Below are 144179 nucleotides of genomic sequence, written 5' to 3' on the forward strand. Positions count from 1 at the left end.
TAAAAGAACAGGGAAGTTAAAAGCTACTGAAAGGAATTAAAGCAAACCCTTTATGATGAAGATGTTAAGAGAATTTTAAAAAAACGAAAAAGCAAAAAATAAATCTTTTTAGGCAAATAAAATGTTTCCTGAAATAATATATGAACATTAATTTTTTTAATCTTCCATCGTCTTTGGAAGATCAGAGTAAGATCAATCGTCTAAGATTTAATTTGTGTATTATTATGTTATACCGTATTAAAAATCTATTTATGAGGAACTGAACAATTAGAATTGGCTTTATACCGTCAGCACTCACACGACTTATCTTTTAGTTTTTAGAATATATTAAATAAATAAACAAGATCAGTAGATAAGTTTGTAGTGATATGAGATGACATAATTTTTTTTTTGGTATTGTCAATATTTGGAAATACCCTATTTGATATTAGGGTGCTTATCTATTGCGATGGATTTACAAAATTTCATTCTGTGATTCATAATATTTCATATGTATGTATACAGATAATCTCAACCCCACAATAGCATCACGATACCATATCGACCCCACCGCGTTATAGGCCGCGTCCAGATCGAAAAACTATGTTCCAGCGTGCTGACCTCTCGCGTTCGGGTCCAAAGAACAGCGGCGATGAGGCCGGTCGGGAATTGTCTCATTTGTAAGTCGCATACACGGTAACGGGGTCAGATGATCTTGCGGCAAAGAGTCGTGATTTGTATTTCGGGGGCCATTGTGCCCCTCGTGAGATCACCGCGCGGCCTTTGTTCGAGGCTCTTTTTTCATTTACCACGTACCGAGAAAAAAAAAAGAAATAAAGAAAGACAATCCTCTCTCTGGAGAATTTCGTAAGCCGCATCGTATTTACATAATACATTTAATTGAAAATTTGAAAACGCTCTCTTCGGGATCCAATTAAAATAGTCTCGGCGTGTTGGAAAATGTACTATATGTACTACATCAGCACACGATTGTAATGTGGAAGAGTGGAAGAAAAATATGAGAGCACGAGCTCTGGGTATCTGACGATGAAGTGGCATTATCATGACAGTTATTTGCGACAGATTTATAAAACGAAAAAGGTGCATTCTCTCGCCATCCACATACCTATATTAATTAATTCATTTACTTATATTATTGAATCATATCGTCAAGTTACTAAAAAATAATGAAACACCTAGTCCTTTTGCGTAGGGTAAAACGCATTGCATATCACGCATCCTCTCCAAACAAAGAGAAGTGTTTATAATTTGGATGCTTACGTCGCAAACTATGACTTTATATTAATTTATTATTTTAATTTAGATAACATTTATCGAATTAAAATATCGCTTTTGAAACGCATTTTCTCCACAATACCTCACATTTTTCACACGCCAAGTCACGTTCTTTAACTTCTTATACAAACACTTTTTCACAAGCGAACTATGTATCTCAGCATCCGAATTCAATAAATAATCCTCGCCGTTTAGTAACGTATTAATTAATTACTGGTCGTGCCTCAGCTTTGATTGAAATCGACTAGCGCGCGATAAATACGGCATAAGCAAATAAATCGATGCCGAGCGATCGAATCGATCGTTAGTCATAATTAGGATTATGGCTGTAGTGTGTATCGTTACTCATATTAAATAGCCAGAGATCACAATGTGTGTATTGTAAAATGTAATATATAGTATGCACATTGGCAGCATCCGCTGCGAATGTTATTGCTAAACATAATCGATGTGAAATGCGATCTCGTTAACCGGCTCCGTGGGTTAACGCTCAAAAGTGCCGACTCTTATTTCTCTATCGTCACATTGAGAGCGAGTGACGGTGCGGATAAAATGTTAAAGAAATAAGCTATTGTGACACCAGCCATCCGTCTCTATTATATATAAAGTTTTTTTATTACTTTTTTATCTTATCATCATCAATGTGTATCAGCAGTTAGTTTGGATTGTATGGATGGATAATAACCACGTAGCTCATGAGTCATGAGATAATATTTGTATTTATTTTTTAATTCATATAAATCCATTTGGATCGGTACAGCAAAGCTTATTAAAAAATGTACTTAATCGAGCGCACGAAAATACCTCAATTTTAAAAGCCCCTTATTACTCATTACACCAAAGCCTCGTCTAACACGATTGATGAATTGTGGCATATTTTTGTACAACACGTTTTATATAACACGGTTTCAGTAAAAAACAACAATTAAAAATTAATTAACATGTTTGATTTATACGCATATGGATCTCGCTACAAGATGAGAATTTAACATTTACACAAGCTTGGAAAAAATTGGTCTCTGCATCCATTAAAGAAATAAATCAATCGACTTAAATTTCTTGCTGGATAAAGCTGTGGCCAGAAGTACTACCTGGAGAAAATGTTGTACCACAAATATAAGATGAATGCCAAAGAGTAATTAGCATTTGTCGTGGTATTAATGGAGAAGGATTTCATGATATGGATGTTCAAGATATCGGAGAAATATTGGAAGATCGTACGTTGAACAAAAAATAATTAGAAGAATAAATGTTAGATGAAACTACCATAGTTAATGACTCAGAAAGCAGTTGCAGCGAAGTAGCTAAATGTTTCACATTAAAAACAATAAATGACGGCTTGGGATTGGCTGATAAATTAGAAAATGATCCTATGACGAAAAGAAGTTTGAAGTTCAAGAGGGGATTACAGCAGATCTTGGCCCCTTATAACGAAATACGTAAAGATTTATATGCTAAAAGTAGACAATCGCTAATTACAGATTATTAAAAGGTTAAATTTAAAAATACTCCAGAGTCCTCTGATAATGAAAACTTACAACCGATCTCTAAAAAGAGTCGAACATATAGAATTTTAAGTGATAGCGATAATAAATGAATAATCTATATGTTACATTTAAAAAAAAATCGATAAATATGAAAATGTATATTTTTTTATTGTTTAATTAAGAAATAAAGGGTATTAACTTATTTATATTTTTTCTTGGAACGCAAACCCTATTTTTGTATGAACTTCAAACCTCGTATAACACGGCGTTTTTGTGGAACCATATGACCGTGTTATACGAGGCCTGGGTGTATATGTATACAAGTAAACATTTTAATTTTATAAAAAATAACAAAAAATTTTAACGATGTATGTATATATATATTAATATATCGTAAAGATACATTTATACTAATTAAAATATATATTAAGCAAAAAATATTTTTTTATATATTTCTTACTCAATAAATAATCATGCGTATAAAATGTTTATTAGATATATATGCTTAGAGACGTATTATATAACTATATTATAAGTAAACATTTTTTAATGATATGTTAAAAAAAATGACGTGTATCAAAATTTTAGATTGATAGTATTCTTTTCATATAGAACGGAAATTAACTGTTAAGCAATAATTAGTTTTTTTAACATCTCTTTTCATATTACATTAACGTGTTATTAGACACCTTTTACTATTTTTTATTATTTGTTTAATAAAGATCTAAACGGATTTGAGTAAAAAATCGATTGACTTATGATTTTTATAGTTTTTTTTTTTTATTTTTTGAACTAATGATTTTGTAACATAATAAAATTAATTATTATTAATATAACGTGTTTGTTTCTTGCACATATACATACAAAGTAAGAGCGATTTTTTTAAATGAGAATATTTATTATTTTTTTATTAAAAAATTAACCATAATGATTATTAAAATTAAAAAAAATTAACATAATGTCATGATCACCGTTATGCAAACAATAATTACTCTATAAAATATTTTTAAAATAACAATTATGGTTGACACCTAAAATAGATGATCACCATTTCACATATTTTTTCCAGCACCTCATGCTGAACGGAAGTTCTCAAGCGATTTAGCTGCGACGGGTAAGAATAAGGGACGCAATCGCGACTCTCTATGGCACTTAAAAGCTCGCAGCTAAAAGTCGCCGAAACTAATACTTGAAAGACCTGTGCTCAATTCCATAAGGACCCTAGTGTTATTCTATTTCTATCGTGTCTGGGAGATTAGATTTAGTCAATATTATATAATTATATTTACGATCGATCATCACAATTTTTTCTTTTGATTTTACTAATATCACAGATGTATAAATAAATAAAAATTAAAGTTTAATAGCAGTTAAATCCATATTTTTATAAAGGACAGGAATAACATAACCTTTACTATTTTATGATATATTTATAAATAAAGTATTGTTTACCCTTTATTACAAATTTATGAAAAAGAACAAGATGTTCATCTAGAATCATGTTAATTATGAGGCTCAACACATTTTTTCCATGAATTATATACTTGACTTGTTTTTTATTTAGTACTGATAATATATTCCAGCAATGAAAATAATACGTACAAAAATATAAGTTACCCTATTTTTGCTTTTGGATATTTACATAAAACTAATGAAAGGTCAAAGGTGCTGGCATATATTTATTATTAACGTTGAACTCATATCTTCATCAAAGCCAAATTATTGAAAATTTAATTTAAAACATATTGACAACAAACTAAAACATACTAATTTGTATACCAATGAGGGGATTAACAATATTTTTTTACATACCTTGTCAATATTCAAATGTCCAATGTCATTACTTAACACAATGGAAATAAATTATTAATTAAGTATGTTTTAATGTTGTCCTTAAACTAGTAATAATTACTGTTAATCGTTGATTTGATTGGTTTTAAATTGATTTTTTAACGGAAACGATACAAACATTATTATACAACATAAGCGACTTCATCACTGCTATGCTTTGCAAAAAAACACGTTTTTTCTATTTATATTTATTCAGCGTTAGAGCAGGTAGCGTTGATGAACAAGTTTTTAATCGGGCAATAGCGGTTTTAGAGTCGATTTTCCCACAGAATGATTACTTTTTTTAATTCGCTCTGTTAACACAGTTCACATGAGGCGGGGGAATCGAACCCAGGGCCGTCAGGCGACAGCCAATCGCTAAACTCAATTACCACTATGGACGGTATGATTTCATCGATCGTCGATTGAATGCTGATCAACGGTTTTGCATCTCCCTCGGAGAAAAAGGAATTATTGAATGAACGGTTAACATCAATGAAGATTTTCTTATTAAGGAAAAGTACTGCAATGCACTAACGAATTTAAATTAGCTACCATATTAATATGTGCATATATAATGACATTTATTGAGGATAGTTAGTAGAATTTTATTTTATATACACAAAGTTTTTTTATAAAAAAAAAACGGTTTTTAAATTTATCGTACAATTTCTACAATAAAAAATATACGGTGTACACAAATAAATCAATCAGTTATATGGGATACTTTTAGAAAGTCTTCAGTGACTAGATTTTACAAACGATTATTAGTGATCTTAACACCTATTTATTTTTTGTTACTAATATATTGAAAAAAGGGTTTAAAAAACAAGCTTTTTGCCCTAATATCATATGAACAAATCTAGTTTAGAAATTAAAGTAAAAATTAAGTTAATTTTATCCGAATTTCTAGGTCATTGCCTATTTATCTATAGACGAGAAAAAGGAGGATGTAAATTATATATAAATTAACATCAGGCATTTTTACTTTTACTGCTTTTATGAGTTACGCCATGCTATGCAATATATCACACACTATAAAGACTTTCCATTGACAATTAAATGAATAACACAACTCATTATGAAAATGCCGAATGTAAATTTTATGCCAAAGCTCATTATTTTACAGTTTTTGCAGCTTTATAAACCGAACAGTAAAGATGTTAATATACATGTGTTTTTGAGTTTAAGTTAAATTAAAATTCAAACGCTTGAAGTATAGATTAATTTATAATTTATATAAATTAATCTAAGCTATATTTTAGATTAATATATAGTTTATTAATGAAAAAATAATATATGTTTAATTAATTTATAGTATAGATTAATTTATGATTTAGTTTAATTAGCTTAGAAAAATCTTCAAAAAAATTTGTACATATACTAAAAATATATAAGGCAGGAGCTTATTTATTTTTATACATCAAAAATATCAAAAGCTTTATTAGGTCCTATCAAAATTTTAAATAAGTTTATGGATTTTTATTATTTTCAATATAAACGATTTCTGGCTTACATAATATTGTTGCATTTTTTTTCATTAAATAAACCATAAAAAAATTACATATTCAAATAAAATGGGATAGTATTAATCGCTATTAATTTTAAGAGTGTTATTATAATAATCTTTGTAAATATATAGGGATTGCAATTTATAAATACCAAAATTCAACAAAAGCTCATTACGCGGCGCGCACGTCCGCCCAAAGCTCGGCCGATCACAATTTTCGAAAGTTCAATCTACAATAAACTTTGATTGGTTCCAATTAAAATTCATACCGTCGTTAATACAGCTGCGAATCGGAAATTGAGCAACACTGATTGTTATTTCGCACACGAATCCTCAAATGGGTCTGGCGGTACTCGCGAGGAGGACAACGACGAGAAAGAACAAATGTCAATGAGAATCGCGATTTTTTCACGACTTTCACCCGCTTCGATATTTGCAACATTGTGTTTTATTTTGCACGTGTCTCTTTTAAATTTATTATTATCGTTAAACTCCTCTTTTGGATATGTACGTCGAAGGCATTCTCGGAGTTTGTTATGACGTATGAAAATTTGCGTAATTATCGAACACCTTTTTTGAATAGCCTCTAACGGGGACAGTTGCTTGCCTTGCGATCCTAGTTTTTTCCATCTCACAATTAAAATCGACCGTTATGCATATCGAATCGAGTGTGTAACGCATGATATGTGATAATGATACAAGATGCTGAAATATGAAAAACCATAATCATCCCTATTTATTACTCAATTATACATATATGTATATTTAGGAAGAAGAGTTTTTGCTATATATTTGCTTTAACATATATTTTAGCAGAATTTGTTCTGAATTGTGAAGTACAATTTTTTTTAATTTTACAGCATAATCAATTTTAACATTATTTTTTAAAAATTAACAGGATGGTATATGATAAACTATATTAGATAAGAAACCCTTTTCGGGAAACGTAAAATATGTAAGACGATTTATTTTCATCGTTTAAGTGAATTACATAAAACTTGCTGGCTTCCTTTAATTATCAATTTAAATCTAGTTGTAAAAATGCTGAAAGTTAAAAGTCAAAAATATTAGACTTCAAATCAAATACTTCAAAATCTTAAAATATTAAATAATATTTTCAAAGTAACTGGATTGCTTTAAAGTAAGAGCTTTTATGCAGTTTCGTAACTAAACTATAAATTTACTGGAGCATAGACAAGGTTTTTTTCATAAAACATTGTATAAAAAAAACCTATTAATATTATCTCTGTATTATGACTAATTTTATACGGGAATCTCTGAAGAAATAAAATTTCTTAATATGAGAAACATATAATTATTTCTTTTTGCTATTTATTTTACATCTTTCTTCCCAGAAAGTTCCTCGGTTTATGTTTGTCTTCAAATTAGCGTTCTCTTATTTCAAACTAAACGGGGCCTCATTAAACTGAAAACACGATTTGCTAGCCACAATAACTTCTCACAACCTTGTCGATTTGTCGATTTCGACTTGTCGCAGCCTCCACGCGAAACTGTTACGTATTCGCCTGGTGATCTGTGGCGCATACTAAACAGAAACTCAATACGCAACGAAAGCTCTTTAAATGATTCATTGGGCAAGTCCTGGTCAATTATTACCATTTTCTTGCACACTCACATGCGTGTGTTTACTCACGTAAACACGTATGTGTGTATTGAAGAATGTCTCGTACAAATCCCCGTTTCGAGATGACCATCTAACAAAAAGTTCACGGACCGCATTCGTTTCTGGAGCGTGCCTTGAATTTATATTTTCATCTGTGCAATGTGTATTGTTATGTTGGTTCAATACAATCAAACCTAAATTAAAATAATAAGATATAATTAAATAAATTTGCCCTACAAATTCCAAAATATGTTTTATCAATCAAAGCAATCATATTAAAAAACGATTAACTTAAAAAAACATCTGCAATATTTATAACCTTATTGGGAAATAAATATTCACATTAAAATTCAGTGCTAATATGTTCAAACATAAATAAAGTATCATCATTGCGGTAAAAAACATTTTACTCTTAATTTAATAATCACGAAATAATATAAAAAAAAACAGAATTAAAGTAAATAATTCCCCCGACCTTTCTAGGTAAAAATTGCCACATTGAATCCAGAAGCTGTATTTATTTAATATTATTTGACTTGATAGTATCTACACCATCACTTTTAATTCCAATCCCTAATCAAGATTCTAATTCCTAATTAACAATAGCCACGTCTTATATGAGCGGTCTCTAATGTTACACCGAGACACGTTAATTTGCTTATATAAAGATCTAATCTTGGTGCATATTTGTGTAACAAACAAACACCGACTTCCTAAGATGAATCTGAAAAACGGCAGGCGAGGCGATCTCGATCTCGACTCGGCTACTGTGTTTTCCTCGCTTATCGTTTTGGGAGCATTATTTCGAGTTTGATTTATTAGTTCGTTTCTTGGTGGACAGGTGAGTGCTCCGTGTGCCGTGGCAGGTATCGAAATATCTGCTCAGGCATCTTGTACTCGACAAGAAACGGTAAGACCGATATCCACTTGTCGTCGGCATTGTGCGAGCCAGCTTTTTATCGAGTGGTATTTCCGTATAAGATATTATTTCATCATGGCTCCTTCGCGAAAAAAATCAAACGCCGAATAATAGCGCTCTTTGGAATGTTTCGTAATTTGTTAAACGGTGTTTAAAACCCATTAGTTTTTTTTAAATATATGAATAATAATAACCTGAAATTGTATCAGTTGGTACACCCAAATGATAGTAAAAAATATAGGATAAAAACATTAAAGTATAAAAATATGAATATGAATTTTACGGAACGCAGATAATTGTAACTAGATAATATGAAATTTTTATAAACAAATTTCAGATTTATCTATGTACGTAATTTTAGTGATATTTAAAGCTTGAATCATTTTTAGTAATTTGTATAAGTAAACTACTATAAAATGTATTTTTTATTCAAAATGAATGTATATGCATTTTATTAGTTATATGTTAAGGCGGCCCTCGACTTTCGAACGTTTGACTTTCGCACAATTCGCTATTTCGCACATTTAAAAATAAAACAATTTTTTTTTAATTTTTTTTTTTTTAAAACGTACTGATAGCGGTGAATCTTTTGCTTCAATCGGACGTTCGTATGATACAAACAGGTCTACAATATGTTTAATTTTGCAAAATAAAAATATATTTAAAGAATACGTTCAAAATTGTGGAAAATAAAGATATATTACCACAATTTTAATGCTATGTTTCCAAAAAAACACAGCAAAAAAAACATGGATGAAATGGAAAATCTTTGTCATCGTAGATCGATGACCAACATCAAAAAGATGTCCCCTGAGTATTTCAATTATTCAAGCAAAAGCTCTTAGTTTGCACAAAGATTGGAAGGATAGATTAAAAAAATATTTTAACACGGTTTTTCAAGCAAGTAACGGTTGGTTTTACAATTTTAAAATGAGGTATTCAATTCATAATATTAAATTTACTGGAGAATCAGCTGATGCGGATAAAGATGCTGCAAAAGAATTTATTTCCTAATTATCCAAAATTATTGAAGATGGAGAATATTCCTCTAGCCAAATATTTAATGTAGATGAGACAGGTTTATTTTGGAAAACTCTTTACCAATGAAAAATATGAATGAAGCTTTCACGCACCTTGACAAATTTTTAAATATTACGGAAGATTATGATCCCAATGGAGAACGCATATCTCAAGTGCATGGGGCGATCAATAAAAACATAGCATGTTATAAAATACTATTTTAAGAACAAGAATAGTGGAAAACAGTTAGCTCTTGATAACTTTTCAAAGGAAACACCCGCAAACCCCACTTAAACGTGTCTCTTAAACGCCTCTTAAACATATTATATTTACTTGATAAATAAATATTTTAAAATACATACAATTTCAATTTTTTTTACTTCCCTCGACTTTCGTACATTCAACATTCGCACACATTTTCAGGAACCAATTATGTGCGAAAGTCGAGGGCCGCCTGTATAGTGATTTTAAATTACTATATTAGCTATAGAGATTCAGTAAACATACAGTGTATAGTATGTTTTTTTAACTAATGCATTAAACAACATATCGTATAGCCTGCATCTATATATTTTTTAAATATCTCTGATGTAAAAAATTCACGTATTTAAATCATTAGTAACGCAGCAAAAATCCCTAAAATGTTTTTTTTTGTAATCAATGTATCTTTCTCGATAGGAATTTATAAATAAACAAATATCACTTTCCAAAAAACATTATTTTGATGGAAATATTTGTAGCATTAGTTCTTTGTCTAATAAAATTGATTATATCCTATATTTTTTTAAATAATAAAGTAAATAGAATTTTATCTCTACGAACATTAACTTTTATTTTAATAAATTTAAAAATATAATGGAGAATTTATGTTATGTAAATCTCAAGATTTTTACATTAATTTTTGTTCTAAATATTTTCTGTGCTTTGATATTTCTCCGAAAATCTGAAATTCCAGAAGGAAATTAAAAAGCAAGACACTTTAGCAATAAGTTGTAGTGTTTTCGGTTTTCAAAATTTCATAAAATTTTAATAACGTAACTAATAACACGTCACACATACCGTGAAAATTTTAATACCAAAAATTGTATAACGAAAGAATATAATATCTGTTCAATAATTACATATGATAAAATTCATCATAGATGCTAAAATCCTAAAATATATAAAAATGAAAAGAAAATATTGGGTTTTTTTAAGAAATAGTCTGAAAAATGCAGAAAAAATATTTCTTAGTTTTTTTTGTAATTAAGTCTTAATTTTTTTTTTAAATTACGTTGTTTTTAACTCATTCAAGCTAAAATAGATTTAAATAGAGGTGAGATAAATGTGATATTATGCAAGAAAAGGAAATCAAAATTGTAGAATTGAAAAAATAAATGATAAAGATACGTGTCTCTATACATAGTTATTATTTTGATAAAAAAAATTAAAACAGTAATTCTATAGACTATAAATCGAATGATAATTATTTATTATAATAATAAGTTATTAAATGCTAATATAATTTATTGTTTCTGTTTTTATGTTATTAGCATAAAATGCTGAAAAAGAATAAATTGTTTTACTTAACATTATTTCACATTATAAATTATGACAGTTTAAAAATAGTATCACTCTTCATATTTAATTTTGGCAGTAATAATTTTAAAGATATATTTTTTAATTGTTTTAATTTTGCTATGTTATTCCTAATACACATAAAATTATTTTATAATATTAACAAGCTAAATCTCAGGAATTGAAATTAACAAATCATTAAAAACATTTTAGCCTTAAATATATTAAATTCTACTTTTATTTTGGTAGCAAACTAAATTACTCTTTTAATAGTATATTAATTTTTTTATTACAATAAAAAATGTCTAAAATATAGAATATATTAAAATTATGTTTAAGAAAATAAAAATATATATTATCAGCGCGATAGACAGCAAAATCTGAGAAATCTGGATTTGAATTCCATATGGACCCTATTTTTTTTAATTACTACAGTGATTATTATATATTTTGTAGCAGCACACAACACCAAGAGACACGCCAGACACGCGTCCGAAGTAACGCGAACTGTGTCTATTGAACCTAGGAGCAATGTACAAGAATGCAGCATTCTTCCTACCTGTGGATATACGGGTTACGCACACGACGTGATTGCCCTGATCGAATTCTGATCGATCTTTACAGATTAGTTTTTTTTTAATTTTTTTAATTTTGCGGATGAATATCGTGAGAAATAATTGAAATTAAATCGATGGTCTCTATATTATATATAAACTAGATGTTAGTTTATAATCTATAAAACACATTATAGTTGCTGATTTAATTTACCCCATTGTAACGCATTGGTCTCACGTCAGTTATGTCACAAAGATATATATGCAATAAATAAATAAATAGTATAATATAGGAAACCACTGTTAGTTTTTCTCTAAAAAGTAAATAAGCTTAAGAATTTTTATCAATACTCTTAGTGCCTTAAAAATATATCCTAATATGTGTAATGACATAAAACATATTGTTTTTATTAAAAAACAAACTTCACATAGACGACGTAATTATTCCAATTGATTTCTACCGACCTTCCAGGACGTGCGCTGAACGACAATTCAAGGAGTAACGTCCGCGCCTTTAACGAACGACTTTTTTATTATTTTGCACAACGCGAAAATCGCTAAAATAATATTGTAATTATATGCGTTAATATAATAAATCCTTTACCCGAAAGAATTATTATTGTATATGCACAAGGATACACAACAAGAAATTTAACAGACCAATATGGAATCTCAGTATTTAAAATAATACCGCTTAACCTTTTTCTGACGTGATACAATTCAATAAAAATCTTAAAATATTATCCCAATTTTAATAAAAAATATTTATTAATAACATACCGAGCTACCGGTCTTAATAAAATACACACAAAAGATTCGGCTGAACGATAAGCCAGCGAATGAATTTCTAAAGCACAAAAACGTTTCAGAATCGCTGGTTTTAGATTCGACGCTTTGATTAATCGGGTCTGAGAATGTCACATATATAAATAGGTCGTCTAATGATAGGCGATCTTCAATTAAACAAATATATTGATGGGCGATTGAAATGTTGAATATGTCGGAAAATGAATGGAACGCTTGCGATCGAGCACGATAAGCCTGCTTTTAGGAATACATTAACTAAGGACAGTAATAATGTATGTGTATTAATTTAATGACTATAATATTAAGGGATACGTTTTTTATGAGACATTTTTTTTATTGACATTATCGCGATCGGAATTCATAAAAAATACACGTCTCTACTGTCATGTTTTAATCCATGTTAATTTAAATCAATAGTTGTTACTAGGTACTTACAAATGTATTTATAATATAAATATTCGCAACATATACTTTTTAATTTAATTTATATTATAATCACGTCTTACTAAACACTCATAAAGTAATTAAAGTTTAACAGAATATTTAAACAGATACGCTAATATTTTAGCTTTATTTTTATATACAAATTTCACAGCCCTGGCACAATATAGAATCTAACTAATACAGAATAATTAATTTTTGACAATTGTAAAGACGCCCGAAATGTTTAATTACCATAACACATGTGTGCGTCTATACGTTATAATAGATTCTTTCGATCCAAGAACGCAGATAGAGATAGAGACGCGTGAAGATAGAATACGAAAGACGTTCCGTTAGCTAAGGAATGACGGAGGCAAAGACGCCGAAACGTCGAGAGAGATCTCGAAGCGACGATTGCGGTGATCAGATAAGAGTCGGTGTCGGTGCCATTAGTCGCCGAGGGTTTCCTGATTTCCCTCGACCGATCACAATCGAGGATTAATTTGAAAATCCCTACCTATTCACGCTTTAATTACACGGTGGCGCGTGTCAAATGCCTCAACCGGCTTGCCATGTAGTACATAGTCGGATACGAGTAGACAAGGAAAGCTTGACAACTGTAAAAGACGCAGCATCAACGTGTGTCCTTTCACAATTTAATGTAATTATAACGAAGTGTACTCGCGGATAGATTATTTGATACCATAATTGAAATAATAAAAGTCCAATGTGTGTATGTAACAGAGTCATCGATTTCAACAATCATATTTAATCCTATACATAAATAGAATAAATATTGAGCTTAAGTATTATATATTAGATCGATGATGAAAACACAGAGAGTCTTCAGTTAATTTTGATTATTTCATACACATTGAAAAATCTACGAAAAGTATAAAAAAAACAGAAGATTTATATTATTTTTAGAATTAAAACTAATCCCATATATATAAGTATAAATGAATTGCTGTAGATAATGTTGTATTTTATAAAAACAACTGTTTAAAATCTGCACTAAAAAATATGTAATAATTAATTTAAATAAACTTAAAAATAATTTATTAAATATATGCATGTTTCTTTCTTACTTATATTAATATCTAGAAAGCGTATAAACTTTAAAGCTTTAACTAAGTGACATCATGAACGTTTGTATATCAGATAACGACATATCGCATTTAAACTTTCCATTGAATCGGATTATGTTTTCATGCATTGTCTCGACATGTGTGTTCCATTTAACAATGGTGTTGAACTTTTCGCGACTGGCCGAGGTGAAATTTTGCCAATCGGTTAACACAAATCATCGTCAGGTATCATAAATTTAAAGCTTTCTTGTATTTAAATACAAACTTGTGTGTTTTAAAACGTTTTTTGAAATACAAATTTTAATTAATAAATCTTGTAATAAAAATATCAATATTTTTGAGAAAGATTGTATTGATATTGATTTATATATAACTGATATTAAAGATTAAAGATAAAGAAAATTATTTTTTAGTTAAATGAATTATACGGATCAAAAATAAGTTTCTCGACTCCAAAAGTAACTAATATGCTTGTATGTGTATAATTATATTATTTATATATTTTTTTAGATTTTAGCTTAAATAACAAGGAAAAAGAGAAATATATATGCTTGATTTTCTAGTCTCTAATTATAGGATAAACAACACTTAGTTGGTGAAAATACTGATGATTTTAAAATCAAACCACTTACATTACTAGTGGTCTTAAAGGATATTTTCAAAATATTGCTAATGAATAGTTTCATTACCATTTAATGAAAGAAATATTGCAAATATCTTGATCATTAATTAGGCTAATGTGTTAGGTTATAACACATACATTTAAAAAGTATTATATATAAGCAAAACTACAATTTGTTAATGCAATTTTAGAAAGAGTATGACATTTATGAAGCTGTTGAAAATTGCTAATGTTTAGCGTGAAATTTTAATTACTAAAATATGCATAGATTAATATGATTAATGCATAGATTAATATGTAATATGTATGTAAATCAAAAAAGTTTACGTCACTATTAGAAAACTATTAAAAATGTCCAAATAAGTAGATCTGATTCTGAAATAAGAAGTTTTAGTTTTCAATGAAAATATTCAACGAAGTTCTGATGAAATTTGAAAACCGGAGAAAAGAAAACTGTTTTTCTAAAAAACAGCAAAACTGTTTCTGAAAAATAAGCAGCCAAGGATTTTTTTAAACAAGAAGTTGGTTTAATGATGAAGAAGAAGCCAAGAACATGGCTTAATATTTAAATATGAAATATGATGATATGAAAAAATGGCGAAAGCAGTAACTAGTGCTATTGCATGCAATATATTAATTTATGAAAAAAGTAAATGGATACAAAGTTGACACTATATATTATATAATAAAGTATAAACTATATATTTTAATTGGTAGCTTGTACTAAAATGTATGTACTTACATTTTTATAAATAAAGGATATGTATTTTTATAAATAAAGGATATGTAAGTATGAACATTTTATTTTGACCTGTGATTTTAACGAAAGCGAAAGGTGTATTGTAACGATTATTTCTCAAATTTAAGTTTTTTCGACTTTACATACACAATTTATCATCAATAATTTTATTATATAATATAAAAACCCTTTACTTTATCTGTATCTATGTTACAAGAATTATTATTATTCTGCATATTGAATTAATAAATTTGAAACACTTTGAATAAAATGTGCTTAAAAATCTGAGTGAAATTTCACAAAAAAATACCGTTAATAAATATTTGTAAAAAAAGTTTAAGTACAGGAGAGTAATGTTATCAGTCACTTTCAGCTTTAAAGCACAATTAAACTTTGCTATGGATAATATTATATTTCGGTCAATCATAAAAATGAAATTAAAACTATATATTTATTTTATTTTATTTTATTAATTTATTTAGCTTAATAGCTAATCTTTACATCTAACAAATTTAGTAAACATATATAAAAATATATAAAAAATTCATAACAGAAAGAAAAAATAAAAATATACAATAATAAAGTCTTAATATTATAATTTATTTCTATATGTACGAAGGTGTTTTTTTATTCCATTTATGAAACCCGTTATATTTTTGCTGTTTCGGATTTCTCTTGGAAGACTATTATATAAATCAAAACCTTCGTACATAATTCCCCTAGCCGTACTCGTTTTCTTATACTTAATTATCTTTAAATTTTCTCTATTTCTAGTATTATATTTATGTACATCTTTATTTCTTATTAAATACTTATTAAAATATTCTGGTAACATATTATTTTCTAACTTATATATAAATACTAAAACATTCATACTCGATATTTCTTGAACATTCAACCATTCTAATCTATCAATCATACTTTTACAATTAGTTAATCTATTTTTATTTAATATTACTCTCATTGCCCTATTTTGTAATTTTTGCAACATTTGTTTGTCTAATTTATTTAACATATTTAATAGTGTTGCACAATAATTAAAATGGGGCAATATTATACTATTGTAAATTATTTTTTTTTGTATTTATACTTAATATATTTCTTAATCTAGATAATAAACCTATTTTTCTACTAATTTTTTTTAATATGTAACAATGTTTAATATGTAATATGTACAATGTTCTTTAAAATTTAATTTTGTATCAACAATTACTCCTAAATATTTTATATTATCCACTATTTCTATACTAGAGTTATTTATTACTATTTTGGTACAATTATCTAACACATTTTTATAATTAATAAACATACATTTAGTTTTATTCTCATTTAATTTAAGTACATTATTATTTAACCATATTTCTAATATACTTAATTCATTATTTAATTTATTTACAATTTCTTTAATGTTATCACCTATGCAATACATTAATGTGTCATCCGCAAATAGATGAATTTTACATTTTTTCACGTTATTAACTATATCATTAATATACAAAACAAATAACAATGGTCCCAATTTAGACCCTTGTGGTACTCCATAAGACACTAATTTCTCTTCAGAATATACATTATTTATTTTAACTTTTTGTTTTCTTTTATATAAGTAATTATTAAACCATCTTAAAACTATATCACTTATACCTATACTCTCCAATTTCTTTAACATTATTTTTCTGTCTATTGTTTCGAAGGCTCTCTTGAAATCCAAGAAAACTGCTCCAATGATTTTGTTTGTATCCTTAGCCAACAGCCAATCATTTATCACTACTTGTAATGCAGTTTCAGTGGAATGCTTTTCTCTGAATCCCGATTGTTGTTCACATATTATGTTTTGAGAAGTAATAAATTCCTTTAATTGTTTGATTACTACTTTTTCTATTATTTTTTCTATACACGGTAGCATGTTGATTGGTCTCATTTCTTCAACTTTTTTACTCTTTTTTATTTTAGGTATAGGTACAATAGTAGCAATCTTCAGGCATTTCTCTAGGAGAGTGCTTTATTTATTAAATAATTTAATTTAGTTCCTATTATTTCCCATGTTTCTTTAATTATATTTATATCTAGTTCATCAGTACTAGTTCCTTTTTTAAATTTACATATTATGTTATGAATTTCATTTAATGATACTGATTTAAATTTACTAAATTTTACAATTATTGCTTTATTATTATATTGTACTAAATTACTAATCCTTGGTATTGAATTCACAATTTCTTCTATGCTCTCAATGTAATATGTATTCATTTTTTCTGCTATTATATTAGGATCTTGATATATATTTCCATTAATTTCCATTTTTATTATGTCGTTTTTCTGAGTTGGATTAATTAATTGGTTTATTGATTTCCACATCTTATTTGGATCATTTTGTATTTCATCTATCAATTTTTCATACCATTTCTTTTTAGCCATTCTTAATACTTTGACTGCCATATTTCTACATTGTGTGTATGTTTTCCATTTTTCATTAAAGACTTTATATTCTATTAGTTCTGTTTTTAATATTTGAAAAATTTTGTATGACTCATCTCTTTTCTTTATAGCATTTTTAACATCATCATTAAACCACGGTTTTGGGTTGTAACGATATTCCTTTTTAAAATTATATTGACTTTTTATTTTACAATCTACTATATTCTTATAAATTTTGTTCCATATCATGTTAACATCCATATTATCTACATTCCAGTCACATTTTTGTAATTCTAATCTTAATTTATTAAAATTAATTTTTTTAATTATATCAATTTTTTTTGTTTTTTGAACCTTAAGTTTATTATGTTTTTCTATATAAATATATACAATAGAATGGTCAGTTATTCTTGGAGTTGATTTTACTTTACAATAAATTCTTTTGTTGTTGGTAAATACCAAATCTATTAATGTGCTCGATCTATTATTTGTCCTTGTATTTTCTTTTACACATTGTCTTAAACCAAATATATTTGATATTTTTTCTAATTTTGATGTGTAAAAATCTTCACATTTGTTCCAATTAAAATTCCAATCTCCAATTAAAACAGTATTAATTATTATTAATTATTTAGCTGTGTTATTGAGCAATAAATTTGATTTTAAGATGTGTAACATTTATTGTTGCTATATCTGTATAATAAACCATAAAATTAAATTCTAAGTTGTCTGTTACAGACTGTTTTAATACAAAATTTAATCGATCTTATAATTAACTATCTACCCACTTAAAATATGCATATATCTTACACATTTTATATATATTCATTGATAACAAACGTTTATCAGTGATATTTAAAGTGTATTTTAGATATGCATTCATAAGTAAAAATATATTTCAACATACATTATATCAACAATATGAAGCAGGTGTAAAAATTACTTTTAATATATTACACATTAAATTAACGACACAATTTCAGAACACGACCGACCCCGCGCAATAAAAGTTTACGATAAAACCTATATTAATTACCGAATGTTTATCTCGAGTCTTTAGCACAGTTTAAAGGCATTATCGTGAGTTTTGACCGTCGATTTTTTCGACCCATTGCAATTCTCTTTTTATCCCCATGCGAATATTGACTTCCATTTGTTTACGATCGTTTGGCAATAATTACAGGGCAGTTAATCGCACTGCGTACCTGTCGCGGTTGTAATTAAACCCGCAGCTTCGCAAAACTTCGCAGAGACGCAGCATCCTCAGCAGCAGGACAAGTCTCAAGGCGCCCATTATTGTAACATTAAATTTTATGTACACAATCTCGGCTTGTGTGTGATGGCATTCTGAGTAAACTTCAAAATAATACAGGTGCGAATGAGTATTTTCATTCACAATTTGATGAAATGAAAATCTAAATAGAATAAAACAAATATTAATTTGTTTCAGAGACAGTTAAATTATCGGCATAATTACATTAAAAAAATGTAGTGCAATCACTTATTTATAAAACAGTAGTTTATTAATATGCTTGAGACCCAATTACTTTGTCGTGTTTTACATCGGCGTTTGAACGAATCAATTAAATTACATATGTATTTATGTAATACGCGTGCCAAGAATGCAAAATTTAATACCGACGAGGGCCGAAAGCGTCAATCAGATAAAAAATTATCATCTCTGTTATCAGTGCTGACAGGAGTTTAAATGTGTAAATTGGAATATAAACGGTGCTCCCTTTAAAAAAATCGATTTCGTACAGCGGCAGCCCATCAAGATAAAAAATTTCAATTAACACCTTCGACACTTGCTAGACTAGCTGAAAACCCGAGGAAATATTCTCGTTTCGACGTTTAAGAAGCTGCGATCGTATCTGGTCGAGAGTCGACATTTTTTTTAATGCTTTGTGGGTAATTTTAATTACGGCCATTTTTCGAGACATGACGAGACGTCGACATAAATCAAGAAACTGAGAAACTTTCGCGCGATTCAACGAAAAAGTTAACGCACTTGTGCAACCAACTTACACCTTTATTATACCAAAAAATGAGAAATAATAATAATGAACAATGATATACCGACTTGATTTTTTGCAAGAAATTTTACATGACTACCGTGACCAGTTCAAAAGGGTTACAAGTCACTAAAAAAGTATTAATATTATACTTTTAAAACAATTTTAAATTTATATTACAAATATAAATGAAAGTTACTGAACTGAAACAGCAATAAAAATATTAATTTTAAGTTCATAAATTAATACTTCACAAAAAATTAAACCATTGAAAAATATATATAAATTCACGTCAACTCTTTCTGTCGAAATATTTTATGTCATTCATCAAGTATATTGTATTTGGCACTGCGACAGTTAAAAATGTGTTAATATATGTTATGGTCATTATGGTAATTTATTATAAAAATATTATAAAAAAATATTGTATATACCATATTAAATTACATAGCATATATATATATATATATATATATATATATATATATATATATATATATATATATATATATATATATATATATATATATATATATATACATATTTATATATAACTAATACATACGTCACATATATTTTTACCTAAGCTAAAAAATACCTTAATGTATAATACTTTGTTTAATAATTTGCAACTTCTAGATACAATTCCCACGAAACATAAAGATTTTCCGGATGCGATTATCTGATCTTAAAATAAACTCATTTTTTAACTAGTTTTTTTATTGAGAATAATACATATAAAACAAACAGTGTAGTTAGGTAAAGGGACTGAAATCAAAGATCTTCCTATTGATTATTATAACCAAATATAAGTATAAATGGATAGTGATGTCTTCAAAGATAGGTTTAAAAACTGATGGGTTCCTGATGGGGATTTGTTTTATACGTCTTTCATATTGCAACAAAAGATTTACAATTCATAAAATAAAAAATAATAAATTTATATAGAATAAGAGTTTATGATATATAAATATCACTTAAAAAATATATTAATCTAAGCTCCTAAAATATAGGAATATTATATTTATCTTATCTATATTTATTATAAATATTCCGATAAATTAAAAATAATTATTAAAGCAATACTATGAAGATATTAATATACAATAATTTTATCACGGTAAATAGCAGTCGTTAATTTTGGTAATACACATTTCCTCGATTAACGTTAAATAATTAACTTTTACTTAAATGCGCTTAATATATATTATTAAGCTTCGCATGACAAACTGCCGTTAATATCGCGAGTTCGTATGAGCTTCGTTTATAACCGGATAATTACACGATTTCATACAAAAATAAAAATAAATATAAATTTTAATTAGCTCGTATCGATCGTCGAAAAAGTTCATTATTGTAATTTTTATTTCGACTTCAATGTATACTTTTTGGTTGTTGACGCGGCAATCAATAATATAGCAATAATACATCAATTTTGTGCCCATAACATAAAGTGAAACTGGTCTCTTAAAAGAGTATTCGTATAAATATCTGGAGGCTTATCTGCCGAGTGGCAGTGAAACGGTCATGCTGCAAAAAGTCGTACCAGTCACTATATATAATTTAATACATTAAATTTGTATAAATAATTCATATTTTTTAGTGTAACGTAACGCTCGTGTATGAAGAGAAATTAAAAAAAATGCTTTAATCAATTATGACTAAAATAGTTAATACAGAAAAAATGATATGGTACAAATAAATAGAACATACAATAGATAGTACTAATTCAAGATTTTGGATTACAGAAAAACTTTGATTTTCTTGAAAAATTTACATTAGTTACCAAAATTGCTATTTCCTAATACAGTACCGTTATTATTGACCACGTTAAATTAATGTTAAACTGTTAAATTAATTCTAGCTAAGTATAAGACATACGTTGAATAGCTTAGCGCATATATATTAAACTGTCTATTAAAAAAAACGATTTTAATGAAAATGAAGAAATAAAAATTACAATGGTAGAGACTTTTTGGAATCCTATTGCAATTAATGTTACTATTTAAGCACTAATTTAATGTTTGCTAAAGTAATTTAATTTGTATTTAAAAAGTTTTATAGTATCAATAAGTAGTCTTCAAATAAAAATTTAGGAACGTTGAAATTAAATATTGAAAAATAATACTAGAGTGCAAAATTAAATAATTACATCTAGCGACAAACTAGTGATATAAATTTACCCATTAAATGGAAAAATAATACTATAAAAATATAGTTTTAAACAGAAAATAGTGATAACGGTTGAAGAAAATTTCTTAAATGCAATTTTCAGGCTACAGCAAGAAAAATGTAGTGTTAAGAAAATTACTCGGCATAAATTAATACAATTAAAGCAATAATAATTAATCATAAAAAGAGCCAGTTCGGCTTGTGATAAGAAATAATGTTTTTTTTTCATTTAAATGAGACACCACTGTGGGAAACATTTTAATAGCTTAAGCCGCAAAGTACACGCTGTAAGTTAGAATGGATTAAAATATACTTCATTTGCCTCGAAAAAACCATTTCTGACCTGCCGTAGCGGTAATTTATTAAAAAAAAAAAAAACTCTCTATCCATCTCTAATTGATTGTCCCACCAAAAAGGTAGTGAACAACAAAATCTATCTTGGAGCTAGATTTAGGAGGTATAAATACTGGAACGTAAGCCAACAATAATCACTCCCTTAGACACTCAGCCAAAGAACAAATTAGACTGCAACTAAGAGGAGGTTGACTCAACTTCAGAATAACAAAGATTGCTAAAACCGCCGATTCTCTCTTCGCATTCACTTGACGTCCAGCTTGACATCCAAAATCCAGAGCTCAACACTTTTTGCGCAACATATTTAATATTTTATAACGGACTTTGCTTTAATAAAAATAAATCGCCTGCACAGTATTCCTAAACTAAAGTCTTCATTTAGTATTTGTATGATTGATATACATATTAATAATATATTTTACTACCAGCGTCATGAACGATGCGACATTTTTATATTTTCAAAGACAACCAATGCGCTATTTCTTTTTCCTTATAAGCAAACAGCGATTATGTTAAGAATACGCTGCTATTCATTTTATTTGAAGCATAAACATGTAACGCAAAGAAGCCATTGTGCATTGGCTAAGCAACGTCAGTCGTTTATGACCAAATAGAGACCGTTTTCTTGGATGGAACAGCAGAAAACAACACATTGATATTATCCAAACGAGATATTTGATTGAGCGTTGACATTAACGAGAATCTGTTATTTTTTAAAAACATATATCGCAATTATGGACATATGATGCAAAAATCGTATCATTTTTGGACATGCTGTATAATGAAAATTATTTGCAATATAAGTTTTGAAACAATTTAATAAGTTCATGGCCTTTCACAAATAACATTTATGTAAATTTGTATCAGTTGTTTTACTGCGTCGCAAAATTAACGAAACGTATTGGCGAAATTTCAATGAAAATAAGAGGGAAGGGTTATAAATGCGCTCCGATCGGAGATCATGCACTTCATTTGTCTCCTGGGGTGATGATCTGATTGGTTCTCCGCCTCTGCGATCGGAAACGAACCCGTGAGCCCTTTCATAAAAATTACTCTTATCATTTATACCGACACCTACAAATCAATAAATAACGCAAGCATCGACCCCCGCAGGGTCCAAAAATGCGACTCGGAAAATAATAAGGATTCGATTTTAATCTGATCGAAGTTGCAGTGGATTTTCTTTCATTCGTCATATACATCAAACACATTATTTTTTTAGTTTAGTTTAGGAATCAACGAAGAGTTCATAAAAGAAGTTTGAATTAACCTAAATGTATGTATTTAAATATAGTGTGCAAACATATACAAAATGAAACCAGTTAATGGCTTACTCTTCAATGATACAATAACAATATTAAGATTTAGATGACATATAAATATTTATACATAATGGACTTATGTGCAAATTATCTAATTCCATAATTTTCAACTTTACAGACACATAACTGTGAAGTTTGTTATTTCATTGAAAAAAATATCAGCAAGTATTACTACTCTGTTTTCTGCTTTTATCAAAAGCATATTATGCATTAGTTCACTCATGTTTTTTATACATTTTACAATGATGCTTTTAGTGACAATGGAGTTTTTAATTATTTTTCATTACTGTTTTATTGTAATGAATAATGAATATAATCTGACGCACTTTTACCATCTGATCGATTTCCGCTTTATGACCCTTACCCTCTGGCGGGAATTGATGGCTTCTGCGCCATTGGAGAAAAACCAACACCATAAAGATGGCGACGACTGATATGTTAATTTTGCGACTCGCCGCTTCGACTTGCGTAATTGAAATTGAGACGTCCATTATGGGAATTGGCATTGATTAAAGTGCGAATAGCCCGACTCGAAAGACGCTTTGCAAATAATTGAATTGCCTAATTGTCGAACGACTCAGATTGATGCAGCGGATTGCGGCTAGTTTTAGATTAACTGCTTGAACTCATTTCCAGGTAACTCGTTATGAATTCAGTTTAATTAGCGGCATGCTGCACTTTTTGATGCTTATTAGAAGTGTTACATAACATTTTTTTTATATCTCTCGTCATGAATACGATAAATATATTTATAGTTTCAGCTATCAGCTTACTTATATACAAGTCTTTAAAAAAAAAAGGATACTTAAACGAAGAGTCAACGAAATTAAGATAATCACAGTTTTTAATGAAAGCATTTCAAACTTATATACAATAATTTTTGGAACAAATTCGATATACATAAAGATTGAATCCATATCGTCGTTTGTTTTATGCATATTTGCATATAATATAAATAAATTGCTTGCGATCGAGTTATTGAACTGATTCAAATAAAATTTCTGTGCTTAAAACAACACATACAAAAACGTAACATGAAATTCACAAAAAATTGTGACGCACACCTGTTTTTGAGATTAGCATAAAACGATAATAAACAGTGAGCCTTTCCAACGTTTTGTTTCGTTCAACGAACGAATTCTGGGAATTTCGGTCATAGTAGATACGGCCGATAATTTTCTTCGAAGGCGTAAAATCATTTTTTTTACTCGACCTGTGTTTCTAAATATACAAATTGTTTAAAAAAAAAATTTCATATATCATTTAAGATAGTATTAACAAATATTTAATTAATTATTAGAATATTCTAATAGTTAAAAATCGGACGAATAATCGAATATTCGATTAAGAGCCCTTGTTTTGACGCATTGGGAAAACCTGTCAGGTCAATAAAAAAATACACTAAAACTTTTAACGTTAAACACGTGAATTGCCAAGCAAAGTTGTAAAATAAAAGCTCTAAATTATTAACAAAATTAATTTCTTATTACACAATACATAAAAATAAAAATTAAATTAAATTCCACCATGGAAGTAACCAATTACGAATTACTTAATATTTTTATTAATAATTTATTTAAAGCAAGAAATAAACAGAATAAAAATATCTTTCCAATCTTTCAATCATACTTCTCCAACTAGTAAATCTACTTTTATTAAAAAAAATCCATGTGCTATTTTGTAATTTGTGTAACATCGTCTTATCTAATTCATTAGGCATATATAATATTGTTGCACAATAATTTAAGTGGGGTAATATAATACTAGTCTAGATATTTTTGTATATATACCTAACATATTTCTCATCCTAGATAATATAGCTATTTTTCTACTATTTTTTTAATTTGATTTTTTTGGAATATTTTCGTAAGTAAACTTTATTGTGAGCTGGTGCACACTAAAGCGCAATGTCGAAAATGTAATATTCGCTACATATTTGTTGCAGTCAATTATAATTCATTCATATTTACGTGTAATCTCTCATGTCCGACGACATTTTAAAACGTATAATTTTATTTATTACCGCACAAAAAGAGCATTGTGTATCACCAATTGGCGTCGTGGAAGCCTCTTTGATTAGTGACTGACGTATTTCATAAATTTCAATATCGAAACTTTACATCGCCGCGGTTATCAAAGTGAGCCGCCGTTGCGTGCTTGACATGAAGTTTATTCTCGAGATTAAAAAAGAAGCAGTTCTTAGTATATGATGAAGAAAGGTTGTCGAACCACAACAGCCTTTAATTTTATTCGCTTACATATCAGCTCAGTGGTCTCGTTACAATTTTTATAATACGCGTGCGGCGTCAAAATAAAAATATATGTATGTATATCTAAATTAAATTGAATTAGTATGAAGGTTAATAATCGATTAAGGGTTATTTATTATGTGGGCGTGATTTTAATTTAAAATATAGTGAGATTAATTAAAAAGTATGATCTGGACGATGTATATATAATACGTACGTTGTACGATTAATCGTACTAATATTTAATATAAAATGAATTAGTTAACTAGCCACATACCAAAATTATAAATCATTTAAAAATAAATTGAGACCATCACGACCTTACAGGTTACCCCAATGCGTCACGATGATTACAAAACTTTTTTTTTGTATATTATTATATTTTCCAAAAAAAATACATATTCAAATAAAATGTTTCGACTCTTTCGTAAGCGTTTTGAATTTTTTCACAAAATTGGCAAACATGTATCAACATTCAACAATTATTACAGCATAAACTCGGCAATAAATTACTTTTAATAAATTGAAATTATTTTCGTTTTTTTTTGCTACTAATTAATAATAAAAATAATAATAATTTTGATACTGATAATACCGGTATTAACTATCCTACGATTCTTAAAATCCCGGTATAATTGCAATCTCTACACAGTATGGCACTTTCCGACATTAAAAGTTGAAGGAAGCCTATCTACATAGAAAATCTAAATTACTCTATAGGAGAAAAGTTGAATTTGTAGCTGCTGTATTTAGTCATTATTAAATAACGTGAAGAGCTTGGACCATTGAGGAAAGACAATCGGCTGGCATTAATCACAAAAATTCTTTCTAAAATTAGCTGCTAACACAAATAAACAATCATAAAATAGATAATATTTATTAACTTTAATTTCTAATTAATCTTCTAATTAATTACTAATATATAAATGCATAGCCCCATTTTTTATACTAGCTCTCCTTCATGGCGATAATGGATGCAAGGATCTCTCAATCACTCTTGCGTGTTTATTTTTTCTTTCTACATGCTCATAGCCCCAAGGCTACATTAGTCAAAAATGTAAAGGCCCTCGATTCAATTAGAACCCCTGACAATGCGACCAACGGATCGGTGAACGCCTCCCTCGATCTAAATATTTTTGACGGCGATCGCGAGCCCGCGGGTGTGTCAGATCACGATCTACAAGAACAGATAACTCTCTATAGCCCAGCCTCCCAATTTAGACGGGATGATGTGCTAATCCAAACACGATACCGAAAAAATGTGTACGGTGTAACAGAAAAAAAATAGTTGCCAGTCAGGTGGTGAGACGCCAGTTGGTAATTTTTAAGTTGCGATCGTAATGAGCTTTTAGGCGTCAGATTGTAAACGTAATAAGGGGCAAAGATAGAATCTGATGTTGCGATTTGAGCATCATAAGCAACGGTGGAGATTGCGCGTAACGCGAAGCCATCGATGATATAAGGAGATAAGGAGTAGCTCTCGACTGAACAAACATATTGTAGATGCCATAATAGGGTTGGCTATGAGATATTGAAAATTAATTTAGTGCTACTAAATATAAATTAGCTTCCATATTAGATGTTATTCTTGTATTTATCTTGTATAAAACTTTCATAAAACACTTTTTATACGTAAGTATTTTAAAAATTGTGTTTGACACAATAAAAACCCCACTCTAAATTATTATTTAATAATTATTTAAATGCGATAAAAAAACGTGTAGTTAATTAAAAGGTAATTTTAAAACCTGCACACATTAACAAATTTGAATGCAATAAATGATGATACATTTTAATAAAATACTGTACATCGTCGTTAAAGTTAACCGCTATATAATTTACCTTCATTAAAATTGGCTCAAAAGCGAACTATTTATCTGCAAATTTAAGGATGCAGCTTATTAACAACTGTTTAATTATGTTCACCGATATATGCGCGTAAATTTGGTATTGTGAATTTTTCACTTATAAATTAAATATCTATTATTAGCTGTCTGCTAAAAATATGATATTTATTATAAATCACGCTTATTAATTTTATTGCGAATTTAAACTATAATAAAGTCAAAATTATATTTCTAACTGATACTATTAATATCAAACCCTGATTTATGAATGGTTAGAAGCGAATTGAACCATTTCCAGTTTCGTGTAATCGACTCGTTCATCTCCTATGCTCGGTAAGAATTGACAACCTTATTACTTCGTGGACGATTCTAGAGTGACATGTTTAACGCTGTTCTCCTTCAAAACGTTCCTGCCACGCAACAAAGAGCCAAGATTTACATCTTGTCCATTAACGGGCTCGCTTTCTAAGAACAGGCCCACTTTGTGTAATGGACATATTAACAGTTTAATTATCGACATCAAGAGATGCTTCTTTTCGCGCAAAAAATCAACTTAGTGGAACGACAGAGAGTGAAACAATTTAATCTGTATCGAAAGCAATAATATCAGGGAAGAAAAACAATTATCTGGGGAAATGCTAGGAATTAAACGCGGGCGGTCCAAAATTAAAGCCTATCCCTGAATTCCGTCGTATGATTAAACCGTTCGTCGATACGAAACTTTTTTGGTAATTTCACATTACGACCTCTTTCCCATTATAATGGAGAAAAAAGGGTAAATTGCATATTTTGCTTGCAATACCCACCTTATTATGCGCCACCTGACCCAATCATTCCAACTCAGTTAATATTATATTTACATAATAATTTTAACAAAAAATTAAACGATGTATTAAATTAAATAATGTTTCTGATTCATCTACTTTTTTATTTCTCTAGAAAATAGATTTACAATATATGATATTTATTAAGAAAGTCATTGCTACTCTTATTTATAATATATTATTAAAACAATAAATAATGATAATTGAAAAAATATACAAATATGTTATATACATACATTTTTTTGCTTTGAAATATTTATATGCGGTGACAACACAGATGCCCACGTTTGAAATGGTATTTTTTTCAAAGCTTGCGTTAATCAACAAGGAAACAACACAATAGCGTAATGGAGTATGTTCACACAACCCTCGTTACGACCAGAAAAACTCCCATACATAATACGAGCTTTGTTTGAGTGAGATTGACATAGCTCATATATTGACGGCGACAATTTTAATAAGTCGAAAAAAAAGTTTCGGAGAATTAGCTCATGACAAACTCTATCGAATGCCTTTTGAGAGTCAGTATAGAATACATATACCAGGATTTAAGAATCGAGGGATTTTATTACCACGTTCAAAAAGCACAAGAGGTTAGTGACCGTGGAACGACGCGGATGAAACCCGTGTTGTTGGTTTACTAGCGCTTTCCAACAATGATTATGGATATCTGTAAAGAATTATATCTAATTGCAGAAGGAATAAAGAGATTAATCTGACAGCCCTTATAAAGTCCGGTCCTGTAGAAATACGCGATTTGAGATTCTCAAAACCGTACTTCGTGTCTAAATGTCAATTTCGTTTATGGCTAAAACGGATGACCAGCTAGATCGTGAGTTCAGATTTTCTCCTTTAATCGGGAGCTGAATATGATTCGTCAGACGTAATAAAAATAATCCGCGAAAGAATCTTCCCATCGCGATGCATCACTATATATGATGATGATTATAATTAAATAAAATCACTAATTCTGATCTCCCGAAAGTTAACGTTCAGTTGGTCATTTAATTACTTTTGAGTTATAAAGCACCGTGAAATTCTACTCGTTTTGCGAGGATGCAAGTTTAATTTAGTTGTTATAAATAATTTTAGATGATCACACACTTTAGTTTGAGTCCAATATTTAACATCACCATTATCCCAAAATATTAAGTTTTCAATACTTTATAATACATATAGACAGGGCCGAGCGAACCCGGGCCCTGGGAAAACAATAATTTTGGACCTCATGACAAAAATGGCATTTTATACATTTTTTTAACAGCTTAATATAATTTCTTAAATAAATAATAATAGGTACGAATAAATTTTTTCTATGCTACAAATAAATATAAAAATTTAAATCAAAAAATTTGACCAATAGGAGACCGCAAAAAATAATTATCCCTTCTCAGAAGTCAAAAATCCTCGTCAAAAGCAATAATGTCGTGCCTTCGCCTGTCACTGCGACGGCACCGACACGATTTTATTGCTTTTGACGTGAAATTTTGCCTGAAAGAGATGGTAGTATACTATTTGTACGTACTATCGGATAAAAAATAAATTATATTTTACTTCAAATTTTTGTAAAAAGAATCGTTTTATTCCATTGCGACACAATGCAATGAGACGTCGCCTTTTTGGGGCACGTGAATATTTTTAATGAAATGTATGAACCATAAATATTTATTTCATATAAAAAAAAATATTTTATGTTTCACTTTTTGAACAGAAATAAATTTCAGGGGCAAACTGTCTAGATAGATAAACATAAAATCAATCAAATCATCCCGGTTGATAGTACTTCAATTAACAAAGTTTTTCAACCTAAAATCCGCGTTATTGTAAAATTAAAAAGTAAAATCGTTACGGTATATGTAGATAAATTAGATAACACAGTAATCAAAGAACTTTCAAGAAATAGCATCCATTAACTTACGAACATTTTTACCGGATGTTTGTTATTTTTAAATTTCCTCACCATATGGAAAACCGCAATGATTTACAGATTAAGAAACCAGTGGGAAAATGCTACAATTCGGAACTATTAGCATATAAGTTTATTGTAAAATAATTGAAAAAATATTATTGTTATTGCATTAAAAGAATCTCTGAGAAAATATATATTTTTCATTCCTAATATTTTGTATTAATTGAAAATGGTTGCAAAGGTGACAAACCAGTTATTTAAAACCTAATAATATGTATAAGTACTATTTTTTTGTTAAAAATGATTTATAAAAAATATCCGTTTATAATATAATATAATTTGCACTCACCAAATTTTTCGGCGTCCTTTTTCTGCTTACAACTGTCACGGACACATTTATTCACATCACTTCACTTATAAACCGCACTATATCACTTTTTATATTAATTTTTATTATTTACACTTTTTTTTCTATTTCAACATTTTTTTACACGTATAAAATCATTCATCAATATGAACAGGAATTTCACAACTTCTACAAATGTATGCTGTACCTTTCCTTGTTCCATGAGCAGAACAAACACGACATTTTCTCCTCACATATTTTTCCCCACTTTTTATTTTTATTGGCTGACGATTTTTAAGCTTATCCGTAAGCCTTTCTGGTGGATTGACAACACGGGCACGGCAAGATGTGGAAGAAACCGGTGAAATGTTACGATTCAGATTTTGATAGACACGATACGAAATAAACAATGCGCATGGAAATAAATAAAAAACTACCGTTTTATTCATTCCATTGTTTTTTAATAATTTGGTAACTAGGTATCAGTGCGATCAACAACTTTCAAATATTTATTATGGTCCATTATACAGTATACATAGGCGGATCGTTTTGTTTGTTTTTTGCGTGTCTATCATCTGGCTGTTGTGAAAGGTAGATATCATTTTGAAATTTTGTTTTCCAAATTTGGATAAGGATTTCACCTTTTCTGGCATGTTTCATTTGTAGGAGCCTTAATTTTATATTTTTGAGAGGTTCTGTCAGTGATTTTATTTTTCCGGATAGTTCCACGAACTTCTGTTTTACGTAAAAATAAATATTTTTTGAGTAAAACACTATTATAATAACTGTCAGCATAAATACGGTGGTGCCAATTGTCCAGATATCGATTTAATACATTCATCACCGTGTTTACGAATCTTCCTGCATTTCCGGTGTATAATTTGAAATTACAATTATAACAGCTTTTTGGAAAATTGTATTAAAATTAAAAATCTTTCTTATTTCAGTACTTCATTAGAATCAATATTATTATTATTTTTTAGTTGCTGTGACATTCATCGCAGCCAAAATTTCGATACTATTACGCTTTTATCGATGAAAAAAATCCTTACGCGAGGTGTCGCACAAGACTTGTTTAAAGCTCCATTAGTCAAATTAAGTTCGTACTTACCACAGTCCTACAGCCGAAGCGCCTCTTGGGGATAGGCGGTATTCGATTGGAATGTGAAAAAATGACTTTAATTTAAGTAACCGATCGCTAACAAGGGCGGATTTATAGGCGGCTAATTGGACGAGCGTTTAATTTTTTACCCGGAATTTTTCTCTTTCAAGAAGCGATAAAAGCGCATTACACCAAAAAGTACTGATTTTGCATTTTAACAACAACCCTCCACACCGTGAAATAAGCATTCGCCACGAATTCAAGACTTATTGATAACAGTAACGAATTGATATCGTTATAATAATTTTCAATCATTATTTATTTATAAATATCGATTCGGAGAGATTGGCCGAGCTAAAATAATCGCTTTAATATTTACCCAAAGAGTCTCTTTTGATCGAATGGAATAAAATATATTTAATTTTATTTATAATAATTCAAATCTTGCGTTTATTTTGGGACACCCGGTGACTATTCATCCTATTCTTTGATTTCACTGCACCAAATTTAAATAGTATACAGTGAAATATCAGTATAGCGAAGCTCACGGGACCGAAGAAAAAATGTAGTTATATTAAATGTAAGGAAGATGATATATGATATGTATTAAAAATTATGTTTCTAGTGAAAAATTAGATCTAGCTAAATAAATAATTTTATTACTTTAGAAAAATATTTCCTATACGATAGAAATTTATTTTGAAATATATATTAAGATCCGATATAGAAAATTCCACATAAATGTGTCATTTACGTGTTACAATTCTCCATACATGGCTTCAAAAAATCATATTCTATACTTATTTATTATACAAAAATGCGATATTAAATTTAAGTTAAGCTTCAATATAAATACCTTTAAAGCTTTTTATTTGCTACCTAGTAGTAAAATCACATTTTTCATAATACGCTATTGCTCTTATTTGATATTGAGCAGATAATCTAGCTTACACTTCTGACTATAACACTTTACAATATTTGCAAATGAATTTGACAAGGCGACGTTGAACTTATCAGACTCGTTTTAATTGCACCTCCATATAAAAACGTATTCAATTAAAAACATACTGTTATAATGTTTTACATATCTAGATGATCGAATAAACTGGACGTCCTACGGTTCTGTCAATTGCTTCCGATTGTCATCGTTAAACCGTAAATTGTCAGCCACGTTACCAACTAAACGACCCAGTCTTGTCTTACGTTTATGCGTCAATATATATCAATCACGCTTGATTTATTACAATTTTTTACGTATTCACTTATAGATATTGTAATTTATTTATTTATATATTGAAATTCTTATTCGTAAACCAATCAATCATAAACGTACGATTTCCCATTACAATTAATCTTCCATTTCCGCTTATACGTGTGCAGCAATTGCGGTATTCACTTAACATATGCCAAGATATTTATTATTAGATCTAAAAATTACTTTTTTGCTTCGTTATAATATAACAATATTTAACAAATAAACCGACGCTAAATTTTTAGCTCTTGGTGCTGTCAATTTTAACATAGATAATATCCGAGCCTCAAAATTATATTAAAAACTAAATTTACATAAGATGGAAAAAGTTCTTCTGCAAAAAAAGTGAAAGCTGAAAAAAATATTATATTCCAATCTTAAAATTTTTTGACAGTTGGTCACCTCCTTAGGCGCCGGATGATTAAAAAGTCATATCGTATGGCAATCAATTAACCCAGTATTAGAGGCAGATTGCATCAGATCAAGCGTTAATCCATCAATCAGGTTATTGAATAAGACGTCTATTATATACACGCCTTATGCTTAAAAGTCCGACCTCGCAATTACAATTTCATTTTAATTGAAAATCACACAAGATTAACACGCCGTCATCGAAAACGTGCTAAGATTCTGTAATGAATCTGATAATCATCAAAGATTACCGATATATGAAAGCTAATAAAGTATTTAACTACTGAATCTATAACCTAATGAGCTTTACTTGAAAATGTATAATAATTAAATGGAGATACATATAAATATATCTAGAATGAATATAATTCAATAATAACATAAAATCTAGAATAAATTGAAATTAATAAGATGACGTGAAGAGGGAAGCGACTATTTTTCCGTCGGTGGTAGGCGTATAGCCACTTGGCACTTGCGTGTTCTAAGCCTGTACTACCAACAGGGTGAAATCTCTGATAGTTATGTTATTGAGTACTTATTATCTTATCGTTGTGAGACATTTTTTCTAAATGCGTTGCTATTTCTTTTTCATACATTTGAAAATCTCGTTTAAGTGAATGAATGATAACGTTAACTACGCAGCTGGATGGACCTCCCACAATTCATTATATGAGTATAAAATAGTAAAAAAATATGCCATCAAATTTCAGGGAGTGGCTGGATAGGATTTTAATTATTTTATACTATTTCACAAAATGTTACGTCCACGATAAGACAAACTTTTAGTACAAATCCAATTATTGTCTTTAAATAATAATAATATTTTATTACAATTAACATTTTTTATTTTAAAATACATGTATTTACTTTTATTATGATTTTCAAGCTTTACTTTACTAGAGAGAATATATTTAGTAACAATTATTCTGCAGAAGCGTACTTCAAAATGATACATAATTTATAGGTACATACCCGGCTCCGCCGGAGATAAATTTAAACTCATTCCTTCTGTTATTACAAATTTATTTTGCTTCTTTACTCTTTGTCTTCGCGTATTGTAGTAGCACGTAATCGGTCGTCAGCACGTCGCTGTTTCATTGGCACGCATTGCAGTATAACACGTAATCGGTCGTCAGCATGTGCATATGTGACGACGCTACTGACCGTTTAGGAGGAACACTTGTAACACATCTATTTTGATTCTGGGTTCTAAAAATCTGGGCTCACGTTAGATAAGTACATAATATTAGATCATTATCGAATAATTTAAATTTAAAAACTTTGATAGCACTGCTTTTTGATTACTTTATTCACGTAATTTAATAAAGATGATGACAATCTGATTATATAATTCAGCGTTTTTTTATATTGGAGGGTTAAACTTTTATCTCTGATTGATTGATTCGGCCCGTGTCCAATTTATTCTTGATGCCTACTTATGTGATTATGATTTTTTCACGTACATATTCGAACTATTCAACTCAACCGCATATAATTGAATGAATAGTTTTATAATGATGTACTATTTAGTGCCATGGCGCCGAAGTCAATCGAGTAATACACAAATTACCATAAAGCAATCACCTAATATATATTTAACATTAAAATTAAAATGATCCTTGAGTCAAGAGTTACACAATATGCATCTTACCTTTTCATAAACATGTATAAGTAACAATATGATTTACACCATACTTTGTAACGATAAGTGAACCATTTTTTATGTCAATTTTCACCGCCTCATGATTCCATGAATTTTACTTGAATTTTAGGGTGGTCTTCAACTGGTGACCCTCTGCCCTGTGCGTCGTCGCAAGTGGACAAATTGCATTTGGTGTAATTGGCGATCCGGCTCGGTGAATGTTTAAGTGGACTACCATATTTGGTGCAAATAGAAACGTCGGTGAGTCTATCAACCTGTTCGCCTTCTCGTGTGTGTTTGATACCTCAGTTTCGTAATGTGATAAATAACGACTCTCTTTGCGCCAAACGACCGGCGTGCACGGTAGCGCCGAAGAAAATTCAATACCCTCACACCTCACCAGTTGCGACACGCAATTTGTTTCAAAAACATCGCAAAATACTCTAAAGTCAATTACGTTTACCTGCAAATCACAGCAGTTTAAAAAATAATTTTAAAAGGGACATATAAATCCATCGTGCAAAAACTGAAAATTCTGGCTTACAACTGTTTTCATGCATCCACTGTTGAAAGTACTAGTTTTTGATTAAGGGAAGAATGAAGAATATAACTATTTCGCTGTTCTAAGAAATGAGTACATCTATTGGCTGCATGGTTGTGATTGGTCAGAACTCCGATAAAGAGAAGTCAGTCACAGGCAGCCACTCGAAGATTCAAGCAGATATTTGAAGAGACAGTATGTTGCCTGCCGCCCGCGGACAACATATTGCCATGGGCGCTCACATCCTGAGAGGGACTCCTCCATACGAGCACCACCAAAGCAGAGAAGGATCAGCCTCCGCTATACTATAGCTACCACGCCATCTACAAGACTTTTGAGGACTTCCCACGGACATCATCCCTGCGCCAGCTTCTCCACCACCACTCAGAGAAAACATCTCACCATTATCGTCTGCGCAATCGTAATATAATCTAATAAAACTAGATTCACCTGCGTCTCACTGGTTACGAAGTCACACCCCTAGGGTTCTCAAACCTTAAATTATAAATAAACCATCCATAATCGTTGTGACGTTATTAGTCGAGAAGAGCCTAATTTATATGTGTTCCTCAGATATTTATAGTGAACATATATTAATATGTATTCAACAAAATATGAATAAACTTATAATTATGACATCATAGGAGAGGCTATTCAAATCTTAACTAGCATATGTTCTAATTGAAGCAGGCTATCCATTTCATTTAAAGGTGAAAACTATGTGTGCGGTGGAGGTGTAGGCTTAAAATCCAGGAGTGCTATCATCGCATTACATTACCTGATCCACGCGAGTCGATGTAACGCCAGTGGCGGCTCTTGGAACAGGAGTATCGATTTCAAATACACGTCCTGACCATATACAGGCCCGCCTTCGCCATGTACCGATCATCGACGGTAACGCGACCCAGCCATGTCCGATTTATGGAACTAGATTCGTTATCGAATGCATAAAAATCGACAACAAAACAGATCATCCTAGCCTGGCCTGGGAAAAGCGATTTGTGTGTTGAAGATCGTTTCACCTAGTCATGACCGGGCGCCGATAGCATCGGTTCTATTCAAAGCCCATTATGCGATTCGAATCGACGATGTACAATCAAAAGAACACAATTATTGTGCAAGGCTGCCGATAACCCTAGATAGTGGATCGGGTCACGGTAGGGTTAATTGACATGCAAAATGTATTGACACCATCGCGCCGTTGAATCTATGTGATGTTTATTTGTGCTGTGGGAAAATTTGGGGGCCTCGTGTCAATTCATGGAATAATGAGAAGATGAGTTTGTTGTATGCAAGCACGTGCCCATATTATAGAAACTAAAGGTTATTTAATATTTGATAACGTAAAATTATCGACTAGTTCAGACAAGAGAAACTTAATTGAGTTATATGTATAATTAACAAGATCAACATTTCAATATTTATCAGCATTGCAAACTCTGATTAGTGCTCAAAGTAGTGCTGCACTGGTTTACACACCGTTTCAGTCCGCTGGCGAATGACAAACATAAATCACCGTATATATAATAAATCATGTTGTTTTTACATACCCTATTTTCCATTCCTCTCGATTGTTTAAGACAATAACAATGAAAATTATTATATTTTACATAAGACTTTTACATCTTATTAGTAAAGTGAGTAATTTAAATCAACGATTAACACTATATTTATTATATTTTACCATAAAGCTATATTAATGCTTAAATTACAATATGTTTTTATTTTATTTTTAATATAAAATTGCCTAATGTATATTGAAAATAATTGAAAATAAGTGAAAATGAGCGTTTCACTATCTCTTAGAAAATTCCGGAAAATACCCATTTCCTATAAGAATAGGAAAATAAAAATATATGTTTACTACGCTGAAATTTAAATACAAGGTACTATATATATTAATTTTATTATAAAAAAAGTAAATAACAATTATATAAAAAGATAAAAGGAGAAACAGATTAATATTTTACAATAGTCAATAAGAGTAAAGAAAAATGTAAAAACACATTAATAATGATTTAGCTTAGTAAAAATAGCTTGGAAAGAATCTATACATTATTAATGGGCTGTAGAATATTTATTTTAGGTGTAAATAACATTTTTTTTATATATATGTAATATATTTATTCATTTTATAATATATATGTAGATCGATATTATATAATATAGTAATCCCAAAAGAGTTTACAGAAAACAATAAATTTGCTGTGGATTTCTTATGTGAAGAATAGCTAAATTTGTTATTCAATATTAGTTATTTTTTTTAATTTGGAAAGTCAAATGTGGCGCATTACCTAATTAGAAGTAGCGTATTAAATGTCATAATAATGACAATCTACCAAAAAAATACTGCTTTTCTATTATAATTAACACTTGACCGACAGGTCAAGTAGTTACCTTCGTTGGTGATACTCCAAGGAGCGGGTAGAGCCTGCCTTTTTTACGTTTATAGTTTAAATATGGTTCTGTAATACCCACCCACAAAAACTAACGTGCTTCCAGAATAAAATGAATATTTTTTTTATTATATAAAAAAATAATATTACTACATTTTTACCTTGAATTATTTTTGTACACACAAATAGAGATTGTTAAATGACATTAAAGTGCTAAAAATATATGTTTACTATTAATAAAAAGTAGTAATATTAAAAAAGATGAAAAAACTAAAATAAATGTTTTTGCTAAAATTAAAAAAACAAAAAATTCCACTTCTTGCCAATTTATTTTCATTTTATAATTTTAAATTATTTTTATTATGAAGTTTTAATAATTAAATTTATGTAAAAATATATTAATAGTAAGAATAAAAATTGCGTCGTGATGAAACATTTGTACATATCCTTTTTAAATTACATTATAACTTTTTCGGTATAATTACAAAGATTGTTTTCAAATGCTTCTTTTAAACATTTAATAGTTCAAAAAAGTATAAAAAATAGTTTTTTTTGTAAAATTGAAAATATGATTCATAGTGTTCAAACTATGTAAGTAACAAATGTTTGTGACGCCTAAAAGTAGTCGTAAAATAAAGAAAAAAAATTATTTTACATAGATAACTTTATATTACATATACATAAATACTATATTTATTTTACACATGTTACTTTTCATTGTCTTCTTAAGTAATTTTGAGTTTTCTTGAGAAAAATTGTATGTATTTGTTTCTCCTTGTCTTTCGCACAAAATCGGAAATAAAATAATAGTGATAGCATTTTTAACAATTTATATATGAGTGGTAAACAATTTTCATTGTTTAATAAGATTAACTCTATTTTACCAAATGTGTTACCAGCGACATCTATGTGTGTTTATTAAAAAATAAATAAAAAATTGTTAAGCAAATATTTTTTTATAAATTTGGTTTGATACTTATTTAAAAAATAAGTTATGACAATACTAAAATATCCAATATAAGTAACTTGTAAAAATTGTAATATTCTTTAATTTTTAATTGACATTCATATTCCATACTTCCCGGCTTAACTGTGATTATCCCGGTTTCATCGCATCGGTCCCTGTATCACAAAATTTCCGAGACGACCTTTTTTTAATCCCAATCCTGCATTCCAACCTAGCACATATCAACATCCCAAAATGTCTCTTTTTTAGCTGTCCTGGTTTAGTCTTATAAATATGGTAAACCTAACCATAAGTGTAAATTTGCTAACCCTACTTTTGGGTGAAAATGACCGTTCTTATAAAATTAATATGAAAATCTCACATTTCAGAAATAGCATGTACATAAAATAAAACTTCAATGTCACTAAAAGCAGCACTGCAATAGAAAAAAAAGAGATGAAAATGTTGCTTATGAAAAGAGCAAGAGTTAGACAATATAGAATTTAGTTCAGGATATGTTTGCTTTTTTAATATATCCTCGCATTTTATTTATGGTCGTAAATCTATATATGTATACTTACTTAATTAATACAGAGGTTTATGATTCAATAAATAAAACATGACTTGAATAACATATCTTTATTTCACTTAACACTGAATTCTAAACATATGTTAAAAACATTTTATTGCAATAACAACAGTAATTTACAACATGCTGTGCCCGATCGCTTAAAAGTGTTATAAAATATTAGTGGGTTAAATTTCATCAAATTAATCATACAATAAATATTTTTTTTCTCTGATTTATAAGTACATATTTTTACAATATCATTTAGAATAAGAAATGTGCAATTGTGACATTGAGCTTGAATAAAACCCTAAAACGACAAAATAAACAAATTATAAGCCGACACTATTTCCACATATAAATTGCATCATTGCAAAAAAATAATAATTTTCAATATGTATATAAAAAGAGCTATAAATTTCATAGAAAAAGCTGAAAACGCTTTCAAAACTCCACTTATACGTTATGCGCATCATTTATCAAATATAAATGTATATAAAAAGCTCACTAACAAGTTCATTGTTTATTTGCATAAAAAAGTGTAGAAAAAGCAGTACAATGTCTTTTTCTCCAGATGAAAATAAACGTATCAATAAATAGCGTCATCGTAAAAGTCAAACATGCAAATACAATGAAAACATCAAAAATATCTTGTCATTTGTAAAATTGTTAAGTTAATTTTAAAACATATATTTATTCTTTTAGTCTTCGTATTTAACTATATTAATTTTGCTTAATTGGGATGCTCTTCTCGGTGATTGCCAACGCTGGGAGTGGTGCAGTGACGGTCAATACTCCGTCCTTTGACAGAGACGATTTGATGGCCTCGGGGTTTGTTCCTTTCGGTAATAAGAATTCTCTGTTGTATTCCCTATAGACTGTTTTTGATTCAGAATTTTCTTCGTGCTTAGCATGAACCTGAAAAAATATGAATAATATTTAAGTAACATTTTAAATATATAGTTTTTAAAAAGTATATATAAGTATATATATACTAATGGTAATTATTGCATTTGTGTAAAATCTCAAATTGTTTAATTATTCTTAATCAAATTATAATTTCTATAAAAAATAAGTATATTTTATATGCTAATTCTTGGGTAAAAAGATAAAAATAAAAATATATTACCAATAATTTGTTGTCGACTGTTTTAACTACGATCTCTTCTGGGGCATATTTACTAACGTCGAATCTCAATTTGAGCTGCTTTCCGTCTCCTTCATCTTGAATTAGCGGCGAGTTAATGTTTTCTGTCCACTGATTAGGCTCGGCTAATTGTCGGCTGTCTCCTCCATGGTGTACATTGCTGGACGACGTCGAGCTGAAATTTAATTAAATTAACATTAATTAAAGCGTTTACAAGCAATTTTAAAACGAGTCGTTAATGTATACATTCAATTTCCTGTAGGGATAGATAATGAACACAATTATACAGTAAACGGCGACTGTTCCATGGGCGTGTAAAGTTCTATGCACTAATTGAGCAAACAAAAATATGAACACCGCTAAAAGTAAACTCATCGTGTATTATATATACTGATAGTACGTATTTACTTTTTATTGCAAACTATAAACATTCACATAAAAATTACAAACAATAAACAAGTAACTATTAACACAACAATAACATCCTTAAAAATTTATTAAATTTTACTTAATGAACTAACATTTTAATCTTTATGACTAGTTACTTGTTTAATGTGCATTTAAGTAATACAAAAGCTGATGGAGGCAAACTATGTCATCTATCATTATATGTAATATATGTATAGTTTACCATTGTCGTTGTACAATATTGAGCAATAAAATATAGTACATGTTTAGATAAAACAATGACAATTGTTAGTTTGAATAAAACCTTACATAGATAAATTGCTTTATTACTCATTTAGTGAATATATTAATTTGTTAAAAACTGCTTAGCACAAAAGGTTTAGTAAATCGAGATTTTAGTGCATAGATATATATAGAAATCTTCTTATTACTGTGTATATTTATAATATATTTCCTCATGTTTAACCACCTTTTTCCATCGACACTTTCAATTATGTTTTTGTAAACATCTTTTCAGTACATTTCCGAATTTTTACTTAAACTTTACATTTTCAGTAGAGGTTGATCTTATGATTTTTCAAGCTTTTATTTTCAATGTTATTGCTTTGTCCAAGTCGTCCTATCACTTGAATCAAAATTTATTTTTAGTTCATTCTACCTTAGCGGAGATAGTTTTTAATAATTTAAAAATCAAAGTTCTCGTTGTAAGGGCAAATAAATTATATTTTCAAGTAAAAAAATATCCATTTACTTCAAGTAAATTCATTAACATTCTAAAAACTTTAATTCCTCAGCGAAATAAATATGTTTTTTTTTAACATAATGCATAAATCTTCAAATTAAGTGAATTAAGACCTTATTTTATCACTAAATAGGTAAATATGCTTTATACCCCCCCCCCCCTTCGCAATAAACAAACACTTAAAATTAAGTTATTACACCTATAAACTATTTTAGTTATATTAAACATAATCATAATTCAATGACAACTGTGAACGGAGGCTCACACTCGTGTTCTACTGATTTTGAGTCTTAAAGATGGTCCTTTTATATCCATATTTTCCAACTCTGTATTTTCTGACACATAGATCTAATCTGACACCTAGAGTTAATTGTAATACAGTAACACATTCATTCTTATGGAATGTAAAATGTTTGATGTTTCTTATTCTTCGTTCCAGTATAGTGCATCGTTGGTTTTATTCCTCACAAATATTTATGGTTGCACCACTAGAGATATATTTAATATATGTTCTTAATTAATTGTAAAGAAAAAATATATATTTTTAAGACTATTTTGGTGTTTTTTTGTCTCGAAAAATTAAATTGTTAAATTGTTTTTGCCTTCTTTGACAAAAATAATTAAAAACTCGCAGATTCTGCAACAATGCCCTTTGGTCTCCAGGTGATAACAGGCGTCGTGGTCCGAGGTCATTTAGCGATGAGCAAATTGCGGACTTTTTTTATATAATGTGTGAAGTCATATATATTTTTAGCGTATTGCGCCAACAGCTGCCCGACGACCGCAGAGAAAATGCTTGCATATAGCATATCATCTCTAATATGCATCCGCTAATAACGACGACAGACGCTGCTCCTCCGCGAAGAGTGACAGTCTTTACTTTGGAACACACTCATAAGAAGCTAGTATGCCTTACCTCGATGTCGTCGTCGTCTTACTGGCTGATGTCGATCCTCCGGAGGACATTGATTCGTAATTGTAAGACATGCAAAGGTGAAGAAGCAGCAGTGTTAGTTTGTTAGTAGTAAACAGTATGAGTTGGTAGTAGCGATTCTTGAAAAAAATAAAATTGAGTCGTTAGAGGCGAGTTGTTATTCAAAATACATGAATTTACGGTTGTATTAATAATCACGGAACGTCTATCATTACGCCACGCGTACCGGGCTTCTCAAATTCGACCGAATCACGAAACAATGCTCAATTATATGACTAATATAATTTAATTATTGGGCGCGCTGAGCTAAATTGCTTTCTAAAGAAATTGCCTTTTGTACCAATGTCAAATTATTACGTCAACATAAAATTATAATTTTATTTATATAACATCATAAAAAAATGGTATGGTTAGGCCTTCGAGTCAATCAATACTCCACAGTACGTGGAAAACGATTATCCATGTATTTTTAATCTGTTGAAAATTTGTGTAACATTGTTTATTTGTATTTAAAGCATATTCTCAACGTTTACGTGCGATATAAACAAATTACTATTTGTTGTGATTGCCGATAAAAGCATTACATTAACATGTTAATCATAATAGCGTAACGCGTCTATAATATTGTGTGCAATAAATTCATTTTAAATCTATAAATGTAAACAATAAAATAGTTAATATGATTTTCCGATTGTTTGCATGTTTACAAAAAATAAATTTCATAAGCACTCAAACACGACATTGCGGTTAGAAGATAGCGTGTTTCATTTTTGGTAGATATACAAACATACATTTCCATAAAGTCGAAAAGCAAAAATGTTTTTGATGAGCTTATACTCGTCAACAAGTTAGTATGATAATCTTCGAATTAATCTTAATCAAATGTTTGAGCTACAATTTTCACAATAATGAATCAAACATCTACATGTATTATGCATATTATTATCATACTGTATCAAAATATAAATTATCATTAATCAAATAAAATATGTTTTTACATTTAGTGTTTTGTAATTTCAAACTATAAAAAATCATGTAATAATTAATGTTTAAGAAGAAGCTATTGTTGCAACTGATATTGACGTGAGTTATTTTAATAGCTCAAATTATTTTAGAATTTTATTTCGTTGCTAATCTCAGAATCTACCCATAATTATATATACATATATAGAATTTATCAAAATGGCATTGAATTTAAAAATAGGTTAGTTGTCAGAAAATACAATCTTATTTTTTTTGTAACACTTTCATAATCAAAATTTTAGTTTCTCGATTATATTTTCTCTTATCAAGATTGTTTTAAGATCATTTTATTTCTGTGTCTTTGTTGACAGAAGCGAAAACTGTTTTAGATTTTTGTGTCGACATCCCATGAACCACTAGAATGTTTACAACGCTGGAGATATGCTTTAACATGTTCGGAAATACAGTTTAAAATTTACGCTGAAGTGGAGCGCGACGCATTAGTATCGTCATCGGCAATTCAATACTATGTTAGCAAAAAAATTTAAAATGCTTTCATCCGCCTAGTCACTGTCATCCGAAGCGTTGAAATTCGATACCTTCATCAAACTCATCGGCCCTACTCTGCGTCAATTAAGGAGCTTTCTCAACGAATGAAAAAATAATCGATCCCAGCCTTACAGTTGCGTGCGCGTTAACTTTTCAGACATGTAAATCAAGCATCGATCATAATCTGGCGGGTGTAACACCGAAATAGCTGACCTTAATCCGTCGCAAAGTGACAAATTGGGCAAAATGAAAACTGAGTTGGCTGACGCTCGAGAAGAATCAACATCCGACGATCCGCTAATCGTCTCACACGAAACGTGTCGAAAGTGTTTAGAGCAGTAGTTTGAAGCAAACCATTCTTTGGCTACTCTTGTAAAAAGCGCAATTATCTCTCAGTTTTTTTCCGCCACAGATTCTAAATTCTTTCGTTGGCCGCCCTCAGCCGCACATTTGTCACAGTCGCTTATCGCAAGCAAATTACCCGGAGTACAATAATAGATTTTCGCGAAAACATTTCTGAACGTCTAGCTCGCTCTGGTATGTCATTTTATATGCTTGTATCCATCTAACGTTCTAAAAGGATTGTCACGAACGACTTGCATGCAAAATATTTTCACAGACGTCTAAAAAATGCAAATACTTTATGGCATGAGTAATATTTACCGGATCGCAATTCTACACCGATGAATCACACACGCGACAGATTAACGATAATCATATTATTTTTGTTATGATATCATGAAGTACATTCGTTGATTTACGCGTAGGCGAAGTCTATTGAGTCATAAATCTAGTATAAACCGTTACAGTGTAAGAATCTTGTATCGATCACTATGAACTATAAAGGAAATGTTGAATTACTGATTTGCATCGAAGGCGCACTTCAGCGATTGATCGTATTGTTGCGAACACTCATGTATACTACATTGTGATGTAAATGCAAATGGAACTGTGCAAGTAAGTCACTAATCATGAAAGCATTTTCATCGATTAATCAGAAGCGTCGTTAAATTTAGTTTCAGAACCCATTTATTATTCATACGAATTCCGAAAGTAGTGCGTGGGTAAGCGAAGCTGCCATTGGAAAATATAGGATATAGTCGAGAAATCAGTTTCTTACAAATACATATAATTTATAGATATTGAACTATTAACATGATAAAAATGTCAAATACAGTTTTTTGCGTGAGCGTATAACAAAAAATGGTAAAACATTTGCATAAGAAGGTAATCAATATTTAGAAAGCAACTTTCAGTTCGATGCTATACACAATACAAGAGTTGCCACAAAGCTAAGACAAATGTATCAAATCTATAATATAATTTCCTTAAGCTGTATCATTATTATTTTTTAATTGAGATTTTTTATATACATTTTTTTTTTTGTAATTTTAAGTGACTGGCGGACAAATCCGATCGTGTGTGGTAAGAAAAGGCACAGTTTTCTATGTCCGTCGTCTGTCTGCTGTCAGTCAATATCTTAGCTATTAATAGGAAATACATCAATAGTATACGTGCACCAGACACAATAAGTTCGACCCTGCGTCTATCACCATTGTTCCCATAACTCCCTTGTTACCGATCGCTAAAATAGCCACCTGGACTGTATTTTATCTTAAGGCGTGAGCACATTTTGGAGGTGTATTCAAGAAGCAATGCAATTGGTTCGAAAACATCTTCATCTTTGATCAAAATAAAAGATGTGACATTTGAGAGAAATCGAGGCAGAGACTCGGACAGACGCGGGCAGATACAAAGAGCGGCAGAGGCAGTACGACACAATGACGATACGATGCTATTTCGATACTGTAGTAAATTGTACCTATTTCATTAATTTATCATATTTTCTAGCGTCTATTTGCGAACAAAGTCACACCCTTTCAGTCCCAACACACGAAAACTCAATATAAAAGTTAAATTTTCGGTACACTACACTGCAAAAAATTGTATAAAATAGCTATAATTAGCATATGCATTTTTATTGTTTATGGCCGATGTTAAGATTTGTAATACAAATATTTTATAGTATTTTAAAAGACAATATTTGTTTTTAAGAACCATAGTGTGAATAGTCTAATAATATATTTAGCAAATAAAAACAAAGTCAAATCATCCCGATTGGGCAAGGGAACAAGGGAGAGTAGGGACTTTGATCTGCTCCCTTTCCCCGATCATAATGCCGTTACGGTTCCATATGACTCTCACCCAGAACTTTCACTTGAACTACCACTTAACTTTCGGAGAATCGACACATCGAAGACTAAAGATCGAGTTCAATTCTTAGATCATCCGCTCCCGCTTCGAGCATCTGTTTTAAGAGTTGAACTCGATTTTCGAAACGACTTGAAAACTCTTACGTATCACAGAATATATCATATGTATTGAGTCATTGTGGCAAAAAGTGCAAATTTAAGCAATCTTTTCTGGTATGACATGACCTTTAAGAAAACTTTTTGTCATTTGTCAAGATAAAGAACGTGGTACAGCCAACGCGAAGTATACTCAGTGAAGGACAGCTACACCCCCTAACTGAAAGGTAATCAATTATAAAATGGAATACAAATTGAACAGCTAGTTTAGAGCTTGGAGTGAGTTGAGTAAATTTACAATTTCAACAACACTTATCTCTAATCATATACATATATAAAACAACTCAAGATGAATCTATTTACTATGAACTAATAAGAGCATTTGATCCACTCATTGTAAATTGTTTCATTGTATTATATATTAGGAAGTCCTGGTTTACAATATTATATGAACCTAGTTTTTAAATTTAAGGATCGGAATTAGTGATTAATATATAGTTATAATTCCAATAGATCATCACAGATTATGTTTTCCTAGATTTTGGTTATCTCACGGATAATTAATTAAGTGTTTTGTATTTAAAAAATAAATAATGTATGCATTGTGATCATAATTCTCGGTATGCATCGACCTTGCCATTTATGTAATCAATCTAATTTATTGCAACCTCATTTATTATGTTCAATCATCATAACTCACAGTGACATTACAGTATAGTATCATCATCTTACATACATAAACCTAATTGGATCCTACTGCAAGATATATTATTACATCTTAAAGGTCAAGCATTGAAGGTTTTCCGCCTCCCTGGCCAAACAACGTATTATATAATACATACAAGACCCAAAATCGGATACGGAAATTGCGTCGTCAAACAGTAGGCGTCGATCAGGAAGTCGATTCGAGTGCCCTCTGCTTAACCACACGCGTTAAAGTGACACAACTCGTCACCATTGTCCGAATTGTTTGGTATCGATTTCGGAAAAACGGACGCCTCGGTTTTCCTTCGCCGCGGAAAACTCACCTACGCTGAATATCATCGATGCAAACAGCTTCTAGAAGAGAACAAATAGAACGTGGCTATTTCTATAGTGTGACATCATCATCGGGCGGTCAAGTAGATTTATATTTTAGCGTGTGCACATACACACTCGATAGCGTATTCTGTTATGAATGTGACTAGCTTTTACTATTAGACGTGATTTTCCTTCTGAATTAATTCGAAATCAAAACGCTTATGATTCAAACCCACGCTTCTGAACTGCCGTGACTGAGGTCTATATCCATAATCGTCTAATTTTAAATTAATTCTCAAAACTATACCATAGACATAGAGCACACTCGTACAGGTGTACAAAAATGAAATTATTCGCACCTGTTGTTTGCGACGCGAGGTCATATATGTCATAAATGTAGTAAAACTGATGATGATGATACACATTCAAAAGGATATGTTCCTATTGTGTATGCGAAACCTCCGTCGCTTGAGCGCTTTTCTATTGGAACAATTTGCGGTTATTGAGTTCATTGTTTTGCGATCGACCCCTTTTAGTGACCCTTCATAAAAGCGAGGGTTGGCGTGAGCAGCCTTGACACGGTTTTAAAGCATAGTTGTTTTTTTTTATATTTTGTTTGTATCGATTTATATGTTTCTGTAACCTACCCATGAATTCCAATTAACATTTTGTAATATGTACCCGCAAAAAGGGCTTGATATTTAGATGCATATAGTCTTGGACTTTAAGAAACTCTGCCTAAATATCAACTTCCCAAATAGGATTGGCATTCGTGTTTGTATTATCAAATTGGTGATTCACAAGCGACGGATGTTTTGAGGAAATGCGAGGCTTTGCGGGGGCGTCAAACGACATTTGAACGTTTTTCTCTCGGCAAGGCCTTTCGAATTCGTCCAAGGCAGTCATCTGGTGAACCCTCATCCGATCAAGTTTCCCTTTACGGTCAACGAATCTTAAATAACAGTGCCTTATCCCGGCGCAGTGACGAAATTGAACACGGCCTCCTTAAACGGAAACCTTGATTGCTGCTACTTGCGTCCTCGTTCATTTTTTTAAGTATAAAAATGCGATACCATTCGATACGAAAGCACAAACAATCAACGTACAGTGAATGGTTTTTTTCAATACGTTTATGCACAAGTTATTCGGCACCATTGTAATGTTTATTCAAGTACATACGTAGCCAACAAACGTTGAGTCACACTCGACACACAAACATCGGTAGTTGTATTTACTTCGTGTGTTATTTTTTTTTTTTTTTTCACACAATTTTCTTTGATTTTTATAACACTGCGATCCAGTTTCGTCTCGAGACTATCGATCGTTCCAGATTCCGTTTACTTTCAAAGTATCGTGTGGCAGTGTTTACCATAGCATGATCAGCGTGCCAATTCCGTCTAGTCTAAATATCACAAACGCTCCTATGTGAGCCAAGGCTAACTCAGGTGCCTATTTTTTCATCAGAAGCATCTGCCAAGCAACTTCATCGTACTCGGAATATGATTTTTTTCTTCCCTCGCGTTCGTGACCAATTTGGACAGCAGATTTTTGTTGAGCAATCAAGTATTAAAAAATTGATGATAATCTTTTCTACATACCTATATTTGACTATGAGATTTTTCAATATGAACTCTTTGTTTGTAGACTACTTTTTTTACTGACTTTTTGCGATATGAAGCATAGAACTGAGTTGCTGTTTCGCGCTTAGGCGCAAATTAAAATTGTAAACCATACATTCGAATTTACTGTATATATCAACAACATTAATTTAACAAAATATTTAGAATATAAATTGAATCATAACTACACACATACACACAAAGTGTAGCTTTTGAAACCCATGAATTGCATATATAATTAAATGTAGTATCAGTAAAGGAACTGTCAAGATGCATTTACATACATACAAGTAGTGTGAAAAATTTAATGTTGTCAATAAATTATTATATTAAACAATGCCGCGCTCAAATTTAACAGTTGTGAAACGTTCATTTGCTGTTCAAACCAAAACCCAATCTAAACGAATATACTAATAGTACAATAGTTAGGTAAGGTTTGGGTTTGAACTCCACGGGAAACGCAGTGGGAAGTAACAACTGTAGTTTTTTAAAAAAGTTTTACCAATAAACTGATTTTTATTTTAACGCATAGTCGCAATTAGTTTTAAAATATTTGTTATTTTTAACTATTCGAGTGTCGAATAGTAAATATAAAATATTCGAACATATTCGTCAAGTTACAAAGAATTTAAAAATTTAGTATGAATAATGAATTCAGGTTCATTCATACACATGAAATTTAATTTTAATTATATCTACTGCCAAAAATATGATCATAATAAATTACTTTAATTTATGAGATAAAAAATCTGATATACAATAAAAACATAATTTAAATCAAAATAAGATTTTTACTCTACAATTTATAATTGCAAAGTCCAAGCAAAGTCAAATATTTCCGCTAGTTATATGAGTAATATCCTATGTTCGTAATCGTTTTGATGCCACGTTTATTTCTGATTAGTTTTAACAGATTGCATGAAAATACTAACTCAAAACACTATAGTCTATTTATTTTCAAGAGTCAGTGCGCAAGAACATTGTTTAACGCGTAATCATAACATGCTTTTAAATTTCTGCCCTGTGATTGGTCGTTCGCCGTAAGATCAATCGTTTCATTGAGAACGACCAAGCACAAGGCAGAAATTTAAGAGCACATTTTGATTACGCGTTAAACAATGTTCTTGCGCACTGACTCTTGAAAATAAATAGACTATAGACACTTTAGTATGTTTTTCATTACAACAAAGTCAAAAATTTAATGTTATATTTAATAGTATAAAATACGTTCAATCAAAACCCTCACACCCTTCCCCTCAAGTCGCAGTAAACTATTCGACTCAATCCAAATCTTATCTACTGTTAAGAATCAAAATATTTCACAATAGTTAGAATATCACTAAGGTGTTAATAAACTTAATCACAGACTGTATATCTTTATATGAGAGCGAGCCAGATCACGAGCCAAGTAGGCGAATGAGTTGAACTGATGGATATAATAAAATATAGGCAAAGAGAAAAACGACTGATATCATAGTTAGCTTATCGCCATTGAACTGATTCATTATGGACCGAGTTTAGAAGCTTTAGCACGATTTTCTCAACGCCCAATTCGAACCGGCCCTCTCGGGTCAGTCGTCAACCTCTCTCTAAACCGGTGGGAAGTGCAACACTTCCTACCTTATTCGAGTCATGGTGACGTCATTCCATTCTTCGGCGAACAAAAGCCCCTCTCGTGTCTTCCGATGGCCATAAATGAGCAAACGTTATTTTCGGTATTCGGTATGCGGACCCCGCGAATGATCATCCGCGCACACGGCAGAACACGTGCTAGCAGCTAGAAGACGCTTTCAACATTCTAAAAACGAAACTATTCGCATCCGAGCTTTCTGGACGCTTTTGATCTCTCATCTAGACGCTCAAGTTCGACGAACCGATAGCTCGCACGCGTACAATATTTTCAATCGTCGTAAAATTATGTCATAAAACAAAGGGGGCAAACGCCGTAAACTTGGCTGCGGCTAATGGAGTTTCATGCGACTAAAGCCTTGAATATGCCATTTGATTCGGATTTTATGATTGAAAATGTGACGGTCGGTTTTGTATTTATCGGTTTATATTCTGTCGTGCGATACTGATTCGAAGCGGATTAGATTCGTATAAGAATGCCAAGCTTTGTATAATAAATAAACGAGATTGCCAATATTATAGAGGTAATATGTTAAATTACTAATTTTTAATATTAATAAAACTTACTTTTATATTTTAAAACTTAACTATTTAAATGTCGCAAGTACGCCGGCGCATACAGACGACATAGATGCCGCTAGGACGCGGGTGTCTATCAGAAAAATTATGAAATAATTTTTTCAAAACTATTTTATTTGGTTTCTATAATAAATATTAGTTCACACAAAAAAAATATATTTATAAAATTTCGCTTGGCACTAAAAAGCTTAAATAAGAGATTTGTTTTTGATAATCTTAATTTTAAGCATACATATTATATCGTACGATATGTTTCGAAACAGAAAATAATCAAATAAGAATACCAGGCTTAATGTAAATAGCAAATAAATTAAATGGCCAACATGAATATGACCCAAATTGTAAATCTTCCGTTGTAAAATGTCTAGCATTAACTCGATGCGTTACAACTGTGTAAACACAATCAATAACCATTAAAACAACAGACTGAAATCAGTCTGAAAATATGTGAGATATATTTTATTAATAACAGCTTTCAATCAATAGATGTCGCTTTGTTCAACCTAGCTCACTTTTATTTTAGTCATTCATTCATGAAATTAAAAAGCCATGAAAAGAGTCGATCGTAATTATAATTATATAATATACACCACTGATCTAATGTGTTTTAAATGCATTATTGTAAAATAATTCAGTATACACTATTATTTTTAATTTTAGCATTCTTCAAAATGAACTAGAAGATGTAGAACAAGCTATGAGAGCCAGATATAAAAAAATCGTAGTTAAAAATTTCTTGCCATAGAAAATAATTATTTCCAATTGTATAAATTCCTACCATTGAAAATAATGATTCAGTTTCAAAATATGTATATTAAACCTGTGATTTCTGAAATCCGATACATAGGCTTTGCTCATTTAGCGAAATTTTCCAGATCATCATTGAAAAAAAATAAGATATATTTTTAAATAGATGTAGGTTATTTTATTCAGAGGCAACATATAATTTTCCAAACATATATTTAGTTTATTATGTAATACATCGATATTTAGACAGTCCAAAAGTCTCGACAGCTAAATGGTATAAAACTATAAACATATTAAATGCCATACACATCTGTTTTTTTTATTATATCGATAATAAAGCTTCGTTTTTTTTATCATTAACTAAGCAAATACAGGTTAATTATAAATATTTATGTCAGTTAACATGTTCTCGTCTTGGGGGCTTTCATATATTAAAAAGTAGCTATATAATCTCACGTATACATTTCAGGTTTACATTTAGTTCAAAATGTATCACTGCGATGCTAATGCAAACAGGTCGGATTCAAATAAGAACACTCACACCTCGTTTTACGGATTTTTTCGCTATTTCGTCCTTTTTTAATTAGGTCTGGGTTTCGATTTAAAGCATAGAGTGCTTCGATATAACGATTGAATTTTATGTTGTTAAAACAGTCTCAATCAAGGTGGAAAAACCACTAAGGCATATTTTAAACAAAACTGAAGGTGATCCTTTGATTAAGCAACTTTGGAAAAGTACCATTAGCGAATCTTGTAAATATAGAACTCAGTTGCATTAACATAGCAATTGAACTTAGAGAATATCTTTCTAACGAAGAACTGATCAAATCAGAAACAGTCCAAGCACCAGACAAAGACCAAACAATTAATCTCTGGGATTTGTCAGAAGCACAACATTCGAAGGATCCAACTCTGAATAATTTCGTAGACAAGCAACATTGAAAATGGAAAGAAATGTTTATTTAAACGTCGTACATGTATCATCATAACAATAATCAGAAATAAATTAGTCATGAAAATTATTACAAACAAATAATATTGATCCTATGACTGCAAAAAATAACAAAAAATACAGAAATATTTAGTATGTTTTATCAAATATTTACATAACAAATTACCGGAGTGACTACTATGTAAATATCAACAACCAACTAATTATGTGTAAAAAAAAATAAACGTAGTTGAAATGCAATTTTAACTCTTACTATTGAATTAAATAATAATTTAAACTTAAAGGTTTCATTGAGTAATATTGAAATCTATAGCAAAAACAGTTATTAACTAAATACAAGATAAAAATTATAAAATTTTTCGCTGCACAACAATCTGCTATTATGCTATTAATGCTATTACGGTAGATCTATGCTGCAAGTCAATGACTAACACCTGAAATACCTGGATTCGCATCTCTCACAAACCCTACTGTATGGGAGATCGGAATTAGTTATAATTATAATTATGATTTCGATCTATCTAATTAGGTTTTCCTAGATGGTAAATTAAAAACCAGCTAGATTGTGCTTATATGGTATCAAAAATTCTCTAATCAAGAGCTAAATATAGCTCATAGAGGTTATCACATATTATGTATTGTATAAAAAACTTGACTCATCAATCATATAAATAAAAAAAATATGTCGCATTTTGAACAAACAGGTTTAGAATTTTCTACGCACTCCTTTCTCATAAGATTCTTATGGATAATTATAACTGACAACAAATAATGAATAAATTTGCGAGTAGTGCTTGATATAAAAATTTAGAAGCAAAGACGATATTTTGTCAAAGACGATGTTCTAGATTTATTGTTCCAAAACCGGAAAGATTTAGGGTCCGTATTTTCGAAAATATTTTTTTTTTTAATAAATTAATGTTTCGATTAAAATAATTTGTAAATAAAATACTGATTATTTCGAAACAATAGTTGCCGGGGTATTCGAATGCTTTGGTTTTGCTAATCAATAAACATGGGGACTCATGCGAGCAGTAATTGATTTTATTTTTTCAGTCAATTAATTAAAATAATAATCATAATCCAGTGCTAATATAAATAAGCATAATTAAAAATTACATGATTTTTTTTCTAATTTTGATAGTAAACTGAAAAAAAATATGAAATGTATTATTTTTTTCAACAATCTACTAGTGTGAGCAATGTTTTTCAACTGAAACAGACGTAAAGTTTAAAAAATACGTATTGATTAAATCTAAGTTTAAGTTGCCGTATCGAATATAACGCCAAATACCGAGGCAATTGTGTATTCTAATCGTACAATGACGCGCCGGTTAGCTGTTGGCAGTCGTCCTATTATGAACAATTTCCAAGAATTTTGGAAAGCTTGGAACGCTCTGATCTAAACCTCGCCATTTTATTTATGGAAATCAGCAAGTTTGAATTAGCGGATTTAATTATTATAATATATTAATGTAAATCTCCAAACTAGATAAAAAAATTTGGATCTTCTACTGGTATAAACGCAGCGGTAGTATGTAGTTGTATAAATTAAAATGAATGATTTGTTATACGTCATTTGGCTTTACGTACCAGAGACGTATATAGGCCATAAAGCGAGGTATTTGTGCATTTGAACATTAATAGAATTTCCACGGAAGAACATCGTTTTAAATTGAATTGAATGTTGCAAACTTAGGTTCGACATTACTCCGCCTACGTTAGAATCTGTCTAGACGCCGTCGACGAGCACTTAGAAAGTTTGTGAATTCGGGGGTGCCAAATTTACGATCGTAGCTAAATATAGAGTGGCTAAATCGGGCGTTCGTCCCCTATTTATATAAACGCAGGCTGTTTTATTCGATTTGAGAAGCTCGGCGGTAGATGCATGTTATATTTACAAACTAAACGTAAACAAACTTCGCATACCTCGTAGTGCTTTTGAAGAAGTTGTTGCTTTCTCTGTTCATGAGGTCCGAGCGGAACTTGTTCATCTCCTCTTCCATCTTCCTCATCTCGGTGTCGAATCTCTCGCGGATGCTGGAGAATTCGGTGTCGATGACTGAGAAGTCACCCATCTTGATGGGCACGTTCCTCTTGATGCCTCCGTCGGCCATGTCGATGCGATTTGGTTTACTTCAAAGGAGAAAAACAGAGCGAAGAGGACTGTACACAAGTACACGCTCACGCGACGGTCGATCGCGCACTGTCGGATCGTTACGGCGCCAGACGCTGTGCGCCCGCCGCTTTTATAAATACAAAGCGACGCCCATACACGCTGCGATTTAATTCGCAGCAAAGGATGACATTCGCATTCTTCCGGATGCGTTGCGCGCGACCGCTCCCACCATTACATACTTTTAACAGAGTTACCATACGTACTCTTTTTCAAATGTCCAATTTTTATGGAATAAAAAAATAATAACAAATGCATCAAAATGACTCCCATCCACAAAATATGATTCAAAATAACTACAGACATGGCTAGTGTAACCGAGCGTTCCCACTACAACGGCGACAGTACAATACATAATTGTATTGCTTTTAACGTAAGCTTTAGTTTAGTGAGAATTGAATGAAGTATGAAGCGCAAAAAATAATTGACATATATCGAATATACGAGCGAAACAATTGGTTGAATGATCTCTGTATGGTTGTGATTTGCTGGAGAGCTATTTAGCATACAGTATAAAAGGTCTGACAGGGAGAGTCTGTGCAAAAAAATCGCATTAGGAGGATTATACACATCAGCAAAGACACGACAGATCCTCGCTGCTACAGTCGACGACAATGCAACTCGACACTCCAGCGAAGACTCTCCGATTTTCAAAACCAACTATTTCCACTCCACCACCTGACGGGCGAACGACAACTACATTTCCATATACATATATAGTGGTAGTTAGTATATGCTTAATTAAATGAACTGTTACCAACTATTCCGACGTCTCTTTTTGCTGCAGTCACAGCCCTTCGGTCGCAAAACTCGAAAGGTCAAAATTTACTATGGATATATAATAGAATCAAGATATCGAAAATATTATCCAGAATATTTCATAACAGATTGAAATTCATTTTTTCGAATACAAGCTTTGAAAGAGTATAGGTGGCGAATGTTCTTTGAAGGGCCGGATATGTAATAGAGTCCGGATGAAAGTGAATTGCATTACCAAAATAGTATATTACGAAACAACGCACGTGCCACTTGCAGCTTTCAGAGTTTTGAATGTGTATGATTGGTCAGCCAAATTAGGCGCTTAGTAAATATTTCACAAATGTGTTATTATTTAAGGTACGTTTACCAAGGTTGCCGAAATAAATATAACTGATCAAATATCCCTAACCGATGACCGGAAGTAAACTATGTAGATGATGTTTCGCCTGATGTAATGATTTTCGGATATTTATTTTCTCGAAAATAGAACGAAATATAAAAATGTAGTTTTTGGGCAAGAATTTTTCTGTTAACCTTTTAACAGAAGTCTTTGACTAATCTTCGCGTAATAAGCAATGGTTTTCATTTTATTTTGTCGTTGTTTAGAGCACTCGACTTTCACGTTCCGAATTTTTAGACTGTGCTTCATTAAAAAAAACAACAGTTCGATGCAATTCCTTCACCTAGTGCATGTGCGTAACTTACCTTTAAGTTTGACGGTAGGTTATAATGAGGTGCATGGCACGCGACTTACATATGTATGTACAAATAAAAATCAGTTTCAATATAAAAATGCTTTATTTATACAAAAAGAGAAACATATGAACCAAATTAAAATTTACAACATTTTATTATTTATTTTACATTATAACGTTTTTCGTTTAACATCGTCTAGATGCGGAATAAACATATACAAATTTATAAATCTTTGGAAACATTCTTTCATCAAAAATACTGTTTTGAACATTTTTAACCACATAAAAATACTTAAATCTCCTTAAAAAGTATCGATAGTGTACAGAGAAAATATGTATTTCGCCCACGCTGGCTAAGAGATGTGTATCGAATCCGCGGCGGATCATATTTAATTAATGATTCATTCTAATGATCCAGAATAGTCCATCTATCGTCACCGACATGCAAGTTTAGTAATAAGTTATTACTAATAACTGCAAAATATGGCATCGCCTACTGTCTTGGCACCGTATCGGCTGCACTAAGATAAATAGGTTACAGATGCGAGGGATTATCTATTAGATCATTTGAAGTACATTAAAATGTATTAGAAGATTGCCACATTAAAAAAATAGAATAACAATAACTAATTTTCAAAAAAATGAAATTATATTTATTTAAATCTTTCAATCGATAATTTACATTACTATATTATTTATTTACAAATATTATTTTGTTTTTTAAATGTTCATTTGGTCAATCGTCGATGACGTTCAATGTCATAAAATGTATCGTGACGTCACCTAAGGCACGTTTCCATATTAGTCTCTCAAAGATCGATATCTTACGTCGACTTTCGATGACGACAAGAAAAAATATTCCAATTTCAAACGCAACGCCAATTAAGGTTGTCGGCGCGAATGGCGCCCACTTCAAACGCGGGTGCTAATGACAATTCCATCAGTTGAAAAAAATTCACAAATAAATAAATAATAAGAGTTTAAAAATGTTTTTATTTTAATAAGTCAAATAACAAATAATATAATTGAAAGATAAATATATTTAAACTTAATGGAATACAACTTTTGGCCATAACATATATTTTTATAAAAGAATGGATTCTTAAAGTAGTAAATTATTTAAAAGTGATAAATGCAAAATAAGTTTGAAAACATTTATAGGCGAAAAGAAGTTTTGCATAGCAAGCCGTAATACGCTTTAAAAAAATTAAGGTGCAGTTTTTTCAAGAACTATACATATAAGGTAAACAAGGAAATACTGTAGAAGCACGTCGCTTCAGTTTACAATTATACATTTACAAAACATATCTTTACATTTTTAACGTGGTTTTTCGTTGAACGTATCTATCGCATACATCGGGAGATACTTTTCATAATTGTCACATTGTCTAAAATTTCATGACAACCTCCCCACCCCGCATAAATGATATTTTTTAACGATAAGTTCTACTCAAAATATAAAGAATACATAGTGAATAATTTTAGAGGTATTTATTTAAATTTCGCTACAACAATGAAGCACTCGTTGAATTAAATTAATAAAAAACAAAAATTTAGTGGCATCTGTCGAACGATCGCGCAATTATTTTCGTACTGAATCACTCGACTGAGTCACGCGTCGTCGGCAACAACGTCGGAATTTCCCGTTAAGATATTATATTTAATCTTAAAAGTATTGTTCGATTGTCTCGTTGCAATCTTATCGGAATTAATTGGAGTTTGTATGCGATTAGCGATGCCATTGTGAACGATTTTATTTTAATTTTAAAACATTTCATCGTTACGGCCAAGAGGTGGGATATGAAAACGACAGGGTGTGAGAAGTCCCGTTTCCACCCCCGATTATGGGTTCGAAAACCATGCGGCAAGCGTACTCTTAACAAAAAATGTCTCGTTTAATATAAATAAATTTATTTATCAAGAATATATTATGTGCAAGTAACAAAGCTAACGGTTTTTATAAATAGTCTTAGACGATATAGTTAGGTATAAAAAGGCGAATACTTCAAGGTTTGGCCGTCGGTCCGGCTTCGACAGACGAGGGCACCGCCCACCAGATGATCAGCGAAATGAGCACGATGGCTAGCACGGCGATAATGATCATCATCTTTAGGTTCTTCCACCAGTACTTGCGCTTCAGCTTGACAGCTTGCTGCTCGAATTGGGAGGCGCCGTGCTGGAGGGCGTCGGCGCGATAGTCCAGTTCGGACAGTTTCTGGTCTCTCTCCAATACTTTCTGCACGTTGACGCGCATTATGCCGACCACCTCGTTCACCTGTTGCTGGGTCTGCTGCAGGGCGCCGTCGACGCCGGACCGCGCCGCGCTTCCGCCGGCCTCTTCCATCTTTCCGTTTTCTTCGAAAAGGTCTTCGGCTGATCTTAAATAGCGTGCGGCGTGCGGCGCGCGTTGCCTCCGGTTGCCGACTCCGAATCGACGATCAACAGGTCGATCAAGATGGCCGGCCCTGACGTCACCGATTTGTTTATGCCACCCCGATTGGGCCGTAACGCGACCGGTTCCGGCTATTAACTCGTAATAAATTTACGATTACAATAAAAAGAAACAATTTATTCTCAAATATAAATTAATAAAACTCATTTTATTACCTTTTTTATACCCATATTTTTCTCGATAATAAAATAAATTAATTGCTATTTTGCTTAACTTAATTACATTTTCATAATAATGTTTCTGTTTTTTCTGATAGCGGTTCACCTTGTATTTTTCAACATGGGCACTTTCTCTTACCCTCCCCTGTCGCCCCTCCCAAGCCTGTGACATAATTTATGAATGCCGCCTTAGGATTATTTTTAAATTTATACTGGCATGAATTTTTTATACACTATTATAAATATTTCATTAATTATTTCGTCCACGAGAAATCTTCTAAGTTTATTGTTAAATATCGCCCTTTTGTTATTCAACTCATAATTCTCTGTGTGTTATATGTATAATATAATACATACGTTGAACTTATTCTTTGAAAACAAGTCAATAAAAGTAATTTAATCGAACTTCGAAGGACCAGCGAAATACTCATATAATTTTTCGCATTTTATAGTATTTTCCACGAATAGTATTTCATGTTTAAGGAAAGGCGTCAGTGAAATTGCGACAGTATGTGAAAAAGTTATCTTGTACAATATACCATCTTATGACATAATAACATAAGAGAGATCAACATTTTACGAAATAAATTTATGGAAGCCGCCTAGCAATAAATAGGTTCATTCCTGCATCCGCACTTTGCGGCCGTCAGTGGCATATGAACGAGCGGGGAACTCGCGCTTAAGTTATTGCCGAGCATCTCGGTAATAATCTAAGTGCAGGTGTTATATGCACGACTGGATACTTTTGTTATTGCCGGGCATCTCAGAAATAACAAAAGTTTTGCTGAGCGTGTCACAAATAAAGCAAAACAATCTGCGTCTGTATAATCGCTTCCAGCATTCTATTTGTTTAGTCTATTATCCGTGTAGATGCCAGTGTTACAATTTTTATCAGCAGTGTGTCTATAAGACTTGTTAGACAACCTGGATATGCTAAATAGTCCGAAAAGTCCGTGAACTGTTGAAGTGAGCCAGAAGTGAAATATTGACTTGCCCATCGCTATCAGTGATGTAACTTCAAATTTTAGGCTCCGCTGCAAAATAATTAACAACCCTCCACCATAAAAAAACCGGATATTTTTTTTATTTAACCCTTTAGCCGCATTCAAAAACTTTTCATACAATTTTTAATAAATAAAGAAATGAGTTTTTATACATAAATTTATCTATAATTTAATTTAATACTTTTATGGCAAATTATATCTAAAATTTTAATCTAAAAATATAATGAACATGTCAATTTATAGCTAAAGTTTTATTTCGATTTATGAATATGTTGAACATTCGGTGTAAATTGTAAAAAATATTACCCCATACAAAATATAGGAATTTACTCGCGCACTCGATACAATCATATGATGAATCGATGGCAGCGCAGCGGTGGTGAGAATTGGAAATAGCAATAATTCTTTGTGAAATATTTAATTTTAATATATCTACTAATGTTTTTCGGCAAACCTCAAGAGATGTCGTTATATGAAGGTTTTAATAAACAATTCAATGATTTTTCAACCTTAAAATATATAAGATTCAAAAAGTTGATGACGGGTAGGTCCGTTATCCGCGCCTGGGACTTATTTGCCATTTTTGTTTTTTAATGTGCAATTAAATATCGAGAAAATTATTTTTATTTTTATTTATAAAGGGCCCTTTTATATATGGACCTCCGCCTACAGTCTGCGAAAGGTTAGTTACGCACCTGCCCATCATGTGTTCTGATGCCGTGCGAGGTTATTGAGTGTTGGAGATAATAAAGGTTGAAAGGTTTAACTTAATTTTTAAGAATTTAAGGTCCTTGATAATTTTTAATTTATTCTGGAATTTGATATTTTAATTTATTCTGGATTTTTTAATTTATTCTGGAATTTATTCTGGAATTTGCTAACTTTACCTCTAGCATTATAATATATTAAATTTAAACAATTGAAAGTATAAAAATGTAAGGAACGTGCTAAAAGAATATTTTTTAGAATTCAATAAAAATAAAGTAATAATTAAATGTGTATATATTGTGCGTATTAAAAATGGCAATATGATGGAAATGTTCAATAAATTTATTACTCTATACATTTTAAAATGTAAAACATAAAACGAAATAAAAAACAATATTTTCTTAAAACAATAGCATAATATTTCATCTTAAAAAAAGCTGGTGATATTTTATTTAAAAAAATGCACTGCAATTATAATATAGAGAAATTTAGGAATATTTAAAAGTTTTAAACATATTTTATGTAGTAATGGTTAATGGTCAAAATACGGATTGTTATTTTCATATAATTAAATACAGTACTGTCATATTCAATGCGTTTGACAGCTACCCTAGAACGCAAACTGACAAAAGTTTTGAGAATTAAAGTATTATCATAATACTATAATGCTTGCGGCAAAAGGAATTTTGCGACTGCACATAATGGTAGAGTTGTCTTACGTCATTCTATTAATAAAACTCTTACCTAACATTTTGTTATATATTTATGTTTTGCTAATTTTATTAAATATGTTACTTATGAAATTTTAGTTTTATAATACATTAATTCTAAATAAAAACTTTGTTGTTTTTCAGAAAAATCTATGCAATTATGCATTAACTCCAATAACACGGTTCAGTGACATAGTTCACCGCGATAACGAAGACCTGGAAACTATTGAAATTCCCAAATACAACGTCGACAGGATTGAAACACTTGAAACGCGAAAAGCAAGGTTCGGCTAAATTTTTTGAACTAGTCAACTATTCAGGTAAATTCTATGTAATTATATTAGATCATTTGTTACATTTATAGATTAGTGTATCAATCCAGAAAACGAGGCATGCTTGAGAATGATCTGCTATTGAGTACTTTTGCAGACAAATATTTAAAAAATATGACCGAAGAACAAACACTGTTATACGATCGACTCATAAATTTACCTTCTAACGATTGGGATATTTATTATTGGGCCACAAATCATAAACCAACTCCGGCAGAATTTGATAATGAAATTATGAGCTTATTCAAAGAGCATGTTGCCAACAAGGATAAAACGAGTAGAGTGAGACAACCTAATTTGAATTAGCTTGGTACTTATATTAATTTTAACTAGATATTTATTACATTGTATTTAATATTTAATGCATTTAATTAATAAATGTATAAAACAAATATGTGATTAATTTTTTCATTATTTTATATGAAAAATATTTTTCTTATATTTTATTGACATACATATATTGCAAAAAACTGACTTGAAAAATATTTAGACAAGTGTGTTTTTGCACATGTAGTACTAGATCAGTTTATAAAATATATGTGTTTGTGTAACCTTGTAATATTCCAGAATTCATTGAAATAAAATGATTATAGGTATAAATGCGTTTTATTTTCTATTTGAAAATTTTAGAACGCAATAGTGTTTCTTAAATTTATAAGTGTCATCGTTATTTGCTTCAAAGTGTATATGTTTTGGATCTTAACTTACATAATTTTATTTCAAGGACAAGACAATTTTACAAAAAATTATTGCGATTAAATTTTTCGTCAGTTCTTTGTTCAATATTTACTTGAACAAGTTTGCATTATAATACATCGGCCTTGAAAAACAAAACATGTACATATTATCATCTATTTGCTTTAAACTTTATCTTTTGCTTCTTGAAAAAATTCTTTCGAAGAAAAAATGATCTTACGATCCCATCAAAAATATTTGTTTTTATGATTATGACACGAACGATGAACTATTGATCATGCACTAGTATGAACCGGATTAAATATTATACAAATTCACGCCATATCGATAATTGTTACTAAATAAAAAACCTTTAGAAAATCTATATTGAGAATTACTTCAACTTTACAGTCGCGACAATATTTGTATTTTTGTTGATGCAATAATAACTATCATTTCGAATAATAATTGAAACAAACAAACACATTCCAAGCTATTTATGATGATAGCTGTTATATTATAACAACCATCTTCATTAATCATAATAACAGATTAATAGAAAAGTGGAAATGTAAGGATCCAATTCATCAAAATCTGATAATAGTCAACGTCAAAGTGACGGATGACCTATTTGTATAGGTCAAAATGTTTTAATATATTCGACAAATTGGCTCATTCAGTCACGAGAATTGCGTAGAAACTGTATCAAGATAATATTGTCTTTGCTTAAAAGCATAGACGGCAAACACATTCGTATATACATATCAGTATAATAATAGGTCACTCTTGGTGTCAGGCACAAACCAATATCAAATATTTGTGTATGTATTCGTATGTGCGATTGTGATTATATTTTTTAATATTTCATCTTTAGCTTGTTTATTAATTTTTGATTGTATAATGATTGACTTAAATTTTAATTAATTAACAAAAAACACCTGATCTACTTTTTAATTATATAATAAGAATATTTGTTCTTAATTATATATACAAATAAGGTTTTGTTGTTATTTTTTTACTTAAACAAAACATCGTGATAATCGTTACTACAAAAATTACCAATATAAATATTTTTTTGCACTACGTATGTATAACTGAACGAACAACATTCTTAACATAGTCTTGAATATACATTTTCATTAAATAAAGCAACGATTTTTTATTGTTTTTTTTAACACATGCAGACTATCTGCAAAGTAGTTTTTTTGTTGATTTCGAAAGCTTCATTTTTATGTCTTATAATTATATACATTACAAGTCATGCATATTTTATTATATGTAACATAAAATAGAATGTATTATATATCTAATATCTTTTAACTATTGCGATTACATGAATATAAAAAAATATTCTTATTGTAATACACAAATCTCACTTATATTTCATAATATGACTTTTTCTAGATAAAATAGCATAATTCAAAACATTTCTTGGGTTTATATTGAATTGTATTAAAATCTATTTTGAAATATTGGTATTCTATGCAATTCAACTCTTATAGTTAAGACTAATTTTAATGTTTGAGAATCTTTACATGATGTCACTAATACTTAATTTTAATGATAAAAACAACATTCTCTGTAAAGCAAAACTTGATATGCACTAATTATTATTTTTCGGTAAATGCCAATTTGTCACCGAGTGCGCATTTCCAAGAAAGTTGATATTTAAAATACAAAATAATATAGTTACTTTATTAATATGAACGATATAGTACATACAATTAATAACTATCTTAATAAAACTTATAAATTTGTATGTAATGGAAAGAATGATAATAGGAAAATCAATTAAATTAAAATCATGACGTGAGAGGAAATAACTAAGATTTTTATTCATAAGCTATCATTTTTATCGAGAAAATTGAACAGCTATTTTTTCCTCCTGTGCGATTTTTTCCAGCATGTATAATCTGGAAAACTTATTTTATTTTTTTATTTAGCTCTACATATGGGAGTATTATTCGATATAAGGTTTCTCTTTCTATATATAGGCTTGATGGCAAAGCTGTTGACTGTATTTCTGCATAGTAGCGGTCGTCGAACCTGTCTGCTGGAAATTAATAGTCTCCTAAGTTTTTTAGTCGTGTTTCTCTATAAAACAAACAAAATGAGAATAAACATCACAAACACATTTTTAAAAAAGTCGGTAATTTTTAAATTTATGGGCTACAAAAGGTAGATATTTTTTAAGAATATCAGTGCTTCCTAACCTTTATAGCACCGCAGCACAGTAATTAAAATATTTTCACGACATATTTATGAATATTTACTAACCCATTATCCTTTTATAGATATAGTATTTGAAGCAGTTCTATCAGTAAATTAAAAAAAGAAGCAGTAACTATTCAAACCTATGCACTGTTCATATGATTATCATAACATTAATAGTGCATAGGTCGGAAAACTTTTCAACCTTGCGGACTTTCAGTAACATGTGTAAATAAGTAATTTTCTGAAGGAAAACTATTTTACTTAAAGAAAACCTTATCATCATATGTCCGCGCAGTACAACTTTTTTGATATATTACTCATGCGATGTTATTTTATTTTAAAATACATATATATTTTGCTGATATTTGCCATTTTGATTAATAATGTGTCGCAAAGGGCAAAACTTCCTATTCTATTAATATATGATATTTTATTTAAAAAAATTGAGATCCATTTGGCCGCATAGCGCAAATTTGTAATTAGCCATGAATTATTTATTTCGCTTATTTGTTTGAATGCCTTAAATAATTTAAGTTTTTAATGTGGCCATTTTTTTTCTAAAATGCAATTTTATTTTATTTTTTAGATATTTCAATAATTATTTGTCATTTGTTCAGTGGCGTAGCTAGGGTATGTGCCGCCCAGGGCGATCCTGAAAATTGCCGCCCCCCCCCCCATACATTTTTTGCAGAGTCATAAAATCAGCATTTTTAAAAATAATAAATTGGTTATTATTAAGCTCTTGTTATTCGTGAATTTATATATGTTTTAGTGCATTTAAGGTTAAGAACCACACTAAACGATCCCATCGCGAATATGCCGCCCCCAAGCAAGTGCCGCCCGGGGCGGCCCGCCCCCTCCGCCCCCCCAGAGCTACGCCACTGCATTTGTTGAGTGCATATGCAACTAAATTCTTAGTTCAATTAAATTTGGTTTTATTATCATTTTAAAATATCAAGTGTTAGCTAAGTAATTATGTACAACTAGTAAAAATTGAATCGATTTTTAAACTTTTAATTTTTTGTAAACATTATCGTTTCCGCTTTGGTTTTGTTTAACGGGAAAGAGTTAACCAAGCCTCAATAACAGTGTGCTTGCAATATCTTATATATATAATTGTTCTAAGCCGCTTCATTCGAAACATTCTCCGTTCAATTCTCTACTCTGTAAATCGTATCGCTTTGTATGAACGGTGTATAATAATACCTACAAAGGAAATATATTATAATAATAAAAATAAAAATTGAATTTGCTCCGATTAATTTTCGAGCCGCCGGTATTGCATTCTGTTGTTTCGACTAATGAAAAATAAGCATTCAAACATAAAACAAGATGGCCGACAGTAACGTGACAACAGTTTTAAATAATTATTATTTATAAACAAAATTTTGCTACGCGACAATAATTTTCATTAATTCGTCATTTGTCTTAATATAAATAATCGGATTGCAAATTAACTAGGTGTGTTATAACTATGAAAATCTAATATATACATAATGTGTTGAGGATTAGAATAATACACTGATTAAACTAGATAAACAACTACAAAACAATCTTCATAATGAAATCTTCAAATTTTGAATTCCCGGCGACGGGCTCCGAGGCCGAAAAGTGAGTTTTTCCTTTTATAATACATAAACATTATCATTGCTTTCAATTTAATGAATATATTCGTTAGATTTGACTGAATATAATTACTTGAATTAAACGTGAACATGTAATATATTCTTAGTACGGATGAAGATTGACGTTAATGTCGATCAAACCGTATAAATGCTAATAAAACGTATTTTTTATCTACTGATATTTGGGGATACTAACGTGACAATGATTGTGATGCAGTCGGTTATTTAGCTTAAGAAGCTTGGTTACAGCAAAAAAAATTCACCTAGATCGTTTCGTTCCGAGTGACGACTCGCAATAAATTATATGTACATATGTGTAGTTTCTTGGATGTTATCTAATAGACGACATTTTACAATGATTATAAATATGTGATTGCATACCTGGAATAATCGATAACCAAAATATCTAAGAGTGGCTTATTTTTAATTCCGATGTGGCAAAATATGTATGTATACGTCATGGCTTTTAATCAATTTTTGTTTTGTGCCATCATTCCTCTTTAGGAATATCCAAACTCAAGATATTCAGTTACATCAAACTTATGTAGTATGTTCTTTATAAAAAGATAATACTTGCTGACAGTGACTTCAACATGAAAAGATTCACTCTTTGTTTATATACACCAATTCTACGATGTAGCTATATAGGTCATCAAATTGTTCTATCATTGTTTCTGAAAAATAATTAAAAACAATAAGACCTTTATCAAGAGTTAAACACTAAATACACTATTACTACTAATATAATCCATAAATTAAATATTAATGACAACCGAAATTTTGATATAAACATCGTTTTATTGTAAAATATTTAAATATAAAAAATCGTATCTTTGAGAAAAAATCTTGTGTGCTAATGGCACTGCTAAATTAAAATCCCGTCAAATGTGAGATTCCTTTAGTGATCCACTTCTGCTGTGCGAAAAAATAAGCTACTGCTAAACTCGTCTCAAACTTGTATCTGTTTGTGGCAATGACGTCATGAAAATTCAAAATGGTATTGTATACGTTCATGATAAAGAAATAATGGGAAGTTATCATTATGAACTCATTTTAATGGGCGTTTAACAATCGATTATTTTACGATAATGATCAAACTTTATTAAGCATTTTAATTTACCATAATTGTTGTTTACGAAATTGTTACTGAAAGATTATCAGAAACTGCACGTGTTGGGTGTCGAAAAAGAGAGTAGGTCAGATCGATTTCGGCTGAGAGCAACTTCTTTATTATATTGTTGTGGTTTCTGAATTCACCTATATTTAACAGTTTTATACGAACTAATCATAAATTCTACTAATACAGCAATGTGCTCTTTTTTGGTTATTAAAAAGTCGTGACTTTCGGTAATACATTGCGAAATTCTAAAAAATCTATGTTTACATCTTTAGTTTTAGAATAGTCATCTCTGAAGATTTCTCGAACGAATGTAAATGCTGACTTTGTGTGATTTCTGACTTTCTAAAACGTCTTCCTTTGATGTATAGTGACAATCTGAGAGCAATTTTGTATATTCACTGCTAAATGGGAATATATTAATATAAAACACGGAAACGCGAAATATTTTAAATAAGTGCTAATATCGTAAAATAGATGTTAAACTTATAAAAAAATTCGCTTTTATGTTAAAGGGTGATCCAACTTCAGTTTCCGTACTTTAAAAATAACACTCAAATTTAAGCATATCTCTTCTTAAGCAAACATTTGATATATTTCATTAATTATAAAATATAATATCAATTAAATGGCCGTCTCTGAATATTTTGCAGCAACCGATCATTTCGATGTAATTTTCGTACACTTCGGGCGGTATCTCTGTTATAACTTGCCGGATGTTGGTTATTAGGTGCTCAAACTTTCAGGTTTGTTGGCGTAGACATGACTCACAAAAACAAGCCGACGGCGTTAAATCGCATGATTTTGGCGACTGTTGACGTCATCAAGAGGTGAAATAATATAATTTGGGATTTTTCACGCAAAACATCCAATGTTGCACTCGATGTGTGGCAAGTTGCGCTATCTTGTTGGAACCACATATCTTCCACATCAATATCTTCGATTTCGTACCAAGATTAGTTGGTTTAACATGCCCCTATAGCGCTCACAGAGTATTACAGTCCAACGTAGATTTACAACGAATCAAAATATGCAATTTGAGTGTCTTGAACATCCGTAATACAGTCCCTTTCCCCGGTGTATTTCACATCTTTGGACCACTCATGGTGATGGAAGGATAAAGGTTCGGGTCAATTGAAGAGGTGCAGCAGATGGTGCCCGAATGGCTGCACACTTAACCAATTATTTTGTATTAGCGTGTTAACGTTAATAACGTGTATGCAGAACTTTTTCATAGCAAATATAATTTAATTGAATGTGATCGTAAGAAAGTATTAACAGGTGGCACGATGGAAATATGTTCAATGCCTAGTTTTAATAAATTGTAACGTTCAAATAAAAGTTTTCAAATGCTATACTGACTTAGTTGTTTTTTACATACTAATATATTTTAAATTTGTTACTAATTGATATATTATATTGATCATTTTAGTCAATTAGTTGAAATTATTAATAGTATACCATTTAAATTTTCACTACTTTTCGGTTAAATTGCTAATTCGATTTATTCTTTGCTGGCTGTTCCACAGAAATAATGTTAGTATAATATTGTTTGTGTTTTTTTTTAAATATGTATGATGTTAAATATTATTTTTAATAAAAGTGAACGAATACTGGTGATTTTTTATAGTAAATTTAAATGCGAAGTAGATGCTAAAAAAATTGTTTTGCTACAATCTGAAATTTGATAAAATAGATGCCAAAAATATCTCTTTGTGTAAACTTTTATCAATGCTTCTGCTGTAACCTTCTACGTGTATGCAAGTATTTGGTGCTAATTATTTGTATGTTATTATTGAATAATATCAGTATAAAACTTGTCTTGAGAAAAAAATTTAAAACTAATAATAATATTTTACGTATCCTCATAGGGTTTGCGTACCTGGCTTTGGAGAGCGTTGTCCTGAGAAATCAAACTTTCCTACTTTAAAAATGTTAAATTTTCTTTGGACACCCCTGCGTATTGATTCCCTTACCTTTAGTACGCATACATTTAGAGACCACAGACTATTTTTAAAGAAGGTCACAGTGTTGCATCATTTTGGTTTGTTTTCGTAGTATTAATTAAAACTCATTGGGCCATCGGTAATGAGCATTGCGAATTAGATTTTGGCCTTAAAGAATGCAAATCAGCAATGTGTGTCCTACGTAAGCGGCCAATAGGTCAATTCGAATTCCCCGAGTGTCGGGTTCGATCCAGCCGCGCCGGCCGCATTCAAAGTCTCGGTCATTGTTTTGCGTTATTGTACACTACGAAAATAAAATTTTCGCCATACATTATGCTAATCGAATTTTTTTCCATTTTCCATTCACGGACCTTTCGTTGACCCGTGAGCGGTGAAAAAGAATCTGCACAGTCAAAAGCGAAGAACGTATTACGACAAACGTGCGCGTGGTGAACGTTTACAATAAGTTCGTGGTGTAAAAACTGCAACGACCATATTTCGGTACCTCTCAATTACAACGACGCAAGTCTTAGTGTTTACTATCTTATTGATTGGTAATATTTAGCTTTGCTAAGGAAATAAACTGTTTTTTTATGATATAATTCCTACACTTTCCATGCATAAAACGATACCTTGAGAGAATCATTGATGTGTGCCATTCATTCCCTAGGCAATTTTATCGCATATGAACCATAGTGTTTTTCAATTTCTATTCGGTCTGGGATATCGGAATTAGTGATTATTATACAATGTGATTATAATTCCGAGCGATTATGACAAATTATGTTTTCATAGATATTCCTAATCTCACGGTTCTCGAACTAGGTTGTATATAATGACAATTATTGATTCTAAGCTGTAATATTAGTTTATAAAAAATAAAATAGATATCACTATTTACAGAATTTGATTACAGTCTAGTGTCTTTCTACTTACTTAATAGTTGTTGATTATATTTACTGTGTAAGTTTATAAATTTAATGAATTTTGAACTATACAACTAATCTTGAATATTCTCAAAGAAATACAATAGATAATTAAAAATATATAAATATGTATGATCATTATTATATTATATTTTCACCAAACTCATTTTTAATTAAAATATAGTATATATTATAATTAAATGTGTTTTAAGTTTAAAAATATAGGTTATAATGATTTGTTTGATTATAGTGCATTTATTTTTGTAGATTTAGTTTTTGTATATAATGCATACAAAAACCGAATCTATGCTTTTAAAAACAACCAATTAACGTTTAGTTGAAAATATTTATTTTATTTAAATATTAAATTATATGCAAAAAGTATAATAATTCCGCTCGTTTTGATTGAACATATGTTTAATCTTTTCGCCGTGACGCTTGTTTGGCGTGAGTTTTCTCAAACTTGCCATCTCTTTCTCAATTATGAATAATGATGAAATGGATAGCTTTCAAACTGATTGTGTTAACGCAAATAGGTATAGCGATATTGACGCTAGTGACCTAATTCAATTGCCTATCATTTGGCGGGCTTCGCGTTGAAAGGGTTAATCTTAGACAAGGCACCCCTCAGTTGTAAAGTTGCTGTATTTTTACCAGTATTTTCGAATACAAAAAGCTCTTATCTCTTAAAAGATAAATAAACTATACAGTATATTCGATGAAAGTATAAATATATTGACTTTTGACTCTTTTGCCAAAGAGTCAAAAGACAATATTTTTGTTACAACACATTTGTAGCAAGATATTATTAATATCTTTGAAATAATTAAGTATAGTATAGTTTTGATATTATAAGAATTCAATATATAACTAAAAAAAAAAATTATGTCATAAAACTTGTAATAAATTTTAAATAAAAATATGTGCTAGAGAATTTCCTTAGAAATAACTGTTGAGAATAAATTATTTAAAAAAATATTTAACTTTTATCTAAACTTTAGCTGTAAATACAGTAACATCATATACTATCTCAATCTATAATACATTAATATGTATGTAAGTATTACATTTTTATGTATGACATATTATATCTGTGTCTGAATTTCCAGCGCATCTCTTTAGTATGTTTTTTTCTTTTTTTTTGTATAAATATCGTCTTATACATTTTGAAGTGGTTGAAAATGTACTTTTTCTGTAAAAAACGCCTTCCGATCTACCGATGTAAATATAACAAGAGTAGCTTTTAAGACAACTCAAAGTTTTATTTTATTTTATATTAAACATCTGACCATCATGCCTTGACAAGACACGCCAATAAGCCATGATGGCCATTATTAAAAATAGCAATGGTGCACATCTAAAATAGGTGAACACCACCCCCCATATTTTTTTCCAGTTCCTCATAGCTATTGCCAAAATCATCTTTGTGTTTGGCGAAATTGTTGTGAAACGGAATAGCTCATGCAAGACGAGCATTCTTTACATGAGCTATTATAGACCGCGACAGTAAGAATAAGGGACGCGATCGCGACTCTAGTACAGGACGATAATTTTGTTGAAAGTAAAAGCCTTACTTTTCTATAATCCACAATGCATGTTACAGAATATACAATTATGTTGTAGTAAGATCGCATTAAAATAATCAAATTTTATAGTTTATAGAGAAATTTGAGAAAATATTTTTGGTATATTACAATATAAATAAAATATCTTCTAAAAAATGTCAATCATTAGAAGACACTGAAACGATATTCATTTAAAAAGTTTATCTATAAATGGGATAAAGCGGTTTTTGTAGACACAAAAACGCGTGTAGTTGCTTTTCTGAAAAAAGTAAGTCTTTTTTGAAAATATCGACTGCTCATAAAATCATAGCTTTGTTAATATCGCTTTAATAGAAATAACGTGAAGCTCAAAAATATTGTATACCATATTTAAAATTTGTAGTGTTTAATTGGAAATTTTTTGAGCACGTGTATTTCGATTAAAGGTACAAGATGACATTGTTAAGTAATTTTCTCACATAATTGGAGTTAGCGAATTTATACTTTAAGCCATCGATATGTATCTTTTCCTTTCACATACGGAAATGTATCTGATACTGGTAAAAAAACAGCCACTGTTAAATTGACGGCCATGGTGAACATTGCTGTGACGATATTGACATTTCTACATAAAAAATATTAAAACAGGTTTTAATAATTTAAAAATAGCAGCATTATGACCACAATAATTCATTAACATGATTCTTTTATTTACTAATTATAAAAAACTGGTTTTTGTAGATAATATTTTAGTATTTAGATTAAAAAGTAGAAAGATAACTTTTGCTTGTCGAAGTGCATTCCTAATTTATTAAATTCTCTAAAAATAGTCATTAAGGAATGTTATCTTTCGTTCTTACGTTCCACGAAAAATAGAAATATTATTTTCCATCTTATTCAAAGAGCTTATTTTATATAAGTATACTTATTTGTTGTGAAACTAAACTAAATTTTGTGAAAAGAATCAATTACATATGCTATTTTTTAGGAACGAAATCTGTAGTATTAAATTAGGGTTAAAAGTGCCAGTACCAATATTTAGGAAGATGATCTCGTGCGTGCATTGATCATCGAATGCGTATTGTTTATGATACATTTTTAATATTCATCTACGTCACTGTTATATATTTTTACAAGATTTTTGTTTGCGAGGATGTGACCATAATTTCGTGCTTGACGATTGTTGTTGTAATTATAAATCAAAGCTGTGAAGCATGATATTTTAATATTTTAGTATATAGTGCGATAAATAACAGTGACGCACGTCTTTCGTATGCTAAAAGAGGGGGCTATGTTGTGCATCTTGACCTTTTTTCTTCATGAAAACAACTGTTTCAAACAATGGGATCTAGTGAAAAGCAGTTCCAGTACATCAACAGATCTTTTTTATCAGCAAGATTAATTGATACTTTAAATTTAATAAACCTTTATCATATGTTGGTTCAATTATTCTTATATTTTTAATAATGTAATTTTGTAACATACATAATATAAACTTTTATGAAGGTTATTTTAATTATAAATATACATGCCTAATAAATCGTGGCCATATAATGTGACTGGAACATTATTTTCTATTAAATTATTTTGTTATGAATATACAATTTCCTCAATATATTTTTATGTCTCAGTATTTTAATTAATAAAATGACGATAATGAGCATATATTAGTTAAAATTAAAACAGCACGGAATAAAAAAAATATACATAAAAACCAATAAAATTGTGATGCAATCAGTTAATTTACATTTTGAGTAATTATAAAATAACACAGCATGTTTATGTTTATTTAGATTTTTACATCTATATGTGTAATCACAAGAGTAATCAAAGAAATATAAACACTGCACCATAAACACGGATTAGTTTTCATTTATTATTGTATAACGCTGAGATGTTTAGTAAATAGAATTTTTTTAATTTGTGTCATCGATTCGCATGTATGACAAAACACACAAATTATTCAATCGCTCAAATTTATGAATGTTTAAAAAATGATGTATGTGCTAATTAAATACATTTATCAAAATGCACTGTCTTAAATATTAGGTAATCCCAAAATTAAATTTTAACCGCCAGTCGTCATTGGCACATCTGGCTTCCATATTTTAATATTTAAAAAAATGGGCACCAGAATTTACTATAGCAGCAAAAATAGACGATGATGTCCTGGCTGCAGAAATGGAACATTGGGAAGGCTTGAAGACGTATGGATTCCACACGAATTGAGCGAAGAAAATAAGTCGGTGCGTATCTGCGTGTCATTAGAGCTTCTGGGTCGTGACGCTGGTGGCCTTTTCTAGATCATATTATATGATAACCGGAGATAAGAAATGGGTATTATTCGACAACAATTTTCTTAGAAGACAGTGTTTATCTAAATGTCAAGTTAAAAAAACCTACGTCAAAGCCTAAGCTCACTGTAAAAATGTTATTTTGTGTGTATGGTGGAATTGCAGAGGGATTGTGCGTTATGAAACTCTTAAAAGTGGCCAAACAATAACAGAAAGCATCTATTGTGGTCGTTTGCACAAGGAAGTTCGAAAATATAAGTTTGTACTTGGCAACAGAAGTCGAATAGTTCTACAACATGATAATGCGCGTCCACGTACGCCGAAATTACTCTAGAACTTTTCTGGAAAGTTTTATCTCATTCACCTTATTCATCAGACCTTTCTCCTTATGACTACCATTTATTTCGATCGATGCAATGACCATGAGGTGGGAGAAGAATATATATTTAAAAGGAAAATATACTTTGAATCGTTAAAATTAAAATAAACATAAAAAGAATTGATTTCTTTTAATTCCTTAAAAAAACGACAATTGTTTACCGTAAAACCTAAATTCGTTAGCATTTCCTTTACTGTAATGTCATCTTAATATTTGAATATCTCTAAAATATGTCGAATACGAAGTTCATTTTTGATTTTTCCGCAATACGCTTACATATCAAATTAGATAATTACAATATACATATAATTATCGGGGCATTTGCTTCTCTTTGAATTTGGCCAGAAAAATTAATGTCATTTAATTATATACTATGAATCTTAATTAAATCGAAATATTAAAAAAAAATTGGAAAAGCTGAAATGACATCCCTGATTCAAAACCAGAAATTCTAGTTATCCCTCAAAGAAAATCTAAAACAGTCAAAACTAACCCGAAAATATTTATATTTTAAAATATATCATTTTAGTGAAATCATATGGGAATACATTTTCGCTGGTGGATATATATTTTTTACCATTGAAAATATAATTTATCTGGCAGGTGGTTGTAAAATTATATGATTTCAACTTTTCCATATGTTGTAATATATACATTTACACTCTTTTCATTATTTATTTACATGTGATGTATAAATGTTACAAAGAATGTGTATTTTTCAGTAAAGGTACACTTTCATTAGTGAAATCCAAATACATTTTTACTAGTAGATATATATTTATACAAGCGAAAATATAATAAGCGCTAATGAAATTATATGCTGCTCTAAAATATCTATGAAACTCAATTTGGCGGTTGAAAAACGTCCATTTTCTGTTCAAACCCAAACCTAACTGAATAATAGTCTTAGAAATTTCATTAGTTCATCTCAACTCTCAGGGTTTATAGAGTTAACATAAATTGTTTTTTTTTATATAACAATTTCTGTTAATTTTTTCAGGTTTATGTTAATATTAGTGTATTTGTATCATTTAACACGATAAGATAAGAGCGTGCGTTACATGCGTTCCGCACGCCTACTTCTCACTTACTCTAGTCACTTAACACGCGAGCGAGCGAAAGGGAATGTTTCTCTCCATATGCGCTTGATACTTATTTATTTTGTACCGAAAGTCGATTTTTGCCCCAATACCGGTATTAACGGTATCGGTACTACCGGTATTGCAATCCCTAATCATATTTTGCTTTGTAAATTATATAAATAACTACAAAAATTAGATCGAGGACCAGAATGGAGTATAAAGTAACTTCATTCAATATTTAATATTAATGAAGTTAAATTAAATATATCACTATTTTTTTCTGCGTTCCGTTTTTTAGATATCTTTATAGACTACAATAAATATTACATATTATTATATAACAAATGGTTGATACAACATCAATTTTGGGGTGCAAATGTACCCCATTTAGGAATACGAAGGTTAATAATGTATAATCGATTGTTTTACCCTTAAAAGTTTATATAATTGATATTCAATTGGCGTCACTGTTAGCTTTACAAACAAATAAACACATTACATAAACATTCTTTATTATGAAGCAATTTATGTAATATTTAATTAGCGAAGGGGGGGTATTCTGATAATCGGCAACGCTTGGTCACCCCAGCGTATACGCTATTCGTTATTGTGTGCACACACACATGCACGCCTATATATATAAATGAACTTTTATCAGTTGAGTAGTGTTATTTTTTATACAGCATTTGTACAAGGCAATGTTTGTAGACTTGTGCTGAATTCGCTGTGGACTGTAATTAAATTTATAATCGCACAACTTGGTCGAATGCTTCATTTTCGGTTCGAATGCTCAAATGTGAGGAACTTATTGCAGGAAAATCGCCGTTTTTGCTTCTGATCTGTGTGATACTTAGTGATTGAGGTTTATTTTTATAAACTTACTGAGATAGACAGTGAAAAATAATTAAATCGTGCTAAATAGTGATAAAAAACTTGTGATTTTTGACAAATTTACACCAAAGGACACAAAAATGGTTATCAACAGAAAGGTGAGTGATTTACATGTTATTAAATTATGTATTTATAAATAAATTATTATTAAATAAAATATATGCCACGTGTTTGTCCATACGTTTCAATTTCGTTAGCAACATTCTTTATCGCCAATTTAATTTTGTTTACGCGAATTTTTTTAACAGTCTACTGTAAGGTTATATTTGAACAGGTTTTGTGGGTGTGTCAAATTTTATCACCGCAAGTACCAAATCGTGCAAGTTTTGTGCGAAATAAACGTACATACTTATTTATCGCTGTTTGTACAATATAAATAAAAAAGATAGCGTTTGCGAATTTAAAAAAAAATTGATAAGAACACTTTTAATACAATACTTTAACTGAAAAACACAATGATGTAACTATATTACATAAACAAAATCAGTGTTATAATAAATCTGATGCAATAAAAACAAACTAGATAAATAATTGTAGTAACAAGTTGTTTTGATGCAGTTTGATTGTAGTTTATTTTTTAAAGCAAAGGGCTAAATTTTAAAATGTAATTCAAGTTTAATGCATTACTTCCACGTAGTTGAATTATAAATATTATTTATACGTACGTATTGTGTTTATACAAATGTGCTAATTTTTTATGCTAATCGCATTTGTAATTTTTTACATTGTCAGCATCGATCAATTTTTAATGCGTCGCATGAATAAAGATATCATGAATTACTTAGATCTAATAAATGTAAATATGATTTTATGATTATCAGGCAAATGTTTAAGTAAACAATACTTACTATCGAACCCGTAAATATGTTATTTATATAGAACGAAAATGGCTGTTGATATTGAAACGTGGCGTGATTGATATCTAAAGTTGTCGATCTTGGATCGTGTGAGAGGTCATATATTTTTGTAATAATAAGTTATTTTATATTGCAATTACATCTATTTTCAGTTGCTGGTAAGATTCGTCTTCGAAAATCAGCATAAACTAGTCGGCAGCGTCAGATTTTGTAGCTCGTCGTTGAGGGTTCAAGAAATCGAAGAAGTAATCCCCAATAGCTCTCAATCCTTCGACATCAGAGGCGAAGATCTCGTCATACCAGAAGTGCCGTTCTTGGACTTTTGCAAGAGGACCAATCCGGCGAAAGTGCGCGAAAATTCATTCAAGGTCTGTTTCTTATTCTACTTTGTGCGTACGACAGAGGTAAACAAGTTGCGTCAGAATCTTTGATTCATTTTAAATAGTAGCAGGAAAATAATTATTTTAACTAGGGTTCGGTGACATACAAACTGGTTAGTGAGATTACATGAAACGATCTGCAATTCATATATAATGGTCAATGATTACATGTAATTTGTTTTCCTTTTATGTTTCACGTGTGTTTTGAAACACGTTATATTAATTGTTCAACAGCAAAAGTGATCATCTGCAATGTAGTAGTGAGTAGTCACTTATCTGTTAGTATGTGTGTTTATTTCGAGGCAGATATTAGTAAAATTCAAAAGCATACATTCTTTCATTTAAATCAAGATAGAAGCATCCTTATCTTAAGGTACTTTTGACTATTATTAATTGCTAATGCACAGTAAATTGGGAGTTAAAGAATCAATGGAATTCTCAGAAATAACACATTTTCACATTTAAATGCGCCAGTCGGGATGATTTAATCACATTAGCGTGCAATATATCCATTGCACAGACATAATAGCAATACAGCATAATAGAGCTACTTATCTCGAGATTGGTATATATATATATTACACAACCTAGATAAATGTGCTTATTTTTTGACGGCACGATTTTATTGCAGGGTTATCATTGGGAGGCAGGGGGGGTATTTGCCAGAAAAATGCATGTAATTTAATGAAATACTACTATGAATCTTGAAGAAATCGAAATATTGAAAAACTTTTGCCTCCCCCCCCTCCCCCAATTAAAAAAAACCTGAAATTATGTCACTGGCTATAACTGGAATGAATTCCTGAATCAGAGAGTACATTTATTGGCTCAAAAATTGCTTTTTCTCGAAATTTTTATTTTTTATTAAAAGTTCATATCGCTATTGTATTTTTTTTAGTGAGACGAAAAAAATATATCATTTAAGAAGAATTAATTAGACATTTAACTATAAGGTTATTCTTTATTATTTTAGTATAAAGACTTATCAGTCAAATTGGCCGCACCTCATCAGCTTCAAAACAAGCCAAATGTCAGCGACCTAGTGTTTGGAAAAACATTCACTGATCATATGCTGAAAATTGCCTTTTACAAACAACTAGGAGGCTGGCAGAAACCTGTAATTGTACCATTTGAGAATATTTCACTTCATCCAGCTGCCAAAGTACTTCACTACGCCATAGAGGTGAGTTATTGTTAATTTTGCATACCACTGTTCATTTTCATAGTCGTAGATGCACATTAAATGTCTTATTTTGAGTATTTGGCATATAACAGTCAAAGCGAAGCTTAAACTTATTATCAAATTTGAGAAGCACTCTATAATCTCGACTTTTAAAATCTATTGAACCATCTATATTAACTCAAATAAAGGTGATCCAACTTTAGTTTCCGATTTTTTTTTAAAAACACAAGTTTAAGGATATGTTTAGAGTTTGTACGTTGCACCCAGTGGGTGGCAAGTTGTGCTGTCTTGTAGAACCACATGTCTTTTACATCAATATCTTCGATTTAGTGGCATAAATAATCGGTTATCATGCGCCTATAGCGCTCACCATTGATTGTTACAGTCCAACCTTTATCGTTTTCAAAAAAGTAAGGCCCAATGACGCCGCCTGACCACAATGCGTATTGATCTCTAGTGAATCACATGATCATTTTCCTCGTTTATATGCGGAAATTTGGCTTATTAACTTATCCAGAGAGGTGGAATTGGGCCTCATAGAGAAGAAGATTTTTTGAAAAATCAGCATCAACTTCCTACTGCTTTAACACAGCCAAATAACTTATATTTTTTTATCTATGCTCAGTTAAAATAAACCATTTTTTTCATTTCTATTGTAAGTACATCAGCTTTTCAGAAAATATCATAAAATTTCACACTGCGCGGTCTAATTATTTACGACAGCCTAAAATGATATATTATATGTTATAATATACATAATTTCACTTTTTAAGCAAAAAATAATTGTTAGTTGCAATATATAGTTAGTAGATACTTTATACTTTAAATATCTAAGTAGTACACTAGATAATTTATAATATTAGTTTGACGATCACTGATCTAAATTGGTATTATATATTTGTCGGACTCGGACATAAGTATTTGATAAATTAAACTTATTTGGTACTAATGTCTCGAATTGAATCTTTGGATATTGGGTCACCTTAATTTATATTGTCTGCAAAGTTCTGAGTGAATAGTATTATTCAGACGCCGACAGACTCTGATGCAGTTTAATTTATATTTTCAAATTGGTTCATTCAAAGTCATCTATATCGTCGACTAAAGCATATTTATTTATAAGATTCACAATGTGTATGTTTTTCTTCATTATATAATATACAATAGTTGATATTATATCCTATAAATATTTACAGTGCAATTAATCAAATGAACACGTGTATTTGAATTTAGTTATTTGAAGGTATGAAAGCCTATCGGGGATGCGACGGTAACGTTAGGCTATTTCGTCCACACCTCAACATGCTAAGGATGAACATAACGGCGACAAGAGCAGGTCTACCACAGTTCGACAACGACGAGATGATAAAATGTCTGGGCAGATTGATTTCTATCGACGAAGAGTGGGTGCCTCATGCGGAGGCGGCTAGTCTTTATATTAGACCTACGCTGATTGGTATAGATGTAAGTTGCACTGTATCCATATAATTTAGATTACTCAACTTTATTTTATTTGATCACTTATACGAGAAACATGTTTAACCGCCCTACCTCTGGGTTATTATTCAAAAAGTAGTTAAAAAATACATTGGGTTTTTTTTTCATTAGATTTCACAATAACAATACTTGTTTACAATATAACAGAAAAAAATACGCAATAGACACATTTGTGATCTTTTTTTGTATCCTTTGCAAGTCAGAGGTTCTCGAAAAAAGATTTCGCAAAATATTTTTATATAATACCCATACGAACGTATCACGTACGTTCGTATACGTAGGGCGGTTAAAGAATGGGTATTTTGAAACATCACCAGAATCTTTGTCTAAAGTTGTTTGTTAAGTTATGACTTGAACCTTTTTCATTCTGTCGCTTCTTTAACCACCAAAGAAGTTAAAACACCTGGAAGCAGATCTGCGTTCAAAATATATATGGTTAGAGGGAAGGCAACCGAACGTCCTTATCAATTTATTATAGTTATACTGGTAACAGTTTTCATATCAAAAGAGTCAATAATATTTCCTACAGATGATTATGTGCAAAATTTCTTCAGTTTTGTTTAGTAGGTATAGTAATAATTCTTCGTAGGAAGTTATTACTATCTGCTTCAAAGATCTGCAGGCACTTTGTGGAACTGCAGAACATAATGGATAATGTGATTTTCTGATTCATAACTCATCTCCAGAAGTGAATCTATCTCGTTCAATTTTACTCTGTGATTTACTTAGTGTGACTGACATGGTTAAGTAGAGTCTGCTACAGAACTCAAGCAGTATTAGAACTTTCTAATCGACTCATACATGCATCACCATACTGAACTTTAATAATGAATTTCAATAGGTTTCATCTCTTCACTGCTCCAAAAGCGAATCACGGAGCTCTGCTCCACTATGGTGCATACTGTAATTACAGTGGCTATTTTAAACTACTGTTGTGCCTTAGGATTGGCCGCTCTTTAAACTATATTAAACACTGTTGGCAATTTACAAGGCAATAAAGCGGTGTTTTGAATTGTTATCGCATTTTTACTGTTTTCATTTAACTATAATTGTATCTAATATAATCTTACATAGTAACAATGTTAATCTTTTTTCAGCCAACGCTCGGAGTAGCATCGTCAGAATCAGCATTATTGTATGCGATCCTATGTCCGGTCGGAGCATACTTCAAAACTGGAAGCGGCGGTTCAATATCGTTGTATGCCGATCCTTCACATACAAGGGCTTGGCCCGGAGGAGTTGGAGACAGAAAAATGGGTTCAAATTATGCGCCAACAGTAGACATACACACCAGAGCTGCCGAGAAAGGTCTACACCAAGTTTTGTGGTTGTATGGAGACGACCATCAACTGACAGAAGCTGGAACCATGAACATATTCATGGTACATTTGGATGAAAATGGAGGTAAATATCTTATATATATTTACTAGTGTATAGATTTTATGTCTTGGAAAATAGTATGCACGATACATTAAATTTATATAATTAAAAAGTTAAGAGCTATAATAAAATTTAATGTTACATTTCAGATTAAAAATAATCCTCTTTCATTCCCCTTATGTGTTTTTTTCTCGATGTAATTATAGTGAGTTCTAAAATAACTATATTGTGATCAAAAATTTAAATAAATGAAATAAAAAAAATATACATATGGGGGATGATACCTTTGTTTTTACCAGGGTCCTAAAGAATAAATATACAAAAATTGCTTCCGATCAATCAAAGGTTGTAGGATTGCATAGAGAGTATAAACACATAGACAGACTTACACAAATGTAATAATTTATAGATTTAGACTTTTATAATGAATATTTTAATATTCATAGGTATATTTTTATAAAATTCAATTTGTGCAGGAAAATGTTAATATACTTTATAACATCTAGAATAAAAAATTATGCATTTACTTACTCTTGATTAAATGCAACGTATATTTTACATATTAGGTAATTAAATATATGTATTATTATGTCATATGTATTTCATTTAATGACAAATAATCAAACAATAGTCTGTTTAGTCTGACAGTAGTCTCATTCATTTTAATTTATATATCTGATAGTGAAAATAGAATTACTGAGTATATTGCATTGATAAAAACAAAATAGAAAACAATCAATATAACAACCAGCGGTATCATATTAACAACCAAACTCAGTATTTAGATACTTTTTATTTGTTTCTTAAATAATAAAATATTTTACATTGATCATGATAACTAAAGATTTTAAATCAGACACTTTTACACAGGAATCACATTTTCCAACTATATTACTCTATAACAGTAGTTCATTACAAAACTATGAACCCAATAAAGCAATAAATTATTAATCATATTAATTGTATAATACTGTATGTTTCAAATCTAACCTTTCAGATAAAGTTGTTTCAACGCCTCCGTTGAATGGATTAATTCTTCCCGGAGTCACACGCCATTCAATTTTACAACTAGTAAAGCACTGGGGAATCAAAGTCGACGAGAATCCCATTACAATGAAACGCGTTTTAGAACTTAACAGTCAAAACAAAGTAAGCTTTCATACCATACTATGTTACATTTTACTTACTATTAATACATTTATTAGAAATACTGAATCTAATATTTTGATTTGCAGCTATTGGAAATATTCGGCTCGGGCACAGCCTGCGTAGTCAGCCCCATCGGCTACATCGAATACATGGATCAAGGCATCACAATTCCCACGTTAGAACAACAAGAAGAGGCAATTTACAAAAGGGTCAGAGACACAATGGCGGCAATACAGTACGGCCAGATAGAACATCAGTGGGCGCATAGAATATGAAAGTATCATTAGCAAGACCACGATGAATCTCATACGTGCAGTTGACAGAGGTGATATTAGATTACAAGCATATTCTTTTTTATTTCTTTGTTCGTACCAACGAAAGGTTATCATATTATTATGATATGAGCAAATGTTTAATTGGTGAGAATAATAAATATGTTGACGCGTCATGATTCGTTAAATAAAATTATGTTTTATAATATTAAAAATTTGCTTCTGAGTATCCAAGCAAATGGGAGTGACTGGATATTTATCATTTATCAGTATTAACATAAATTAAAATACTCGAGTATAATTATGTTGTTCTAAAAGTATTGTTTCAGGTCCTAATGCTGATTTATAAATGCGCTATAAATGTAAAGTATTTATTAAAAGTAATCTAAAGTGATTCACGTCTCCCTTTGAATGGATTTCAGAGCAATAAAAGTATGTAAATAGCATAGAAATAAGTATATATTATAATGTAATAAACTTTAGTCCAAAGAATGTGGTTATATTTTAGCCATATTATAAACAACTCATATTTTTATAAATTCGTTATTAAAACAATGTACTCTAAAAGGTTGTAATTTGTAATTGTTTATATATATATATAACATAATATAGAAACAGGTGTGAGATTAATTTTGATTAAAATAATTTTCCACTGACTTTTAAACGATTACCGTGTATTGAATATTCTACTTTATTGAAATTCCATAATGTTTAAAATATAAATTTATAAAAGAAAATCACAATCTAGTCAGATTGAAAAAATAAATTTAGTGTACTCAAAAATATTGTATTCAATATGCGTAAATACATGTGTATATGCAAAACTATTCGGAAATCAATTAATTATGTTATAAAAATAAATCATCATATTTTTATTCATATATTAAAGAAAAATGGTAAGCTTAATTTAAAATAAAATATAAGGTTTGTAAATTGTATTTGCAATTTGTGATTATTTATTGTGTGAGTTGCACGTTTTTTTATGAAAGTAACTAAACTTTTATAAAACTAACTATTATTTATTTTTAGTTATTATTGTAAAGTTAAATAAATATATAGTATAAGTCAAATGATTATTGAATTATATTCCTAAAATTCCATTATCCTTTTACCATGTTGTTATTTTTATCATAAAAATGAAATACGCACCTATCAAATTGACCCATGCATTGACTTGATTATAAGGATTCAATTGATATTCATTAATTGACATAATATGAATAGGTCAATGATTGAAATTGAAAAACGCAATATTTCATAATAGAATGAAAAAAGCGAAACAATAACAAATGTTACCTAATTATCTAAACATGAATCATTTGTTGATCTCGACTTTTTGGTATACCGATTCAATAATACTTTCTTCAATAATATATTTTATTTATCTAATATATTATGTATGTTTTCTACTTACTGTAATTCTAATAAAAATGAGTGCTATATTTTATATTTAATACCAGTAATATTTCATACTACTGAATATGATAAGAAAATTTAATAATCAGAAAAAATACACTTCAGCAAATAACATTAGGACAGTGTAATCTTACTTCAACTTTTATAACGAGATGTAATCTACTAGTCCTCTCCTGTCTTATCATTTTATGATAATAAATGGTTAATATTGACTGAATTTTAATTATTTGTCTAAAAAGTTTACTGCGCAGTTTGAATATATGATTTAATTTTCATATATTTTTATATTATATATATTTTAATACATTCCTTATACGTTCTGCTTATTAGGACACTATATAGCTAAATGGCAGACTGCTGAACTATGGCACTACTCCGCTTCAGCCCACAGGCTAGTGACCGCCAACAATTACTTATACTAACTGAAGTGCTCGTTAATACTATAAGCCTATGCTTATGATGATATTATCCTAAATATTTTATTAAATACAATGTACCATCAATAAATTTACTTAACTTACTTAACTAAAACAAAAACATAATAATATTCACTTTAACTAGACCTTCTGCAATTTTGCGTCCTTGGCTTATACTTTCACAATTTAGCGTATCACTCGTATTAGTCACACGTGTTTTCAATTATAACTTTTAGTTGAGGTACTGTAGAGAAGGGACGCCTGTCCAGTCCCTATCTACTCATTGATATAGTCAGATGCCCTGCCGTTATCTAACAATACATATGGTCAAGCATCCGGGAATATCGTTCAAAATAAACATGGTAGCATAAACGAAAGGAGGTAGAGTGGTACTGTTAGAGATTTATCGTGATTTACCGTGCTACTATTTTACTTTAATGAAACCCGATGGGCAATTAATGCTTGTGCTATCGTCTTGGATGACAGGCAGTAATTACAGGAATCTTTCTAAATATCTAGCTCTGTTTTTGTAATGTATCATATGCATTGATTGCAGACATTGTGGGTGTATCAACAAAGACTCTCTAGAAAGCTACAACAAAAAGGTGTGACTAAACAAAACATGAGAGAAATCTGAATTTCGAAACACACAAAAATTTTGCACAATAACCATGCATTCGACTTTAATTATCTCAATCGCCACAGCATAAAAACTCTTTTTCATAATTTTCGAGACACATGCTTAAGAACAGTACGTTGTTATCCTTGTGTGTATCCTTTGTCATTATCGAACAGTCGCCTACAAATGGTCACCTTGGAAGTTACGCTTTCACTAAGCTGTGCACGGGAGGCGGAGTTGAACTATAATGTGATTAATCATAAAATAGCCTTCTCTCCCATTCATCCAAGCTCATTGCAGGGACGTAATTTGGGGGGGAGCAGGTGGGGCATTTACCCCTCCTTGAATTTGGCCAGAAAAATGCTTGTCATTTAATGAAATATTATGGACTTCCCCTTCCCCTGGAAAAAACTGAAATTCTCGCGTTATTCCTGAAAAAAAATTAAAAAAAAACAGTCATCTCCCGAAAATATTTTTTTAAATATGTTATTTCAGTGAAATCATATCAGAATACATTTTTACAAGTGAAAATATAATATTTCAGATACTAGTAAAATTATATGATTTCAAATTCATACGTAGTAATATATACATTTACATACTAATTATTATTTATTTACATGCGATTTATTAATGTTACAGTGAATGTGTATTTTTCGGTGAAGTTATATTTTCACTAGTGAAATACAAATGCATTTTCACCGTGTACTATATTTCTACTAGGGAAAATATAATTTAACTGACGCTATTGAAATTATATACTGCTCTAAAATGTATATGACATGTAAATTTGACAGTTGCGAAACGTACATTTGTTGTTCAAACCGAAACCTAACCTAATAATAGTCTTAGAATTTTCATTAGGTCAAGTCCAAAATACAAACTAAGCCATCTCAACTCTCAGGGAAAAATAAGCGAAAGAGGTACAGACAGACGACGCATCTCGCATATTTTCCATAGTTTGTCTGCTATTACACTATGTTTAAAAATATGATAGCTATCCTTACTGATACTGATTACTACAGACTTCTGATATGAGATTATTGGTTAAAGCGTTTTCAAATCGAATTTTGCTCAATAGGAGGGCGCAAAAACAATTATCACTTCTCAGAAGTTAAAAATTCACGTCAAAAGAAATAAAATTGTGTCGTCGCCGTCGCAGCGAGAACGCCCGGTAACGAGCGTGCTATTATTAGTTCCCACTGTGACGGCGGCGACGGCTTTTGACGTGGATTTTTTGCGCTTTCTTATTGTTCAAAATTCGGTTTATATATGCTTTATTCAATTATCACTTATCGTAAGTCGTAATATTGCTATAAAACGTCTTAATATGAACGCTAGATAACTGAACGTTTCCACTGTGGAACGGCACGATTTTATTGCTTTTGACGTGGATTCTTAACAGGAACCCCCTTGAATTAAGTCAGAAAAAAGCATGTCATTTAATTAAATATAAAGAATCTTCTTGAAATCCAAATATTAATAATCCGACCACTGACTGAAAAAATTTTGCCCCCCCCCCCTCCTGGAAAAATCTGAAATGATGTTCCTGCTTTATTTAAGGGTCAGTATAAATGATTTGACACTTGGTTAAAACACCAAGCACTCTCGTATTTACGATAAGAACACTCGAAAAAGATTCAGCGACTCATTTCAAAGGAACCAGAGACCAGAGAGACTCAATTTTTACAACTACAGGGCTCTAATACTCTTCCTCGTTCGACACTGCTACCAAATACTGACAACTGCATGCTTATTTTATATCAGTATATCATTACATATGTAAAATAAATTGTACAACTCTGCCACTCAATCTCGAAAACATAATTTAATTTGTATTTGCTGTCTTAGATGGACCGCCTGTTATTTATATATTATTATTTTTGGTATATAAAGGTCTGAAATTCCCTTACTGCAATATCTGTTAAAGTATTTTTGAACCTTGTATTACCATTTGTGCATATCAGTTTTTGGTTGTACACCATATTGACATTGAGATAGTTAACAGCAAAAGTTTATTTTTAAATGATATTGTTAAACACCTTCGATAGATTAGTCGATTATATCCTACCGTTTTTTGCCCATATTTTTGTGTTTTTTCGTCGTCTTTTTGATAGCAAACCTAGGTATATATTTATGTACTTGTAAAATAAAATATATTTGTAATGTTCTACAATATTAAAAAAATAAATAATTTATATTTATTCAGAAAGATGTCGTTGAGTCACTAATCTAAAATAATATTTTTCAATATACATATTATATATATAGTACCTAAATGTGTTTTGCTTCAAAAATATTTGTGTGAATTTCTTAAAGAATTTGTTTTTAAATGCTATTAACACTAACGAAAAACGCAACCTGAATCTTCACGGTCACTAGATCACAAAAAAGAACAACAACTCTTCATATTACTTTTTAACAAGTGTTAAACATAACATCATAAAAACGCTTTGTATAATATTTTAGGTAGATAACAGTTTTGCGCACATTTAGTTTTATCTGCGTAAAATACGCAGAGTTATCATAATTTTATCCCGTGACAAAAAGTATGTACATAATATAATTATGTATTCCGATGTACATATGCCACTTATTTTTAGGTAATATAAATTTAAAAATAATACATTTAGTTAAATAATTGCATCTCCCAAATATCAACATTCTATGCAATTGTTAGGGTTTCCAAAATGTAAATATTATTCTGTATAAAACGCAGACGTCTGAATCTAAATATAATACGCCTCTGGCCTAAAAGTGGATTGGCCTAATTTATAACATTATTAGATAAGATAGTTATATTTAAAATGTTATTTTATTATATTTTATATTTGTTTTTAGATTTGTATTAATCTAAAAGAGCTCATTAACGTTTCCGTGATGATTGCCACGTACGTATCAAGGGATATGCATTTGAAGTAGATTTGTGTTCCATTTTTAGAATATGTTTTGAAATATTGAAACTAGGTACCTCGTTGTCGAGAATACTTCATGCATGAGCAATCGACGGATAAAATCAATCTAAAAATAATCAACAAATTAACGTTTACTGTTCTGTTTTTTTTACTTGCTTGTGCATTTTAATGATCATTAATTCAGCTTTGATTTTAGTAATTAAAATGTGTAATACCTAGTAATAATATTTATTTATTTATTGGTAATATTTCGCTGCAACATTACAAAATCAACAACCACCAAGTAAGTAGTGAGACACTACTGAAATTGATTTCACTGACATTGAAGTCAGTGATATCTACTTAATTAATTATAAACTATTATTTTAGGTCACAATCAATAGATCGATTTTTATTTTTATTATTTATACGTGAGATTAGAAAAATCTAGGAAATACAAATCTGTAATTTCACCGAATAAAAATAAATTAAAGTAAAGAACTTAAAATTTCGGACTACGTGAAAACATTTTTTTTGCTTTAATTCAAGTTTTACTGTATTTCAAGCCATTTAGCTTTGAAGGTTATCAACTTATTTGTTATTATGATTTATAGAGAAGATACTTAAATAATAAAATTATATACATTTATACACGAGGGGCGGTATCGACAATCCGTCGCCAAAGTTTGCAAAACGGTGTTAAAGATGCTCGATTTCATTATGCGGAGCGTGTGTCACTTTTATAATTTATCTACAATGGGCGTTCTCTACGATACATAATATCATAGGATTCTCTAACGTGACTCTTTTGCCTGAAAGTTATATACAGTAAACTCGCTGGTGACTTTTGCAACGGATAAATAGCCAAACTCGAGTGCCATTCAAAAAGTCATCAGGCGCTAGGAGTAGCAGCGTCTTTGGAACGAACTCACTACGGGATTACATATTAAAATGTTTTTGCCTTTCATTACAAGAAGATTGAAATGAAGACGCCATTTCAGCTTTTTCCAGAGGGGAGGGACAAAATTTGGCAAGTCAGGAGATCTATTACATGATATCGCGGCTGAGCGACCCCTCCTCAGATGGTGGGCTGCGGCTCTCATCAGCGAACAATATTGCCGCGTAAGTAATGATAGAGACGAAGATGACCATCATTACCAGTGTAGGGATGGTGTCGATAATCTTAAGTTGTGAGCTTTAGAGTGTCCCAGTGAGTCACGATTGCGTCCTTTATTCTTGTACTTTACGGCAATGATCAACGCTCGAGAACGCTCCCCTCTCACAATCCATCCAGATGTTTAAAACGTTAGCTATAATGAGCGTACGTGTATGAAATATTTTAATAACTATGATCTATGACGCATTAGTAATACTTGTCAAGTCAAAAAAATAATAAACGAATAGAATGAATGCCTTTTATCAATAGATTTCTAGGGGAGCTGAAAACCTACAAAATATTTTAACTACAGGGTTGCCAGATATTAAAAATCAATCACTAGTCGATGGCAAACTAAAATTATTCCGCGCTAATTTTATTACTTATTATTTTAATGAAAAAAATAGATATCATATGACGTGAAGTGCGAAATTGGTCGTCGAGCGCGCGCGCAACCGGAAAAGCGAGCATAATCGAGTTAGCGCGTGCCGGAAAAACCTGCGCGAAAAGCTCAGTGTGGCGGTGGGAGTGGTAGCCAGTGGTGTAGTTTCGCGTGGAGAAATGTCGGCCGGCGTGTCAGTCGTGATGCAGGTGGCTCTGCGGTTGGACGAGCGGCGGCCACAGGCGGGCGCCGCTCAGCTGTTGCAAATCATCAGGCCGCATTGGCACCCGCACAGGGTCAGATACAAGGTACTGACTGCGAAACTATACTGTGCACGTTCGTCGTTTCAGCTTCGGAGCTAAAAATCGATAGCTCCGTCGCGCACTTTTGCTGTCAAAAGCTAACCCTGTCGCCACCTGCGGGGTGTCATACACCGCATCCATATTTAGAATTCGTGAATAAACTTTTTTCGTTTGTTTATTCGGCACACTTAAAATATTATATTTTTTTCAAAGTTTATTTTTTTCATACATTTAATAAGATAACGCCCATAGTTCGATTTTTCGACAGATGTGCGTGCCTATAAAGTTGGCCGTATAGCAAATCATTTATTTTAATTTAAGTCCATACACATTCCTTTTAAAGAAAAAATATGTATTTGTGTCAGCCAACATTCATTTAAGTTTTTTCAACGACCTTTTTTAGCTCCTAACTTATTAAAATACGTTTTTGGCGATAAACTAACTACACTATCAGTCGTTTATTTTTCTGTTAAGTTATACTTTATCATATTAATCAGTTCAACTCATCCGTCTATCTCGTTTCATTATCTGGCTCATTCTCTCTTTTTCTTGTATGGATTTGGTTCTGGAGAATATGCAGTTTGTGATAAAATATAACCAAAATCTGTAGAAATGTGCCAAAAATCTAAGATTTTTGGCAGTGGATAATATTCAGATTGAGTCAAATAATGTACTGCTACTTTAAGGGAGTGAATTATACACTTTTTATACAATTACATATTGTTTAAACATATTTGAAGTTTACTTTTAGATAGACGTAAAAATACAAATAAAAACTTAAAAATCAGCAAGACAATAATAGCTATTTAAAATTATCATTTTAATGCATTTATATAAAACTAATCAGAAATAAATGTGGTATCAAAATTATTACAAACAAAGGATATTGCTCATATAACTAGCGGAAATAAGTACTCAACGTTGCTCGAATCTTTGTAATAAATAAGGACGCAAAAAGATTATAATAATTAATACAAATATTATTTTTATTGTATATCAGTAAATTCCATAAATTACTATTGTAATGCTTTATTACAACAAAATTTTTTGTTTTGTTAACTGGGGTAAAAGAATATTATTTTTGATTCATTGTCATTAACAATTACATATTTATGGTCACTAAAAACATGTTTTATTGTAAAAATCTTTTAAAGTTAAAAGGCACGACGGTCGGTATTTTCGCGATTTAATTTTTTGTCTCAGTTATATTTGGCAACAAATTAAATAGTCAGAATTTAAATCAAATCTGGTTCAGATTAAAAATTAAATCTCAGTCAAAATTTTAATAACAGACTCATAATTGTATTATTCAGGGTCAGAATAAATATCAAATTGAATTTAGGTCGATCAGAATTAAAATAATGAATGGTCATAATTATATTATTTAGGATCAGAAATAGCATACAGTCAGAATAAAAATATAGGACGATCGTGTGAATTAAAAAATATTATAGCATTTATAAATAAATTATATATTTTTGAAATATCTTCGCGCTCTATATTTGGTACCAATATTTTGAATCATAACTTAATTGCGTAATCTAGGTGGAGGTTACGAAGTAGTATAATTAGAACTCAAACCTTTAAAACCAAATGTGGTCACATTCCAGATGGTCTTAAAGAATTTAGGAACTCGATGAGGAATTGTACTGTTTGTTTGTTATCTAACAATTGATTTCTGTTTACTACATATTAATATTAATATATTTTGTTTAGTAGTATTTGAATATTGAATAATTTATGAAAACAATGTGTTCTTAATTACTATTTAATATTAACATATGTAGGTAATTATAATTTTGATAATTACACTAATTAATTGTACTAACTAATTGATTAATAAATCTGGTTCATTTTTATGCTTATATAAAAAAATAAGTAAAATATGAAAAAATGGAATTTATTGTATTGTTTAATTTAATGTTATTCAATGGTTGTAATTAGTCGAATGCTTGCTGTTGTATTATTTAAAAGGTTTAATCACAGCCAAATTTAGACCTTCTATCTTCTTATCGCTTTCTCTCTCAAAAACCTAATAGTTGGAATTATACAGTAACTACTAAAAACTCCCTCAGACAAAATGTCATATTTCCAAATTTTTTTTTACATCTACCTTGTAAATAATTCGGTTTAGTTCGTTAGCCATCCAAAATGATGGCTATTCAAAATATCGTAAATATGGTTAAACAATTGTAGAAATATAAATAAAGTTCAAAAATATTTTATACTAAATTTATTAACTGCAAAAATAAAAATATCGCTACACATTTTTACGCAAATACAATTACCTTTTTCTTGCATTACTTGTTAGGAGGATTATGTTCTTTTCTACAGTTGTATTTTTTTGTGAAAAGTAGGAAAAATCCAAGGTGTGTCGTTTTGCCCTTTTTCGCACATGGAGGCTGTTATTATTTGTGAATGGTCGCGCGTGAGCGCAGCGCCGCAACCTAGCTTTTTATCTATAATCTATTTCAGTATTTTCTGAATGATTTTCTAAATAAAATTAATCACAAGAAAAATTCATTATGAACAATATTATTATTTAAAATGATCAAAAAATATGAATATTTGAGGTTATGTCATGCATGTCTTTCATAAAATTATCTTTAGCCTTTTTAATGGAACATATAGCATACTATTGAATAGAATAAAATTTATGATGATTAAACTGGTTTTTGATAAAAATTCATTTAATGACATATCCATCTGTTTTTAATATTTCAATCATGATCTTCACCGTTAATTTTACATATAAAAAAATCAAATGTCTAAATAACTTGAAATTGCGTCTATGTGAGTAAATATGTTTTTATTTTAAGATCTTTAATTAATAACATATATTTCACTGATTTTAACATACAGTCTGATATTGGTAGTTAAGTCAAAATAAATTATAAAGTTTCATTGAAATTAATCGAGTGATTTTTGCACTAAAACTGACAGATCACCATGAAACTATTAAAACACGATCAACACTAAATACCTGATGGTTTTGTATTTTTTTTTTCGATGAAATCAGTAACTGAGCGAATCTCTACCAAAAATTAGTAATTACTAACTTTTAATTTTAAAGTTATAAATTAATTACATAAAATGTTTGAACAACTAGGCGACATGTTTATGATAAGTGTTGTAGAAGTTGACTTGTCGTCTCTTATCTTCAAGTTTTATGTTTATAATCGCTTATTTCGCAAAACTAACTGCGCGCTCTTGTGTTGTTTGTTTTAATTTATTCATAGTGTGTGAGCGATGGCTGCGCAAAAACTTAAAACAGGTTTTGAACCTTTTTATATTAAATTTAATTGCTGTAAATATAACATTACTTTACATACAAATATTTATTTGTATTTGTTTTTATTTAGTTTAATTTAGGACAAGGTTTGATTGCATAGCCATTGATAACAGTGGAACTGTTTTTTTTTATATAAATAATGATAAATTATTTATTTAAATTATATAATGATTTATTTTATTCTTGGAACTTTTCAAATATGAAGAACTAGAATCTCGACAGCGATAATAGTTAAGATTTTATTTATATTCCATCAATATCATGTGATCTTGCTTTTGAGAGTGAAGGTTAGAAAAATTTGCACGTTTATAGAAACTATATGTATATTTCTTTGGAATTCGTAAACAATCGACTCATTGAATTGTTAAAATATTTTACTATAAATTCTTTCTTAAGAAATCAATACTTTTTTAATTAACAAAAAGTCATTGATATGATTGTTGATTCGAGTATAAGACCGATCGTAGTAGTCTCAGGACTTGCTCTACATTTTGTATTTACTGATATATTATGCACTTATTGTTAATTTATATTGATAATCACAATATTTGAAATTTTATCATAGTAATTTTCTATCATGAAAAATCTTGGTTCAAAAAACTATTAAATATTAAAAAAAACAACGTTATATAATCATATATGAACATATTGTTATGTAAAAAATTATCTACAGCTATACCATAAAATTATAAGTATGTACGTAATTTTATAATGCATTTAAAATGATTAGATGTAGTCAAGGTAATATAAGTGTAATGACAATAACATTGCTGAGGTTTATTATCAATTATGTAAAGTATAAAATAAAAAATACTTGAAATGTGATTTAATATCAATGTATAATAATATATTATGCGCTACTCCCTGATTTCGTTTCTTGCAGATGGCCACCAGTGTTATCTGTTGAGCTAACTTCCCTTAAACAGGAATAATCGCCAACGGGTAACAACGTTGCCAAATTTCCTGTTTCAGTCTGACGCATATTCAAATCCATTTCATTCGCTTTTTACATTTCAGACTTTTACCGATGGCATAACAAATAAACTGGTTGGTTGTTTTTACAAAGACCAAGACGGAGAGGAGACCAAAGATGTTGTTTTAGTACGCATATACGGAAACAAAACCGATTTGCTCATAGACCGAAAAGCTGAATTGAGGTATTATTATTAAATAAATATATAATTTCTTTCTTTAAACGCATTATTATTTTAGAAATATCAAACTTCTGCACAAAGTTGGTTTGGCGCCTTGTCTGTATGCTGTTTTTGAAAACGGTCTCGCTTATAAATACGTGTCGGGCTTAACTCTGTCTGTAAATAGCGTGCTTCAACCGAAAATATGGAGACTTGTCGCTCGACAAATGGCAAAGATGCATAAAGTAAAACAGGATGTGGAGGTATATATCATGATGTTTCCTCAGCATTTCTTTGGTAGTATCTAAAATATTTAATTTGGCTATTTACTAACCTATTAATGTATTTTATATTACTGACGTAATCATAAAACATTAGTTTTTCTCTTGTATCTCTTGAGTGTTTTTAAACTTATTCCCTTTTCCCGCAATGTCTACAATCAATTCCATAATTGTTTGTATTTTGTATGCGAATAATTATGTTACATTAGCATACGGATTTGCATTCAACCTTGTACTGTACAAAAACGTCAATAATATATAATGTATTATGTTTTATTGTTTTAGATCCCATTTCGACCAGTTATATGGTCAAAGAGTGAGCGGTTTTTGAATCTTGTACCTGATCCTTACACATTGGAATCCATGCAAAATAGGTATGACTTATTTATCGGAAGTCTATTAATTTCTAGTTGTTCCATTTTCTTTCAATGTGAGCTATATGACCTTAAAACATAATGAAGTTGCGTCTGATAAATTGCATTTTGCTTTTCAAGGTCATTCTGCTTCATAGATAATATTAATATATTTCCTGCTTGTTCATAAAATGATTTGAGAAACAAATAAACTAATAAAACCTAAATTTGATTATTATTTCAGATTTGAAAAAATGATAAGACCACTCACCGAACTTAGAAAAGAACTACAATATCTTAAAATGGAACTTAGCAGCTTGAACAGTCCTATTGTATTTTCACACAATGACCTTCTCTTAGGCAATGTTATATATAATGAAAATAAGAAACGAGTAACGTTCATTGACTATGAATACGCGGACTATAATTATCAAGCATTCGATATTGGAAATCATTTTGCCGAGTTTGTAGGTTAGTTTGATTATGATAATACATTGTTTACAGTGCAATAAACATATTTTTCATTTACAGGTATTTCAGAAATTGATTATTCTCGTTATCCTTCAAAAGAATTCCAAGTAGAGTGGCTTAGAGAATATCTCGATACATATCATAGTAGAGACGTCAATGAAGAAGATATAGAAACTCTGTATATACAAGTGAACAAGTTTGTTTTAGCCTCTCATTTCTTCTGGGGTCTCTGGGCTCTCATCCAAGCTGAATATTCAAATATCGATTTTGATTTTTTGGAGTAAGTTTCGGCCTGAATGTTAGTAGCAAAAAATAAATTTGTTTAATTTATCCATTTATTTCCATCAGATACGCAGCAATACGTTTCAACGAATATTTTGGGAAAAGAGATCAACTATTAGCAATGGACACATGGAGCTGATGCTATGGAATTTAATTTTGTAGAAAAATATTTTTTCTTCGAATCGTTTTTTAAGATTTTGTATCGATAAAATATTTTTTTACAGTAAAATTTTACAAGGCTCTTTAGAGTAATTTTATTGTAAAAAATTATTAAATTTCATTGTCATAAGTATTTTTTGAAATAATAGATAAATTTTATTTTTATTACTTCTCTTAGTTACTCTAATTTAATCACACCTTAGAGTTTTAATAAATCTTGACGTTTAATCGCCTTATGATTCCGTTTAATATTGGACCAATGCGTGATATTTGTCGTTTTATAGTATACAGTCAATCGATGCAAATATGGCCATAATTTAATTTAAGATTATATTATATACAATAACAGTTAATTGACTGTATATTCTAAGATTGTTATTTAAAGGAGCAAACGTACTTTGTATAAATTTAGTTAATTTGAAATAGTGTTTCCTACCCTATAAACATTCTACTGTAACATTCCTTTAATGGGTTTCAGTATTTCTTAGACTCGTAACAATCAAATTGTTTTCTTACTTGTCTTGATATAATAACTTTCATGATCCTATACATTACATCAATATTATAATGAATTCAAAATTCATATGTGATATATTGAATAATTGTAAATGTATAAAGCATAATATTAAATTTATTTATGTAATCCAGTTGCATGATTTTATTTACATATCTCCAATTTTGCCATTTTAAAATAAATTTATTTAACCAATCCGAAGATACATTATTTTTATTGCAAATACCTTTTTCCTCCATGATTAAATTAAAACAAATATACACATACATTTTTAATTTTTATTATATATCCATCTATTAACATATTTGTTTTGAAACATATTAAAAATGAAATAAAAAGTTAACAACTTACATCGCAAAGAACAATACAAAATAAATCAATTATTGTCTTACCACAAATGAAAGAAAAAATAAAACGAAAACACACTCCCTGCGTAAATACACATATGTTACGTTTATGTATACAAACGAGAGAATATGAAGGGTAAAAGAAAACGCCAAAATGTAACATAATGTTTCACCAACAAAACAAACAAAGCCGTGAACGTAAGATTCACACGTCTCAATTTTGAGTCAAATGATTTCTGTATATTAAAAAAACGCATTCAATAATAATCATAATGATAATAAAATAGATAATCACATAGTTACGAACCATTTAAAAACTGTATCTCAATGTCTGTTATTATATTGGTAGTATGAAATTATAATAAACATTGCAGTATAAAAAAGCATTTTTAATCACATTCTTAAATTGATATTCGATACATGCTAAAATATTGTCTACATTTTCAATTTAATTTTAAATACAAATACGGATAGACACGTGATTTCATATAATGTTGAAATTGAAGGTCTAGTTTCAATAAAAAAAAATATAACACGAATATATATGTACATAATATTCAATAAAATAAAAAAAACTACAGTTTAAGGTAAAACTAAAATTATTCATGAGATTAAATTCTCAAATTGTTGCAAGACTGATTTAACAATCATTGAGATCGCTGCATTTAGAAACACGCTAAATTTTCGTTAGCCAATTAATTTGATTTGTCAAGAATGCCGATTTGACTCTTGACAATTTTGTAACGAAAATTCGTTGTATATATATATTTATATGCTTCGTATAACCTTACGATTTATGCAATTATAAAAGTTATCTTATAAGATGATGGACATATATCGCACGTATAAATTTATCAAAAACCTATTTAATTTGAGGATCGGTGGTTTAAATATACGATTACAAAATAAATATCATCAGAAAAAATGAGAAACTCTCAAAATAGAAGTAATATAGTGTGAAAATATTTAATTTACTTTTATATATAGTGACACGGAGCTATTGCAAACGTATTTCACAATATACATTCTGAATAATATATTTATATTTCGCTAACTCTAATAAGCTGCTTTAAATATGTATATTAGCTGCATATGAAAAAATGCATGTAACGCAACTGCGTTTATGTCAAATAACAAGTTTAGATCAGATTACTGTTTTTGTAGCGACGTATGAAATAAATTTAGTCACTTATATATTCCGATAACCAATTATAGGAATTAGGCAGTATGATTTATATATCAAATTGTATTACTACATTAGTCCTGAATTTGATTGTATAAAATCTAAATAAAAGTTCCTAAGAGGATTTTTCGAGTTCAGCTCTCGTTTTTCCAATGATGAGAATCACAAATAACTGAAAGCATTATCAAAGTTATTCTTCTATGAATTTCAGATGATATTACAAAAAATAAAAAAGTATAGTTGGAAGATAATTTTCAACATTAGTTTTGATACCGTTCCAACTGGCTTTTTTCCTTTAATAATTGAAGAAGTAGAGGTATTTTGTCTTTTAAACACTAAACAGCGAGTGTCGAACTCGCGATTATAAACTTTTATACACTATGGTCGCTGGCACTTGGGACTAGATTTGTGTGCTGAAGCGAGGACGAGGAAGATCGCCAAACGGAAGATCACAAGCGGAGCGGGCCAATGCTCTTATACTTGCTGCTATGTCACGACCGTCTTCATCCTTAAAATCAAACAAACCGTTACATATTCCAAAAGTAAACATAATATTTTAACACATTGTTGTCGGGACACGGATTTTTCCGTTTTTGCGGAACTGCTGCTGGATTGCGGGACCCGTAAAAATCCGTTTTTTGTAGTCTGTTGCTAGAAGTCGGCTCACGTGTTTATCCGTGTAATTTGAACTGCATTTTTTTTTGTTGTCAGCAGCTAGATATCACTGCTTTGATATTCAATAAAGACATTATTTTATTCGTCATCGCATTTATTACAATTCCACCAAATGTATTGTACTAATTTTGATATTGATTTTTTATACCGTACAAAAAGTTAAATAACGAACTATAAAAAAATCCTATTATCCCAAATATCTTCCATTATGTCACAAATCTATTCAAGATGCTTCGAGGAATTACTTTCTACCTGATGTAAAAGAAGGGATGGTCGGGAGTGAGAAAACAAAACAAATTCCAATGAAACTTGACCTGGGGTAGATAACAAGCAACAGTCATTGCGACATCTGTGACTTGTTATAAAAAAATACATCAGTACAGTTACGCGTAAATGTTCGGTCATTCGGTTGTCTAAAAAATAGTTTTACACCCCGAAATGTTTTCACCCGATGAAAAGAAATCTGACGATGAATTTGTGTGGATAATTTATCTGATTATTGATGATTGGACCAAAAGTGTGGATATGTACCTTTTGACATACCTCTACACAGAGGTATGTGTTTTTAGAGATATCATACGTTCAAAAACTATTCATAAAAACAAATTGTGACATATTTTAGTTTTATTTAGTGTTTAATTCGATTTTTTATTACATACATTTTTATAGTACTTTTATGTGCAAAATAAACGCAAGTTTCCAGTGAATATAAAAGTGTCAACCTCCATGTTTCTTCTTTATTTGATAGTACTGTTTATGGTAAGTCTGGGTTTAAAATTTCATAATTTTATATTGCATAGTATAAAAGTTATGGCGAGTTTCCGAAAAAAAACGCGGAAATTCTTCGTTTCCGATTAATTCCGCGGCTGCTAAAAAATGGCCCGCGCCAGGCTTAAGACAATGCCCGAAATCACCCGACAACAATGTGTTAATTTATAATTATAATTACGTTTCTGTCAATCCTATCTTGAGAATGTTCATGAAGATGCATAAAATTTGGGATGTTGACAGGTACACTTCTAACCATATCTATCGTTGATTGATCGTTGGGTTTACGGGCAATAACAATGCCTTCATCCCTACTAGTGGAATCTACAGACAGAAAAAATAAATTGTGGATCAATACTTCATAACAAAATATATTATTTAGTCTCACCTTCCATATCAGAATCTGAAGTATCAGAATTTGCACCATTATATGGGGATGTGGAAGAATCCATACCCTCCAAGTCGAATATACCCTCTGAATCGAGCGAATCTTCTTGATAACTGCTGATATTGGGCAAATTCTGGACAAAAAATAATATTTGCTAAATTTGCACACTATCGTTGTTTACATTGAGATTACATTTATTATTATTATGCGTAATATGACAATTTTTATAGGCTCTCATTACGTCATCATATTTTTACCATAATAATATTAACATTTAAAATATTGCAATATATTTTGTAATATAATTATATAATGAAATTCGAAACGTACTTTAGCATTATTTTTTTGTTTGCTGTTTGAAGTCAGTGTCGTATTTAAAATCGATTTCTTATTATTTGGTGACATATCCCCGGCCGGTATCACATTTTCAGAGTTTCGTATCACAACATTAGCCTCCACTAAATGGCTTCTGGGTTCCTCTGGTAAATTATCACAATACGAGAGTGCACTACAAAATAAAACAAAACCATTATCACAAAACTTCATACCGTAAATAAAAATATGCAAAAAAAAACATACCTAGAAATTTTTTGGTAATCTTGAAAAGCACGCACTTTGAATGCCAAGAATTCGCAAGATTTGCTCTCTTGAAACTGTGTAATCTCGTCATTTATCGTGACCTTCTTGGACTCTATTTCGTTCGTCATGTAATCGAGCAAATTTGCTTTAGTCACTTGATTAATAGGCGTAAGAGATTCTTTAACGACTGGATCGTTATTAGCGCTATTTAATAACAACTTAAACGTCGGCGAAAAACTGCCACTCTTCTTCAGCGCGGCTATGGTTTCATTGTCAGTCTGTAAATAACATTTAATGATAAAATAGCAGAAAATATTACATATAGAAGCGAGAAAAAAGACACTCACAATAAGTTCCAGATTGATCAACATTTGTTGAGGAATCTGCAAATGAGTCGCGTGTGTAAAAGTACGACATAAAAGACAGTAAAACACTATCCACTGGCTGACTTCCTTGCTTTTCAGCAATATTGGTTTTTCACAACAAACATTGCAATTCTGCACCAAACCCAACTTCTGAAAAAGCAAAATATACGATTAAGAAAAACCGACGTCGTATTTATTATCTACGAACAAATATGTTATTTGGTATTAAGCAATGTGTGAAAATAATATTTATTAGGTGAACTAATAATGTTTTGATTATTTTGATTTAAAAATATTTATTTTTATTCATTGTTTACTGATTGTTTTCATAATTATTTCATGGAGGGACGATGTAACTGATCTTTATTATTTAATAATACCCCCGATTTTATCACAATTGACTCTTTTAAAATCAGTTAACTTAAAAATCGATTAAACTGTAGCAATCCATGATTAATAGTTTATTTAAAGGAAAATACCAATGAATAAGAATTTTGCCACTTAGATAAGATAGCTCGATTTATGCTGTAGCGCAGGTCTCGGCAACCTTTTTTGGCTGTGGGTCAAAATAATTAAAATGTGACTATTAAAAAGACTATTCGGGTCAGTGAATATTTTTGGTCCTAACAACCATATATGTGGTCTAGTCGTGACATCGTAACACGTTAAAAAAATGATATTTGTAGAACTGAAAAGGGTCACTTCAAATCATCAAACGGGTCACTTGGTGACCCGCGGGTCATAGGTTGCCGAGCCCTGCTGTAGCGTTTTGTTTTTTTATTATAAAATCATCATTTTGCAGAACTTTTATTTGGACAAAATTATTTTTATTATTATGAGATGAAAATAGCTTAATTTAGTAGGGGAGCAAAGAAGAGAAGGTAAATATCAGTTAAGAGTATTAATTATTTGTTGACCATGCATTTTTTTAGCATCAGTTTTAATGAACAAAATTTCAGAAACAGATAGTATCTGTTAAAATCATGTGATGTGTCACATATACAATATGTGTTTAGTGGTAACGAAACATTTATTAAAAAAATATTTCTCAGAGTTAAAGCTGCTAAATAATAATCAATTTAACTAGTTAAAATTTCCTCGTCAAGCTGAGCTTTTGTTTATAAAGATACATTTTTGTTTGTGAGTTGTTCTAATTTTATTCTAAAGTCTGTCCAATCAGTATTGGAGGTTAGTTCCTTGATTGTTTCACTCAGCGATAAAATGATCTGATGACATGTCTTAACAATCAATTTACTAAATCAACGATTAATGGCAATCGGTGGAAGGATTCTAAAGACAATCGGGAAATTTTAAGGCTTTTGTAAGGTCATTTCTGATTAATTTTAGAATTATTTGAAAGTTGATTTTATGAACATGCAAAACATCTAAAATTATTAATATACTTAAAATTTTGTATCTTTGGCAAGACATCAATTAGAATATGATCCGTCTGTCTGGTCTCTTATTTTTACATAATATGTATATATTATAAATAAAATCGAAAAATTTACAATTAAATATATCAACTAAAAATAGTATCATCGTCTTTATGTTTTTTTAATTACTAGAAAGGTGTATTTGTAATGATTTATTTTACTTGTGAGAATTATTTATAATCAAATAGATTTTGAGGTCTTTAAAATGTATTAATTTTGATGTACCTTAAAATTTTTCTAGGCATTCCAATAATTTGTTTCATTGTAAAATTACTTCAATATTTTATCTTTAGAATTCGACTTATCAATATTGTTAGTAATGAAATCTGAATTTTGTTGTTTTATTTTTATTCTAACTTGTCTGGTCTTGTAGTTGTTTTCCATATTATCTTTAATAACACTAGGATGTACTAGCTGATTATCATTTTTATTGTATATTTCCTGTTTAATTGTGTACAATTGTATTTCTGTATGTACGTTGTTATATAAATAAATAAAATATTGGGTAGGAATAATTTGCAGAGCTTAAAATATGTGGACCACAAGAGGTGTAATGGTATAATTATTACATTGATGCAAAAGTTCTAGCCGTTTTGTGAGACCTGCATGATAGATAAGTCGGTGATTAATACCTGAAAAGCCTGGGTTTAAATCCCATATGGACCCTGGTGTTTTTCAATTTCTATTGATCTGCGAGAGATTGGAATTACTGATTTTTATATTAATATAATTTCGATAGATCATCACAGATCAGGAAATCCTATATTTTGATAATCTTACGGAGAAGTATTGCTATAAATTGTATAAACTATAATAATAGTTTATAATTTATAACATATATATCACCGATTAATAGACTTTGATTTAAGCCTAGTGTCTAACTACTTATTTAGTATTGTTCATTGATTTTACCCCATTGTAACGCATTGGGCTGACGCCTGTTGTGTTGCAATGAAAGATTTACAATAAATATATAATTATAACTTTTTCTGTTTTCATTTTTAATCTTAAAAAGAACACCACATAACTCCTGATCAGTTTCGTTTCAATTTCCGGTTACATGACTTTAAAAAGGAAGTAGCGCAACTACCGTACTAAAAGCATAGTGAAGATGTGTTAAAAAATCGAATCTGTACTTTAACCCTTCGATACTCGCGTCTGCGAGACTAAAAGACGTAATAAAATAAATGTAAAAAAATCACGAGGAGGGTTAAGACATATTTATATAATATGCATTCTGCATAATTTGTCACAGAAAAATCAAATAGATATGATGAGTATATGCAGGGCCGACTCAACTGTGGAGCCAAGTAGGTCTCGGCTTAGGGTGCCTAATTTTTAATTAATATATTTTTTTAAACATTGACGCAAAACCACTGAAGGCACGAATGATGGAAAAATATACATTGTAGATTAAATTCTCACAAAGTATCTAAAGAACACTTAATAGTCTATATTGCGTGAAAAAACTTTTTAAAGAGAATTTAATGTTGTACAATTATTTGTGCGTTTCAAAAACGGACGAACGAAAATATAAAACAGTGGAGAAACGTAATTAAAAGGATTATACTGAACAAATGACAATAATAGTTTGTTTTGTGAATATATTACCTTTTCCAAATAAAACAGGAAAATATGTAGAAATACAAGAACGTATTTTAGATTTCATAAATATAGATGATACCACAGGTATGGGGATGACAGAAAAAATATTCAAAATGTTACAAAAATATCTGCAGTTATGTAATCTAAGGGGTCAAGGATATGATAACCGCTCCAATACACGAGGTAAACATAATGGTGTTCAGAGCCGCATATTGTCTTTGCATCCGAGAGCATTCTTCGTTCCGTGTTCATCTCATACATTAAATTTAATAGTTAATGATGCAGCTACTTGATGTGTAGAGGCAGTGACTTTTTTGATATAATGCAGGGTATTTATATTTTTTTCGCATTATCTACGCAGAAATGTAATATTTAAAGGTTTACCTTAAAACCTTTTTGTAATACTCGTTGGTCCAGCCGAAAACTCACCTAAACCGTTATGATACCAGTTGGAACAGATAATTGAAGGCTTAGAAAGTTTTTTAATTATATAACAACCAATCGAAATAAATCGGAAGCTGAAATCTTACTCAATAACATATTTAATTTGTTCTGTAATTATTTGGCACGATATATTAAACAAAATAAAGATTACTAGTACAGCTTTACAAGGAGAAAAATAAAATTTAGCTAAGATTAATTCTCTTATTTCCAGCTCAATGCAATTATTTTGTGGTTATAGAAGTTTAAGAATATTTTGCTAGAGGCAGAAGAAATTGAAAAAAAACTATTGAAAAACTTGGAAGTTTGACAATAAAACTAATATTTCCTTATGAAATTATAAAATAACGTTTTTTATTAAGATTTTAAACACCGCCATTGCGAAAAGATAGTTTTGATTTGTTAGCAAAAAACAATAGCAATAATTTTCACATGCTTTTAAATTTAAATAAATGTAAACTTATGAATGACAAAGAACTTTTGAAACAATGTGTGGACTTAAAAATCCTGTTAACGGCAGCAGAAGCAAAGAACATATTAGGAACGGATTCGCTTCACAATCAGATACCTCAACCATTTACATTTAAGTGAAGGAATGTCTGTTAATAAAATTTTTAATCGAAAATAAATTTGTTTATTTGCCTGTATCTGTGGCTAGCGCCGAAAGAAGTTTTTTTGCAAATTAAAGTTAACAACAACTGATTTAAGATCTTCTGTGTCAAGAAAGATTAGGCCGGCTCAGTATGTTATCAGTTGAAGATGTTTCAAGGAATTGGGCATAAAAGGACTAATTAAAGATTTTGCAACAATGAAAGCTAGAAAAGTACTAATTTAACAAAAAATACAGGTTTTATGATGATTTTCGTAAAGAAGATGTGTACAGTGAGTCTTCAATTAACACGATTTAAAAAATCATCCCCGTTTCGTTGTAAATGTGTTTACATAAAATAGTATGTAGTCCCTAGCACGATAGCATAACTTGGAAGACAGAGAAGAAAGTCTGAGAAAAAATGCCAGATCAGCAATACATATTCAACTGGTAAAATCTTTGTCAGCATCTAAATATAAATTAACACTTCTACTTGGTGGAAATACTGCCGTGAATTTCAAAATCAAACCAATTACATTTATCACAGCGAAAATCTGAGGCCTTAAAAATATTAGCAAAACATTGCTACATGTTACATGGAAATCTAATCGAAGAGCATGGATGACTTGTTGGAAACTAATAAAAACTGGTTTTGCATCATTTTATGCAAGAGGTAGAAAAATATAGCAAATATAATAACCTACCATTGTGTACTTTATTGTTAGATAATTCGCCATTTTATTATAGTAAAAAACATAAAAATAATGTTCCTTTCTCTAAATACAACCAATGGGTAAAAGTGTAATAATTACATTTAATAAATATTATCTAAAGACCATATTTAGGCAGGCAGTTAGAGCTATTGATGGACGTATCGTCTAATCGTTAACGCGATTCTGAAAATATTATGACATTTATAAAGCTGTTATATATATATATATATATATATCTGTAATGCCTGAAGTAAAATATCAGTATTTACTATATATTAACCTTTAGAAGTCTAAATATAATGCAGTGTCATGCCCAAAATGGTTTAACCATTGCTGTCCAAAGGCATCTATGTCATACGCAATATATATTTTGAAGCCATTTTAAATGATTTGATGATAAAATTTCCAGTATATTATTTCATTAGTTACTCAGAGATACGTTTATCAATATATTACAGTAAAAAGATATAGTAATTCCTAACCATTTTACCTGGAATTATCAAATTACTAAAATTCGTTATAAAATCTGTTAATCCATCGATGAATTTTGGAAATAATATTTTGATATGTAAGTTGTCATCCACTGTTCTTGATTTTAAAAAGTACTGCAATTACATTTACATACATATTTTCTTTAAATCAACTAAATGACTGTTTTTAATTGAGCTCAATATTTAAACAATACATTTGAGAGCATTAAATTCCGAATCGTGAAGTTGATGTTGACGAATCAATTGTCATATATTTATTATTTTATTAAGGCAGCGAAGATTATTATACTGATTATATTATATTTTAATCGAGAGTAGTTATTCAGTTGTACGATAGATTTTTGCGATACATTGTTCATGCTGAAAGAATTAAATCACTTCTCAGAAGTCAAAAATTCATGTAAAAGGCAATAAAGGGACGAAAAGACAGCACGATTTTATTGTTTTTGACGTGGATTTTCGACTTTTGAGAATATGTTTTAATAATTTATTTTACATACTTTTTATACAGACAATTCAGATGATATCAATATTTTGTTATTAAATTAATATAAAATATTTTTTGTTATGTTAATTTATTGGTATTATTTTCTATAGAAATCATTTACATTAAATCAAATTAAAAAAAATATTGAATAAATATATAACTATTTGGGGTACTTTAAAACAGGAAAAGATCGACGTTAAGGTAAAAAAAAACAGGTTTTAATTAAACATATTTTTTTTTGATAAATTGATTTTTAAAATGAAGTTAAATGTGAAACTTTTTGAAAAAATCCAGAAATTTATTCAAAAGTTTTGCATTAATACGTCATCTTTCGTCTTTCTTTGCGGTTCTTATCATAAAATTCTGTCGGGAATCTGTTATAATGTATATGAAGTACCTAGAAGTGTATAAAATAGCTTTACAAAGACCCATAACCAAAATAACACAAATATATCATTTCGACTCGGGTGATATCTGTCCAATTATGCCGAGTAGAATATTTATTTAATTGTTTACAATTTGGTTTAGCGGTTGCATTAAACTTGTTATTTGTTATTTTAAAAATATTAAACATTTTTATTAGATTATTTTTGCATCAACAAAAATGAGTTTTTTAGTTTGAAAGCAAAAGGTCAGCAAAAAAAATGACACCATCAAATTTTGAAAGTGCGATTGCGCAAAAAGTATCTAGAATGAAATTTGTAAAAAAACAGTAATTCGTCTGATATAAATCCGAACACATTGTAAAAAATAAGTAAGTTGATGGAACAGCTGATGTACGAAGGCTCGCGTTTGCGACGTGCCTATAGAGCTGGGCGAGGGGGCGCGGGGGGTAAAGGTTCGCGGGCTCACCTGCTCAAAGAAGACTCCGCCAGGCAGACCGTCGGGGGGCACCTGAGGACCCTCCGAGGCCGCGGCCACCACGTTGAGACAGCGACAAGCCACCAGCATGTCGTCGGCGACGCGCCTTCGCCCTCCGCCGCAGACGTCACCCGCTCTTCCGCTCTTCCTTCTATCCCTCTATCCCGCTCGGCCTCCGCCCCTCTTTTGCCCCGGCCGGCAGCGGGCGCCCTTCGGCTCTCGGCTCTGCTCGCGAACGCTTCCTCTTTGTTGTCCGATAGCGTACGCGAATCCGGCGGAACGGCTTCGGGCGTTCGCAGACACGTCCGTCACGGCGTTCGCACGCCTGACGCAATCCGTACGATTATAAACATTTGTAATTAATTCGTTTCATTAGATTTTTATTTTTTTAATTATCTATATTATCTACAAGATAATAAAATAAATTATTATTATTTAAAATAAGCATTAGGTTTTATAAAATATTATCAAAAAACTATTGCTTGACTTGTAAAACCAGTCAAAGTATTCGGATGTGCATCAGCGTCAGCGGTCACCAACATCAACGATCGAATATTGTCGGGTCTAAGCAGAGCCGGCTCTGGCGAGTATGAGACCGTACCAAAGAATTAAGCGCGAGACAAGGTTATGTAACAATAAAAAAATATTCAATTTTATATAAAATACATTAATATGGTATCGTAATTCCAAGTAAATTTTAAATAATTTTAATATCAGCAGTTTGAAATTTGAAACACCATTTATTTCCAAAACATGGACCAATCATGTGCGTTTTAATAGGTCATGGTTTTTTTTGTGTATTTTTTTTTATTTATTGCGATGAAGACAAACGTTAAGGAATGATTCATAAAAAACGACGCATTCAAGTTGCTCTGGCCCTTGTTTCTTTTACACAAAGAGCCCTGCAAAATTGCGATGGAATTTTGGAGGAGCGAGAGACCAGTTCTGTCTAGGTATGCGAATTTTACAAAGATACACAATGTCAGAGTCGCCAAAACCAACCAATACGCCGGTCCTACGCACGAGCGCGATTTAACAACAAAACGTATGAGTCTTATCAGGAACCTGAGGTCGGATGAGGAATCTTAACAAAACGTTCTATAAACGTCAAGAGTATAAAAATATAGTTGGATATCTATAAACTGCGGGTAAATTTTTAAATATCTCAAAATCAAACTAATTGAGTTGTATATAAAATTTGAAATTTTGCCTAAATGCCGAAATAATGAGTTTTGAAACGAGTACGTATGAATCACAGTACATTTTCGGGTCAGACCTCATATATACATACTTAAAAAAAATATTCGCTTGCTATGAAAATAATTGCGGTTTTTGACCATTAAATTCGAACACATTTCTCTTACGTAAAACCTAACACGGTAAGAGGTTTATGAAATGTTCTAACAAGTAATAATTTGTTAGCCGGATTTCATAAATTATGTCATAGGGTTTTCGCGATGTTTTTACCTCCCTCCCTCTCTATGTCACAAGATGTCATTGAGGCAGACTCTTATTTGTTACACACTGTCACAATTCCGCTGACCTCCTTCCCTCAACCTGTGACATCGTCAGGACCATCCAGAGAAAAAGCAAAGGTAAATATTTGTTCTTGAATTATCTCAATGGAGAGGACAAATTCTTGAGAGAGCTAAAAAAATGATCACGGAAATTTTTGTTTAAAATCCATTTCGTAATTTTTTCCGTGAAGGTTGACGGAGGACAGACTGCCGCGAAAGATAAAAAAGGTTGTCACGGAAAATTTTCTTTAAAAACCATCTACGAACATTTTTTTATAGGAATTACGAAGATGTCAATAGCGTGCTAAATATAATAAAATAGCACTCTCATTCGGAATAAATGGAACATCCATTCAAAGTAATAGGTGCCCCGGGTGACCATCCGTATAGTCCGCCCCTCGGGCTGGCCCTGGATATAGTTTATGAAATATCTGGTGAGTATGTTAAATAAGGCAATTCATTTTTAGACGGTCAGTTGTATCATGTATTAACTCGCATTGTCGTGTAATATAATTAAACCCTTTAGATTGACTTTTTTTTACTTTTCTAGCTATTTAAATGGTTGAGAAGTTTTGGTTTACTAATGTCTAACGTTTGTGCAAGCTCTTGAATTATTTTGTGCAATTCTGATTAAACGTATATCTAAGGTGCGTACGACTCTCGTCTCCAATACAATTTTTTTGGAACCACCGTAACAAACTCGTCAACTCTGTTAGAGGGTCGGTGTTCTAACTCATGAAATTATTACCTCAATAAAAATACAATTTTCACATTGGGATTTATTATTTATAGGGCATATATAATGAAAATAAAGAAGAATGCTGATTTTACAATTACTCTGAAATCAGGATACGAAAAATGGTACACTTTCAAAGGTTGCATTACGTCCTGAAATATTATGTTTAGTATTTATCGATTATGTTTTTAATGAATGTAGCTTGAAAGTTATACGTTTTATATTTTGTATAAAATAAAAATAAAATCAATATATGGTTGCTTTTTGAAGTGCTAGGGCCATTGCTGTCATCGCCACGCCGGCTGTCGCCGAAGCTGTGCATATTGTATGCGGTTTCGTTCGTGGTAAGTCGATTAGTGAGTAAATTTATATTTATCGACGTCATTGTTTAAATAATTTCGTTTAGTTTAATCTATTTAATTTTATTTTATTCGTGATAAGTCATTAGTTTTATATGTATACTTAAAAGCTGATGCAACATATTAGATATATCTTATCCATATGTCTGAGTAAGCCTATTATAGTACGAAATACATAATATATTTCATAAAATAACCAGCTTATCATTCATTGTATGCAAGGAGTTGTAGGTTAAATTAATGTATATAATAAAAGACTCATAATTAAGGTGACCAGATTTTTTTATTCGAGAAGGATATATTGCTGCAGGAGCTAAAAAAGGTCATCATGCAAATTTTTGTTCAAGGAGGACGTCTGGTCACTAATATAATTGTACAAATATTAGATATTGCTGTTACTAAATACATATTAAGCGATAACAATGTCAAAATACAAATTATCCTTTCATCCGAACAAAATTCAGTAATAATCTAAATTGTATAAAACCAGAGAATTCCAAGCCTTCTGAGATTCAGAAATGGTTAGCCACTAAAAGGATTGCATTAATGATTTCTAGCAGAAGAAAACAAACTTTTTCTGTACTTAAATTCTAAACTTTTTGTAAATTTTCATGTAAATAAATAAATAAAAATAATTAAAACTTTTTTGAGTGTCAAAAATAAATCTATAATAAATTTCGACCTCGTAAGCTCCCAATAAATTTTCAAATCTAGCAAAATATTTCATTAAAAATCACATTGTTTATCCATAACTCGATGTTTCTCCATAATTGAAAAATTTATATTCTTATCGAACACGAACAAAAACGACACGAGAGAACCAAATCTCACAAAAGTACGTTGATCAACCTTATACCAGAAATAAATAAAAATAATTTTATATAAATAATCTGTACTATCTAATTTAAAACAAATAAACTTGACATTTCAATTAGTTCATACTTAATTCTATTATTAGTAAAGGAAGTTTATTATTTTAATTAAATGTTATCATTTTAACAGGAAGAAGTATGTAAATATTTAAAATAATGTGTTTTATTTTGTAATTTCCTGCAATTATCTGTCTGTTTAAAGTCACGCCTATATCTTGTGTAATCTACAATGACTCATTTTAGCAGTTAAAATGGCTAAACGCGCTCAACCCGCTTGGAGCCCACCGGCAGAAAAAGATAAACCCATTCTCAAACTATACAACAGTTTGACTCGGAAAAAGGAAATATTTGTGCCCAAGAATGGAAACAACGTCAGTTGGTACAGCTGCGGTCCGACAGTTTATGATGCGTCTCATATGGGTCATGCAAGGTGAGTTTTTTTGCCATTATTTATGTTGTTAAATTTGCAGACTTATAAACGTTTATTTTTAAAGGTCATATATATCTTTTGATATATTAAGACGAGTCATGTCGGATTATTTCGGTTATAACATTTTGTATGTTATGAACATTACCGATATAGACGATAAGATTATAAAGCGAGCTCGACAGGATTATCTCTATGAAAAATATTTAAAGGAAGGCAAAAGCCTCGAGCAAATCTTAGATGATGCTTACGCTTTTTCGCAAGAGTTTGAGAACGATTTAAAAGGAGTGACAGATCCAGATAAGAAGACGATGCTTTTTAAGATTTTTAATGAGTAATATTTTGGATTTATTATGTATATTAGTTTTAAATGAAATAATTAATTTTTTATTTTATTATAGAATGAGTGACGCTCTTGAATCAGTCAAAATGGCAGTGAAATTGAGTGACGGATCCGAAACGGATAAAATGAACGCTTTTTTGAGAGCAGCCAAAGTTCCCATTTCTCAATGGTTAGATAGAAAATTAGGCTCTAGCGTCAAAGACAATAGCATTTTTATGGATTTGCCTAGATATTGGGAGAAAGAATTTCAAAAGGACATGAAAGCATTAAACGTGAGCTCTATTTATATTATTCGCTTTAGCGTTAGCTGTGTAACACTTGAAAAAAATATTTTTAATTCAAGGTCTTGCCACCAGACGTTTTGACTAGAGTGAGTGAATACATTCCTGAAATTATAACTTTCATCGAGAATATTATCAAGAATGGATTGGGTTACGTTGCAAATAATTCGGTGTATTTCAATGTCGGCGAATTTGATAAGAGGGAAAATCATTACTATGCTAAATTAGTGCCTGAAGCTTACGGAGATACAAACTCACTATTAGAAGGAGAAGGTTGTTTTATTATTTTTTATAATATTACTTATTATGTACATTATTTTATAATGAATACATTTTTAGGTGATTTGACGACGGAATTTGCTGAGAAGAGATCTCCGAATGATTTTGCTTTATGGAAGTGCTCAAAGAGTGGCGAACCTTCTTGGGATAGTCCATGGGGTTTGGGACGTCCTGGATGGCATATCGAATGCTCGGCAATGGCTTCAGCTATTTGCGGCGATTCATTAGATATCCACACTGGCGGCGTCGATCTCAAGTTTCCTCATCACGATAATGAGTTAGCTCAAAGCGAAGTAATATATATATAATTTTTTATATTTATATTTATGATTCGGTGTAACGTTTGATTTTATTATAGGCACACTTCGATAACTCTGGATGGGTATCGTATTTTTTGCATACCGGACACTTGACTATTTCCGGATGCAAAATGTCAAAATCTTTAAAGAACTTCATCACAATCCAAGAGGCATTAGAAAAAAATTCAGCAGTCCAATTGAGATTGGCGTTTTTGTTGCACTCTTGGAAAGACACGCTAGATTATTCGCCTAGCACACTTGAAATGGCTATTCAGTACGAGAAGATGTTGAATGTAATAATTACTATAATATTTAATCATATTAGTTTAAACAATCCATTTTATACAATATAATATTTTTATATTTTTAGGAATTCTTCTTGAGTGTTAAAGATGCGATTAGATGCGGAATGGGAATTGATCAAGGAGGATTTTGGCAAGAACCGGAATCAAAATTATACAATAAATTAACAAGCACTCAGGATCTAGTGCATAAATATCTTTGTGGTAAAATTTTATTTAGTTTCGCTTATATCAATCATATTTAACTTCCTATACCAATATATAATTTATTAGACAACATTGACACTCGTTCCGTATTGGATGTCATAAGAGAATTGGTCTCTGCCACGAATGTGTATTTGAAATGCAAAAATGGACCAGCAAATTCACTGCAAGCTCCAAGTGCAATTTTGTTGGAAAGAGTCGGTAAATATGTAACAAAGCTCTTCCAAATATTTGGAGCTATTGATGCGTCTACAGGAATTGGTTTTCCGATACGTCAAAACGTCGATAATGATGTTAGTTTTTATTAGTAATAATTTTATATATACAATTAGATCACAATTTATGTTTATTAAAAATTTCAGTATGAAAGTGTTGTCATGCCTTACTTGGATGCTATTGCATCATTCCGACAAAGTGTACGCAATGTTGCTAAGACGGCTAAAGTTTCAGAAATATTGACTTTGTGTGACATATTACGGGATGATACTTTACCGAGCTTAGGTGTCAGATTGGAAGATAAAGAAGGTTTGTTATCCAATGTAAATATATTTAATATATAATGCGATTCAGTATTTTTAATTTTTTTAAAAAATTTTATAGATCGTTATGTTGTAAAACTATGCTCTCCGGAGCAGTTGATAAAAGAGAAAGAAGAAAAATTGGGAATCGAAGCTGAAAAGAAGGCTGAAAAGGAGAGGAAGAAACAAGAACAATTAGCGTTGGAGAAACTCAAAGAAGAACAGAAAAAGATTTCTCCCACAGAAATGTTTAAAATGGAAACTGATAAATATTCTATTTTTGATGATAAGGTATTATATTTTTACAATAATAATTTAAAATTATTTTATAAATTATATTCGTTTTCAGGGTCTTCCGACGCATGATCATAGTGGTCAAGAGTTAAGCAAAGGATTAATAAAAAAGTTACAGAAGTTACAAATTGCACAAGATAAGAAATATAATGAATATATTAGTTCAGTGAAAAAATAAATTAATCTAACGCACATATGAGCATGAATTAAAAATATTTTATTTTAATACAATATATTACCTTTTTTAATAATATACATAAAGCTTATTCAACTGTTTTAAATTAATCTTGATTAGAATTGTATGTATAACAGTTTTTTGTACAAGTTTTGAAATTAAAACATTTTTGTATGAAAATAAATTATGTTTATATTTTATTGAAAAAAAGTGATGTATGGGAATTAATCATAATTAATTTATGTGTAATATATGAAATTAGTTGCGAATGAAATATTTTATTAATGGTATAAAAGCTTTTGATATCTGAGGTACTAAGCGCTAATACATATATTTATTGATTTTATTGAATAAAACTGGCATTGAACTCGTTGAAAAGTTAACAAAGAATATGTTTAATTATTTAACAGCTAGTTTAACCGAGAATTTTTAGTGTATTAATAATATAAGCAAAATCCATATTCTTATATAATACAACATATGAAGTGTTGTCATTGAAATAATACACATTGTATTAATGGTTTTAAATTTATTTATTATACATTTAAGTATTTTTTTCTGACAAAAGAGATTTTTATGAAACTAGAAAGATTCTGCGATCAAATATTATCACCAAAATTGCACTATAAAATCAAAAAATCACAACATTGAAACGATTTTTACATAATATGTAATATAATAAAAATATACTTTAAAAACTAAGGGTAATAACAATATTTCGTTAACCTTTTAGATGCAAGATGCGGATAAATCCGAATCACTGTGCAGGGCTCTCAAATTTGAGATGCGGATTTATCTCACTATAAAAATCATAATACATTGTTGCATTATTTTCCTTGTTTTATCTGGAATTTTTTTATAATTTCTATATTCTTTATTAATTATTTTTTATTCAATGACTGTCAAAAACATTTATACATTTTTTTACCTTTTCCCATCATTTTATCACTTTTTACTTTTTTAGATTAAATTCTGAAGATGAATAAAGATGCACCAGAGAATGACTATAAACATATAAAAAAATCACAATTATATCTTAAACTTTTTTTTAGTTGATAATCGACACATTTCCTGATTTTTTATGAAATTTAATTCTGCACATAAAGGGTTAATACAAAAATATATTAGTTTTAAAAGAAACATTCTCATGACATTTACAGAAACAATGCAACAACATATATTGCGATATGAAATAAAAATAGTAAAAATCAATATATAAAAATAAAAGTGTGCTTATGTGTTTACATGTTAGAAAATCTCCAGAAATATATTAAATTGTAGCACTTCAACTTCATTGTATCATCTTGCATATATAATGCGATGATTTGAATAAAAGCAGTAGAAACTGGTGATAGCCAAGTGATTATAATTCAATATTTATAGTAATGTTTAATCGTTGAAGCTGTGAATATTTTCATATAGGTCGTGGTGTGAGCTGTTTTATTGGGGTGTATAAAATTATCAGCCTTAACAACAATGTAAACAAATTTTGACAGAACATTATCTACAGTTTATTGGAGCATTTGCTTATTGCTTTTTGGGAGAGAAACCAAATTGGGTAATATTATAAATATTATATTATCATCTTTTTTCGACCAGAGCAAAGATTAATAAAAAAAAAACACATTATAGTACAAAACATATTTGGTATTGGTAACATTTTATTGTGAAACTTGGCTTTGAATATTTGTTTAAAGCTCATTATATCTTGGTGTCATCATATAGACTGCATTTTAGTGTGCTTCACACTTAGGATTATGTTATATTGTAGTTAAAAAGTAATCCTAAACTGAAAGTCAGTTGTATTGTAACATATATTCATCCCATCTTTTATAGTGTTTTAAAATCACCTATTTATAAATTCGAAAATAAGTGATTTTAAAAACACTTACATGCCATTTCTTTCTTCCAATTTTCTGGCAGTTGAAGGATCTATTTCCTGGAACTTATTCATGCAGTTTTGGCAGGAGTTAATATCTGGTAAATTTACACCCTTAAGAACATTTTTTTTGTATTATTAAGGCCTTAAGAATACATTGTTTTACAAGTTTTACAAAACTCTAAACAAATTTTAGTCTGAAGGAGCAAGGTTTAAACTATATAGTGAATGCATTAAAATATTCTAACAAAGTTGCAACAATTTATATTGAGTGTAACACAATGCCCTTTTTATAGACCAACTCTGACCTCACCTGTCGATTGATTTTATTCAGTTACAGCTAATTGCTTTTTTATCCTATTGATTTTTGCTAGGACCGCTGGGATACAATTTATTGCATTCTATTCAATGAGACACTTTTTGGAGTTGATAAGGGGCGGTGTCGACAATCCGTCAATGCTCTGCTACTTACAGCTGCGAGCCTTAGGATGCCTAAGAGAGTCGCGATCGCGTCCATTATGAATGCTCCTCTTGCACGAGTCATTCAGATTATTAGCGAGCTTGCCAAACACAAGGATGTTTTTGGCGATAGCTTTGAGGAGCTGGAAAAAATATGTAGAATCTCATATATTTTAGGTATGTACCATAAATGTTTTTATTATTTTAAATTATTGTTTGAAAATTGGCCATCATGACACATTAGGGAAACCTGTCAAGTCATAATAGTCAGATTTGTGTTAATAATGGTAGTACTTGGTGAAACACAATACCCTTTCATTTCCACCAGATACACAAAATAACACTTAAAAATACTCGTTTATGTTGCAAGTAACGAATCGCAATGTTTCTTTTAATTGATGCGGCACCCAACTATCGAGCTTTCTGATGTTTACCAGCTTTTGTAAATGTTTCGAGACAGTAATGGTTAAAGTTTAAACTTCTCCTTCGAGGAATTCATTATTTCATTTTAATGCCTATTTTACAAGTAGGGTTATGCCCGCGTCTGATCAGCGCGGTCGCCAACGGTGTAAGAACAAGCGCTAAACGCACGCTTGGCTCTATTTAAACTTTTTATCCATAACAACAGTCTCATTCGCCATGTTCTAAATATCATAAATCAGAATATTTAGTGTACGACTAATATCACTATTAATCATGATATTAATTTGAATTGTCCTTTTAAAATAAATAATAATGCTTTCGAGCGTGAAGTTGGTAACGCTACGAAAAAGCGATGAGCCCCCACCAAAGATGCAATATGTTTAGAAACATTTCAGACTTTTAATTTCTTAAAATCTATAATAATCTTTTTTTGCACCTGCCTTTTTATATCCATTGAAAAGTAATTGGAATAAAATTGCGTACTCCTATATCGATAAATAACACATTCAAGATTTCTTTTATCGATACGTGTTTGTGAGCTACGCGTCCAAAAAAAACTTTATGGAACATCATCTCACTTTGACACGGCATCAAAGAGCATTCATAATTGGCCTCTTTTTCCTTCCTGGGAGGTGGAGGCCTATTTCTAGGAATTATAAGTTGCCTCTCCCGATTTTTGATTAGCGGACACATCTCCCGAGGATCCTCGCGTGGGAGTAGGCCGCGGATAGGTGTGGCCGCGCATCAATTTTAAATTGGAATTAAAATTTGTCGGCGGAAAATCTTCAAACGGAAAAGTTTTCCACGCAATCTGACTCGGGGAACGTTCTCCTCATAACAAGTTTAAAATATATCTCACAAGGAGCGGAGTAATTACTTACAAAATTTATAAAAGCGGGTTTATATTTTGGTATCAGGGGCAGAAAAAATCCAATCTTGCTTTTCCATTAATTATTTAAATCTCATTAAACTCTGGCAAAGTTGCGGGCACAGCCAACGCCGTCAAAGCAACTTTTTATTTTAATGGGATGTGACACAGAGGCGCGCGTGGTGACCGTGTGACGATCGAAAAATAAAGGAAAACATAGTTTTAAGCGGTTGGTATTGTAATCTCAAAATTTTAAAAAATTAAGAAAGAAAAAAATATATCTGAATAATTTAATTTTTTTTGCTATTAGCTGATTAATACATAATTTAAATTTATATTTAATTATAATTTTAATGAGCACTACAATTTTCTAACTGCATAAAAGAGAGCTTTTAGTTTTACAGTAAATACTACATTAATCTGTTTTTAATATTTTTTTAGGACGCTTACAATAATATATTACAAAACATTTGTTGATTTCGTCTCTGTAAATGAAGAAAAATTAAATAGTTTTATAGAAATTTCCCGATGTATTTTTTTAAAGGAAATTGGTAATATTTTAATTTTGATTAACATATCTTTGTCTCTATCAAAATCTCATCAGAAAAATTGTTACATTACATGTGAGGTGTACTAGATATTAAGGGCGAACTCAACGGGGTGTCATTTTTATTTTATTTTAATATTTTTGATGTAACTTATTAAAATTTCGAATTTATAATATATCTACTTCTAAAGACTGAATAAGTACTAAGTAATCTTGCACTGTGGTTAAACTCTGCTGAATCATCGATTTTTCATACTCATGTCACAAATTACATCAATATCTCATACTCATGGCACAAATTACAGCTATTTAATTTCGCTGAAATAACGTATTTTAAAAAATATTTTCGGGTTGAATTTTTTTGGATTTTTTTTAGGGATAAATGGAGTATTTCTGGTTTAGAATCAGGGACGTTATTTCAATTTTTAAAGAGGGGGGCTGTGGCAAAAGTTGGCCAATCAGTGGTCGTTTTATTAATATTTAGATTTTATTAGGATTCATATTATTTCATTAAAGGACATGCATTTTTCTGGCAAAAAATCAAGGGGGGGCCTCATCTGCCCCCGTTGAAAGACATCCCTGCTCGAAACGTGCATTTGTTGAATTCGCCCAACATATTTTTAACGCCTCATATGTTATACAATATAAAGATAAGCTTTTCAATGGAGGATAGTTTTGGGGTCATCTGATTATTTCTGATGTTCATTACCAGTACGATAGACTAATGGTATAGTCGATAATTAATTTCTGATAGACCTGGGATCAAATCTTATACGAACCTTAGTGTTTTACAATTTTTATCGTTACTAATAGATCAGAATTAACGATTATTATATATTTATAATACCGATCAATCATCACAGATTAGGTTTTTTAGATTCTCCTAATCTCGCTGAGGAATATCGTGATAAATTAATAAAATAAAATCGAGCTAGGTAGTGCATAGTAACATATATTAATTTAAAGCTGTAATAATAGTTTATATTGAATAAAATATTTGTCACTGATTTCTGTCTGGTATCTTCCATGTTGCAAAGGAAGATTAATAAGCAATAAATAAATTTCTCACTACATGGTCAGACGATTGCTTATTTTTATTACATAACATACTACAATATCGATTATTAATTTTTATTAAATAATAATACGAGGCGCCTCTGCGTTCTGCCAAAAGCTCGGCTCACAGGAGCGCTTCGCTAATCACAAAGTTTTTAATCGTTTCAAACTTAGGAAAATTCCGTAAACAATATGAGCACACGATCCTTCAAAGTACGATGAAGTGAGGGTTTAGGGCCCGAGGGGGCTCAGCAGCGACAACCTATCCAGGCCAGTGGCGGAGCCATAAAAAAATAATTTGACCCTTTCGAGGCGAAATTTTGCGTAACACATGAAAAACTTTAAAGCGGAGAAAAATTGGAACGCTATAAAAAATTCAAAACATCAAAAAATACGTATAAGGCGTTTGTGCGATAAATGTTAATATAAAAACAAAAAAATGGCCAAATATTAAAGTGTGGAAGTATAGAAGTTGTGTTTAATGATAATTGCGTGAATAACAAGCTCTTTACCCGACATTCCTCTGGAACTTCCGAAAGATGATTGTGAATATTAAAATGAGCTTTGAAGTTGTTCGTTGACTATTCTGAAGCAATGGAGATAGTTAAAATGGACTGGTAGCAAAAAAGTAACAGACTTCTTAAGTTGCAGACTTTTAACGGACCGCGTATGTATTTTCCTTTAATGCTTATATAACGTGGTGAAGTAGATCTTAGTCATATTGGAAATCTTGAGGTTTTTTCAACCATAATTATGGCTTGAAGTGAAAACCATTTTGGTGAAAGACTTGAAAAACAAAACCGCATGTACATACCTATATACTATTTTACTGCGTATATACAGACAGCTGTTCAATCTTTATTTAAGCACATGTTTTAATGTTTAACGTGTGGTCTAATATTACGTGATAAGGAAATAAATTGACATATTATAGTATATGCCATATTCACATATACATAAATACATTATTGTTACGGAGAGAATTAGATGGAGAGAAAAAGCGTGGAATGGATATATATATATATATATATATATACATATTATATATTGCTTATGTTTAAATGTAACGTTGAATGAAAATAGAAAATGGGGGAAAATTGGTCTCCACGTGATTTTCTTTGCTCACTGAATCTAGAATGAAGACTGTAGTATCCTTTATATTATAAGATATGGGATATATATAGAAGGAAAAATACGTTCTGACTTATTTTCATTCATGCAACTTTACGCAAATTCGATCACGTTTTGAGCGCTGACGTCACGTGACAAATGTCAAAATCATATGACAGGCGTAAAACAGGCGTTTCTTTCAGTTGCTATTTTTGAAACACGTTTCGCGGATTTCATTGAGTCTTAAATTGACTGACCTTCGGAAATATATAGTAGTGTTACTTACCATTATTTTATATGGTTAGTCAATCTGTTTATTTTGGTTAAAATTGAATTAAAGAATGTGAATATTTGTATATTTTTTTAATATTAGTACAATGTTAATAAAATAATTAGCAAATTACAACAATTAGTTATATCCACTATTTACTTAAATTTTACAGTAATGAATAGCTTCAAAAGCTTTTTGTAAATAAATGTTTATAAAGATATTTTTAATCGCACCTTTATAAGGCATGAATTATTTTTGATAAATTTTGCTAAATATTGTTATTAATCTTTTCTTATTAATTGTTAAAAAAATAGTGAAAGTAAGACGACTTTACTTTTACATTATAGTTTTTATTACTCTTGACAAAGTTACAATTATTTAATACATTTCTTAGAGTAATTTGTCTTACTCTAATATCACTTCAATGCAAAGTATGTATTTCCTTTATATTATTATTATTATATCTACAGCGGTTTTAAGCGGATTTTCTTTCAAAATTCTTATTATATTTTGATTCAAACGCTAAGAAGTTTTTTTTGCATTTTTGTTATGATAGACATTTTTACAGGTTTTACATTTTTCAAAATATTTTAAGGCATTATAAACACGATTTTTAGAAATACTAAGGTTTTCTGATATAATTTTGGTTGTTATGTTTTAAAAGCTCACGATTAATTTCCGTTTTATCGGATCACAATGGGTAGTTTACCCCATATTTAATTTTATGATTTTATTCTCCGTAAATACACTATTTATTATTCTTTTTAACAGCTAACTTTAATTACAATAATAACATAAATATATAGGGCGATTTTAAAAGCAGAACTAAACCAAAATATTTTTGATAGACAAAATCTCAAAAATGGTGAACTCGCGTCTTGTGGTATTTATAGGATACGATTCGAGAAAAGCAATAAATTTTGCGTTTTAATAAATACCATTTGGAGTTAGCCTCAAAACTGTTAGACGAATATGTCTTCTAATAGTTTGAATGTTTTTTTAGAAATCTGAAATTTATTACGCATTAATTTACCCTTTATTAATAAAAATATCATATTACAGAATCAAACGAAATATTTTTATAACTGAAAGCAAAGTCAAAATTATTCTTTTTATGACTTTTTAGAAACAAATTAAATCAGTGGTGACTAGAGTCTCCAATTACTCGAACCATCAACTACTCGAGTATCGAATATTAAAATTTTAAAATACTCGAGTACTCGAGTACTTTCGAGTATTTACCGAATGTACCAAAATAGCTATTATTCAAATTCGTGCACATATAAATAAATAAATAAAATACTTAGTATGTTAATTTTTACAATTATTTTAACTTCACGAACATACTTTTTAAAAACAATAATGCAAAAAGTGTTTCGAATTTAATATTACTGCTAACCTTTGGTTTTAATATTCCCGTTATGGAAAAAACCCTTTCCGTTGCTGTTGATGTTGGTCTTATTGTCATTAACGCGTTGGATAAGGCTTCTAATTTATATCTGTTCGCTTTTTATAGATATAAAATTTTTTGAACTCTCTTCTTATGTTCTCTTCTTTCATTCCCTTCTCTGCTTTTCTCTTATTTCCTTCGACTATTGACAAAATAGCATTTTGTAATTCTTCTTGAATAGATTTTTTTTCTTAACAATATACAATATTCTACTCCTTCTGATTAATGCGAAGAATTTAAATCTATATCCTTCGAAGATGTATTTGGGTGAATCCCTTTCACTCTAGAGCTAAACGGTTCGCAAAGAACTGACTTTACTTTAAATGCCTTTAAAACACACAATTGTTTTGATTTATATTTTAAGCTGAGGGATCAGTATAAACAATTCACAACACTTTACGCTACAACTGCATAGTCATAAAACCTAAAAAAAATTTTTGTTGATATTTCATATTGTTTATTGCCATAAATTAGATAAGTCGGGACTGTCGAACAGAAAACACAAAAGAAATTTTTCCGTCGTACCCACTAACATAGCCGACGACCGGAACTATGCAACTATGGAACTATGAAAAAATTATACCTGATAGTAACCGCTCTAACTCGGGACTTCGGGCATAAACGCAAAATAAAAGCAAGACGTTAACCTTTACCGGACCTAGTTAAAGTTATTTTTGTTTCTGAAATATTTCAATATTTTTTAATTTCGAGTATTAATCGAGTAATTTTCAAAATACTCGATTATCAAGTAAAAATAGACAAAAATACTCGAGTATCGAGTACTCGATTACTCGAATTGAAGACTCTAGTGGTGACAAATGTTCAGATTTCGTTTGAATTTCTATCGTGTTTGGAAGATCGGAATTAATGTTTATTATATAATCATAATTAGGTTTTCCTAGATTTTGCTACTCTCACTGAATGTTGATAACAAAAATAAATATATTATATAAAAGTATGTATAATTATCCATTATTTATATTACATTATATTAGTGCTTGAAGCTTGATTTAAATTAATTGTATTTATAGAATACAGATAAATTCAGAGTTAAAATATATGTAAAAAGAGTGGGAGGGTTCTTAAACTTCAATCGGCAAATAAAAATATTGTTTTTTTATAAAACTACTATGGTTGATAGATTTATCAGTTTTAAAATATTTGTAGAATATCATATAACTTATGTTACACCACAGATTAAACTAATGTGATTTTATAAAGTTGTATCTAAGGAAAAAATAATTTTAGTCATACAATATAAATTTTAAAGTCCACAATCAATATTAAATCTTGTCATGAAACAAAAGTAAGAAACATAAATTTTCTTGTTTCGCCTTTTGTTCATTAACGTGCGTAATTTTAATATATGAATTTGCTTATCGTAAAAACACGTGAAACGGCTCACTCGTCCCAATATATTGTTGGCAGCAAAAATGTGTTTTTACTAAGTCAAAGGATTACCATAAACTTTATGAAGTGCAGATCATTGTCAACTCTCTCGGATAATTTTATAATTTTCTGTTTATGCATGACCTAATTGTACATGCAGAATTTTATCTTTTAATAAAATAATTTATTTTGTGTAATTGGTATAAAATTGGATTGTAATATTTAAAAATAAATATGTGCCAATCATCTACCGTGCAATACGATAATAAATCACTGACGGTAAATAATAATAATAATATATTTTTGTGTACGACCGTCCTCCGAGTATACTGTGTCTTTTTTGCAAATACTTGTATTTTAATTATTTTGTAAAACGGAAACGGTAAAGCCGAAACGAAATATGTCAAAACTTACACTGTGAAACAATACTTTCAGACTGTTAAATATGGATTTCCTGTCCTTTTTCGATACATCACTCTTAATCTCTAAATGAGAAATATCCGGAAAATGTTGCATCTTGAAAATTGTGTGAGATATTTATTTCATATGGATAAATCAAATATTATATTGAAATTGAAATAACAGTTCTTTTAAAAACGCGTGGGTAGCCGAGTACCCGGTTCCGATTCTACCCAGGTCTCTAACGCAGTGTATATCAGCACGAAAGATTAGTGGCATAAGTCGGTGACCTGAAAGACCTGGGCTCGAATCCCATAAGGACTGTCGTATCTGGAAAATCATAAGTATGGATTATAATTTAATTTACTATAATTTCAAACGATCATCACAAATTAGGTTTTCCTAGATTTTTTATAATCTCACGGTTAAAAATTAATTATAAAACATAATGTCATCTATTGATTATTAGCTTTAATAATAGTTAATGGTTAATAAAATAAATGTCACTGATTTACAGACTTTCACACATAAATTCAATGTACATGATATTTGACTACGAATGTTTTAAAATTAAGCATAGAAATAAAATCACCAATCTGGTGATCATTATCGTGCATTCTCCCACTGCTTATACAAAACGCGAATCGCTCATTCGGGGCGATGTCATAATTATATCGATGCGAACAATCGGCGAAAACTCATTACGAATTTCCCCGCCGTACAGAATAAACGTATAATTGCGAAACCGATCGCCTTACATTCCCGGTATTTGCCCGCTCGATTTTCCTCTGTTTCCCCTAAAGAACCACCCCCTCCTATCAACCACCCACCCACAATCTTGCGGGAGAGTGGGGTGGGGGTGTATTGTACAGGGGCGGAAGGAAAGCGAGGAGGGGTGGATGCCTAAGTAATTTCGCTTAAGAACTCTAAACGTAATTAGTCTGGGGTGGGCGATGGGAAGGGCTTGAAACTTTGAGAGGGTTGTATTCGCGCTAGGTATATTTACAGAGGCATTACCGCCGCGCTGGGGCCCCGCCAATTAAATGGATACACCCAAAGGTTCGATACGACACTATTTATGGACACGCGCCTCCTTCCAAAAATTTCACCTTATTAAAAAATTATAGTTTAATTTATTTCTGAATATAGCGTAGATAATTTACCAAATTAATTATGTGGGGGAAAGGATCAGTTATAATATGTTGGGAATTAACATTTGATTCCTAATTCCCACCCCTATCGTCGACTTATTTAGGAACTTCTATGATTAATAATACATAAGATTTGCGTCATCGTTCTATTATAATCTAGTAATGTTGTAACAATTATATAGGAAGTTTACTATGGAATGGATTACAGCGCAGTGGTTTCCCAAATGCTTATTACGCTAGATGAAAGAAACAATGGATTTTTGAAGAAATTATAATAGTTAAATTTAAAAGGAAATAAATATTTATTGCCTCAATAATATCTTATGGTTTATTGCCTCGATAAAAGCATAACATGACTAGACCTAGCTCGATTTCTTTTTGTTTTAAGATTTCAAGTGACTGGCTTATAACTATTTTATAGTTAACCTTCTTCTCTTCTCCCTTCGGTTATCCATTAAAATCTTCCAACATTTCAACTCATATTGATTAAAACATATGTTATTTTTTGCTATGTATGATAATGCTCTATTTACGTTTACTTGTTATTATCGCAAGCACTTAGTTAAACATACTATATATCCATTTCTAATTATGGCTTTCATCATCAGATAAGGGCGTAATTTTAGCTTTTTCCAGGGGAGAGGCACATTGAATGAAGCATATCTAAACCGAATTTTGACCTATAAGAGAGCTAAAAAAACAATTATCCCTTCTCAGAAGTCAAAAATCCACGTCAAAAGCAATAAAATCGTGTTGGGACCGTTGCAGTGGGAACGCTCGGTTATCTAGTGTTCATATCGAAACTTTATATAACAATATTACGACTCACAATAAGTGATAATCGAATGAAGCATATCTAAACCGAATTTTGACTAAAAAGAGAGCGCAAAAAACAATTATCCCTTATTAGAAATCAAAAATACACGTGCAGTGGGACTAATTATGGAGCAATATGCCAGATACGACGTCTGTCTGTACTTCTCCTTCAGCATATTTTCTCCCGAGAGATAAGTTAACTTAGTTTGACCTAAGTTTTAGAACATTCATTAGGTATTTGACCTAATGAATGTTCTAAAACTATAACTAATTTTAGATCTTTATGAGTTGTACTATCAGTTGAATTATTATATAGAAATATATATCTACTGGTGAAAATGTATCTGGACTTCATTAGTGAAAATATAACTTAACAGAAAAATATACCTTTACTGTAACATTGACACATCGCATGTATTATATAATAAATAAATAATGATAAATGGTATATATTACTACATATGTAAAAAATAAAATCATAAAATTTTACAAACACGTGGCAGATTATACTTTCACTGGTAAAAATGTATTCCAATATGATTTCACTGAAATAACATATTTAAAAAAATATTTTCAGAATAGATTCGAGACTATTTTTATTTATTTTCTTTTAGTGATAGCCCGAGAATTAGGGATGTCATTTCAGTTTTTTATATGGGGGGGGGGGGTAAAAGTGGGCTAGTCAGTGGTCGCTTCTTTTACTATTGCATTAAATGACAGTAGTATTTCATTAAACGACAAATATTTTATAGCAAACTTCAAGAGGGGGGGCAAATGCCCAAATAATGTCCCTGCACCAGGTTGAAAATGAGTGTGGAAAATGCATCCCCTGGTTTATAATAATTAATATAAATTATAATGCATATTTTTATTAAATTTAAAATCATTTTACCATAACCTAACATCTACTTTATTTTAAAATTACAACTTAAAAAAATAAACTTTTTTATCTTCATTAAATTATAACATAATATATTACCCCACTTTTATTTAGAATCTATACGGCAATCCTATTTAATGACATTAAAATTTATTGTATTACATTCAAGAGCTTAAAAGTATATTTAGTGTAAGTATTATTAATCATTTTACTTCATATAATGTAAACTGAAAATGTTAAATTGATTGATAAATGATATAACATGGCATCTCATTATCTGTGTTACAATAAAATATAGGTGTTCTGTTTATATTGGTATGTAGTAGAATTATCCTTTATTATAATTTTATATATAGTATATATTATATTTAAAAAAGTATTAAATCTGTATTATATATTAAAAAATACTATAATTTAATTAACATATATAATATATATTTTATTTCATATCCTTAAAGCAATTTATAAATTGTATTTTTTCAATTATAAATATAACGTGATGGATCTATTGTTTGGAATATCTTATTAATGCTGATTTAGAAATTAATCAAATAATTAACGCACATACCTCTCATCTTCTCGCTGGCCACAAGAATATATTATATTATGTACATAATTATTAAATACTATTATTTCGTAGTGTGTACAGTGTTATAGTGACTAATAATATAGATGCAATGGTTCAAAACTTTAATTTCAAGCTATTTATGTATATTATTATTTTTATTTAAGTTTTTTTGCTACAATATTTGCATTATCATGTTTAATTAATATATTAATAAATATTTGTAATAATTATTTTTTCTGATATTGCTTAAAAACTATTGTTTTTTTATTTTAAAAATACTGTGTATTTTTGGCGTATAATATAAAAATGGGCTATGATTGAAAGAGCAAAAAAGTCGCGATCGCGTTCTTTATTCTTCCCATTTGCGACCAGGACATCAGCGCTTGAAACTGCTCCTCTTGCATAAGTCATCCAGCTTCTTAATGAGCCTACCAAACACGATGTTTTCGACGATAGCTATGAGAAGTTGGAAAAAAATATGTGGGATGTGCTCATCTTTTTTAGGTGTGCACTATAGTTTTTTTCTTAGTGTTTAACTGTATATTTATTGTTTATATAATGCTTATTGTGACACATTGGTGAAACATGTTATGATGGTCAGATTTGTAATAAAAATAAAATAATGTCCTAGTCATCAGTTTGTCTAATGTTTCACAATACTTACTCGTAGGTTTTCTTTGCTACCCCTTTGTAATGCATTTACTAGCATCTGTCATGTTAAAAGTATTTCAATTATTTTGGCTGAAATCGATTACAACCATTGTTATTTTTTATTCAAAATAATATATAATGATTGTAAATTTATTTTAATTGTAAAGCTCTTAATTTAATATTTTTATTTAATTTTCTAAATAATCGCGTATGTGCGTATATATTATAGAATACTTAATGAATTTTTTATGAAAAATAAAATATAAGATCATTGTTTTCACGTAAAATACATGCAAATGTATAAATATCGTATAATTTAGACAGATGTATACTTAAAATCCAATATGAACGTTTAAAAGCAATTATACCATACGGATAATTAATTTTGTCTTTTTTCCCGTTTCGCCATTGTAAAACTCTCGCAAAGTTTTTAATTGTGAGATTTGATAAAATAATGTTTTTCAGAGGGCACATTGTCTAAGAAATGAAAAGAAATGCGAAAAAATGTATTTTTAACGAACTTCTAGCTCTCTCAAAGCATTTTTAACGTTTAATTAAGATTTGCGGCATAAAATTATATATATGTATTATATATGTATATACATACATTTGCTTATGTTTCTTTCATTCTTTCCAAGGTTTTATACACAAGAATATACATACTATATATAATTATATAATGATCGATAAATAGCGTTTTTGAAAGTTTCGCCAGTGAAAGAAATTGGTTGGGAACCGACGCCGTGTATGAGGTATGGCCAAGTTTACCTAATTATGATATATTAATGATGTAAAAGGGGTCCACGGAGACGACGCCCTGCGTCACGACGAAAGAAACGTCGGTTGGAAATTAGAGGGGGCCGAGTGGGGGAATCTGCCCTTCGGGGGGACCCACACCGATTCTGTACGCCTCGCGTATAAAGAAAAAGAAGCCTTCCACCATAAAACTCTTTTCATTTCTTAATAATGAATAGCGGTTCACCCATATGTATGTACATAGGTATATAATGGACACGTAACTATCTCGAGTATGAATGTAACAAAATAACGTTTTACTCGTTTTATGTTCGTACGAAGGTCCGACTTACGATTTATTATTAAATTTGCGTTCATAGTTTTCTATTCTAGTGGCTCTCAACGTTTTATGTAATGTATATATTATTAGGTTACTTCATAATTTACACCTGTAGCTTTAAAATGCTCAAGATCAAGAAAAAGGGTTAACCGGATTGAATAATAAAATTGGTGTTTGAAAATATGTCAAACTTTCATATATAAATTGTTTTAAAATATATGCTAATTATTGTTTTATAATATTAGTTTAAAAATATTTAAGAGTAAGATAAATAAAATCAATTAATTAATTTAATAATAATAAAACTAATATAAATAAATAAATTTATTTATAGCATATATTCACGTAATTTTAAAAATGTTAATCTAATTCTAAATATCTGTGAGCTGATGATGAAAATCTTGAATTATAATTAGGTCCAGCAAGTTTACCGATAAATCTAAAGATAAAAATACTGTAATATAAAGATAATTTTTTGAATTATATTAGAGTGATTATTATATGAAAAAAGGATATAATTATAAATAAATAAATGATATTTATTATACAAAAAATATTTAAATAATATTTTTTTAAGAAAAAATCAAGTGTGTCCTGAAAAACACGCTTAGTTATACATAATTAAAATATATCTAATTTTATTTTCTTTGTCAAATAAAAATTGCGATTATATAATTTTATTCTATTTTGTTCAATAAACGCAGCCATGATTTACCTGAGCTCCTCTTACCCGCAAACCATTTTAAAGTTAACCGCTTTGCAGACTTGGAGTCGTCCAGATATGCGGTTCATATGAAACGTTGTATTTTGATGAATCTGTAAAGAAATTATAAATGATTTAATTTACATGAGTATATTTATCATATATGTTTGGTCATGTCAGATTTGTTTCATACGTACAGGGGTTGAGTCGTTTTTGAGAACCCTTGACCGCAAGCGAGAGAGGGAGAGAGTGCGAGCGAATATGATTCGAAAACAGTTCTCATTGTGGCCGAAACGCTCGGTCGATGGAATCTTTTGATGTTTAGCACGCGAAAGGGATTAAATTAGATATTTTGACGCACTGTGGCTGAGATGGCCTTTGGCGCTGAGGGTGCCCGCAATCCCTTCCGAGTATAAAGTTTTCAAAGGGTCTCGGCTTTGTGTGTTATTTCTTTTAAAAAAATCCAATATGAATGGGCTATGTTAAATCGAGCGCGGAAGAAAGTTTGCGACCTGAGAGAACTAAGCCACCTTAAGCGCGAAAAGCATTTGCACGTGGCCCTTGATTTTTCGAGAAAAAAACGAGAGACACAATTTAGAGAAAAATTAAAAGGAAAAACGATAAATCCAACACCTCCTCTCTTTCTGTACTTCGTAAGCGAGAGGTTAAAATAGAATATTTAATTCCGAGGCTTTACGTTATTCTTAACGATTTAAAACAAACAAGACTTTCGGTGCTACTTTATCAAATGCGTTTTGCGCATCGTCGCCTTTAGTTACTGGCGAAAGCATAAATGACTTAAAATGTCACGGTTTCTACTTTAGGATTTTAAAATGTAGCGATTATGCTAAGTTATTCTTTTTATATGTATTATATATGTATTTATCAGTATTAAAAAAATATTATTTATTTAAAAAAAATATTTATAACTTTCTGGTGATCCTTCTATAAAAAAAGGTTTTTATAAGAAAAGTTCTATTAATAATATTATTGTAAAACGCGAGTTTTTATGAATCAATAAAATCAAGAAAAAGCTTTATATCTGTAATTCTTTTACTCATTGGTATAGTAAAGTAATTCTTTTTCTCATTGGTATAATAAAAAATTGCGGGTTTCCTAAAATTGCTAAAATTTGTATGTATTCCACTTCCTACGACGGTATAAAGTTAAATGTCTTAAATAATAAAAAAACACAGTTCTTCGGTAGCGTAATTTAAACTAAATCTCACTTCTTAGTACGAATTCAAACGATAAAAATTTACGTCACGTAAATGATTCAGGTTTAACGCAATGGAACCCTTTGCCTACAACTGTCCTTTTGATTTATATACATAATATTTAATACAATATTTTTTAGATGTATTATCTGAATTACAATTTTTATGATTGGTCCTTTTAAGAAATAACATGAAATTATATAATTAGTTGAATTATAAAGGTGCACCATTTGTCTATTTATTACAATAACTATTTTTTTACTGCGTAATTACAAATCAAAGTTATTCATAGATAATAAATGACGCTACCGAAAATTCTAGATGTAAGAATGACAATTAATTATATTCGTCGATTATTATAAATATTACAAAAATATATCTTACGATGACTACTGATACAACTATTTGATGAAACTGAACTGAACTTATTTAATATGCTTAATATTGTATATTTTAATAATTTGAGGTATGGTAATTAAAGTCTTATTTCTAATTATCCCTATGAACATGTTCATCATTTATATAACACCACGTTGTTAAATGTATATTTAAAGTTGTCTTGATTTACTTTAATAAACTGAGTTCAATGTTAGGTATATTTTTAAAATAGTCTGAAATAAAATTTAATTAGAGCTAATTTGGATGTTGATTCTCAATAACACCGTTTTCATTAGAAATGAGTTCAAAATAAATACAGAAATGCAAAAATAATAAACTGTTTTGTGGATTTCTTCTTTAATTAAAAATCTTTAAAATATTGTAGAGAAATTTGACCGTCGGCAGATACAAAGTTTTTATTCAAATTGCCGCATTGAGCGTGAGACAAAAACTCGTCGCATTTTCGTGTTAAAAGCACCCTAAAGCAAATACGATCCGTTAAAGTTTTGGTTAAAAATTCAGAGAGATTAGCTAAAAGCATTCGTTAGAAATGAATTTCTATGTTGGCAACTCACAAACCTGTTCAAATTTTAATTAGTTTCAATTACACCCCCAAATCTTCGCGATTGACTGTTACAGCAAAAAGCCGCCTAGCACAAAACCTTCCCCAGATAGACCAAGTGTATAAAAGCACGTACACAGTGCCTAAAACTACACTTCCATTTGGAGCTCGCCTACGTTAGCATTTTATTAAGAACTTTACTTAAATAACCTCTTATGCTTTTCGAAGACTATTTAAATTTGTCTTTGTTTAGTCTATACTTTCGTTTACATTATAAGAAAATGTGTGTGTATGAGTAAATGTGAAAATTAAAACACAAACAAAGCATTACATCAAATAGTGGTGGTAAAATGTAATTGCGTATACATACATTTTAATTTTTTAATTAAATTATGTAAATTCTATGTACTTGATTACATTAAAGCTTATATTAACATAAATTAAAAGTTACTCAGACGTATTTACTAGCAAAGTTTATAATATTAATTTAGATTTATAGTTGAAATCATTGACAAAAATCATGTAAGATTTTGTTTTAATTACATTAATTAATATTACACTTTCATGCATATTTTTTACTAAAAATATATTCAGAAATATACATGAAAGCAAAATTATTACAGACATGATGTTATTTATCTTATGACTACATATTTTTAAACCATATACAAAGTCAAAAACAATAGAGATGTAGTTAAATTAAACTATAAAAATTTGAGTACAAACGAATGAAATCTGTAAAATTAAATGTTTATAGTTTTACATCAAGTAAAAAAACTACAATGTAAATAGCAAAAATAGCTTAAAGCATTAGCTTAAAAATCATATATGCGGTAAACAAGAATATAATTTTTATTTCATGCGAATTGTAATAATAATTATTGAGACAGTTAAAAAATTCACATGTAACGATTTTCTAATGCAATTTCATTGCAATTTTTTTTAATAAGTTAAAGATAAATTTCCAGATAAAGAAATTTAATTTAATTTTCTAGAAAATTTTTCTATGTTATTTTTTTATGTTACTTTTCATGAATAAAATGGATCATTGTCTGAATCTTTATTTAATAATAAATATTAGTATCAGGTATTCTATTACCCACCTTCATATTTTGATTTTCTTCATTAAAACTGTTGCAAAATGAAACGAATTACGATTGTAAATTTTGCCCCATCCCCCATATTACCCTGACCTTTTCCCTACATATAATCTCATTTTTAAGCATTAAGATTTATTTCTTCGAAATATGAAATTCAATAATCGGAGTGATATTATAAAGGCCTTTGACGAATTCACAAGGGATTCGTTTATTGTTGAATCGTTGGCAACAGATAATTTTTGTAAATGAAGTATATTTTAGTTATTAAAATTGTAGTTAAAAAAATTATGTCTCAATAAAAAATCGGTCACTTCGTATGAATCAACCTAATAGATCTTTGAAATTTTCATTCATCACATTTTTTATATGAGATCCTTTTACTTATAATTTGTTATGATTAACACTATAATCAGTCTTGTGTACTGTAATTTACTTTGATGATGGCTGGGTGAATTTATGATTTTATCATATCTCATTTTTAAAGGACTTTTCCTAATACTTTTATATTTAATTGTCTATTTTATGTTTAAGTTTGTAGTAATTGACTTTCTATTAATATGGCAAAATAATATATTGCCAAAATTACGAAATAATACTTAATAACATAAACTTTAATTTGAGGTAGGGAGTTGAAAAAAATATTTCTCGGGATTCGATATTGAATTATATCAAGTTTCTCAGAAATTCTCGATCTAAAATTTTGGATAGAAACTAATATATTGGTAATTTCCCCCCTGTAACTGTGGGTGTAAATTAATAAATACATTTTGTATAAATATACGATTTATGTATCAGTATGCTTCAAATCCTTGAACCAATAGCAAATTTGTAACTGTCGTCCCATTGTTGTAAAAGCGTCCTTTGTATCACAATTATTATTATTTTGGATACACGCCGAAGAGGGCGAATCGCAGAAGTAATTAATCCTGGAAATTTCGTAAATTAATTAGGATCAGCTCGCTCACTTGACGATTCGCAGACGCAAACGCTTTCGCTTTGAGTTTATCAAAGGCAAATTGGATTCGCGAAATATTTGATACTCTAATGCCGGCCCGTTTAATTGTAGAAACACAAAGATGGCCTGAAAAAAAGGTCAATTGTGAATTCGAGATTTTCTCGCGTTCAAACGGAGACAAAGGAAGGTGGCCAGAGGTCCGCTGGTACGAGGCTTCCACCCCTGGGGGGCGGCGCGGAGGTGCCTCGGAAAATATAAATTAATATAATTTACGAAATCTCCGCGTAATAATTTTCTCGTAAAAGTGTAGTCTTAATACCATTGTGAGATGCCCGTGTTTTAAAAGGGAATTCTTCTTCCCGCTCCTCCGCGCGGTCCCTGCGTCATTTATAATCTCTTCCCTGGGTTTCCGTATTCCTTTTAAATCGCCTATTACAGTTTTAATGGCGGGTTTTTTTGTTGCCCGACCATAATTAGGAAAAGATATGATTTTAAAAAGAAACGACCCAGCCGAGAATGGATTCGGAACGAAGGACGAAAAGATCAGTATAAGCTCTGCGGTATTACCGTGTACCGATATCGGAATATGCTCTATAATTTACGTTCCCTCTTCGCAGCCATAATAACGTTTTAATTCGACAAGACTTTTTTTCGCATAAAAAGGCATAATGAAAATGTCGTACGTATATAATACAAGGGGCGATGTCTTATTTTTATTGTCGGGAACAATGCTTTAACCCATGTAGTTAGTATATTGTGATGTAATACCCGGTTCATTGAAAACTTGAGCTTATTGGTTAGTGAACATTGTATAAAATCAGCGGTCCGCAAACTTTCAAGAATACCACCCTTCTCGACTCCTAATGCAATTACAATTATAATATGAAAAGAATCTCTTTTGACTATAATAATTATGTATTATTTTAAATGGGAGTATAAAAAGTAGAGCATAATAACGTATTTAATATATGATCCAAAATATCACCTTTGTAAATCTTATAATATATACAATATTTTCAATACACTATTATAACTTTTTGTATTAAATTAATATATAAAAACATTTTAAGATTAATAAATAAATATAATATTTTTTTTTTAATTAATAAATAAACGTTATGCTCTCGAACAAAGGAGATTCCTTATTTATATAATTATGCTAATTAGTAGTTTCAACATCAAAAAAGGGGTAATCGCATCGTCTTACAGATAATGCTTCTGATTATTCTCCATAGGAGGCATTCGAATTCATTAAGATTAAGTTTCTCTTTCCAACAACATTCCATTACTCCAGCCATGAATCAGCAGGTAAATTCGGACCAACACCAAATCACTATTTTATCGACGAAGAGTAAATCTTAGCCTCTATAGACTTTTGAAAAAATAATTTCCACAGTGTGAGCTGCCTCGAAATCATCGATAAACCATAGAGTGAGGTTGCTAAAAGAAAACTGTGGCCTAATTGCATTGACTGGTTTGCTCATAAACATAAGCCTCGAATTGACTATGAAATTATGTCTTTATGAAAAAACATGGGACTATAAATAAATGAGAACGATTTTTAAGAATTAGTGGAAAAACATAGTTAGAAGCTGACCACTGAATAAATAATAATCTGTGTCGAGAGCAACAGCACAATGCTATAGAAGAAATCTCGTCTACGTAGGAGGAAAAAGAGGCAGAAAACCCTTACTTCAAATGAGATTTCAGATTAGGGATACATTTTTTCAATGACAATGCAATATCAATTTTTACCAAAGTTCCTAGTTCAAATCCAAAGTTCCACAGAAAGATTTCATTGAACAATCAGTGAATCTGATAGGAATTTATAAATTCAATCATTTTTTATAACTTTCATGAATTTTTCAATGATATTTATAAAAAAGTTATTGAACAGTTGTTATTCTGATACTCGTAGCGCACGGACATATATATATATATATATATATATATATATATATATATATATATATATATATATATATATATATATATATATATATACATACGTAAATGATAACGATTGATAAATTATGGATTTTTATAGCTTACATCTTTCACTATTTCAACTTAAAAAAAATATAGAAAGGAGTAATGATAAGTATATCGAACATATATCCGCATCTTGTACTTTAGAGCAAATTGGTGGGGCGTACACCTAAATATATCATCTCTTTTTAACTTATGAATAATGACGAAAATGATAGGCCTCAAAGTGACTCTGTTAAAAGAAATGGACTATAATATAAAGTTCCTAGTTCAAACCTTAAGTTCCACAAAAATATTTTATTAAGATATCAGTGAATCTGATATGAATTAAAAAATTCAATATATTTTTAATAAATTTGTATAATAAAAAATATATGTGTATTTTGTATTAATCAACGTAAGTTGATTCATTTCATTATTTCTTACAGATATACGAGTGTTTTGAAATAATAGCACGTGTTCAGAACGAATTTTACTGATAAACCAATGTTCCATTGTATTAGTTTTAGAACTTTAATTAGGTCAAGTTGGGTTTGCTTAATTAATTTATGTTAGGTTAGGGTTTGTTCAGAAACTTTATATTTTTTGTCAGCATAATGTAACTGTTGATATTTTTGTCAGCACTGTAACAGTTGTGAAACGTGCATTTGCTGTTCAAACCCAAACCAAAATTAATGAAAGTTCTAAAACTAATTATAGTTTTTGAACTTTTTTTTAAATTTTATCAGAAAATAAACAAATTTTGAATTTTTTTCAATGCCGATACAAACATAATTTTATAACCAAATGATTTAATAGCTGTTTTTCTTGCTAACCCAATATTTATATAACGAATCATTCAATTATTTCTCGAATAATTATTGCCTAGTGAAATACATTTTTTAATAATGAAAAATATTAATGAAGCCTTCACGCTCTTTAATAATGAAAAATATTAATGAAGCCTTCACGCATCTTGACAATTTTTTAAATATTATGGAAGATTGTGATCCCAATGGAGAACGCATATCTCAAGTGCGTATGGTAATCAATAAAGACATAGCATGTTATAAAATACTATATGAAGAAAAGAAAAAGAATAGTGGAAAACAGTTAACTCTTGATAACTTTTTAAAGGAAACACCCGCAAACCCCACTTAAACGTGTCTCTTAAACGCCTCTTAAAAATCTTATATTTAGTTGAAAAATAAATATTTTAAAATACACACAATTTCAAATTTTTTACTTTCCTTTACTTTCGAACATTCAACATTCGCACACATTTTCAGAAAGCAATTATGTGCGAAAGTTGCGTAATTTGCGACAATATTTTTACGACTGCTTTCTCGGATCCTATGTTCTACAATACATTTGGATAATTATTGAAACCATCAATGCAGGCTTAAGATCAATATTCAATAAGATTTTTATTAGGCAAAACAATATTTTAATACTTGATTAGACTTGTAATATTATTCGTTTGCTCATTAATACATACCCTAAGGCGATAAAATTAATATACATCACATCTTTCTATTATTAATTGATCATAAAAAATACTGTAAAAATATTTCGGTCCATATTTACGAACTAATTTCTATAATTAATGATTACAAGAAACTCAAACTAAAATTAAGTATAAACATAAAATGTCTAAACACACATTGCTTTAGGTGCATAAATTAAAATTTCAATAGTTTCTGGTCCATAGTAGCTCCAAATAGATATAAATATCGTAAACATAATAATCTAAAATATTATTAAAACATATTTTACTTTTTAACTATTGTAAAAGATGCTTATTTTTATATTTATTTTAATTTGTAAACTAAAAAAACGGTGTTATACTAGTAAAATTTTATATGTGCATAATGCTTGATTGTTTCGTCAAATTACAGTGATGTTTATGTATGTATTATATATATCAACATCTATTTCACTATTATAGAATATATTTTAGTTATCTTAGTTGTTAGCATTGTCACACAACTTTCGCTGTTTGGCATTGTTGATCCGAAAAATCAGAAATTTCAATATGATTGAATATATTTTATTGATATATTCATTAAACACAAAATTAATATTGATCCAGGGAAAGTGAATTTAAAGTAAAATAATAATTTGCCTACTATGTCATTTAAATAAGATAAATTTTGGTGGTGTAACAAAATATTATTGTAGTACTGTAAACTATTTAAATTTTTAATTTATTAAATATGTATACCTATGTATAGTCGGGGGGCATCCTTTTATATGACTGATATAAATCAGCATTACCGTTGCCAAATGGCTTACGAACAAAATATCTCATTTAATGATTCATACTGCGCGCACAGGCGACCACCCCACTTTAAATAATATTTTATACTTTCATAGTGTATATTTTTTAACACAGTCACGGCTGTGCATATAATTGTATAGGTTTTTTTTTAATAAAAAATAAAATCTTTTTTTAATTATAATGTATTATCTTTTTGGTTAACATCCGCTTTAATCACGTCCTCTTGTAAATTATTGACATTTGCATAAGTCGAAACGTTAATCTCAAGGCAAGGCCATAACAAAGATGAAAAACTCCGCAAGGATACAAGGTTCTGGGTACTCGCTTTCTCAAATTTAAAATTAATTGAAAAACGCACGCACACTTACCCCCATGCGTAAGGATTAGACATAAAAAAAGCACCGGGCAGATTCATCCCTCGGCTTTTTCTTCTTACTCAGAAGGGGGTGGCCGTGGGGTGGTTTCGCTGCTTTTTTTCATCAAAGGCGAACGAGTTCACCCCGCGCGCGCCGCATTATTTTTTGTTCTATGCAATTTAATTATTACGCCGCGCGGGGTGCTGCTGGCTTCACCCCTTTTATAATTTCACCCTCGCATGAAAAAAAGCGCGCTCCCCCCGAAGGGAAGAAGTGAGAGGAACAGAAAAAAGAGCCGTATGCAAATTCGGGATAAAATATAGCCCGTAAATGCCACCGTCTCTAAAAGAATATTAGAGACGTTTTTCAGTGGGTTGCTTGCCAACCGGTTTTACAATGTATCTCTCTTTTTGGACATGTACTTACAGGGTGGTCGCAACATTAAAACAACTTTTTAGGGGACACGCCGCCCGTACATCATCCTATGTGACCGGAATTAGGATATTCGCTAAGAATTCAACGTCAGATGCAACACGACCGACGCGTACATTGAATAATTTATATAAACATAATATCTCAAATTATTATAAACCAATCTATAGTGTACAATCTATAGTTCACAAAAATAATTTAGAATGCCCAATGATTTTTTATTTAATTGTTTAGGAATATATTTTTTTATATTGCGTCCTTTATAATGTATTTATATAATTTAAAATGTAATTATATGTCCATTCACCCATGACTTGAATTGGTTATACATAGATAATTTATTAGTAAAAGGCATGTTTTTATTTATTCTTTGTGTTTATCAACATATTGTTGCTATCGTTCAAGTTACTCTAATTACTAAAGCATTTAAAAAAATAGTAAAAAATGTTAAGTAGGACATACTTTTATTTATGATTTGATCACAATATTAGATTATAATTAAATTTATTAATTACAGTTAAGTGATTTATTCGTCACTGTGTACAGCTTACAATGGTGCGCATTTCTAAATGGAATCACTAAAAGTAATTGACAGGAAAAGTCCAGGGTTGATCACTAGAAAAAATAGTGTGCTTTAGCATGATAAGGGCAAAAAACACATTAGTATGGAGATAAAGAAAAAATTGTCGGTAATTTGATTAAGATATTTTTGTGAATCAATATAGTTGCACCTTTAGAATATCATTTGCTAGAGCTTTGCCGAACTTTCTTAATGATGTAATTAATCAAATTTGAACTTTTACCAAGAAAACTTGGATCAGTTTTTTGATAACATGATCCAGGAATTTGACTACTAATAATCATTTGACTACTTTAAAGATGGAATAATGTAATCAATCAAAACACGCATTAAATAAAATTTATTTCTTAAATTATAAATAAATAATTAGTTTTACTTTAACCCTTAAATGCATGGTGTTAAAAAGCTGCAACAATTTATTTAAGCGCTTATAATTCAGTCTACGTTCAATAAAGGAACATTTAGAAAAAAAAGTCCGCAATTCAACTCTTAGTTATAAATCGAATTATGTATATTTCTAATTTCGTGATAATTCTTTGTTTAATTTATTTTAATTCTAAAGCAAGTATAGATTATGTGTGTCGTTAGGATTCACGCTTAGAGAAAATAATTCCAAAATTTTATGCTTATTTTTAGGTTATTACATTTAACAACAGTTTGACTTTTATTGCGTAACTAATTAGTGCGCTTGTTAAATTATCGTAAATTAATAAGTAAAGAAAGAAGTTAACATATCGAAAAAAGGGTTTTGTAGAAAAATAATATATCTTTTAGACTTTTAATTGAAAATGTTCGATACGGCTATTGAAAGTATGGACAAATCACATATGATTTGAATGGAAATAAATAGCAGTGCCATTAGACACATTGTGAGTGGTGTAGTTCTAAAAAAATACGTACTGGAACGATACTCTCTTTTAGAATAAGAACTAGAGGTGATTAGCCTAGTTATTTTGTTTGTGGTGTTTTATTTAAGTTGTGCAGTGTACTGTTTTTAAAATGTGTTGTCAATGACTATTTAATTAAGCGCAAATAAGTTTTAATCTACTGTAGCGACTCATATATACAACACACGTCAAGAGATACAGCACACGCGCGACTGACGTCCCGCGAACGGTGTCCGTGGACCTATCAGCCGTCGAGAAGTACACCTAATCTACGGGCGGGTAAATGTTACAGTGAACGTATATTTTCAATAGTATGAATATAATTTTACTAAATAGGCCAGTTAAAATGTAGCAAACAATTGATTTATAATTCCACTGGGCAATATCAGTGAAACTATAATTATTTGAGAAGTAAATTAATGATTCGTTATATAAATATTGGGTTAGTAAAAAAACAGCTATTTGGATATCAAATTATGTTTTTGTGGGCATTGAAAAAACATTAGGCTCAATACGTGGTTAGCAAACAAACTAATTTTATCAGCAAGTAAACACATACTTAGTCAGCTTAATGTTTATACGAATTCAAAATAAAAGTTATTACTTGGTCAGCAGGATTATGAAATTTATTAGCAACATACTAACATTTTAAAATAATGGCTAGCTGACAAATTAAAATGAGCTATATTATATTTCATGGTAGTGCGATTTTAATTAAAAAGCATCAATGTTTCATTTTTTTTTGGTTTGCTTAATTCGTTTGGATTAGGTTTTGGTTGGAGCAGCAAATGAACGATTCGCAACTGTCAAATTAAATGTAAAGGTAGATCGCAACATATGTAGGTAAGTCAATATAACGTTATTTTTCAATAACTGACAGCAGAAAGGAAGTTGCGTTCATTTGTTGCTGTATAAACATAATTTATTAGCAGAATAATATAAATTTCACAGCTTCCCAAAATGTTGTTGAATCTGACTTACGATTTGCCTCTTTAGCTTCTAACTTCTGGCCGTGTCCCTCCACTATCTCTTGAGTGTCAGTGAAACTGTATTTATTCTGATCCGGTATGATCCGGTACACGTACGTTTGGAAAAAATTGGCCTTAACAGTTGATGTGTCGCGCTACAACTTTTTTAAAAAATAAAATTCGCTGGTGCCGTATGGCAGTGTATGCCGTATGTAATGTAGTAATATATATATATATATATATATATATATATATATATATATATATATATATATATATATATATATATATATATATATATATATATATATATATACATTTACATACTTATCATTATTTATTTTTATTCGATGTATAAATGTCACATTGAATGTGTATTTTTCAGTAAAGTTATATTGTCACTAGTAAAGTCCGAATACATTTTCACCAGAGATATATATTTATACTAGCGAAAATATAATTTAACTGATCTGCTGCTATAAAATATCGATGAAACTTAATTTTCCAGTTGCGAAACATCCATTTGCTGTTCTAACCAAATCAAACTTAACCTAATAAAAGTTATAAAGCTAATTATATTTTTAGAACTTTCATTAGGTCGAGTGCAAAATATTAAGTTAGCCAACTCTCAGGGAAAAATAAGCAGAAAAAGAAATGCAGACAGACATCGCATCTCGCATATTACCTTATAGTTTGTCTGCACTTAGATATTACACTATATTTAAAAAATATGATAGCTATCCTTATCGATTAACTACGGATTTCTGTGTTGGTCAAAGTATATTCAAACTGAATTTTGGTCACTAGGAGGGCGCAAAAACAGTTATTACTTCTCAGAAGGCAAAAATTCACGTCAAAAGCAATAAAATCGTATCGGCGACGTCGCAGTGGGAACGCTTGGTAACGTGCGTTCCCGCTACGACGGCGACGGCACGCTTGTATTGCTTTTGACGTGGATTTTTTAAACTCCTAAGCCTGATGCGACCGTGGAAGGAGGGCGTGGGCCCAAGGACCTTCCACTTCTGAGAAAGGATATTTGTTTTTTGCGCCCTCCTATTGACCAAAATTCGGTTTAGATATGCTCCATTCGATTCTCACTTATTTTATGTCATAATATTGTTATAAAAAGTCTTAACAAGAACGATAGATAACCGAACGTTTCCACTGCAATAGCGATGGCGTGATTTTCTGAGAAGGGATAATTGTGTTTTTCGCTCTTCTATTAATCAAAATTTGGTTTAGATTTGCTCGATTTGATTCTCACTAATTGTAAGTCATAATATTGTTATAAAAAGTCTCAATTTAAATGCTAAAAAACTGAGTGTGTCCACTGCAATGGCGGCGGCACGATTTTATTGCTTTTGTCGTTGATTCTAAGCAGGGTCTCCTTTGAATTTGGTCAGAAAAATGCATGTCATTTATTGAAATACTATGAAACTTAACAAAATGGATATATTAAAATATATACTGACTAGCCAACTTTCACCCCTCCCCTCTTGGAAAAAGCTAAAACGACGTTTCTAGTGCAAATAACCATATCCTCGAAAAAACACTTCACGTTGGCGATACAGCCGTATTTAAATACTATATTTGCGTTTACAGTCAGTTCAAGAGCTATATATTTCATAATTTTTCATAATTTAGAAAGAGATGGCAAGTTTGGGTTAACACACGATATGGATATATGTTCGATAACTTATAATTTTTGAACACAGAAAAAAATCTATAAATGTGTTCAAAAAATAAACCGGAGTAATGATAAATATTTCGAACGTATATCCGTATCGTGTGCTTTAGAACTAATAGTAGGGGTGTAAACCCAAA

The 144179-nt window shown here is 30.2% G+C and overlaps 7 protein-coding genes and 1 long non-coding RNA gene across 17 annotated transcripts; 5 read left to right on the forward strand and 3 right to left on the reverse strand.

Annotated features, from left to right (window-relative positions):
• Positions 1 to 39825: 39825 nt before the first annotated feature.
• LOC148226480 (heat shock protein beta-1) lies at positions 39826 to 55575 on the reverse strand. 2 transcript variants are annotated; one of them, XM_088204665.1, is made up of 3 exons: positions 55297 to 55575; positions 40899 to 41091; positions 39826 to 40687 (listed from the first exon to the last, which is right to left on the reverse strand). In XM_088204665.1, the coding sequence occupies exons 1-3, from the start codon at positions 55482 to 55484 to the stop codon at positions 40493 to 40495; spliced, it is 576 nt and encodes a 191-aa protein (XP_088060791.1). In that variant the 5' UTR covers positions 55485 to 55575; the 3' UTR covers positions 39826 to 40492. The 2 variants fall into 2 exon arrangements, with proteins under 2 accessions (XP_088060791.1, XP_088060792.1); XM_088204666.1 differs by lacking the exon at positions 55297 to 55575 and adding an exon at positions 42983 to 46320.
• On the forward strand, positions 45874 to 55575 carry LOC148226481 (uncharacterized). The gene is made up of 2 exons (XR_015812373.1): positions 45874 to 50405; positions 50620 to 55575. It is a non-coding gene; the product is annotated as an uncharacterized LOC148226481 (long non-coding RNA).
• A 2395-nt stretch (positions 55576 to 57970) lies between these two features.
• Positions 57971 to 59492, reverse strand: LOC148226482 (vesicle-associated membrane protein 3-like). The gene has a single exon (XM_088204667.1). It carries the CDS (start codon positions 59339 to 59341, stop codon positions 59003 to 59005), a length of 339 nt encoding a protein of 112 aa, XP_088060793.1. The 5' UTR covers positions 59342 to 59492; the 3' UTR covers positions 57971 to 59002.
• A 2374-nt stretch (positions 59493 to 61866) lies between these two features.
• On the forward strand, positions 61867 to 62961 carry LOC148226483 (succinate dehydrogenase assembly factor 2-A, mitochondrial-like). Its single transcript, XM_088203751.1, has 3 exons — positions 61867 to 62023; positions 62174 to 62313; positions 62394 to 62961. Exons 1-3 carry the CDS (start codon positions 61985 to 61987, stop codon positions 62665 to 62667), a joined length of 453 nt encoding a protein of 150 aa, XP_088059877.1. The 5' UTR covers positions 61867 to 61984; the 3' UTR covers positions 62668 to 62961.
• A 7384-nt stretch (positions 62962 to 70345) lies between these two features.
• Positions 70346 to 84842, forward strand: Bcat (Branched chain amino acid transaminase). Of its 4 annotated transcripts, none has more exons than XM_088204670.1 (8): positions 70346 to 70460; positions 76978 to 77152; positions 78064 to 78279; positions 79265 to 79474; positions 80708 to 80938; positions 82069 to 82375; positions 83349 to 83500; positions 83587 to 84842. In XM_088204670.1, the coding sequence occupies exons 2-8, from the start codon at positions 77135 to 77137 to the stop codon at positions 83773 to 83775; spliced, it is 1323 nt and encodes a 440-aa protein (XP_088060796.1). In that variant the 5' UTR covers positions 70346 to 70460; positions 76978 to 77134; the 3' UTR covers positions 83776 to 84842. The 4 variants fall into 4 exon arrangements, 3 of the variants coding, with proteins under 3 accessions (XP_088060796.1, XP_088060795.1, XP_088060794.1); XM_088204669.1 differs by having other exon boundaries at positions 70353 to 70439; XR_015812374.1 differs by lacking the exon at positions 70346 to 70460 and having other exon boundaries at positions 76828 to 77152; positions 80718 to 80938.
• Positions 84843 to 90611: 5769 nt separating this feature from the next.
• Positions 90612 to 97643, forward strand: eas (ethanolamine kinase 1). Of its 3 annotated transcripts, none has more exons than XM_088204558.1 (8): positions 90745 to 90963; positions 95133 to 95191; positions 95267 to 95406; positions 95462 to 95645; positions 95949 to 96037; positions 96261 to 96487; positions 96548 to 96767; positions 96836 to 97643. In XM_088204558.1, the coding sequence occupies exons 4-8, from the start codon at positions 95610 to 95612 to the stop codon at positions 96906 to 96908; spliced, it is 645 nt and encodes a 214-aa protein (XP_088060684.1). In that variant the 5' UTR covers positions 90745 to 90963; positions 95133 to 95191; positions 95267 to 95406; positions 95462 to 95609; the 3' UTR covers positions 96909 to 97643. The 3 variants fall into 3 exon arrangements, with proteins under 3 accessions (XP_088060683.1, XP_088060684.1, XP_088060685.1); XM_088204559.1 differs by lacking the exon at positions 90745 to 90963 and adding an exon at positions 94149 to 94231; XM_088204557.1 differs by lacking the exon at positions 95133 to 95191 and having other exon boundaries at positions 90612 to 90963.
• A 65-nt stretch (positions 97644 to 97708) lies between these two features.
• On the reverse strand, positions 97709 to 108607 carry PRAS40 (Proline-rich Akt substrate 40 kDa). The gene is made up of 7 exons (XM_088204556.1): positions 108362 to 108607; positions 101730 to 101897; positions 101383 to 101660; positions 101134 to 101311; positions 100804 to 100936; positions 100597 to 100739; positions 97709 to 99480 (listed from the first exon to the last, which is right to left on the reverse strand). The coding sequence occupies exons 1-7, from the start codon at positions 108458 to 108460 to the stop codon at positions 99373 to 99375; spliced, it is 1107 nt and encodes a 368-aa protein (XP_088060682.1). The 5' UTR covers positions 108461 to 108607; the 3' UTR covers positions 97709 to 99372.
• Positions 108608 to 110903: 2296 nt separating this feature from the next.
• Positions 110904 to 115014, forward strand: CysRS (cysteine--tRNA ligase, cytoplasmic). Of its 4 annotated transcripts, none has more exons than XM_088204551.1 (12): positions 110904 to 110979; positions 112098 to 112284; positions 112349 to 112615; positions 112683 to 112896; positions 112968 to 113178; positions 113245 to 113477; positions 113543 to 113776; positions 113854 to 113989; positions 114059 to 114282; positions 114352 to 114514; positions 114590 to 114798; positions 114857 to 115014. In XM_088204551.1, the coding sequence occupies exons 2-12, from the start codon at positions 112106 to 112108 to the stop codon at positions 114977 to 114979; spliced, it is 2193 nt and encodes a 730-aa protein (XP_088060677.1). In that variant the 5' UTR covers positions 110904 to 110979; positions 112098 to 112105; the 3' UTR covers positions 114980 to 115014. The 4 variants fall into 4 exon arrangements, with proteins under 4 accessions (XP_088060677.1, XP_088060679.1, XP_088060678.1 ...); XM_088204553.1 differs by having other exon boundaries at positions 112101 to 112284; XM_088204552.1 differs by having other exon boundaries at positions 110904 to 110967.
• Positions 115015 to 144179: the final 29165 nt, after the last annotated feature.

This window comes from Plectrocnemia conspersa, unplaced genomic scaffold (genome assembly GCF_051122295.1).
Source record: "Plectrocnemia conspersa isolate PC_06_02 unplaced genomic scaffold, ASM5112229v1 ptg000014l, whole genome shotgun sequence".
Classification (NCBI taxonomy): domain Eukaryota; kingdom Metazoa; phylum Arthropoda; class Insecta; order Trichoptera; family Polycentropodidae; genus Plectrocnemia; species Plectrocnemia conspersa.

What these genes read in the sequence shown, in the direction of transcription:
- LOC148226480 (XM_088204665.1), bottom strand. Translation starts at nt 55,484, where the DNA reads ATGGCCGACGGAGGCATCAAGAGGAACGTGCCCATCAAGATGGGTGAC. An exon ending in TTCTTCAAAAGCACTACGAG is followed by an intron (nt 41,092 to 55,296) that starts GTATGCGAAGTT and finishes ATTAAATTTCAG; the next exon opens with CTCGACGTCGTCCAGCAATG. An exon ending in CAGTCGACAACAAATTATTG is followed by an intron (nt 40,688 to 40,898) that starts GTAATATATTTT and finishes ATATTTTTTCAG; the next exon opens with GTTCATGCTAAGCACGAAGA.
- LOC148226482 (XM_088204667.1), bottom strand. Translation starts at nt 59,341, where the DNA reads ATGGAAGAGGCCGGCGGAAGCGCGGCGCGGTCCGGCGTCGACGGCGCC.
- LOC148226483 (XM_088203751.1), top strand. Translation starts at nt 61,985, where the DNA reads ATGCTTGCGGCAAAAGGAATTTTGCGACTGCACATAATG. An exon ending in TTTTGCGACTGCACATAATG is followed by an intron (nt 62,024 to 62,173) that starts GTAGAGTTGTCT and finishes GTTGTTTTTCAG; the next exon opens with AAAAATCTATGCAATTATGC. An exon ending in CTTGAAACGCGAAAAGCAAG is followed by an intron (nt 62,314 to 62,393) that starts GTTCGGCTAAAT and finishes TTACATTTATAG; the next exon opens with ATTAGTGTATCAATCCAGAA.
- Bcat (XM_088204670.1), top strand. An exon ending in TACTTCACTACGCCATAGAG is followed by an intron (nt 79,475 to 80,707) that starts GTGAGTTATTGT and finishes ATTTGAATTTAG; the next exon opens with TTATTTGAAGGTATGAAAGC. An exon ending in ACATTTGGATGAAAATGGAG is followed by an intron (nt 82,376 to 83,348) that starts GTAAATATCTTA and finishes CTAACCTTTCAG; the next exon opens with ATAAAGTTGTTTCAACGCCT.
- eas (XM_088204557.1), top strand. Translation starts at nt 90,835, where the DNA reads ATGTCGGCCGGCGTGTCAGTCGTGATGCAGGTGGCTCTGCGGTTGGAC. An exon ending in GACCGAAAAGCTGAATTGAG is followed by an intron (nt 95,407 to 95,461) that starts GTATTATTATTA and finishes TTATTATTTTAG; the next exon opens with AAATATCAAACTTCTGCACA. An exon ending in TCATTTTGCCGAGTTTGTAG is followed by an intron (nt 96,488 to 96,547) that starts GTTAGTTTGATT and finishes TTTCATTTACAG; the next exon opens with GTATTTCAGAAATTGATTAT.
- PRAS40 (XM_088204556.1), bottom strand. Translation starts at nt 108,460, where the DNA reads ATGCTGGTGGCTTGTCGCTGTCTCAACGTGGTGGCCGCGGCCTCGGAG. An exon ending in GCGGAGTCTTCTTTGAGCAG is followed by an intron (nt 101,898 to 108,361) that starts GTGAGCCCGCGA and finishes TTGCTTTTTCAG; the next exon opens with AAGTTGGGTTTGGTGCAGAA. An exon ending in TGATCAATCTGGAACTTATT is followed by an intron (nt 101,661 to 101,729) that starts GTGAGTGTCTTT and finishes TGTTATTTACAG; the next exon opens with ACTGACAATGAAACCATAGC.
- CysRS (XM_088204551.1), top strand. Translation starts at nt 112,106, where the DNA reads ATGGCTAAACGCGCTCAACCCGCTTGGAGCCCACCGGCAGAAAAAGAT. An exon ending in AGGACATGAAAGCATTAAAC is followed by an intron (nt 112,897 to 112,967) that starts GTGAGCTCTATT and finishes TTTTAATTCAAG; the next exon opens with GTCTTGCCACCAGACGTTTT. An exon ending in GTCAAAACGTCGATAATGAT is followed by an intron (nt 114,283 to 114,351) that starts GTTAGTTTTTAT and finishes TAAAAATTTCAG; the next exon opens with TATGAAAGTGTTGTCATGCC.